Source organism: Oryctolagus cuniculus, chromosome 6, assembly GCF_964237555.1.
Source record: "Oryctolagus cuniculus chromosome 6, mOryCun1.1, whole genome shotgun sequence".
Taxonomy (NCBI): domain Eukaryota; kingdom Metazoa; phylum Chordata; class Mammalia; order Lagomorpha; family Leporidae; genus Oryctolagus; species Oryctolagus cuniculus.
In genome coordinates, this window is record NC_091437.1 from 128,585,139 (window position 1) to 128,728,982 (window position 143,844).

General features: G+C 42.1%; 3 protein-coding genes, 1 long non-coding RNA gene, 1 other non-coding gene and 1 pseudogene across 7 annotated transcripts; 5 read left to right on the forward strand and 1 right to left on the reverse strand.

Moving 5' to 3' along the window:
- The first annotated feature begins 12,669 nt into the window (after window positions 1–12,669).
- Window positions 12,670–29,266, forward strand: CTHRC1 (collagen triple helix repeat containing 1). Its single transcript, XM_002710591.5, has 4 exons — window positions 12,670–13,063; window positions 20,279–20,500; window positions 24,046–24,262; window positions 28,747–29,266. The coding sequence occupies exons 1-4, from the start codon at window positions 12,929–12,931 to the stop codon at window positions 28,887–28,889; spliced, it is 717 nt and encodes a 238-aa protein (XP_002710637.1). The 5' UTR covers window positions 12,670–12,928; the 3' UTR covers window positions 28,890–29,266.
- A 10,963-nt stretch (window positions 29,267–40,229) lies between these two features.
- Window positions 40,230–53,219, reverse strand: SLC25A32 (solute carrier family 25 member 32). Of its 2 annotated transcripts, none has more exons than XM_002710726.5 (7): window positions 52,650–53,219; window positions 46,418–46,568; window positions 45,423–45,508; window positions 43,940–44,100; window positions 42,971–43,084; window positions 42,516–42,661; window positions 40,230–41,665 (listed from the first exon to the last, which is right to left on the reverse strand). In XM_002710726.5, the coding sequence occupies exons 1-7, from the start codon at window positions 52,801–52,803 to the stop codon at window positions 41,530–41,532; spliced, it is 948 nt and encodes a 315-aa protein (XP_002710772.1). In that variant the 5' UTR covers window positions 52,804–53,219; the 3' UTR covers window positions 40,230–41,529. The 2 variants fall into 2 exon arrangements, with proteins under 2 accessions (XP_002710772.1, XP_051699930.1); XM_051843970.2 differs by lacking the exon at window positions 52,650–53,219 and adding an exon at window positions 50,872–51,028.
- LOC138849962 (uncharacterized) lies at window positions 46,563–49,121 on the forward strand. Its single transcript, XR_011389291.1, has 2 exons — window positions 46,563–48,458; window positions 48,816–49,121. It is a non-coding gene; the product is annotated as an uncharacterized lncRNA (long non-coding RNA).
- LOC127490875 (small nucleolar RNA SNORA26) lies at window positions 49,719–49,827 on the forward strand (annotated as a pseudogene).
- DCAF13 (DDB1 and CUL4 associated factor 13) lies at window positions 53,220–98,677 on the forward strand. 2 transcript variants are annotated; one of them, XM_070075381.1, is made up of 11 exons: window positions 53,220–53,408; window positions 60,477–60,680; window positions 61,522–61,624; window positions 69,514–69,603; window positions 73,171–73,326; window positions 77,332–77,409; window positions 80,020–80,102; window positions 87,592–87,756; window positions 95,275–95,410; window positions 97,216–97,379; window positions 98,494–98,677. In XM_070075381.1, the coding sequence occupies exons 3-11, from the start codon at window positions 61,589–61,591 to the stop codon at window positions 98,579–98,581; spliced, it is 996 nt and encodes a 331-aa protein (XP_069931482.1). In that variant the 5' UTR covers window positions 53,220–53,408; window positions 60,477–60,680; window positions 61,522–61,588; the 3' UTR covers window positions 98,582–98,677. The 2 variants fall into 2 exon arrangements, with proteins under 2 accessions (XP_069931482.1, XP_008254030.2); XM_008255808.4 differs by having other exon boundaries at window positions 53,225–53,408; window positions 60,477–60,676; window positions 61,517–61,624.
- A 12,500-nt stretch (window positions 98,678–111,177) lies between these two features.
- Window positions 111,178–111,282, forward strand: LOC127490840 (U6 spliceosomal RNA). The gene has a single exon (XR_007919234.1). It is a non-coding gene; the product is annotated as a U6 spliceosomal RNA (small nuclear RNA).
- Window positions 111,283–143,844: the final 32,562 nt, after the last annotated feature.

A 143,844-nucleotide genomic window follows, 5' to 3' on the forward strand; every position in this document is an offset into this window, starting at 1 on the left:
CTCTCAATATTCCTGGGCCATTACATGAGCAAACTCATTCATTAGACTGTCCTTATGCCAGAAGCACACCATGATTTTTATGATTTGTATCCATTCCAAAACGGCACATCTCCATGCTTGGGCATCCATGCCATTGCAGGAGGCATCTAATAAGGCTCAGTCACCTGAGCTTGATGCATCACCTCTATGAGATGAGTCCTCCACCAAGCTTCAGAATTGTCATTCTGTCCTGTCTATAGGACAGTTATTTGTGGATGTCGCTCAGGTACCTTAAACTCAATGGGTCAAAAATTGTCTTTATTTATGCCCTAAAAGCTGTCCCTTGACTGTACTTCATATCCCAGTTCATGGCGTTACAATACATGGAATATATCCGAGGCTAGAAATCCAGAGAGGGGAGATCTTTTCACTCTCTCATCCCACTCTCTATATCCAATCAGTCATGAAGATCTATGCTTGCATTTCCTAGATTTCTCATTGTCACCTCCTGACCAACCCAGATATTGCTGTGGCAGTTCCAATCCTCATCGTCTCTCGTCTCTCTCTACCAATGAGACCCAATATTTCTTCTTCTGAGAAACAAATATGTATGCACCATCACAGCAGGTTTGTGTCCCATGGCCCTGGTCATGCAGGTCAGAGAGAATAGACTTCAGATCCCGGGCACTCTCTAACCCCCACCCACCTCGATCAAGATCGTTCCCTTCATTACACTTCATGCCAGTTCCCCAAATCCCAGTCAACTTTTTGCTTGCCTACCTCTAACCTGCTCTTTATTATGAAGTATCACTTCCTCCAGGAAGGCTTCCTCTTCTTCCTCTCACCATCTCAAGCAACCTGCTCTCACCTCTACCAAGGCATTTACCAGTCTATTCTGCACTCAACTCTATAAATCTGTCTTTCTTGTTAGCTCAGAGATCTTTGAGGATAAAGACCATGTCTTTTTTCTCTTTATATTTCCAGTGTCTAGCACAGGATCCTAATTTACAGAAGGTGTTCCAAAAATATTGGTTGATTGAATTAATGAATGGCTTCGAGGAGTAATGGAGAGGACTCAAGTGCAGAGGCAAAAAGAGCATCATGCATCAAGGAGAACCCAAATTGTGGGAGGTGGTTAACACAGTTGCTAGGTAGGTGGGACATCTTCACAATGAACAGCTGGGAGGAAATGCTATGTCTACACCTTGCTTTCTTTTTCTTTTTCTTTTTTTTTTAAAGACAGGCAGAGTTAGACAGTGAGAGAGAGAGAGAGAGAAAGGTCTTCCTTTTCCGTTGGTTCACCCCCGAAATGGCCACTATGGCCGGCGCTGTGCCAATCCGAAGCCAGGAGCCAGGTGCTTCCTCCTGGTCTCCCATGCAGGTGCAGGGCCCAAGCACTTGGGCCATCCTCCACTGCCTTCCTGGGCCACAGCAGAGAGCTAGACTGGAAGAGGAGCAAACGGGACAGAATCTGGCGCCCCAACCAGGACTAGAACCCGGTGTGTGGGCGCCACAGGCAGAGGATTAGCCTAGTGAGCCGTGGCACCAGCTGCCTTGCTCTCTTAAGCCTGGGATCTGCCCTCCACAGCTGTGTCACTCTTAAACTGGCCATGCCTCATGATGTTTTTAGAGTAGACATCCAATTTCATACACGTGTCACTTACTACACTCATTTTCAGGTATTCTAGATATTGTCAATCTATATCCTGTTGTTAGAACATAATCTTTGTCTTCTGTGATCAACTGCAATTATGCTATGCAAACCACCCCCAAGCAGGAGGCCAAACAGTGACATCGTTGCCCATCCAGGTAGCACCTAGGCTCCTGCCTGCTGGTCAGAACAGCTGGACTTTTCCTCAGTGAAAGCATCAGCCCCAAAGGATCGCCTCCCTTCTTGGCAGCTCCAGGAATGCAGCAGATAAGCGCAGTGCATACCGATCTCTTGAGTACTGCAGACCAAGTCTCCTCTGGAGCAGCCCTGCAGATAGCTCTGTGTCTTGCCTCCCCGTAGCCACTATTCTCCAATTTTGCAACCGTTTCTTTTGAGATGGTTTCTATTCTTCACAATTATTTCACTCCACCATGAAACACTCCTGTGCTATATTTGCCAATTTGGTCTTAAACCACAGGACTCAAGCAATATTCTCAAACGTGCAAAACCGTTTAAATCTAAGAATGTATTTGTTTCTTATAGCGTTTACAATGCCACTAATATTACTCTTGTTTTTTGGTTTTTGTTCTATCATCCCAGCCCTGATGATTGTGAAATACAGGACGATATAATCACAGTGAGAGTAGACATGCAGAATGTGTGCATGGATAAGTGCTTGAGGGACAGCATGACAAGGAGCTAGCCCAGGAGTGTAATAATCCAACCACCACCCTGAAACATGGTCAAATGGTTCCTAAAAGGATTGCCAAGAAGCAGAGCTTCCTGTAGACGTGTTGCACAGATGCTGAGGCTGTAGCCTGCATCTTAAAAGAATTCTACCTAAAAGAAAGGTGCCACCCATTGAATCGTGACTTCCTTTCATTTTATGGACTCCTCTGCTTATCTAGTAAAAATAAAAAATAGCATTCTGTAAAACCAGGGTAGGTAGGAATAGGACAGATATGCAGATTTCCTGCTGGGAGCAAGGGAGCAATCACCTCAAAAATTAAGGCCTATTCCAGGGACTCCATTCCCTGTTGAAGAGATTTCATAATGAAGCCACGTAAGGGTCAAGCCCCATGTCATCCCTTATCAATCCTAGCAGGACAGTCACTTACAACTACCAGCAGCATCTGATCCAGTGCATCGAAAATCCAAAAGAAAATCTGTATATGGTTATGATCAGTAGAAGCTTATGTCTGTTTAATGGATAAGCAAGAAATTTTATCTCTCCTTATTCATTTTCAGTTTTGTTTTTTTTTTTTTTTTTTTTTTACAGCAAGGCATTAGTTAACAAGTCACTAATTCAGTATGCAACCTGTCCTTCCCCCTACTCACCACTCCCTCCCCCACCCTGCCACACACATGTAGTTTTTTCTGTCTTTAGTGCCAGCAGCTTGAGTATTGTATTAGCTGTCTCTTCCAGGGGCACTTATAAATTTTGAAGCATGCTTTTTATAAAATCCACAAATAAAGCAGGGAGTCAAGAGTGACCTCAATAATAGGAAACATTGGTTTAGCTGCTGGGAGGAAAAGGTGGTAACAGGGTGTTTCTGATAGTTATGACAATCCTGTTACAGTATCTGGTGATACGGTAAAGGGATTGTTTTCAAACCACGGGAAGGGAGTTTGCCTAAATCTAATTTTAATTTTATACAGAGTGAGTGGCAAGTATTATCAACGGTAACTTCTGTGCCATAATTGACAATTAATTATTCCATTAACACTTGTTTTTTTTCCTATGAACAGTTACCCATTTCTTATTTTATATCCAAACCTCTTGATCTTTCTCCTGTCACCAGTCAATTCCATTTTGTCACTTCTTAGCATTCTTTATTTAGAGAGAGGAAACTGTTTGCTTGCTTGTCATTTCCCAAAAAACCCTGAGACATGATGGAGGAGTTTAATACTATAAGCTTGTTTCAATCCATTTACAACAAAACAATCACAACTGTACCAGTGAAGGGAAGAACAAGCGACTATAATTTAGCTGGTGGGGTTGGAGGTTTGTGGAGGGAAATCGGAGAACTGGATGTATTTTATGAACCTAAACGTTTTTGAGACGCAATTCCAAAAATCTTGCTTACTTTGGCTTCCTTTTATCACAAAACAGGCAGTTCTTTGTACCTTGATAGAGACACACAGGCAGCAAAGAGTCATCTGAACTGCCCAGAAATGTCTTTAATCTTGGCCATTTTCAAACACAGATCTCCACGGTGAGCAATTTTCTGAGCAAACCTTACAATGCAGAGTCTGTTCTGAGGATGCTGATTTTAAAAACCTCTGTACACAGGGCACAATGAAAAGGGGGAGAGAGTGCACAGCTTCGGGTAACTTAATAAAAAGGAAGAAATTTGACAGGAAATGAAAGACTACCCAAGTTGAAAGGGTGTAGCATGCTGTGATTCCAGAGAAATGAAATGTCCTCCTTCCAGGTCTAACAGACCAACACTTGCCCTCAGGCCTGCAAAGGATATCAGCTTCCAGTTGTAGAAATATGCAAAAATAAGAGGATGCGTGTAGAATGTCCTTACCATAATCACAGGTCAGGGACTTTGGGGCATCTTTCATCACTGATTTGGGTTCTATAATTTTCTATCTAGTTGTATTCTCTTAAAACCATAAAAATTCCAACCATTCATGAGCTCATAGGGTTCTCTGTATTTAACATCTATCTGTACAGGGTGTGGTAGACTATTTAATACTGACCTGAATAGCCTCGTAGCCTAGGTATTTAGAAATAAACGAATGTGGATGTTAATAGAGGAAGTTAGCCCGCGGTTGGATTTTAGGTTTAGGGCTGACTGTGCACATGAGCCCAAGCCAGCAGAGCGGGGAATCCAGAGCCCCCTTCAGGACTGATCAGTGCTGTTGGTCCTCAAGCCCTTTCTTCCTGCTTCCCCTGCTGTGCTCTGACTTCAGCAGGCTCTTCCCCAGGCCACCATTTTGGGCTCTCCAGCTGGGTGCAGCCATCAGAGACCGGAGGGTGAGATTGGGAGGAAAGCCAGGCCATGACTCATCTGCTGCAGGTGGTTCTTCTGGCAACGGCTTCCTCTCTTTCCTGGTTCGCTTCCGGTGGATGAGTCCAACATGGGTCCAGCTTTGGCTGGATACCTTGAGTCTCCAGCTCAGGGACGGTAGCTGTTTACTCTATTGTCAACTTCAGGGTTGCCTATCTGTATTATATTCACCTTGTATCCTGTGTGTGTGGCCGGTTTCTTACATTAAATTACCTCTGCTGCTCAGAGCAGTTGCTATTCCCCCATTGGACCCTGAATGATACAAATGATGTATAAATTGGGTGCCATCCAATGAATCATGACTTCCTTTCATTTTATATGGAATCCTCCATTTATCTAGTAAAAATAATACTAGCATTCTCTAAAACCAGGAACTGTGATAAGCCCACATTCTTTCAATTGATCTTCAATGCTGTGAAAGGGTATTATTGCTATCTCCACTTGAAGAACTGGGGTTCAAATATATTTTAAGTAACTTGTCCAAAGTCATGCTCACTGAGTGGATGAATCAGAATTCAGCCAAGAACTCTAAACAGAATTCTGGTGTTGGGAGTGGCACTGTGGGCACAATAGGCCAGTTCGAGTCCTGATCAAGCTCTCTGCTATTGCCTGGGAAAGCAGTAAAAGACGGCCCAGGCACTTGAGACCCTGCACCCATGTGGGAGACACAGAAGAAGCTCCTGGCTCCTGGCTTCAGATCAGTTAAGCCCCGGCCATTGCAGCCATTTTGGGAATAAACCAGCAGACAGAAGACCTTTCTCTGTTACTCTCTCTGTCTGTAACTCTACCTTTCAAATAAATAAATAAAATCTTTTTTTTTAAATTCCAGTGTCACCACTCTTAAGTATCCTATTTCCTTTGAAGATATTGTACTTATGAAAAATGTAGATAAAAGTCTAATATCTTAAAAGTAAAACCAACTCATTTGCTATAAGAAAAAAATAATTTATTGAATCATATAACTGAAAAAGTACAAGCTGTATCCAGGAGAAGGTTCAAATTATTTTTAGGTGCTTTTTGTCTTCCTTCTTTCCATATCTCTTCAGAGGCAGACAGAATAGTAACCGGCAGTCTCCAACTCATGTTCTGTCAGCTTAGCAAGGCCAGCAGAAAGAGACAGTATTTGCCGAGAATAGTTTTTTTTTTTTTTTAAAGGAGGGTGGGGTTACAGGGAGAATTCTGATTGGCCTGGGTTAGCCATCTGCTCATCTCTGACCCAACTACTATAGCCAAGCGAGTGGGGTCTTAGCAGCCAATGCTGGGCCTGGATAATATTCCCCACCACCACGGGGGTGGGTCAAACCCAACTTGACTCTCACAGAATAAGTTCCTTACTCTAAAAGTGGATTCTGTCACCAAAAGAAATTAATGTGGTTCTGAAAGAACAGAGGCCAGCAATGTTCAACAGAAGAGAATTCCTTTCTTGACCTCAGAAAAATAAAGCATTCCCTAGTTACTTTCCACCTTTCCCAAACACTATTGGAAATGTTTTCTTCATTTTTCACGTGTTCTTTCATTTTTATGATGTCATCCCACAGTGATTTTCTATTGTTTTCATCTCTAAGCCTTGGATGTGCTCTCACATCTGGACTTGGAGGCTAAAAACTACATTTCCCAGAAGTCTTTGCCAGCCAAGTTCCTGTTATGGTCTGAGGATTGGACAACTGAAGGCTAGAAAGAGGCAGGAAGGCACAAGTAAGGGAAAGAAACTCAGTTCTCATCACCGATTCCTCCCATCTTCAGCCAGAGGCAGAGGGCTGCAAGGCTGTGGCCTCAAGCTTCTCTTGGCACGTCCAGCACTAGCTGTGCCACACCTTCTCAGAGGCACCAGTGCCAGAAGGCTGGTGTCACCTCCGCTGCTGGTGACTCAACCCCTGTGTTGCTCTGATGTGAAGTCGAAAGACCAATATCCATGAATCCTGATGGGGCAGACCTTCCTCCAAGTTCAAGTTTCTAGGACCTCCCACAGAGAGATCCTCCCTTTTGTTCTTCAGCTCTAGGGTGGTAACTCCTTCTTGCAACATCTATTTAGTTGGCCTCAGCACCCTAATATCTGGAAAAGCAATTTTCTGCATGAAATTATCTTCATTAAATCCAGCATGGATTACGTTGCTCCAACTACACAGGTTCTTCTGTCTTAATTCCAGGGATAGTTGCATGGATCTGAAACAACTGGCACTTCCAGTCAATTAATTTGTATCTCAGTTTCAGCTATACTAAGTTTATTTATAAGCCCTTATCATTAGTAACATCATTTTTTTTCTTTTTTTGCCCTTCAATGAAACAATAAGAGAAAATATATCAAATTGTCAAATAAGTAGACTAATAGTGCTATACAAAGGTAGTTGACTGGCAGGCACTAAGTATATGATATTCTGAAATAGTCATCATCATTCCTTAATACTTGAAAGATACACTTGGTATGAGAATGATTGAGAAATATAGTGAATTCTTGGCACTTTAAAAGTTGAGAACTGCTTGTATTTGCTTTCCTGAAAAGAAAATGTAAAACTTTGGTGGCTGACTCCTGACACTATTATAATTGGAATATTTTATTGACCATCTTAATTTGATCTTTTGGACTAAGCCTGGTGATGTATTTTGTTACAATGAGGCAAGTGATAAAAATCAAAACTTGTAGCCATAGTTAATCAATACAGAGTAGACAGAACTCCAAGATGGCCCCCAAGGTCCCTACCCCCTTATGCAGAAGCCCTGTATGAGCGTGGACGAACCTGGAAACATGATCTATGTCACTCTCCTAATTATTTTACATTTCATGGCAGAAGGGATTTTACAGATGTTGTTCAGCTCCCTAATCAGTTGACTTGGAATTAATCAAAAGGAGGTTATCCTGGGTGGGCCTGACTTAATTATGTGATCCCTTAAAAGGAATGTCACCTTTCCAAAAGTCAGAGATTTGAAATGCCAGATAAACCTAAGACCAACATCTAGTATCTGAGCATGATGACTAACCCACAGACAGCAAGCAAATGGGGACATCAGTCATGACCCGTAGGAAATGAATCCTTCCGCCAACCTAAGGGAGCTTGGAAGGGGATTTTTTCCCCTAGTCAAGCTTGCAGGTAAGGATGCCCTACTGGACACCATATCCTTGTGTGAGCAGAGGACTTAGCTAGCTGTGTTGGACACAGTTTTGATCCATAAAAGCTGTGAGATAGCAAATTTGTATTATGCTAAGCCACCAAGTTTGTGGTAATTTGTCACAAAGTAAATAAAAGTGTAATTGAGTAATATTTGGGAGGCAGAGTTCCATTCCCAGTTGCAGCAAAATGTGTCATAGCCACAATAAGAAATATATAAGAAAATTATGAAAAGTAAAGAAAATTTTAAAACTTAGTGGTACATAAAAGAGGATTTGCAGAAATGAGGATTTGGAAAAATTATGTCCCTAGGAGGAAATATTAACTTTTAAAAAGTCAATCTTGGCTTGCGCCGTCGCTCACTAGGCTAATCCTCCACCTAGTGGCGCCGGCATACCAGGTTCTAGTCCCAGTCGGGATGCTGGATTCTGTCCCTGTTGCCCCTCTTCCAGGCCAGCTCTCTGCTGTGGCCAGGGAGTGCAGTGGAGGATGGCCCAAGTGCTTGGGCCCTGCACCCCATGGGAGACCAGGAGAAGCACCTGGCTCCTGCCATCGGATCAGCGCGGTGCGCCGGCCGCAGCACGCCGTCCGCGGCGGCCATTGGAGGGTGAACCAACGGCAAAGGAAGACCTTTCTCTCTGTCTCCCACTGTCCACTCTGCCTGTCAAAAAAAAAAAAAAAAAAGTCAATCTTTAAAGGGTTTTTTATGACAAATAAGAAATTCATTAATAAACCAATATGAAATACAAAGTATAAAGACCTAGAACAGAAATGCTGGAAGACTTGGAAATAGTCAATAAACTTGGGAATGGCAAATAAACATAGTTTTAAAAATAGCTGAATGAGGTCAACGTTGTGGTATAGCAAATAAAGCCACCGCCTGCAGTGCTGGCATCCCATATGGGTGCTGGTTTGAGTCCTGGCTGCTCCACTTCCAATCCAGCCCCCTGCCAATAGCCTAGGAAAGCAGCTAAATATGGCCCAAGTCCTTGGGCCCTTGCACCCATATGGGAGACCCAGGAGAAGCTCCTGGCTCCTGGCTTCAATTGGCCCAGCTCCAGCCATTGTGGTCATTTGGGGAGTGAACCAGTGGGTGGAAGATTTCTCTCTCTATGTCTGCCTTTTTCTCTCTGTTTGTAACTCTGTTTTCAAAAAAATAGATAAATCTTTTAAAAATGTAGCAGAACTTCTTTATACATAAAGATTCAAGGTTGATGAGGATATAATGATGTCAGCCCTCATATACAATGGTGGTTATATAAAGTGGTATGATTTTTATAAAATGTACTAGATATTATGTACTAATAACTGTTTTCAAAGATTTATTTTACTTTATTTGAAAGAAGAGTTACAGAGAGATAGAATGGGAGAGAGATTTTCCATCCACTGATTCACTCTCTAGATGGCTGCAATTTCTAGGGCTGGGCCAGGTCTCCAACATGGGTGCAGGGGCCAAGCACTTGGCCATCCTTTACTGCTTTCCCCAGGCACATTACACGGGACCTGGATCAGAAGTGGAGCAGCCAGGACTCAAACTGGCATCCGTGTGGAATGCCAGCATTGCAGACGGAGGCTTAACAAGCAACACCACAACACTGGCCTCACCAAGAACCTTAAAAAGAGTTCACCCTAAGGGGCCAGCACTGCAGTGTAGTGAGTGAGACTGCCTGCAATGCCAGCATCCTATATGGACGTCGGTTCAAGTCCCGGCTGCTCCACTTCCAGTCCAGCTCTATGCTATGGCCTGGGAAAGCAGTAGAAGATGGCCCAAAGCTCCTGGCTCCTGGCTCCTGGCTCCTGGCTTCAGATTAGCACAGCTCCGGCCATTGCGGCCAGTCGGGGAGTGAACCAGCAGATGGAAGACCTATCTCTCTCTCTCTCTCTCTCTCTCTGGCTCTACCTCTCTTTGTAACTCTTTCAAATGAATAAAATAAATCTTTTTTTAAAGATTTATTTATTTATTTATCTGAAAGTCAGAGTTACACAGGAGAGGAGAGGCAGAGAGAGAGATGTCTTCCATCCAATGGTCCAGTCCCCAATTGGCCGCAATAGCCGGAGCTGTGCCGATCCGAAGTAGGAGCCAGGAGCTTCTTCCAGGTCTCCCACATGGGTGGGCCATCCTCCACTGCTCTCCCAGGCCATAGCAGAGAGCTGGATCGGAAGAGGAGCAGCCGGGACTAGCACCAGTGCCCACATGGGATGCCGGCGCTTCAGGCCAGGGCCTTAGCCCACTGCGCCACAGTGTCGGCCCCAATAAAATAAATCTTAAAAAACAAAAAAATCCTGTAGTCTTGAACAAAGCTGAGCACATAGCAGAATCTCAATAAATGTTTTAAATGAATGAATGGACAGTAGTAGAATGAGTAGTGGTAATAACATTCAGTCTCCTGATTCTAAATTTCACGACTGTCCCACTTGGTTGTGTGCTGCTTTCAAACAGAAAAAAAAAAAAAAAAGATTGCCAAGGTAAGACGTGAGTGCACCTGCTATATGAGGTTCTAAAGAGTAAAACCAGGGTATATGGATCAAAATTACATGGAGTCACTTAAGGGCACAGCTTCCTTGGTTAAACCCAGCCATCATCCTCCAACGGGAAGCTTGCTGGCCAGTCTTTCTGACTCTGATTTAACTTTCCGTTGGGATCTTTTCATTTTCATCTCTTTCTGCCCTTATGACACCTGACACCAAAGCCTCTTGCTTGCCTTTCAACCCCTGTCTCAGGCATAAACAATTCTTCCCTCAGTTTCCACTAGCAAGGCTGTGGAAGGCTAGAATATGCAAAGAGGGTATTACTAAAAATTTTCCAACCTCACTTCAACCCTGCTTTGACACTTGCTACGTGACTTTTGGGAAGTTTCTGAGTTGCCTTAGCTACATGCTTCAATCATAAAACATGTGCATTGAATTAGCCTATTTCTAAAATGATTGCCAACTCTGGGCTAACTTTAGGGCTGGGAAACAGGGTATGTTCAAGTCCTGTGTGTGCTGTAAAGCACTTATCCCTTATTCTATGTTATCTTTAAATATAGATCATGGGGCCGGCGCTGTGGTGCAGTGGGCTAAAGCCCTGGCCTGAAGCACCGGCATCCCATATGGGTGCCGGTTCTAGTCCCACCTGCTCCTCTTCCGATCCAGCTCTCTGCTATGGCCTGCGAAAGCAGTAGAGGATGGCCCAAGTCCTTGGGCCCCTGCACCTGCGTGGGAGACCCGGAAGAAGCTCCTGGCTCCTGGCTTCGGATCGGTGCAGCTCTGGCCGTTGCAGCTATCTGGGGAGCGAACCAGCAGATGGAAGACCTCTCTCTCTGTCTCTACCTCTCTCTCTAACTCTGTCTTTCAAATAAATAAAATAAATCTTATAAAATATATAGCTCATGATATCTGGCCTGCTCATCTTACCTTGTAATTTGATTACATCCGTGGAGGTGTAGCTTGGAAGTGCCTGGATGTTAATGCCGCATTAGGTCTTTGCTGAAACCCCAGTGTGGACCCCTGATATACAGACAGGGACCATCTGAAGTCACTGTGTGATGGCGGCTCTGGGAACTGCAGCTGGGGAGATTGCAACTCTGGTGGGTTCCTGCTCTCCATTCCAGCCTCCAGACTGCCGTGACATGGAGGGGTGGCTGCATCCACTCCATACAGGGCTGGTTTCACGGACCTGTGACCTGTGCAGTCACCCGGGCCAGGCGCTTAGAAGGGTCCCACTCTTGGCTGATGGCTCTGTCGACACCGGTTTGCAATTCTTTTTATATGCGAAGTCCTTTCATGTTCTTTTGGCATGTGGCAGGGCAAATCATAGAGCCAGTCCTGCCTTTGGAACTCGTTTGGGTTTTTGCTTTCTCTGACAATCAGGAATGAATTTTTTTTTTTTTTTTGACAGGAAGAGTGGAGAGAGAGAGAGAGAGAGAGAGAGAGAGAGAGAGAGAGAGAGAGAGAGAGAGAGAAAGGTCTTCCTTTTGCCGTTGGTTCACCCTCCAATGGCCGCCGCGGCCAGCACGCTGCGGCCGGCGCACCGCGCTGACCTGATGGCAGGTAGTTAGGCACTTGCCGAGGAGTGAGCACTCCTATAACTGCCTGAGACTGGTCAGACTGCTTCTCTCTACTACCCACCAGCTGTGGTCACTATACCTCTGGGACAGCTCCTTGCCTCTCTGATGAGCCCCTGCTGAGCTGAGTCAGACTTCAGCAGCGACCGACCTCCGTGTTACTACATCTACGGCAAGATTTCTGTTCGCCTGACTCCAGCCTGCGATGCCAGGGACGCCTGCGCCCACCTGACCCAGCCGGTGGGTCGCCTGCTGTCCGAGGACGCTCTCTTCCAGAGCAGACAAAAGACAAATGCAGGAGGATAGAGGCGGTTAGAATATCAATCCGGTTAGAATATCAAGACCGAACACCCAAGTGGGAACTTCTACCACTGAGTGTGGATTAACTTCCCTCAGCCTCAGTTTCCTCAGCTGTGAATGGGGCGAGCGGAGGAGGTCTCCACCCCCACAGGGATGCCCAGAAGACAAAGAATACGCATGCGCGCAAGGCCTTGCGCGGTCCCTGAGCTAAGAAAGCATTAGTGCTTGGGATGTGGGCAGAGGGGGAATTCAAAAAGTTGGTGAAAAAATGGAATTAGAAGATGATGCAGATTTTCCACGAACCTTTCGAAGTCCACTTTTTTAAACAAAAAGTTTATTGGTCATTTGGGTAAGGGGACTCTGGGAGAATCTGATGATCTGAGAATCTTCACCACCCCCCCCCCCCGCCCCGTTCCCCAAAATGTCATCTACTCCCCAGGCCAGGGATCAACCGCCCTTGGGGCTGTCTCTGGGAACAGTTTAAGAGGTGTGTCTCTAGCGCGTGCATGGAGGCGGCGACACCTCCAGCCAGTCCCAGGCCTCCCGCGCGGCTCCTGCCCTCGGCCCCCGCCGCAGTCCCACAGGGACTTGTCCACGGCGAGGGTCCCGGCGGGAGGAGCGGCGGCAGCGGCAGGGGCGGGCCCGGCTCTCGGCCCGCCCCGGGGTCGGGCTCGGGGTAGGGGCTCCAGCCTATTACGGGATGGAAACTCCGGGAGTGCAGGGGGCGGGCGGGTGAAAGGCGCATTGATGCAGCCCGCGGCGGTCTCGCAGCGCGGCGGGGCCAGAAGCTGACTGGGACCGTTCGAGCGTCCCCGCTGCCGCCGCGCCATGCGCCCCCAGCCCCGCCTGCGGCTGCGCCTGCTACCGCTCCTGCTGCTACAGCTGCTGGCTCAGGGCAGCGCCTCCGAGACCCCCAAGGGGAAGCAGAAGGCGCTGCTCCGGCAGAGAGAGGTGGTGGACGTGGTGAGTCCCGGCAGCAGGGCGGGAAGACCCCTACGCCGGTGGAGGGCGCCCGCCCGCCCGCTGTGAGGGGTGCGCGTCGGCGCAGCTGTGGGTGGGGCCGGGGAGCCCCGCTTTGTCTGCGCCCCGAGACCAGAACTCCCAGGGAGACCTATAGAAAGGGGCCCTCGCGTAGTGGCGACGCGACGTGGGTCGGTGGGACGCCCCGAAGTTCAGGGAGACGTCCAAGAATGGCTGGCTTTAGGTGTCCCCTTGGGAAAGATGGAGAGGATTGGGTAGTGATGGGGGTAGACTGAGGGGCTTGGGTTGGGGCCTGGGTTGGCTGATCCCCTGGGCCTGGGTCCGGGCCGTGCAACGTGTCCTTTGTCAGGGCCGGTGGCCACGTCTGCCCGCAGGAGAGCAATGGCCCCACAAAGCATCTGTCCAACCCTCCGAAACTTGAGGACTGAGTCACGCTGGGTCATCTTCCCAGGGAGTATGAGCTGCAATTTACTTTGTTGGACGACCACACTGGAGCCGGGGATGGTTCAGAGAGGGTTCAAGGCTGGAAGGGGAACTGACACCCCCCCAACCCCCAGGCACCGACCCTCCAAGGTCTGCCAGGCCTTACAACCACCTGGGGCTTGGCTTTGTGGCCACCAGGTGTGAACAGCACAGACAAAAGGAGCTGAGTTTCCAGGAGAGCAAGCAAACAGCTTTCTGAGGGTCTTATCTGTGGAAGCAACCGCAGGATAGTCCTTGGTATACCATAAACTCAAAACTTAAGCCAGTCTCTGCGCATAAATGGCGTTCACAGATGTTGCAAGACTTAAGACGGGAGGAGGGTATAGCTTGTGATTTTAAAGAGCTTTCCGTGTTGTTAAGCTGCGGACCTAACCTAAACTAATAAGCCAAGCTCTCTTGCAGCTCCTCCTATGCTGGATTCAAAAGCACTGGGCGGAAAAAAAGAAATCACAGAGCATTTTTTGGTGATATGCTATATAATTTTGCCCCACAAAAGCAGACTGTGTGTTCAGGGTTACACTTCTATTTTAAGTGTCTAAATTGTTAAAACTGTACCAAATGAATGTGGTTCTTGTGCAGTTAGCATTTTATGACTGTGTGGTTATGATACACAAAATACCCCCTTTCCCCATAAAGCCAGCAATTTTTTTCCCGTGCAGGGATTTACAGGACCTGCGGTTGCCCACAGCCCTACCCGACGTGGTGAAGCTTTTGTGCAGTCAGGCTCAGGTGCATCCCGGAGATTGGGTTTGGTTTTGCTGACAGAAAAGGCCCCAGAGTCATTTAGAAGGTTTCAACAGATCCTATGAAGCAACTTCTTTGTATAGGATCTTTCAAAGCCTTTCTTTCAATCATCCACCAAGTTCTGCCCCCTGGTGGCCAATGAAAAAACAGAGGTGTAGAAAAATTGGCGCTTCCTTTCGCATGGAATTAATCCACTCCACAGACATTTGTTGAGGGTACTGAACATGTGTTGGATTAGTGTTTTTTAAAACATTATTTTATTTCTTTGAAAGGCAGTGACTCCGAGAGGGAAGTCTTCCATCCTCTGGTTCACCCCCCAGATGGTCTCAATGGTTCACACTGGGCCAGGAAGGAGCCAGGAGCCAGGAGCTTCCTCTAGGTGCTCCTCCCCACCCCAAGCAGGGGCCCAAGCACTTGGGCCATCCCTCCATGACCTACCAGTCACATTAGCAGAGAGCTGGATTGGAAGTAGAGCAGCCAGGACTCTAATTGGTACCCACATGGGGTGCCAGTGTCAAAGGCGGTGGCTTGACCTGTTATGCCACAGCACCAGCCCCTGGGTTAGCATTTTAAAGTGGAAAAAGACAGAGTGGGGCTGGCACTGTGGTGTAGTGGGTAAAGCTGCTGCCTCCAGTGCTGTCATCCCATATGGATGCCAGTTCAAGACCCAGCTGCTCCACTTCAATCCAGCTCTCTGTTATGGCCTGGGAAAGCATAGAAGATGTCCCACATCCTTGGGCCCCTGTACCTGCATGGGAGACCCAGAAGAAGCTCCTAATTTCAGATCAGCACAGCTCTGGCCTTTGTAGTTAATTGGGGAGTGAACCAGAAGATGGAACCCCCCCCCCCCACTTCTCTCTGCCTCTCCTTCTCTCTGTGTGTAACTCTGACTTTCAAATGAATGAATCGATCTATTAAAAAAAAAAGAAGAAGAAAGAAATAATACCTGGGGAACCTAATCCCCTAAAAGTTATGTCATCTTAAATACGGTTTTTTAGATGAAAAGGTGAATAAAAATCCTCAACCATGACACTTACTGGACACTTTAGGCCACATAATTATTTTTTAAAACAAAACCATTTATTTATTTATGTATTTATTTGAAAGGCAGAGTTACAGAGAGAAAAGGAGAGACAGACCTTGTATTCACTGGTTCACTCCTCAGATTGCAGCAAACCAGGAGCCTGGAATTCCATCCAGGTCTCCCACATGGGTGCAGGGGCCCAAGCACTTGGCCATCTTCCACTGCCTTTCCCAGGCCATTAGCAGGGAGCTGGATCACAAGTAGAGCAGCTGGGACTCGAACTGGTGCCCTTATGCGATGCCAGTGCTGAGGTGTCAGTGGCTTTACCCGCTGTACCACCATACCAACCCCTTTTCAAATACTTTTTTTTTTTTTTTTTTTTTTGACAGGCAGAGTGCACAGTGAGAGAGAGAGACAAAGAGAAAGGTCTTCCTTTGCCGTTGGTTCACCCTCCAATGGCCACTGCGGCCGCAGCCGGCCGGCGCACCGCACCTATCCAAAGGCAGGAGCCAGGTGCTTCTCCTGGTCCCCCATGGGGTGCAGGGCCCAAGCACTTGGGCCATCCTCCACTGCACTCCCTGGCCACAGCAGAGAGCTGGCCTGGAAGAGGGGGCAACCAGGACAGAATCCAGTGCCCCGAACGGGACTAGAACCCGGTGTGCCGGTGCCGCAAGGCGGAGGATTAGCCTACTGAGCCGCGGCACCGGCCTCAAATACTTTTAAAGTTAGATACTTTCCTCACTGTTTCTCTGACAGTAAATAGTTTCTTTTCTTATAGCCAGTAAATGGCAATATCAAAGTTATGAAAAGGTCATTTATCAGAACAAAGACTAGGGGCAGACACTGAGGCACAGGTAGCTGGTTAAACAGCTACTTAGGTTGTTCACATCCCATACTGAGTGCCTAGGATTGACTCCTGACTCCACTTCCGATCCAGCTTCTTACTTACATGCTTGGGAGGCAGGAGGTGATGGCCCAAGTGCTTGAGTTCCAGCCACCCACATGGAACAACAGGATGGCGTTCCTGCCTCCTGCCTTTGGCCTGGCCCAACCCTAGTTGCTGTGGGCATTAGAGAGTGAACCAGATGATGGAAGAGCAATCTCTCTCAGTTCTCCCCTCCTCTCTCTCTCTCTTTCCCTCTCTCTCTCTCTCTGCCTTTAAAATAAATGAATAAATAAATGTTTAAAAAGATCAAATAGGTAATATGAGAGGCAAATTGATTAGCAAATATTTACATAGGACCCGCCCCAGTGTGCTTTTTGGATTTTGTAAAGTGATCATGTCTAATTCCAGAAAGTAAAGTTAAAAGATAAGCCTTTGGTGCTGGCGCTGTGGTGCAGCAGGTAAAGCTGCTGCCTGCCGTGCCTGCATCCCATATGGGCACAGGTTCAAGTTCTGGCTGTTCCACTCTCTGCTATGTCCTGGGAAAGCAGTAGAAGATGGCCCAAATGCTTGGGCCCCTGCACCCACGTGGGAGACCTGGAAGAATCTCCTGGCTCCTGGCTTTAGATCTGCTCAGCTCCAGCTGTTGCAACCATTTGGGGAGTGAACCAGCCTATGGAAGACTCTTTCTCTCTCTGCTTCTGCCTCTGTATAACTCTGCCTTTCAAATAAATAAAGTAATTTTAAAAAAAGATAAGCTTTTGGGGCAAGCATTTGAAATAGTATTTTTTTTTTTTTTGACAGGCAGAGTGGACAGTGAGAGAGAGAGACAGAGAGAAAGGTCTTCCTTTGCCATTGGTTCACCCTCCAATGGCCGCCGCGGCCGGTGCGCTGCGGCCGGCGCACCGCGCTGATCCAATGGCAGGAGCCAGGAGCCAGGTGCTTTTCCTGGTCTCCCATGGGGTGCAGGGCCCAAGCACCTGGGCCATCCTCCACTGCACTCCCTGGCCACAGCAGAGAGCTGGCCTGGAAGAGGGGCAACCGGGACAGAATCCGGCGCCCCGATTGGGACTAGAACCCGGTGTGCCGGCGCCACAAGGTGGAGGATTAGCCTAGTGAGCCGCGGCGCCGGCCCTGAAATAGTATTTAAGATACTCTTTGGGAAGTCTGCACCCCTTATCTGAGAGCCTGGGTTCAAGCCCTGTCTCTAGTCTCAAGTCCAGATTCCTGCTAATGCAGACCCAGGGAGGCAGTGGTGATACATGAAGTAACAAGGTTCCTGGCATCCACATTAGAGACCTGGATGAGTACCTGGTTCCTGGCTTTGGCCTGGCCCAGGCCCAGCTGTTGCCAGCATTTGGGAAGTGAATCAATGAATGACAAATCAACCTCTCTCTCTCACCCTCACTGCCTTTTAAGTCAAAATAAATAAATAAATATTTAACTCTGAAATTATTTTAATATATAAGGAAATTGGTTTTCACTTGGACATTATATTTGTACAGAATGATAGCACTGATCAATTTAGACAAAGAGGAAATATTAGAGTAAAAATATAAGTAGATGGTGTTGGAGTTTGGAGGATCTAATTAATGGCACCCTCGTTCCCACATGAACTTTCTAGGGTAGACGCAGGAATTGGATAGATGAAGCTCAAAATACTACCTTTACCACTGAGCAAACAACATTGGCTTATGTGCATGCTTTATGGATGCCAGCTGATGGGATTGCCAATGCTTTCTTCCCCAGATCTGGAAGCTATTCTGTCCTCTCATGGGAGTGGACACACTCGTCCAGGCAATGCCTCGAGGACATTGGTCTTGGGGTGATTACAAGAGTAATAGTGGCCAGCTTATGCAATGTGTACTGTGTTCCAGGCCTTATTCTAAGCGTGTGTTGTATAATATTCACTTAAATCTCATACAGACCCTACAAGGTAAGAAACATTATTATTCCCACTTTACAGCTAAGGAAAGAGGCACTGGGCTGCATAGCTGAAAAGTGGTAGAACCAGGATTCAAATCCTAAGAAACTAGTGCTAGAATCCATGCATTTGAACTTTATAATATACCCCTTCATATGGACACACACACATATAAAAAAAAAACGGAATCTCAGCACATACAGATTGTCTGATAGAATATTGCCCCCCTGTTGAAGACTGATGGTCACCTAGAACTGGGTCACTGGTTCTTGAGGAGCTAGGCTGGAACTGGAGACCAGAAATACTATCCTAAGACAACTTCTACATAAAAACAGGGAGAAGAAGCAGGGGGTATATATATATCCAATGTAGAGATATTACCGGTATGAGATGATTACTGACTATTATGATTTTATTTTATGGAGCAGACATTTAACCTAGCAGTTAGCAGTGTGTGGGTTCAATGTCCAGCTCTAGCTCTTTGTTCGGGCTGCCTACTAATGTAAACCCCAAGACACAGCAGATGATGGCACTCAGTAATTGGATTCCTGCCACCCATGTGGGAGACCTGGATTTCCTGTGCCTGGTTTCACCACAGCCCAGCCCCAGCAGCTGCAGCCATTTGAGGAATGAACCAGCTGATGGGAGCTTTATCTATCTCTCTCTGCCTCACAAATAAGTATAGAAAATAATTTTAAGATATTATTTTATAGTTATGGCCCTAGGAATTTATCTTAGGGAGAGAAGTCAAAAGAAGAAAAAAAGCTACGTGGATAAAAATTTTCATCACAATAATATTAATGGTAAAAAAATTAGAAATAAGGTAAGCATCCAAAATGGTGCAAGGTTTTCATAAAACTGTAAAAGTATAATGGTAGGCTGGCACCGCGGGTCAATAGGCTAATCTTCCGTCTGCAGCGCTGGCACACCCGGTTCTAGTCCCGGTCAGGGCACCGGATTCTGTCCCGGTTGCCCCTCTTCCAGGCCAGCTCTCTGCTGTGGCCCGGGAGTGCAGTGGAGGATGGCCCAAGTGCTTGAGCCCTGCACCCGCATGGGAGACCAGGAGAAGCCCCTGGCTCCTGGCTTTGGAGCACTGGCCGCAGCGCGCCAGCCGCAGTGGCCATTGGAGGGTGAACCAACGGTAAAGGAAGACCTTTCTTTTTTCTTTTCTTTTTTTTTTTTTTTTTTTTTTTTGACAGGCAGAGTGGACAGTGAACCGTTGGTTCACCCTCCAATGGCCGCTGCAGCCGACGCGCTGCGGCCGGCGCACCGCGCCTATCCGATGGCAGGAGCCAGGTACTTCTCCTGGTCTCCCATGGGGTGCAGGGCCCAAGCACTTGGGCCATCCTCCACTGCACTCCCTGGCCACAGCAGAGAGCTGGCCTGGAAGAAGGGCAACTGGGACAGAATCCGGCGCCCCGACCGGGACTAGAACCCAGTGTGCCGGCGCCACAAGGCGGAGGATTAGCCTACTGAGCCGTTCTGTCTCTCTCTTTCTCACTGTCCACTCTGCCTGTATAAAAAACAAAACAAAAAGTATAATGGTGAAATCCAACTCCTTTTACAAGATGCAAGATCAGGAAAAAAAAAGTGGAAAATCAAATCATATCCATCATGGGTCTGGCTTTGTGACTCTGCAGGTTAGGCATCCCCTATGGTTGCCGGTTTGGGTCCTAGCTGCTCTACTTCTGATCTAGCACTCTGCTAATGTGCCTGAGAAAACAGCCATTGAGGCCATTTGGGGAGTGAACCAGTAGATGGAAGATCTCTCTGTCTCTCCCTCTCTAACTCTGCCTTTCAAATAAAGAAATAAATCTTTTTAAAAAGCTTTCTGATTAAAAAAATTAGGCTTATAATGAGCAGTGGAAAGAAGCAAGCAAATAAAAACATTTTGTCCTCTTGGATTTGTGTGTGCGTGTGTGTGTATTTGTGTAAACTTTGAGCAATTAAAAAGTATGAAAGAAATTATAGTATTTCTGAAATAATTGTGAAATTCTCTACAAAAACTCATCTAGAATATGGGTAATTGGTATGAAGGGATTCTTGACTCCAAGGGCTCAAAATAAATGCAATTATAATGTACTGCATCTTTGAATCTAAGTGGTAAGAGTTCTTTCCCCTTTTCCTGTCTCTCTTTAGTATAATGGAATGTGTCTGCAAGGGCCAGCAGGGGTGCCTGGTCGGGATGGGAGCCCTGGAGCCAATGGCATTCCTGGTACTCCTGGGATCCCAGGTCGGGATGGATTCAAAGGAGAAAAGGGGGAATGCTTGAGGGAAAGCTTTGAAGAGTCTTGGACACCCAACTACAAGCAGTGCTCATGGAATTCACTGAACTATGGAATAGATCTTGGAAAAATTGCGGTAAGTAAACTTTGATTTATTTTCAAGTTGCATCAGATTTATTTTAAAGGTTTTCATATTTGAGTGTTAATTTTTGGGTGAGGTCTTCTTTTTTTCTTTAAACCAAAAGACTTTTTAAAAACAATAAGGAGTACAAGATAATGTAGTGTGTGACTTTTAACTTTAAATTAATGAAAAAGTTGATAACGTTTCAGAATCAATTTCATAAAAATATTTCTAACACAAACAAATTACCTTATCATTTCAACCATACTATCTAAAATAACTTACCCTCATTTTTAAAATCCAAACAAAAAAGGAGAGCAGAGGTGTTCATGTTGAACAGTATGCTTTTTTCTAGACTTACCCTTTAGTTAATTAAGATTCATATTAGGCCAGGAAATTCTGCCCTTGCTCCAGACATAAGTAAAAATGAGGAGAACTTCCCAAGAAATCACTTCATATAGGAATTATCCAGAAATGGGAAGTCTGTTGGTTTCTGTCCTTGTTCCATGTAGCATTCTCAGCTTAAAATTGCTGAATTTAAAAGACATGGACCAGATGGAATGTACTGCAGGGGCCATTTAAATTATTCTGCAACATTAAGGGGAAGAGGAAAGATTGTTCAAAATACTGTATCTGCCAATGCATTTTGAATAGTGACTCAGTCACTTTGATGAGTGTTTGCTCGAAAAGTAATTGGTGAGACCAATGGCTGGGTTCAAGAAGTCAGTGCTGTTTATAAAAATCCTTTCTCTTGTTGATCAGCTCTATACATGGTCCATATCTACAACATATGCCTTCATGATTTTAACTACTACCACCACCTTTTATTTTCCTAAAACTGAGGTTTTTAGGTAAAAACCTGTATATTATCCCTGCTCCTATCTCAGCTTTTTCTGCTCTATACTACACTATAAAAGGGTTTGAGACTATGTTGGTTTGATGTATGCATGGCTTTCATAGTTTTGGTAACTACGACCTCTTCTTTGTCTGGACATGATTTCTTAGAAAGCATTTTGTTGAACTGTTGCCTCGTTATTTAAATGTCTGGCATTGTGGGACCCTATTTATAGTTGTTCCTCAAAGGTTACTGAGTTCTTTCTAAAAACTATCCTTACGGGTTCTGAATTATTAATATGTTTTCAAGTTCCTTTTAGTAGCAGTCAGAACGGGTACAGGAATTTTGTGCAAGTGAAAAATAGTGGGACCAAAGGTGCTAAGAACATGATTCGGAAGAAAGGCAGTCTTCAACAGCAATGCTGGGAAAGATGGATTTCTGCATGCAGAAGAATGAAACTAGAGCCCATCTCTGCCCACGTTAAAAACAAAACCAATTCAAAGTGGATCCAGTGGGAAATGCTGCAGGACACTGGAATGGGCAAAGATGTTTTGAATCAGAACCCAAAAACACAGGAAACGAGCAAAAATAGACAAATGGGATTTCATTAAATTAAAGAGCTTCTGCACAGCAAAGGAAACCATCAACAGAGTGAAGGGGCATCCTACAGAATGGGAGAAAAATATTTGTAAGCTATATATCTGACAGGGAGTTAATAACCAGAATATGTAAGGAACTCAAACAACTCAATAACAATAAAACAAAATAAGAACAACAAAACAAGTAAAAGTCAATTGAAAAATGGGTGGTAGATATAAAGACTTCTCAAACAAAGACATAAAAATTGCCAGCAGGGGCCGGCGCCGCGGCTCAATAGGCTAATCCTCCGCCTAGCGGCGCCGGCACACTGGGTTCTAGTCCCGGTCGGGGCGCTGGATTCTGTCCCGGTTGCCCCTCTTCCAGGCTAGCCCTCTGCTGTGGCCAGGGAGTGCAGTGGAGGATGGCCCAGGTGCTTGGGCCCTGCACCCCATGGGAGACCAGGAAAAGCACCTGGCTCCTGGCTCCTGCCATTGGATCAGCGCGGTGCGCCGGCCGCAGCGCGCCGGCCGCGGCGGCCATTGGAGGGTGAACCAACGGCAAAGGAAGACCTTTCTCTCTGTCTCTCTCTCTCACTGTCCACTCTGCCTGTCAAAAAAAAAAATAAATAAATAAATAAATAAATAAAAATTGCCAGCAGACACATGAAAAAATGCTCAATTTACTAATCATCAGGAAAATGCAACACAAAACCACTGTGACTTATCACCTCATGTCACCTATATTGCCTGTCATCCAAAAAAAAAAAACAACAACAACAACAACAAAAAACCCAAAAGGTAACAGATCCTGGCAAAGACAGGGAGAAGAGGGAACCCTTGCACAGGGTTGATCGGGATGTAAATTAGTACAGCCATTATAAAAAACAGTATGGAGCCTCCTTTAAAACTAAAAATAGAACTGCTCAATGATCCAGCAATTCCATCACTGGGGAATGAAATCAGTCTTTCAAAGAGACATGTGCAGTGCCATGTTTATTGCAGCACTATTTGCAATAGCCAATAAATGGAAATAGCCTAAGTATCCATCAACTGACAAATGGATAAATAAGATGTGATGTTTTATATACACACAGTAGAATACAATCCAGCCATTAAAAAGGGTGACATCTTGTCATTTGCAATAACATGGATTGAACTGGAGGTTAAAGTGAAATAAGCCAAGCACAGAAAGACAAATACTACACAATCTCACTCATTTGTAGAATCTAAGAGTTGATCTCAGAGCATGGGGAAAGTAGGGGAGTCAAGGTGTAGGGATAGCTTGGTTAATGGACACTGAGTTAGAATGAAGAAATTCTGATATGCTACTGTACAATAGGGTGACTACTGAAAATGTACTGTGTATTTTTCTTAAAAAGTTAAAGAAATGATTTTGAATGTTTTCTTAATAAAGAAATTATACATGTGTGAGGAGATAGATAGAATTACCCTGATTGGACATTGTGAAATGTGTTCATGCATTGAAACATCACATGACACTCCATAAATATACACAATTTTTATGTACCAGGTAAAACTTTCAAAATCATTGTTTAAAAATTGAGGGTCATGAGACCACAGACAAATTTTGTGAAGACCAGGTTGTTGCAGGGAAAAAAGCAAAAAATATGGGCCTTATCTTTGTGTCATAGAGGTAGACTAGAAACCCTGCTTGTTCCTTACCCCATTATACTGTTTGTTGTTGCTCCAAAAGAGAAAGTTCAAGGGTAAATATGTGTGGACAGCACTCATGTAGACTGTCCATGAGGGCAAGGTTTCAGTTTTGTTAACTACAGTATCTATGCCATTTAGCACATAACTGGAGCTCGAAAATTATGTTTAAAGGAGAAAAAATGAATTATAGATTAGTTTGGCCAAAAGTATTGAATTCTAGCTATTCTTTGTCAAGCTGAAAGACACTTTCAATGGAATGAATAATTCTAAGCCATAATTTGATTTTCTACAATTTTCTTACATCAACGTTTCTTACCTACCTTGCAGGGAATCTTTTTCCCTCTTGAAAAGTTAAGCGTTTAAAAAAGAGTTTGGGGAAAGAATGGTTCTGTAGGATTCACATGCAATTTCAAAGCCTCTTTTTAATTAAAATGGAAATTGCTAATTAAATGCTATTTCTACGTTTGTGACAGGAGTGTACATTTACAAAGATGCGTTCAAACAGTGCTCTAAGAGTCTTGTTTAGTGGCTCACTTCGGCTAAAGTGCAGAAATGCATGCTGTCAGCGCTGGTATTTCACATTCAATGGAGCTGAATGTTCAGGACCTCTTCCCATTGAAGCCATCATTTATTTGGACCAAGGAAGCCCTGAACTGAATTCAACAATTAATATTCATCGTACTTCTTCTGGTATGTAAGATAATAATTTTGTAGAATGTGCTTCAGATCTAGCAAAGATTCGTTTGGGTCCTGCTGCTATAAAGCAAGTTTTCAGTGTGTGACTCTCCACCCTGGATTGCACTTCAGAATTACTCATGGATCTTTAAAAATATATGGGAATGCACATTTGGCATACCAGTTAAGATGCCAGTGGGGATGCCTGCATCCCATATCAGGGTGCCTGGAGTCAAGTCCCGGATGCTCTCCAAAACTAGTTTCTTACTAATGCACCCTGGGAGGCAGCAGGTGATGGCTTACATGGTTGGGTCCCCACTACCCATGCAGGAGACTTGAATCCAGTTCTGGCGTCCAGCGTTGTCCTGGCCCAGCCTCGGCCATTGCAGATGATTCGGAAGTGAACTAACAAATAGGAAATTTATCTTGCTCTCACTGTCTCTGTTTCTCAAATAAAATTAATACATAAATATGTTTATACAAATATATAAGTATATACACATATATTTTGTAATATGAATGCCTGAGTGCCTTCTCTAACCAACTGACTCAGAATCTCTATGGTTTAGACCCCAGTATTTATATTTTTCAAAAGATCTCCTAGTGATTCTCATGTGTTTCAGGATTGAAAATGAATGAGTTAGATTAAGTGGCAAAAGATCCAGTATTGCCATAAAGAAGTGGTTCTCAACCCTAGCCACACATTGGGCTTACCTGGGGATCTTCCAAGGATCTTTCAAGGATCCTCCCTCCCTCCTTCCCTCCTTCCCTCCCTTCCTTCCGATTTATCAATTTATTTGAAACTCAGAATTACACAGAGAGAGAAGGATAAAGACATGGAGAGAGATCTTTATCCACTGGTTCACTTCCCAAATGGCTGCAGCAGCTGGGGCTGGGCCAGGCCAAAACCAGGCGTCAAGGAGCTTCTTCCTGGTCTCCCATGTGGGTGCAAGGGCTCAAGCACTTGGACCATGTTCCACTGCTTTCCCAGGCACATTAGCAGAGAGTTGGATAAGAAGTGGAGGAGCTGGGATTTGAACTGATGCCCATATGGCATGTAGACACTGCAGGCCATGGCTTTAACCTGCTGCACCACAGCACCCCACCCCATGGAACTTTCAACATAGCTCCCATTATTCTAATATGCAGCCAAGGTTGCGAACCACTGGCTTCCACTGATAAGAGGACTGGCTAATTTCTTTGCCTTGTTTTTTGAAAGAGTGGCTACTGTCTGCTAAATTTGTAAAAGAGAATTTCCCTATTGTTCTTGCAGTCTCTGCCTCTGCCTGCCTAGTAAGAAAGAAAAGACATTCAATTAAACTACTGGTCCCTTAAAATGTCTGGGAAAAAAATTGGTTTGTTTTGTTCTGTTCTGTGCTTCATTAAAGTTTAGAGAATGACAAAAAGTATTAGAGTTAAAAAAACAAAGCAGATGTTAATCTCATCATGCAGGGATAGCACTATCAATCTTTGGCTGCCAGCCATTTTTCCAGAGTTGCTGTGGGGGTGGGACACCATGCCTGGGAGAATCAGAAAGTATGCATATTGCTAGTTTCACTGCCCTCATTTCTTGCAGGGACTTCTTTTCTAATCTTGTACCTAAGAATGACTGAGGAAAGCAAAGAGAGACTCTTTAACTAGAAGAAATGACAATTCAGCTTTCTTTGGGGATCTACTTCAGATAATGAACTCTAAACATTTATTGTTTCTTTAAGATATTTATTTCGATTTATTTGAAAGGCAGAGTGACAGAGAGAGGAGGGGGAGACAGATACAGAGAGAGGTCTTCCATCCCCTGGTTCACTTCCCAGATGGCTACAATGGTCAGGGCCAAAGCCAGGAGCCAAGAACTCCAACCAGGTCTCCCACATGGGTGGCAGGGATCCAAGCACTTGGGCCATCTTCTTCTGCTTGCCTAGGCACATTAGTTGGAAGCTGGACCAGAATATGCTCATATGATCAGATATGGGATGCCAGCATTGCAAGCAAGGATTTAACCCATTGCACCATGACTCTGGCCCTAGCAAATTTACTCTGCAAAAATCAGGGGCCAGCACTTGGGGCAGTGGCTTTAGTCACTGCTTGGGACATCCAAATCCCATATCAGTGTGCCTCATTTGAGTCCTAGCTATTCCCCAGCATTCCTGCTAATATGCATCCTGGGAGGCAGAGGTGCTAGGTCCCTGCCACTCATGTGAAAGACCTGGAATGGAATTCCAGGCTCTTGGCTTTGGTCTGGCCCAGCCTCAGTTATCAGCATTTAGGCAGTGACCCAGTGCATGGAAGAGCTCTGTCTCAGTTGCTTTGCTTTTCAAATACAATGAAAATAAATAAGTTGAAAAGAAACCAAGGGCTTCTCTTTCATGTTTTCCCTTAAATCCACACAATACTCCTGAGATATAATGAAGCTCTTTTCACTTCCTCTCTTTAAACATCATGAAGGCCCAGGGAAATACTGCATCTTACCCATGACCGTGGAATCACTCTCATCTCCCCAGCCCACTTTTTGATCAGATTAAGTCTTTAGGCCTGGGTGCTAGAGAGGATGAAATACTTCAACAAACATGATTTCACCTGTTAAATACCATGAAGTGACCATCTGACTCTCCTGTGTGAGGGTGACACAGCTCACCTGCCCCCCCCCCCCCCCCCAGTCTGTAGGGCGAAGTGAACAAGATTCTAGGCCATGGGTGTCACTTGGGGTCGCACTGAGAGTATCGGATTAATTAGGATTGTGAGCCTACGGCTTAGTTCTCCCAATTTTGGAAGAGACCTGAACCAGAGCGAGGTCCCTAGATTCTGAGGGGCTTGCCCTAGATTTGTTGATTAGTGAGAGCTGATGAAATAGACTGTTTCAGACCTGCATCCCTGGGGTTCTGCTGGATACACTAACCAGAAAGCAAACCTCGCCAGCCGCATGTGGTCATCCACTCTACTACCTAAGTGTCAGGATTAATGTCCTTAAAGGACCTACCAGCCCTACCAGCCTATGGTTCTTTTTCCCCTTTACACAGTCATCCAAAGTACCATGGGTTTTTTGTTTGTTTTATTTTTGCTTGCTAAAATGAGCACTGGGGGAATGACGTACTTATTTAGTAGTGTGGGAGAAGAGCCTTGGTAACATAGAACGCAGGTTGTTAGTCCTGTATGTAAAAGTTCAGAGAACATGTGCAAAAGCACATTACTATTTAAGAAAAACAACTTTTTTTTTTTTTTTTGGAGTTTTACAACGAGGAAATTCTGAGTAAAATGAGATTCCTAGGCTAAAGGGCTGGGATACTGATTTTGCTAGATTATTTTTTAGTGTTATGAAAGTCTAGTTCAGTAGCACCAAGTGTACATACATGTGTTGGACAGCACTTTCCTAAAAATGGATTTGTATATTAAATCAAAGTTTTGGCTTAGGGGCTGGTGCCATGACATAGTAGTTTAATCCTCTGCCTGTGGCGCCGGCATCCCATTTGGGCGCTGATTCTAGTTGGCTGCTCCTCTTCCAATCCAGCTCTCTGCTGTGGCCTGGGAAAGCAGTGGAAGATGGCCCAAGTCCTTGGGCCCCTGCACCCACATGGGAGACCTGGAAGAAGCTCCTGGCTCCTGGCTCCTGGTTTTAGATTGGCACAGCTCTGGCCATTGCGGCCATTTGGGGAGTGAACCAACAGATGGAGGACCTTTCTCTCTGTCTCTCTCACTGTCTAACTCTATCTGTCAAATAAATTTAAAAAAAATTTATAAATTAAAAATAAAAATATTTTTAAAAAAGGTTTTGGCTTTTAAAATAGTACAGGTTTCCTCTGTTTAGTCAAATACATTGTGGTTTTTGTTTGTTTAGTTAGTTGATTGGATTACTTGGGCTATTTATTTAACAAAACAAATTCTGGTGTCATAGTTGACACATGTAAGAAATCTGCCTATTCAGCATATATAGCAGAATGTCTATGTGCACATCTGTTTTTTTTTTTTTAAGATTTATTTATTTATTTGAAAAAGCTACAGAGTTAATTCATTTGAAAGGTAGAGTTAAAGAGAAGCAAAGGAAAAGAGAGAGAGAGAGATGTCTTCCATCCGCTGGCTCTCTCTCTAAGTGGCCACCACAGCTGGAGCCGAGCTGATCTGAAGCCAGGAGCCAGGAGGTTCTTCTGGGTATCCCACAGAGGTGCAGGGACCCAAGCACTTGGGCTGCCTTCTACTGCTCTCCCAGGCCATAGCAGAGAGCTGGATCAGAAGTGGAGCAGCTGGGACTCCAGCCGGCACCTATATGGAATGCCGGCACTGCAGGCGGTAGCTTTACCTACTATGCCACAGTGCTGTTCCAATGTACACAGCTTTTAAAAACATTTGTATACCAATTAAAAGAGAACTTTATTATGAACTTTTATCAAGTATTGTATATTTAAAATTAGCTTTAAACAATTATACTCTATCTTTCTATAATAAGATTTAGTTAAATCTTATTAAAAGATTAGCTAAAGAAAATCTTAACTTTCACCTTTGTTTTGCAGTGGAAGGACTTTGTGAAGGAATTGGTGCTGGATTGGTGGATGTTGCTATCTGGGTTGGTACTTGTTCAGATTATCCAAAAGGAGATGCTTCCACCGGATGGAACTCTGTGTCTCGCATCATTATTGAAGAACTACCAAAATAAAGCCTTTGAAGTTTCATCCCCTACCTCTTTCTTATTATATCTTTAAGTGGTTCATCTAAATGACATTTTAAAATGTTTTATACATATACATCTGAAGGAAAAAAACTACAGACCTAAGTGTGATTTCACACTGTTTTGAACATAACAGTACTCATTTTACTTCAATCAAAAATGGTTTGGGATTATTTTAGTTGATTAGAATATTTTCCTCTTATTTCCATTCCTTGAACCTATGATTTAGAATGTCATCATGGTGTCTAGTTTTTCTATTCTCTTAGTACAGCATTTTTTAAAATATAAAAGCTTCCAATCTTTGTACAAGTTGTAAATGTTCAGAACTATTTTATATCTGTTAAATAAAACTTATTTCAAACAAATTTAATATCTTTAAGCTAATTTCCACTAATGTTGGAGTTCTGGTACTTTATATCTGAAAGGTTGAATATAAATCTAATTGTGTATTCATTTAATAATCATATATTATTTCTCATACATGTATAATATGGTTCATTTTAAGGGATACAACGACAAAAAGGTGTTTATGTGTCAGGAAATTCATCAGCACTTTAAGAATTTTATTTCTTTTAATGATTTATTTTATTTATTTGAAAGACAAGAGAGGTAGAGCCAGAGAGAGAAAGAGAGAGGTCTTCCATCTGCTGGTTCACTCCCCAAATGGCCGCAACGGCCAGAGCTGTGCCTACCCGAAACCAGGAGCCAGGAGCTTCTTTCAGGTCTCCCATGTGGGTGCAGGGACCCAAGGAGTTGGGCCATCTTCCGCTGCTTTCCCAGGCCACAGCAGCGAGCTGGATCGGAAGTGGAGCGGCCAGGACTCGAACTGGTGCCCACATGGGATACTAGTGCTGTAGGCCGCAGCTTTAACCTGCTGTGCCACAGTGCTGGCCCCAAGAATTTTACCTATATATAACAAAAGGTAAAAAGATGCAGAGCCTGGACTCAAATTGCTTATTTTTTAAACGATTTATTTATTTATTTGAAAGGCAGAGCTACAGAGAGAGAAGGAGGGAGAGAGGAAGACAGAGAGAGAGAGAGAATCTTCCATCCGCTGGTTCACTCCCCAGATGGCTGCCACTGCCGGAGCTGTGCCTACCCGAAACCAGGAGCCAGGAGCTTTTTCCAGGTCTCCCATGTGGGTGCAGGGGCCCAAGGACTTGGGCCATCTTCTACTGTTTCCCTGGCCATATAGCAGAGAGCTAGATCAGAAGAGGAGCGGCCAGGACTAGAACCGGAGTCCATATGGCACTGCAGGTGGTGTCTTTACCCACTATACCACAGCGTCAGCCCCGTCAACCCCGTTGCTTGTTATTTGGTTAAGATCAGACATAAAAGTAACAATAAATCCAAGATGAACCTGTCAGTTAACATAAAAGTGTCTCAAGGATGGTGGTGTTCGAAGGAGGAGGGATCACTTCAGGCTGAGTGATCAGAAGAGTCCATGAAGACAGTATAGATGTAAGACTGATGAAGGTAAGTAAATTCTAATAGTGTTGACTCTCCCTTCCTTGAAGATATTCTACATGGATTTCAGTGATACTTTATTCTGTTTGGATTCCTTTATTTCTACCGACTAAACTTCCTTAATCTGTAATTTTCTTTCTTCTCTCTCCTGCGATTGACTCTGACTTCACTTTCTTTGTAATTGGGTCTCTTCTCATGGCTTTAACTATCACTTCTGTGCAAAGAAATCCCCCAGATTTCCTCGACTTCCACCTCCAACTGCCTATTGGGCAGTTCTGCTAGGATGTCCCATCGATAATGCAACCTCAGCATGTGCGAAGCCACCATCTTACCCTCAGATCTTCTCCTGACTGCCCCATTTCTTTTCTCCCAGTATCCCAGAATTAAAACTTTCAAGTGAATTCTGATTCTCCTCCAGATCCACTCAGAAGTCCTTTTGCTTCTCCTCTGACATTTCTCAAATCAGTACTTCCATTCCTGTGGTCACCAGTTTACTACTTGAATGGCATAGGCATATGATGTTTGTTAAGTATGAGAAAAAACAAAACATACTTTCAGTGATAGTTCAATGGATGTGTAAACAAAGTGGCAGTGGGAGGGAAGGAGGCCTTGTATAGACTTAACACATTGGAATGTCCCTTACCAAGGTTTGCCTCAGCCCTGCTAGTGTGTGCCGAATCTGCCAGCAGTGGAGACTGACACTGAGTCCCTAAAAGGGCATCTTCCCTAGTGGCAGGCTGGTGACATTGGGCCTTTTCCACCTGGAGGGCAGAGATCTGTCCTCATTGAAATTGCCCCTTATGGATACAGATTTGCCCTCTCTGCTGCTATCACTTCTGTTGGCACTATCATTTGAGGGCTCACCAAATGCCTTATCCATTTGCATGGCATTCTGCACAGCATTGCTTCTGATCAAGAAACTGCACGGTACAGCAAAGGAACTCCAACAATGGGGCCCTCTCCATGGAATTAACTGATACTAACTGATCTCCCCCAAAACTCCATCAATGACTGTTGAAACTATGTTCTCATCTTGGGGAAAGACAAGGATTTTATTTATCAGGACAACTAAATCTTGTTAGGCTGAAATAGCCGCTTTGTTGTTCAGGAGGCCCAATGTGTGCAGACTTGGTGCATCTGGAAGCAGAGTCATCAGAGGCTTACTGAGCCCCCTTATCAATTATTCATTTCTCAGCTCCAAATCCACCCGTCAGTACCTACTCTGCAATAGCTTGGACTGTAAGCATTTCTTCTTTGAATGAGCAAACTGGGTAGAGAATGCTGGAGGGATACTGCAGTAGGAAAGGAGTTGCTCCTGGTTTATGTGCTGAAGTTTGCTTTTTCTTCCTCCTGCTGTGTGTCTATCTGTGGTGAGCATTTGTGGTAGTGCTTTGCTTCATCCAGCTGCACACACAGAAAGCATGGCCCAGCTACCTACCTTGGAGGCCTGGACCACCTTGCTACAGTCCTCTTGAGATGGTACCACACGCTCCTGGCTTCATGCCTATAGCAGTTCTGACTCCCTCCGCATGTGTACACACTAATCTTGGCTTTGCTTTCCCCTCAGGCTTGTTTCTAAAGCTCTTCCAACCTGGATAGATCTGCCCCTGGACCTGGCTTTGCGTCTACAGAAGCATCCTAGCTCCCTTGCAATCCGCTCACTGGCCTTGGCTTGCCTGTGTCTGGGGGTCATTTCTTGTTGACGATTCTAAACCAGATCTGGCCCAGGCAAGCCAGCAAACCCCACCATCCAGTGGTCTGCAACCACACCGAAGTGAACCCTCTTCCAAGTTTGTCTTTCTTTGGATACCCTCTCTCAGCCATAGAGTACTACTTGAGAGTCCTTTTTTTAAATTTTTTAATTTACTTATTTTTATTTGACAGAAAAAAGTTAGGCAGTGAGCGAGAGAGACAAAGGTCTTCCTTCCGTTGGTTCACCCCCAAAATGGCCACCATGGCCGGCACTGCGCTGATCCGAAGCCAGGAGCCAGGTGCTTCTTCTGGTCTCCCACGCAGGTGCAGGAGCCCAAGGACTTGGGTCATCCTCCACTGCCCTCCCAGGCCACAGCAGAGAGCTGGACTGGAAGAGGCGCAACTGGGACTAGAACCCGGGGCCCATATGGGATGCCGGCGCTGCAGGCGGAGGATTAACCTAGTGATTTTAACACATTTAACTACTATACATAGTGTAAAAATTCTTTAAATTTCACCCATCTAAATCACTGTTCTGCCTCCTGGTTGGACCTAGATTAACAGAGGGGTAATCACTTGATTGGTTAAGTGCCTTTGGTACATTTTCTGTTGCTATAGCTAAATATCACAGACTGGGAAATTTATAAGGAAAACAGGTTTATTTGGCTTATGATGCTGAAGGCTGTGAAGTTCAAGATTATGGCCGGCGCCGCGGCTCACTAGGCTAATCCTCCGCCTAGCGGCGCCGGCACACCAGGTTCTAGTCCCGGTTGGGGCGCCGGATTCTGTCCCGGTTGCCCCTCTTCCAGGCCAGCTCTCTGCTGTGGCCAGGGAGTGCAGTGGAGGATGGCCCAGGTGCTTGGGCCCTGCACCCCATGGGAGACCAGGAAAAGCACCTGGCTCCTGCCATCGGATCAGCGCGGTGTGCCGGCCGCGGCGGCCATTGGAGGGTGAACCAACAGCAAAGCAAGACCTTTCTCTCTGTCTCTCTCTCTCACTGTCCACTCTGCCTGTAAAAAAAAAAAAAAAAAAAAAAAAAAAAAAAAAAAAAAGATTAGATGGCTGCATCTGGTGAGATCCTTCTTGTGGGAACTGTACAGTCCAGAGAGTACAGGGCATCCTACAGGGGCTCAGGATCTAAGCTCAGGTCTCATGAAGCCACAGTCTCATTGGATTAGCACCCAACCTTGTGACTTTTATAAAAAAAAAAAAATTTATTTGAAAGAGTTACATAGAGAAGAGGCAGAGAGAGAGGTCTTCCATCTGCTAGTTCCATCCCCAACTGGCCACAATGGCTGGGGCTGTGCCTATCTGAAGCCAGGAGCCAGGGGCTTTCTCTGGGTCTCCCACAGGGTATAAAGGGGCCCAAGGACTTAAGCCATCTTCTACTGCTTTCCCAGACCATAGCAGAGAGCTGGATCTGAAGTGGAAGAGCTGGAACTCAAACCATCACCCTATGGGATGTCAGCACTGCAGGTGGTGGCTTTACCTGCTACGCCACAGTGCCAGCCCCTGTGATCTTATTTCACTTGACCTACCCAAACTTTCACATCCAAATACCAGTCAGACTAGTTTCCGCCCTCTTACCACCTCACAATGGGACTACATTGCAACATGAGTTTGATGGAGATATTTAAACCATAGCAGTAGGTTTGGGATAAGGAAGTGAGCATGAACAGCACTCTCTTTGGGCATTAAGCTGTTTACAGAGAACTTGCATACAGCCTAATTCCTCCCTGCATTAAACTTTTTACAAGGGCAGGCTGTAGTGTTGTCCATAGCTGGACAGATATGGCTGCATGCCTCTGGGCTTAATCTAAAGGTCATTTTTGCACAGATGTACATCTCATTCTCTGTATTCTCTAATATTCCTCACCACTATTAAAGTAATATTCCACACTCTCTACTGCTGGTCTTAGTTTGGAAATTGGACAGGAAACAGATTAATGTGACCACTTAACAAAAGCAGCTTGTTGCTTTTCCTTTTGACATGTTGAGTGTGAACTGGTTTTTTAACTTCCTAGCTTTGAGTAGAACAAGGTCACAATTAACACACAAACCTGTCGTATTTGATCTCAGAAAACATGAGAATTTCCAAATCATCCACCTTTTCTGTTTGAACCTTCCACTGGAAGATTCTTAGTTATTTTTCTGTCTTCCAGTCAATCTTTTTCCTTTATGCTTTTTATGAGTGGTTGATTAATTTTTTTTGAAGGGGCCGGTGCTGTGGCATAGCGGGTAAAGCCGTCTGCCTGCAGTGCCGGCATCCCATATGGGCACCGGTTTAAGACCCGGCTGATCCACTTCCTATCCAGCTAGGGCCTGGGAAAGCAACAGAAAATGGCCCAAGTCCTTGGGCCCCTGCACCCACTTGGGAGACCAGGAAGAAGCTCCTGGCTCCTGGCTTCAGATTAGCACAGCTCCGGCTGTTGAGGCCATCTGGGGAGAGAACCAGCGGATAGAAGACCTCTCTCTCTGCCTCTCTTCTCTGTGTAATTCTTTCAAATAAAAAAATAAATCTTTAAAAAATATTTTATGTAAATAATAGAATAGCAATGTTTTTCCTTTTAAATGTTTCTTATTTATTCGAAAGGAAGAAGGGAGAGAAACAGAGCTCATATCTAGGAGTTTACTACCCAGAGGCCCACAACAGGTGGTGATAGGCCATGCCAAAGCTGGGAGCTATTCAGTCAAGGTCTCCCATGTGGGTGGCAGAGACCCAAGTACCTAGGCTGTCATCGACTGCCTTCCAGGGTACACCTTAGCAGGAGCTGGACCACAAGCAGAACCAGAACTCATACACAGGCACTCTGATATGGGATGCAGGCATCCTGAGTAGCATCTTAACCACTGTGCCAAAGTCCACACCAGCAATGTTTTCCTGTAAGAAACTATGTGACTACAAGAGTCCCCAAATGTTCACTTTTCATAAAGGTGACATCAATTTCCATAGCAACAAGAGTCCACCAATATTATGACAGATGATGCAAAAGTGTCAGATGAATCAAATCGTGTCATCTGGGAAGTTTTCAGTTGCAATAGAAAACCCCAACTGAGACTGGCTTAAATAACACAGGAAATGTACTGGGTCACCCAAGTGAAAACTCCAGAAGTACAGGGTGCTAGGAGTGAGAGGTGCTCAATAACCCCATATAACGGGACTCAGAACCTATTTTTCTTCCAATTTCTTGTTACTTCCTTGGTGTTGACTTCATTTTTACAAACTCTGCTCGATTCAAGACCCTAAACTGGCTCTGAGGAATCCTCACTCATTCATGAAACAGCAAAGAATCTATGTCAGGATATTTAGAAGAGAAAAAAATGTCTTTACAAGTCACTCTGACTGCATTAGTTTAAGTGTGCCAATTCCCAGTCACTCATCACCAATATAGATGTTGCACAGAAAATGGCCCTGCTAATGGTGCCCCCACACGAAGAGGTGCTGCCTCTCACAAAGCTGAGAAGGGAGGAAGGGGCTAAAACTACTCCAGCAAGAAAGAGAAGCAGATCCCAGGCTGTCAAAAACAGGCATTCACTACAGGCACTTCAGAGCCTACTTCCTATTTACTCCTTTAGAAAGCAACTCAAAACTTCGCAAATTTTCTGCATGTTACCTAACATACTTTTAGAAAACAAGCATAAAAGTGTACTAGGTCATTTCACAGTATTTTATAATTGCTAAAGAGCCTTTATTGTGAAAGTGATAATAATACATACTTTATTTGGAGGATTTTTATATTGCATAGTGTTCACATCCAAAAGAAAATCCTAACTCTGATGACTCATGAATTCAAACATACCTTATTTGCTATCCCTTTTAGTGTGGTGTTTAAAAAACATGACTTTTTAAATGCCGTTGGGCTATAAAAGCACACACTGAAATGTAATACAGCCTTCTTTTCAAAGCATCACACCCATCATTGTCTGATCACATCACTGTCTGAACTATGCTCAGGTGCATAGTTCCAAGCAAGTTTAATTTTGCTCTGTACAAGTATTTAACTTGTTTCCTCCTGTTCTCCCTTTAGTAATCTGGTTTTCTCTTAGCCAATTTCCTCTACCTCTGTTCTTTTCTAGACTCACAGAGCTTTTTCAAGCTAAAGTTCGTCACCATTTTTACTGTCTGCCAAGACACGAAAGATATTCATAGTGAAATGAATATCGCAGTTTGCCCCACCTACTAAGCTGCCTGCAATCTGTCTTCAGCCTCTATAATTTGAATCTGCTCAAAGTTATCAGTGGCATCAATCTTCACCCTACTGAATTATTGACACAATTGATAACATCCTTTCTTGACTTTGCTTTTCTTATCTGATTGGTCTTCCTCTGTTACCCTTAAGATGTAACCATGTCTCTTTGTTTTAATTACTCTCACTTCTTGGGGCCAGGGCTGTGGCTTAGCGGCTTAACGCCCTGGCCTGAAGTGTCAGCATTCCATATGGGTGCCTGTTCTAGTCCCGGCTGCTCCTCTTCCAATCCAGCTCTCTGCTATGGCCTGGGAAAGCAGTAGAAGATGGCCCAAGTGCTTGGGCCCTTGCACCCGCGTGGGAGACCCAGAGGAAGCTCCTGGCTCCTGGCTTCAGAAAGGTGCAGTTCTGGCCATTGCAGCCAATTAGGGGGTGAACCATCAGATGGAAGACCTCTCTCTCTCACTGTCTGTAACTCTGTCAAATAAATAAAAATCTTTATAAAAAGAGTTGCCAACTTCTGCCCTGTCTTTGAGTTTTCTCCTTCATTTCATTACCACCCTGACTGACAAGTCACTGCTTCAGAAGGCCCACATGTGTCTTCTTTTTCCCATGAGCCTATCAAGGTTCCCTTTGGAATCCTTCCTTGAAGGTCCAACTTAAATATTTCCCCTCTAGAATCCTGCTGCAATTTCCCCAGCTATAAATTACCTATGATCCCATCATCTGTGTACAAGCTACCATCAGCTCTTGATTTAGACATTTGAAAACCTTCCTAACTTGTATTCCTGCTTTTCTTGCTGTCTCCTAATTATTTCTCCATATAATCATCAGACTGATTTTTTTTTCATGAAATCTAAACTTTGTCCCTCGGTTTACAAGGCCTGAAAAGATCTGGCTTCTGTTACTGTTTACTAGCCCAGGCACTATGGTAAATTCTTTATTTGGATTAATTCACTTAATAATGTCAGCATCCTACAGCTATGTACTTTTAATATCCTCATTTGTAGCAGATGTTTTTGGTGACTCACTCAGATGTTTTACTGGGCTGGTATACATATTCCAGTTGCTACAGGTGTTGGCTGCTAAGAGCTCACAATTCCACCCTTATTTGGAAGATAATTCTTGGCCAAGGACAGGCACCTTGGCATCCCTAGTCTAGACTGCCTGATGTAGGAACCTACGGCTCATATTCCTCATCTCTGGGCAGGACCTCTGTGACCCAATTCATTCTACACGGTGCCTGTAGGGTCAGGCTGAGGCTTTACAAATTCTGTCCTTGTGTAAATCCCATTTTCTTTACTCCATTACAGGTTTCTCCTAAAAGCAATCTCTCAATCACTTGTGCAAAGATCCCAATCTGAGGCATTGCTACAGAGGAACTGACCTAAGACACTATTTTTACAGATAAGGAAACCTCAGACAGAGGTGAAATGATTTGCCTAAGGTCAAAAACAAAGTGGAAAAGCTGAGATTTGAAACCAGACAGTCAGGCTCTCCAACCTCTTCTCTCTCCTCAGCACATCCTGTCTCCCAGTTAATTCCTGCCTTAAGGCCTTTGTACTTCCTATTCTGTCTGCCTAGAATGTCTCCTGTGTCACTGTGGCTTGCTTCTTCACTTCTTTTAAAACATTTCCTCTCTTCTCTTCTCTCTCCTCTCCTCTCTCTTACTCTCTCTTTCTCCTGCTTCGCCCCTTCCCTTCAGTCTGTCAGGTTTCCCCCAATAAATTCTTTCCCTTAAAAAACAAAATTTCGGGCTGGCGCCATGGCTCACTAGGCTAATCCTCCGCCTTGGGGCGCCACCACACCGGGTTTTGGTCCCGGTCAGGGCACCGGATTCTGTCCTGGTTGCCCCTCTTCCAGGCCAGCTCTCTGCTGTGGCCAGGGAGTGCAGTGGAGGATGGCCCAGGTGCTTGGGCCCTGCACCCCATGGGAGACCAGGAGAAGTACCTGGCTCCTGGCTTTGGATCAGCGCGGTGCGCCAGCCGCGGCGGCCATTGGAGGGTGAACCAACGGCAAAAGGAGGACCTTTCTCTCTTTCTCTCTCACTGTCCATTCTGCCTGTCCAAAAAAAAAAAAAATTTTTCAAAAAAAAAATTATAAAAAAAAAATTTCGAATATTATCTCCAAAAGAGACATTTCCTGACTTCAACCATCATATCCAAGATGGCAACACTATAACCAAATCTGCTTTAGTTTTCTTCATGGCATTTAATACTTGAAAGTATATTGGGGCGGCCGGCACCGCGGCTCAATAGGCTAATACTCTGCCTGCGGCGCCAGCACACCGGGTTCTAGTCCCGGTCGGGGCACCGGTTCTGCCCCAGTTGCTCCTCTTCCAGTCCAGCTCTCTGCTGTGGCCCGGGAGTGCAGTGGAGGATGGCCCAAGTGCTTGGGCCCTGCACCCCATGGGAGACCAGGAGAGGCACCTGGCTCCTGCCTTCGGATCAGCGCGGTGCGCCGGCTGCAGCAGCCATTGGAGGGTGAACCAACGGCAAAGGAAGACCTTTCTCTCTCTCTCTCTCTCTCTCACTGTCCACTCTGCCTGTCAAAAAAAAAAAAAAAAAGTATATTGGGGCAAGTGTTGTGGTGCAGGAGGTTAAGTTGCTGCTTGGGATGCCTGCATCCCCTATTAGATTGCCGGAATCAAGCCCTACCTATACTCTCCATCCAGCTTCTGGCTAACCCAACTGGGAGAAAGCAGATGATGACCCAAGCACTTGGGATCTTGCCACTCATCTGAGAGACCTAGATGGAATTCCTGAGTCCTGGCTTCGGCCAGGCCCAGCCCCAGCTGTTGCAGGTACTTGGGGAGTGAAGCAGCAGATAAAAGACCTCTAGGGGCCAGCGCTGTGGCATAGTGGGTAAAGCTGTCGCCTGCAGTGCTGGCATCCCATATAGGTGCGCGTTCGGAGTCCTGGATGCTCTACTTCTGATCCAACTCTCTGCTATGGCCTGGGGAAGCAGTAGAATATGGCCCATGTCCTTGGGCCCCTGCACCCACGTGGGAGAGTGGAAGGCTTCTGGTTCCTGGCTTCAGATCAGCGCAGCTTTGGCAGTGGGAGTGAACCATTGGATGGAAGACCTCTCTCTATGCCTCTCTGTAACTTTGTCTTTCAAATGAATAAATAAATCTTTAAAAAGAAAATCTTTATCTTCCTCTCTGTCACTATGCCTTTCATATAAATAAATAAGTTAAATTTTTTTTTTTTTTTTTTAAATTTTTGACAGGCAGAGTGGACAGTGAGAGAGAGAGACAGAGAGAGAAAGGTCTTCCTTTTGCCGTTGGTTCACCCTCCAATGGCCGCCGCTGCAGCCGGCGCACCGCGCTGATCCGATGGCAGGAGCCAGGATCCAGGTGCTTTTTCCTGGTCTCCCACGGGGTGCAGGGCCCAAGCACCTGGGCCATCCTCCACTGCACTCCCTGGCCATAGCAGAGAGCTGGCCTGGAAGAGGGGCAACCGGGACAGAATCCGGCACCCCAACCGGGACTAGAACCCGGTGTGCCGGCGCCGCAAGGTGGAGGATTAGCCTAGTGAGCCACGGCGCCGGCAAATAAGTTAAATTTTAAAAAGGTGCAAACTATATTGTGCATATATTTGTTTTCTGTCATTCACACTAAAACCAAAGTCCCTTGAGGGCAAGAATGCTATTGTTCATTGCTATACTCTCAATGCTTGGTGATACACCTGGCACAGAGCAGGAGCTCAGCAACTATTGCTGAATGAATGAATGACTTCTCTGTTCTCAAAACTTTTACAGGATTTGTAGAAATTTCCTAACTGTAGTTCCCTAATGCATATTTACTTACTACACAAACTCTTATGCTCTCAGAGGGCAAGAACGGTTTTATTAATTTGTGGGTAATAGGAGGTATTCAAATAACGGCACTGCCTCTAAAACTTCAAATGTCAATTGCAGCTCCTCTCTGCATGTGCGAACAAACATCAAGATGGCATATGAATTATAGCATAACCCAAGAGCATGAAAAAGCATATCACATTTAATTTATAAAACATCCTTATTAATTGGATAAGATATAGCAAATACAAATAGGTACTTATTATTTTACTTTTATTTTAAAAACAATGTCATTTCCAAAATATAAAAAATAAACCTATTTTCAAAGAACCATTTAAATATGGCTTTGAAAACCAAAATATTTTATTTACAACAAGTAGATGGTAGTGCAACAGCACTCATAGATGTTTATGATAAATAAAATTAGCATTATACTGGCATTCTTTGGGGTCAGGTCTTTATATTTATAGGTATCTATAATGACTTATCAAATAAAATCAATAATGGTCATTAATATAATGTGGAATTCAACCTGACTTTAAACAACTAATGTAGATTAATCATTTATTTGGGATCCTGGATCTGTGTATCCAAAAATGAAAGTGGAAAGTTAGTTTCTGATTTCCATTCAGCTTGTCAATAAACAGATCTCAAGCATTGTAGCATCTGTAAAAGGTGATCTGTTTAGCATCAGCAGTAAGTTATTTAGTCACATATGTTAATAAAGGCTGATGCAACTGGATAGTGAAAGTACAAATTTCATAAGTTTAAAAATACTAAACACCTATGCAGGAAGATAACTGGATCCAGGATTATATTTTAAATTATAGAATATGAGTCTCTGGGGGAAAAAATGGCTATGGAATGACAGCAGATGTCAGATATTTCACAGAGAAGTACATAACTTCTCAAATGTCTCTAGTTAGCACGTTCCGATTGAATTAAAATGGAAGCACAGTTGCGAAGAATTTTGTTCACACTACCATTTCCCAGTTCTCAAAGGTCTAGATTTGGACAACAACTTATCCAGTAAATCCTTAAATTTATCCTTGAAACATATAATGACATTCTTTTAAGATGTCATTTTCTTGCTATTGCACAGAGGTCAATTTTAAAGCCAACCTAGGCAAATAAATTCAGAAAAGGCAGCACATTTTTCTAGTCCATTTGTCAAATGTTCAAATCGGCTTCTATCTGAACAATGAAATGAAGAAATTTGTGAAATTCTACACTTGGTGTCAGTTTTAACTTTGTGTTGATGGCAGCCATTTCAGGCAGAGGTAGCCAAGTCCCATACATATGGGGAATGCAAAAAAGCAGAAAAACACTATGACGACTTAGTTCTTCAACTTCTAATGGTTATAGACCGATTTTGATTACGAGCCATGTTGCTATGCAACATTCTTTTGAATTTTACATTTAAAACACAAAATAGCTTGTTGCTGTCTTGAGCAGATAAATTGGAATTATCTTCTTTCAGCTTACTTTCTCTTTTCTCTAAGGTCAAGTAAAAAATGTGAGACATTTTCATATACTACAAAGGTAATACAGCAGGCTGGTGTCACTCTAATCAAATTGGGAGCAATTCCTTTGTAAAATCCACCGATGCCTTCTTTCCTTTAGAGGGAAAAAGAGAGAGAGATGCTTAATCTCCTAAATTGCTAGCTTGAAAATACAAAAGTTTAACTGACACAGGCATGGAGCAAGCAATCAAACCTCACTGTGATTTAAGTCTGTATCTTTAGTGTTCTGAAGTAATACAGTTTGTGAGCCATTTGTAGGGGCCTACCTTCTTTTCATGGACTAAGGAAGAAGGTAGGCCCACCTTGAGATTCAAGTGAAAAGTTCTTTAAATTAGCCATCTTTCGAATGCTTTTAAGGGTATGAACATGCAGGAATTTTCACTGACCTAATGCAGGCATTAAAAGTTTTATAGCTTATATAAATGCCATACAATACTAAATACAGCATAAATAAACCTACAAAATACAAAATTATTTTCTTACTGCCTAGAATAGAGGAAATGGTAGGAGCTTGCCACTTAAGTTCTTGTTAAAAATATTTCCTGAATTGAACTCAATACTCTAAAAATTCTGCTCTGGCCTTTTAGAATTAAAGGGAAACATGGGGAGGTTTACCTAGTCTACCTATAATAACCGAACTATTTTCATGCCGAAGAACAAGCATGTTCTTCATGTATTTGTAGTATTTTCAAAATTTATGGTACTAGTAGCAAGGTGCTAGTGCCTTCTCAAATGTACTAAATTAGATTTATAACTTCTCGTATTCAATGCCATTCATATTATATACCTAAATTTTGACTTATGATTTTTCAAAGTACTTTTATATACCTCAATTTGATTTTTATAATAACCTTGTCAGTCTAGATAGTTTAATTTTACAAATGAAGAAATCAAACCTCAGAGAAATTAAGTCCAATTAATTTTCATATCCCATGTGTTCTCACCTCCACGTCCTTGCAATCACATCAATTACACCACTGTAAAACATGTGCTGATCCTGAAGACGAGCTCTCACAACTTGATATGGGTACGTGGCTGCTACAGCAAATATTTTAGATAGTGCTGCAACAGATATGTATTCTACTGTGCTCTAAAACAATAACAAAACATTTATGTTTTTCTTGAGACAGGATTAGAAAATATACATTTGTAACAATTATAAAAACATATAAATAGATTTTAAGTGAAAAATAGTTTCCCTCCTTTAATATAAACTCCATATAAAATGGGTTCTATTTTTAATACCTGTGTATCATTAGCCTATAAAATATTTAAGTATATAGTTACAGTGGCAAAGTTAATACTCATCTTCATTGCAATACCACCAGAATATCACAAGTTTTCACTCATTAAATGCCAAAAAAGTAAATAATATCTTTTTTTATAAGAATTATCTTACCAGTTGGGCTTCTGGTAATCTGTTGATGTGTTGATTGTATTTCAGCTTCAGTAGTTCATATGCCATAAACTGAAGTGCTCCATGCGATGTTCCAAACAGCCCAGGAACAAAGCCCTAAATGGGAATGAATTACAAAAACAAAAACAAAAAACCAACTTTCAAATAAATACTACATGTATATTTAAATATTTCTTCTCCCCTCATACTACAGTATTTTAAGCAAATTCATTTAGGTTTTACACAAATTCCACGTTTTTATAGAGGGTTAAATCTGTATTTCTTCTACTTTATAAGTTAAGATCTGGATTTTTCATGTTAGTTTTTCTTTAAACAGTATACATATAAACATAAAGACCCACACTGTCAAGAAATGGGATATGAGTGGGAGAATAAATTTTTGAAAAATCAAGAAATTAAGGTAATAATAATTCAATGGGCTGAGCATTAGTATTCTAAAAGAATAAGGCAATAAGTGATGGGAAAAAAAACTCAGAATTGAGTGGATAAAGTTTTAACATTTTTGCCTATTATGTCAGTAATACAACAAGGATCTGGGGTATTTTTTAATTCATAAAAGGTTTGAGGTCAATAAAAATCCTACCAAAATAAGACTATAATAGACCCACAGACCTCTTCTCCATACTACATTGCCTAAGTTCCCAAGAGACAACAGCTTCTAGGGAGTGAAGTAAAGAATGGGTGACCTGGTTGCATTGAAGAAATACTTGACAGTTTTAGACAGTTCTTATACCTGACAGTGTCATGAAAATACAGCTCATGGTAATGAAGATACACAGCTTATCACACAATTTCAACATTTATAAGTTAGATTTCAGTTTTCATGAAATTGCTTCTTGTCAAAATTTGGCTTCTTTTTAGGACTGATTTTAGGTAATTCAGAACTGAGACCACAGAGCCAATGGAAATTATAATTTTCAGTATTCAAAATATATTGATAATAATTCATACCTTATACAATCCACGAACACCTTCATACTTATATATTTTCACAAGTGCATCAAACATTCCTTTATATTGTCGCTGTGAGGAATTCACAACACTATCATACTGTAACATGAGGCGAGTTTTTGTTACCCATAATGGATTTGTAATGCAAAGTGTCATGGCTCCTAAAATCAGATTTAAACAACATTACTCAGCACATAGTACTTTCTCACTTTAACAGTTCAATTAAGAATGGTGTATTTACACATGGAATGAAGTTGCACAGGGGCTGTACCCGGAACAGTGAGATGTGGTCTCCGAGGCACAACACTAAGGATAGAAATTTTTGGTGGCCATAAAAAATTCGTTATGTAGTTAGTGAGAGGTAAATTCAAAGGGAGTTTCTAGCCTCACACCCTTTGAAGTATGAGGATAGAAGAGATGTCCTGACCCCTAAACAATGTGGTCTGGCACACAGAACAGATGCTAAGGAGATACAGATCTTCAGAGAAGGAGACTGCATAACCCAGAGAGGCAGGTTAGGGGAAAGGACCGAGACCCCAACACCTCAGTAATCTCTGATTGTGCACACACATATCCACCCCAACTTTATCACAAGCTTCCTTAAATCCACTCAAAGCTCGAACCCCTCAAAAACAAAATAACTATGTAATATACATTACATTTTACATTTCATACAAAATGACATTGCTAAGTCTCCTAAGTTTCTTTTATTCAACAAGTACTTATTCAGTCTTGTTATTGAGTCGGGTCCCTGCTAGTGACTAGTATTTAAAAATGAGTAAGTTAGTTCTTGCCTTAAACAAGTAGCAAATATTAAGAAACCAAGCTGTACAAAGTACCAACGCAGAATTTATAAAGACTTATGGGTAGGGGAGGGCACTGTGGCACAGCAGTTAAAGCCACCACCTGCAGCACCAGTTTGAATCCCAGGTGCTCCACTTCCGATCCAGCTCCCTGTTGGTGCACTTGGGAAGGCATTAACAGATGGCCCAAGTCCTTGGGCTCCTGTACCCATATGGGAGACACGGAAGAAGTTCCTGGCTCCTGGCTTCTGACTGGCTCAGCCCCAGCCATTGTGGCCGTTTGGGGGAGTGAACCAGTGGATGGAAGACCTCTGTCTCTCCCTCTCTTTAAGTCTGCCTTTCAAATAAAAAATTAAATCTTAAAGACGTATAGGTCTCACTTTATTTTTCCTTCTGGATAAGATACATACATGAGGCAATTAAAGTTACTAAACTGTAATTTGAAATCTGAAATTATACTTTAACAAAATAAATGCTATACCAAATCATCTTAAACTACTAGAGTTTCATAACTTTTCTAAATAAGAATTCCTGCTTTCTAAGCAATCTCGTTAGATAATTGATGAACATAATTATATGAGCATATCTAAACTTTGATGTTCAAAGAAAAGACAAATAAAATAAAAAGCAAAAGTGGAAATCAAGTTTGGAAGGTGACATCTTATATCTTAGGGCCTTACCGGCTTCAGCAGCTGAGATGAGGTATTCTGTCGCCTCTAACTGTTCAGCTCTTCCTTCTGTCTTATATGATTTGATGGCATTGTAACTAAAAGAATTACATTTGAGTAGTTTGAGAGGTCTCATAAGGCAGTAATACGTGTTAAAGTGCATGTAACTTAACAAAAGTACCCCAAAAGTAAAATTCAATGTGTAATGCAACCACAAAATGAGAACTTTTTAAGGAACGGACATGCTAGAAATTGTTAACTGTAAGATCATACCACGTCTCCCCACAAATGTATACAGTTATCAAAGCACATGTAAACAATATTATTCACACACTCAGCAATTAACTAGGAAAGACAGGAAAACTGGTAGGAAGGAGAGTTGTGGTAGTGCAGAAATTGGACACAAAAGGCAAGAGACCAAAAAAGGAGCACCTAATATGTGCTGAGCACCTGTGCTCAGGTGCTGCAGTTGGCTTTCTGACAAAAAGATAAACACAGAAGGGAGCTTTCTTAACAGGCTCTAAAGGACTATTAGTGAAGCACGAGTAATCACAATAAAAGAAAACAAAGACAGTATTATAAGGGATTCACAACTAAGACTGATCAGGGAAGGCTTTGTGCAGGAGGTAGCAGTTGAGTTTGGTATTGAGAGACAGAGACAGAGATGAGCAATGCAAACAAGAAGGGTGGGTGGGAAGAAAGGGAAAACTGGCACACTTGAGAGTCGGGCTTTGTTTGGCAGAAAATAGTCAGTGAACGTTTCTCAGCAGGGGAGTCAGATCATCTTATTTTGTCTAACTTTGATGTCCACTTTCCTCTTGGAAGAAGACTTCAGTTGAAAAGTATGCCTTTGATGAGAACTGACAGAGCATAAATTAATAAGCCATTTTGTTCTGACTCTGGAAAATTCAGATTAAATGACTCATCTTGCTTTATCAACTGACGTGTAACAATCGCTAAAGGCAAAAACTATTTTTAATACTGTAAAATATTCCAGGTCTACTCACAAGAAAAAGTAGAGTCCCCAGGATAAACCTGCACCCCACACATTGGGGGTTACTCCTTGATAAAGTCCCCGTAGTCCATCAAGCTTCCAGATGGTAGTCAAGCAATGTAAGATTCCTTTATATTTTGGTCTCAGTTCCAATCCATCACTCACTGCATTGAAGGACACACAAAAGGAGGTAAGAGCAAAGTTCTAGCTCTGAGCTACACATAAATGGATACCATGCAATCAATTAAATAAGGGAAAGAATCCAAAAGAAATTTTATTTCCCAAGATTTAACACTTCAAAATTAGTAGCCCTAAGTTTATCCAAGTATGTATTAAGGGCATATTACACACTCAAATAATGGTTTCAAACGTATTACAGTAACTTTTTATTTTTTTAATTTTAATTTTTTTATTTTTATTTTTTGACAGGCAGAGTGGACAGAGAGAGAGAGAGACAGAGAGAAAGGTCTTCCTTTGCCGTTGGTTCACCCTCCAATGGCCGCCGCACCACGCTGATCCGATGGCAGGAGCCAGGTACTTCTCCTGGTCTCCCATGCGGGTGCAGGGCCCAAGCACTTGGGCCATCCTCCACTGCACTCCCGGGCCACAGCAGAGAGCTGGCCTCGAAGAAGGGCAACTGGGACAGAATCTGGCGCCCCAACCGGGACTAGAACCTGGTGTGCCGGCGCCGCAAGGCGGAGGATTAGCCTAGTGAGCCACAGCGTCGGCCACAGTAACTCTTAAATAATCCAAAAGTCTCAGTAAACAGTCTGATGTTTCAATTTTGTTTTTGTTATCAACATCGAAGATTAAGCATTCATATGTTCAAAAACATTTCTCAAAAAATAAACTGGCCAGGAGTTTCAATTACATCAAGAGTGCTGGCAAGACCCAAAGAGCAGAAGATAAGAAAATGTAGAGGCTATGGTAAAACACTTCCCTGGAAATTCTTTCTACTCTCCCACAAATGCAAACAGAACAAAAACCAAAATAGGAAGTAGGAAACTATTCTGCTTGAATGTATCCAGAATTGAGCTGGTTTTCTCCATCTTTTGGAAGCTGCTCTTATTCTAGTGTTCAGTATAGCCAAACACCTCTACCATCTAGGCTAGTGCCAGATACCTAGGGAGAACCCATGAATCCTCCTCCCTTTCATCCTCTTTTATCACTTAACACGAAAGCTTTCTGAAACCTGTGCACATCTCACAGTTCACATTGCCATCATTCTACTTTCAGACACCATCAGTTTCAATCAGCAATGACATGTAATCTTCTTGGCAGTTCTGTAAAGAAATATGACACAAGGGCCAGTGTTGTGGCCCAGCAGATTAAGCTGCTGCTTTGCAATGCTGGCATCCCATATAAGCACCGGTTTCAGTCCTAGCTGCTCTACTTCCCATCCAGCTCCCTACTAATGTGCCTAGGGAAGCAGCAGAAGATGGCCCAAATACTTGGGCCCCTGTCACCCATGTGGGAGACCCAGATGGAGTTCTAGGCTCCTGGCTTTGGCCTGGCCCAGTCCCATTGTGGCCATTTAGGGACTGAACTAGTGGATGGAAGATCTCTCTCTGTCTCTGCCTCTCTCTCTTTGTAACTCAGCCTTTCAAATACATAAATCTTAGGGGGGAAAAAATCATGTACATTACAAATTTGGCATCTTCATTCCGTGTCTCTGTAGGAAACATTCAAAATAGGAAATTATGGAATATGAGGGGTCACTTATAAAGACTGTTTACTAAAGTGTGAGCAGGTTATAGGAAGCCACAAGGACTAACACAGTACTAATGATTTATTTTACTAAATGTCTCAATAATAGGCAAGAATTAGGAGGTTGTCTTTGGAAGGTGATAAAGTGAAACAGCTTTTGTGTAACAGCAGCCCTATGGCACCTGGCACTGTCTTGGAGAACACTGGGGACCTGGTTTAGCTAAAGTGCTGGGAATTAGGTTGGAAAGAAGGGCAAGGGCCTGTTATGAATGTACCATATCTCCCCAATATTCATTTGTTAAAGACTTAGTTCCCAATGTGACTGCACCTTTAACAAGATAATTAAGGTTAAAGAGAGCCGGCGCCGTGGCTCAATAGGCTAATCCTCCACCTTGCGGCGCCGGCACACCAGGTTCTAGTCCCGGTTGGGGCGCCAGATTCTGTCCCGGTTGCCCCTCTTCCAGGCCAGCTCTCTGCTATGGCCAGGGAGTGCAGTGGAGGATGGCCCAGGTGCTTGGGCCCTGCACCCCATGGGAGACCAGGAAAAGCACCTGGATCCTGGCTCCTGCCAGGATCAGCGCGGTGCGCCGGCTGCAGCGGCGGCCATTGGAGGGTGAACCAGCGGCAAAAGGAAGACCTTTCTCTCTCTGTCTCTCTCTCTCACTGTCCACTCTGCCTGTCAAAAAAAAAAAAAAAAAAAAAAGGTTAAAGGAGGATATAAGAGCAGAGCCACAGCATAGAGGGTAAAGCCGCAGCCTGCAGCGCTGCTCCACTTCTGATCCAGCTCTCTGCTATGGCCTGGGAAAGCAGTAGAAGATGGCCAAGTCTTTGGGCCACTGCACCTATGTGTCAGATCCGGAAGAAATCTTCTGGCTCCTGGCTTTGGATAGGCCCAGCTCTGGCTGTGTGGCCATTTGGGGAGTAGACCAGCAGATGGAAGATCCCTCTTTCTCTTTCTCTCTGCCTTTCAAATAAGTAAATAAATCTAAAAAAAAAAAAAAAAAAAAAAAGGCAGAGCCCTGGGTCTGAAAGAATTTATGTCCTTGTAAGAGGAAAAAATACCAGGAGTGCACAAGCAGAGAGAAGAGAAAAGGCCATCTCCCGGATAACAAGAAAGGCCTCCCTGGAAGCCAATTCTGCTAGAACCTCGCTCTTGGACTTCAATCCTCAGAACTGAAAGAAAATAAATTTCTGCTGTGAAGCCACACTGTGGTATTTTGTATGGTAAGCCTTAACTGCAAAGTAGTCTTGAAAATCACACAAAAAAATTTGGCTATAATCTCAAACCTTGAATTTCTGAAAAGTAGGTCCAAATGCGCTTAAGATAATCAAGTGTATGTTTTAGAAAGGCAATTCTAGTGGTCTCTAGGAAAACCTAGAAGAAAACAAGACTATGCCACATACATAAAATACTAAGAATTTTTGGGGGGGCCTAAACAACTTAAAAATTGTCTTTAAAAGATACACAACTAAAGAATTAATATGTACACTTAAGTGCCTCTCATAAAAATGTGATACTGGCCTGTAATTGCATTAAAAGATGCCCACAGACACAAGCAAAAGATAAAAATGGGAAGGAGTAAACACAGGGAACACTACTCTTTCCTGTGCCCTTTTGTTAGAGCTGACAGAGTGCTTTAAGAGGCTAACACAGAAGGGAAAATAAGTCTCCATAAAACCCAGGGAAGATATTGGACCCCGTCTGCAGTCACAGCTGAGGGGGAAAAAAAGAGACAAGTGTACACTCATCTTAAATTTATTTTAGAAGAAAGACAACAACGACTTTTTAAAAAAACTGAGCACCTAGCACTACATTCCGAACACAACTTTGTTTTATTTGTTTGATATTACTTTTACTCCTCCTTTTCTGTCACAGATAAACTGAAGTTTGTGTCTCAATAAAACTAATCTCCTCTGCTTCCACTCTTTACCAGCATTTTAAAAACTTCAAAAAGGTTAAGAAATCAATTGAGGGGCTGGCATTGTGACATAGCAGTACAGCAGGTAACTGCCACCACCTGCAATGCCGGCATGCCACATGGACGCTGGTCAGTGTCCCCACTGCTCCACTTCCGATCTAAATCCCTGCTAATGGCCTGGGAAAAGCAGTGGAAGATGGGCCATGTGCTTGGGTCCCTGCCACCCACGTGGGAGACCTGGATGAAGCTCCTGGCTTCGGCCTGCCCTAGCACTGGCAGTTCCTAGGAGTGAACTAGCAGATGAAATATCTCTCTCTCTTTACCTCTCCCTCTCTAATTCTGACTTTCAAAATAAATAAATAAATAAAATAAAATAAATAAATAAATATTTTTTTTAAAAAGTCAATTATGCAGATTGCTAGTATTTCTTTAAAAAAAAAAACAGACTGGAATAGAAAACAAATACAAATGACATCGTAAGTGGTAAGGGTAAGTACTGTTTCATTAAAAGGGTTTCAGTAGCAGGGGTGTGTGTGTACATGTGTATATACATACATACATACATAACACATATTGGATAGCAAAAGAAAAATTTATTTCCTATTAGGGGTTCTGGTCCAAAAAATTTGAAACATCGCTCTAGACGCTGTTTCCTTAGGTCCTCCTCCCCCTTAGAAACCTCACTATCTTCCTTTAATTTCTTCCTTATTTTCCTTCCCATCAGAATTTAAACAGGCTTAAGACTCTCCAGAGTTAAGTATCCCCTCTTGGGTCCCAGCAGCCCCCTTTCAGTTAAGCTTCTGCAGAGAGAAAACAACTATCTTAGCAGGGACTTTCTCACCTCCATTGCAGTCTTGCTTGGGCCTCATCCATTACTTCAAGGGCTCTACTTGAGGGCCTCCAAGTGCACTTTGGGAGTCCTCTCTTCTTCACAAACCCTTAGTGGTACCTGACTTGTTTTAATAAAACACCCTCTTCTTTTGGCTTATCCCACACCATACCTTCCTGAATTTCCTCTTTCCTATTTTTTGCCATTAAATTTCTTGTCCTTCTTTTGCCCTGCCCACTCTTAAATGCTGACTTTTTTTATCGGCATTCTTTCCAATCAACAGGAGTGGTTGTCTAATACTAAGTAGATTCTATGGCCATCCCTGTGTGGTAATTTCTCTATTCCTAATATTGGTCTCATTCCCAACATCCAGACCTGGCTTCTGTTTTCACATGGCATAAAAGATAAGTTAATCCGATGGTGCTTAACTTTGTGGAGTCATTCTTTATTTCCATTTCAGGCATTTTAATTAATTTACCCTTTAGCTATACTAGAATAGTATTGAGAAAAATGCTTCCAAAGCTCTTTGTTCATTGCCTTGTTCCTAGTAAACGTTCAGTGGCGATTATCTTTCAATAATGATCATTATCTGTGCATGCATCATAAACTCCCTGAAATTATATGCTTTTCTCGTGTCCCCCCCCCCCCCCCCCCCAGGGATAACCCTCCATAATTCTTGCTGATTTTCTTCCATTGAGTGGCTTCTGGCCTCCTCTCCAAACTGTCAAAATATTAGTCCTTCTATGGGAAAGTCTCAAGAACTAATCTTGCATGGAATACTTTGAGACAGACCCATGCATCAGCAATCTTCATGGTATATCTGTATGCCTATTTTTCATTTAGGTTTATTCCACTTTGCCCCATATTTTATGTTGTCTAGAATTATCTTTTAGGGGACTAAGACTCAAGCTCAAGACTTTGTATTCCCTCAGGCCAAGAATTCTATCAGGTACATCTGAAGGTACATTCTTCAGGTACATCTTAAGCCCATACAACAATCTATAAAAGTCAAGAGAAATCTCTACCAAGTGAACTGAATAGAGTTCTCTACTTCTGCAGATGTAATTCTACTTAACTTGTAGTGATAACTCAAAATGCCAGAAAAGCTTCCAAATAAAAGGCATCAAAGATTATCTTTGAGACTATCTTTTCCAGAATTTACTATCGAGTTTAACTTCTAAAATGCTTTATCAATTTCAAAATACTTAAGATGCTTTAAAAAAAAATCGGTAGCACGTAGACTAGCTACCGATTCGTCACTAGACCTGTATACACACCAAAACAAAACAAAATGAAACAAAAGAAATCTCAATAGAATTGTATTCCAAACCTATTCCCAACCACCCGCTGAGAACTGTGCCCGACCCCAAGCGCTAGCATTTTCCTTTCCGTAGCTCTGCCAAACACGTGGCTACACTACGGTTTCAAAGTACCTCCAGGGTGAACGATTTGTTCCTCTAGGGCTAAGTCCTAAAATGCCACAATCCCTTCTTTCATTTACAAATCAGGACTTGACTCCCAACTTCCACAACAGACTTTCTCAGACTCTTCTACCCACACGCCCCATCCCCTGGTCTTCCTGGGCGAGGGGGACGGAGGCCGGATTTCCTCACCGGACCCCCTCCTCAATCTAGCTCCAGGTGAGCCCGACAGTCGGGCATCTTCAACGACCCCCTGCTCGTAGTTCGGTTAGAGGCAGGGGAACCCAAAGCCTCCTTCTGAGCCTTCCCCCGCCCCCAGTTCGGGCTGACTGGGAGAAGGAGCGGTCCTGAGTCTGGGCCGGCTCTTACCGGCGAAGCGGATCTTCACGAGGTCGAGCGGGTGTAGCGCGAGGTTAGACAAGACCCCGCCGCTCACGCCCGCTACCAGGTTCTCGTACCGGACGTGGTGGAACACCGTGCTCCACGCCGACGACTGGGACGCCGACTGGCCCTGGCCCGTCATAGGCTCGGGGCCCGCCGACACCACGGCGCCCAGGGCCGCGGAGGTGGGACGAGATGCAGTGGCCGCCACCGTGGCGACAGTGGCCGCGCGGGGGTAGGAACCGCGGGCGCGAGCCCACTTCCGGGACCGGCGAGATAATTCTGACACCCCGATCGCGGGAGCGAAGCCGGGAGACCGTAGCGCAGAGGGGGCGGTGCAGGGGCGCAGCCGCGCTCACGCCGCGGAGAACCCGAGGGAGGCGGGCTGCCAGCCTCCTCCGCCTCCCCGGCCAGCCTCGCCCACTGCTGCCGCGGGCTTCGGCAGAAGGGCAAGGGCAGGAGCGCCCGGCTGTGGAAACGCCCCCTGCCAGCCTTTGCCGGCAAAACTACGGAGTGCCGCAGGATCCAGCCGAGCCGGCCGGCCGGCTTCCGCTCCCCGGAGGTACGTAACAGGAAGTAGTATCAGGAAGGCGGAAGTCGCATGTGCAGGAGGAGGCGGCGGTGGTACGCGCCGCGGCTCGCAAACTCGTGTGGGTCGCTGAGGAAGAGCCGCCGAGATGAAGGTGAAGATGCTGAGCCGGAACCCGGACAACTATGTCCGTGAAACCAAGTTGGACTTACAGAGAGGTGGGACGCCCTTCGCGAATCCTGGGGTCTGGCCTCGGTGTCCACAGAGTGGAAGTCAGGGGGAACCCAGCGTCCCAGTCTTGTTCTTTCCCAGTTTCCTTTGCCAAGGCAAGCTTTGGCAGCTAGGGCCATTACGGAACCGAGTAGCGGGTACTGTCGTTTCAAATTCTTTCCCAAGAATTTCTTCGGCTTTGGAGTGGGAAATACTGGTCATTTTCTGTATGGGGAATACTTCCGTCTCCCCCATGTCCTGCTGTTGCATTCTGTCCTCAGGTTCCTGTATTCGAAGTGGAATTTGGGCCAAACTCGTGGGTTAAAGGATTTAAGAATTAAACGGGCTTCTTTAAATCTTCCTGTTGCTCTCACTCCTGGCCACTTTACCACTTCACTTTACATCCTTATGGATGTGGAAGAGGGAACGACGAGATTCAAAGCTGTCAGTTTTCTCTTATCAACAGTTCTTACCGAAAGTTTGAGGGGAAGATGAATGAGATATATTAATGAGATATATTTATCCTTACTGCTCTGCTCTTCCAAAATCAATCTGACCACTTAGGAATGGTAGCTTATGATGCCTAAATGGCTAGGAGCTAAGCTTGTGTGAGCAGACCATTCCCAGTGAAGAGACTAGCAGGTGCAAAGGTCTTTAAGTCAAGAATGAACTCAATGCATAGCAAGAAGGGCCATGTCATTGGCGTGTAAATGAGGGGTTGGTGGTAGATGAAGCTGGAATGGCATTTCTTTTTATTTTTTTTAATAGGTTTATTTAGTTATTCGAAAGGCAGAGTTACAGAGAGGCAGAGAGAGAGGTCTTCCATCCGCTGGTTCACTCCCCAATTGGCTGCAATGGCCAGAGTTGTGCTGATCCGAAGCCAGGAGCCAGGAGCTTCTTCCAGGTCTCCCACACAGGTGCAAGGGCCCAAGCACTTGGGCCATCTTCTACTGCTTTTCCAAGCCATAGCAGAGAGCTGGATGGGAAGTGGAGCAGCCAGGACTCGAACTGGCGCCCAAAAGGGATACCGGCACTGCAGGTGGTGGCCTTACCTGTTGTGCCGCAGCACCGGCCCTTGGAATTAGCATTTCACTATTTTAATTGAGTAATAGAGATTATCAGTGTGTATGTGAGGATTGTAAGGGGTAAATATGATTTCTGCTCACAAGATGTTTACAGGGTAGGTTTACGTAATAGGAATGTTTCTCAAATGCAAATTTGTCACTTAAACTTGACATCATCCCTCCTCCTGGCACCTCTCTGGTCCCTTCTTCATGTCTACTTTCACCAGCCACTACTTTCTCCACAGGTAACTTAGATTCACTCTGGCCAGAGAGAGTGCATTTAGGCATTCTCTTTTACACTTCCTGTGGCATGTACCCTTACCCAACTTGTCTACTTCCTCAGGAAAACGCCTCTGAACGGCCCTCTTTTACCTCTATGCATATTCCCTCCGCCACTTAACAGCCCCTTCTTTGCTTCCATCATTTTTTTTTTTTTTTTTTTTTTTTACAGGCAGAGTGGACAGTGCAGTGAGAGAGAGAGACAGAGAGAAAGGTCTTCCTTTGCCGTTGGTTCACCCTCTAATGGCCACCGTGCTGCGGCTGGCGCACCGCGCTGATCCGATGGCAGGAGCCAGGTACTTATCCTGGTCTCCCATGGGGTGCAGGGCCCAAGCACTTGGGCCATCCTCCACTGCACTCCCTGGCCACAGCAGAGAGCTGGCCTGGAAGAAGGGCAACTGGGACAGAATCTGGCGCCCTGACCGGGAATAGAACCCCATGTGCCGGCGCCGCAAGGCGGAGGATTAGCCTAGTGAGCAGCGGCGCCGGCCCCCATCATATGTTTTTAACGCTTCTGTCAGAGTGTTTACCACGTTGTCTTATGATCTTTATTTTGATTAACACAGGCTTTCCCATCAGAATAAGCTTACAAGTGGGGAAGAATCCTTTTCATGTATGCACTATGTTTATTTAGTCAGCAGCTGGCACATATGGTTGCTTTATAAGTGTTTGAATGAATGGGTGACTGCTTATCATGAAATTTCAGTGTTTGGAAGTTGTTAGACTTCTAGTCTTTTTTTTTTTTTGACAGGCAGAGTTAGACAGTGAGAGAGAGAGACAGAGAGAAAGGTCTTCCTTCCATTGGTTCATCCCCCAAATGGTCGCTATGGCTGGCACGCTGCCTGGATTGAAAGCCAGGAGCCAGGTGCTTATCCTGATCTCCCATGCGGGTGCAGGGCCCAAGCACTTGGGCCATCCTCCACTGTACTCCTGGGCCATAGCAGAGAGCTGGCCTGGAAGGGGGGCAACTGGGACAGAATCCAGCGCCCCAACCAGGACTAGAACCCGGTGTGCCGGCGCCGCAGGCGGAGGATTAGCCTAGTGAGCCGCCATGCCAGCCAGGCTTCTAGTCTTGATTTCTGTAACATATCCCTGTTTTACTTTCTGGTGGAAATGTTGATAGCAAAATGGAAGAATAAAGTTTTGGGGTTCTGTAAAAGGAGACATTTTATTATCTATTCATTTGTTTTTGTTTTGTTTAAGTGTTATTTCCTTGTAGATGTTGTGTGATACCAGATACTGGAATAGAGACCAAGGAATCTATATTTTTAAAACTGCCTTGGTAATCCTGAGGTGGCTGGTTAACTGTTGTTGACACCTGACATAAATGTTGGGTTTACATAGGTTTGGATGAGAGTTAGAACATGTCCTTGGTGGAAGAAATGGCATGTACAGGGACTTTAAAGTGATAAAACTATAAGGCAGTTTTAGGTTACAGGCAATAAACCAGTTTGGCTGAACCTGGGCCTTAGAAAGGACTTGAAATTGGAGAGATGAATTGGAACCAGATTCTAGAAGACCAGAGAAGAGCTTGGGGGTGGGCATTTGTTGCAGGCAGGGGTGAAGACACTGCCTGAGACACCCACATTCCATCAGAGTGCCCAGGTTCGAGTCCTAGCTTGGCTTCTAATTCCAGCTCCCTGCTGCTGTACACCCTCTGAAGCAGCAGGTAATGGCTCAAGTACCTGGGGTCCTGACATCCTTGTGGGAGACCCAGAATGAATTCTGGGCTCCTGGCTTTGACCTGGCCCAGCGCTGGCTCTTGCAGCATCTGGGGAGGGAACTAGCAAATGGAAGATCTCTCTCTTTGTCTTTCTGCTTTTCAAAGAAATCAAAATAAAGGAGTTTGAACTTTATTCTGTAGGTCAGAAGTGTATAAATTGGTTATCTTGGGTGTGTTGCAAAAACAGTAAGAATTTCAGGGCTTTTTTTCTTTCTTAAGAAAGCAAATTAATCCTTATATAATACTTGGATTAACACCGACATCCTCATCTCTGGGTTATGTTATATACATGTGCTCCATATAATAATTCATGCATCCTGGGAAAAGAATATTGAGTTGACAAAGGTGTGCTTGCTTCCACCATTAGGTTATTGTAGCATTTTACAGTTTAGTTTATTAGAGGATAATAGTATTTTTTTGTTTGTTTGAAAGGAAGAGTTACTGAAAGGCAGAGCCAGAGAGAGAAGAGAGATCCTCCATCTGTTGGTTCACTCCCCAAATGGCTGCAACAGCCAAAGCTGGGCCGATCCAAAGCCAGGAACCAGGAGCTTCTTCCAGGTCTCCCACTTGGGTGCAGGGGCCCAAGGACTTAGGCCATCTTCCGCTGCTTTCCCGTGCACATTACCAGGGAGTTGAAATGGAAATGGAGCAGCGGGGACTCAAACTGCTGCCCTTTTGAAATGCTGGCACTGCAGGCAGCAGCTTTATCTGCTAAGCCATAGTGCTGGCCCTGATAATATCTTTTTTTTTGAAGATTTATTTGTTTATTAGAAAGAGTTGTAGAAAGGCAGAAGCAGAGAGAAAGATAGCTCTTCCATCTGTTGGTTCACTCCCCAGATGGTCGCAATGGCTGGAGCTAGGCTGATCCAAAGCCAGGAGTCAGGAGCTTCTTCTGGGTCTCCCACGCAGGTACAGGGGTCCAAGGACTTGGGCCATCCTCTACTGCTTTCCCAGGTCATAGCAGAGAGCTGGATTGGAAGTAGAGCTTCCAGCATTCAATTCAGCACCCTTATGGCATGCCAGCACTGCAGGTGGCAGCTTTACCTGCTATGCCACAGCACCAGGCCCGATAATATTATCTTAAATACAATAGTCTTTGTGATAATGTGTAAAGTGATAAGGGGGACCATAAAATTTTTCTTCGTGTAGAAGTTCCTTGGTTATGTCATGCCAAAGTTCTTAACAAGAGTTATAGAACATAATGATGTAGAAAGCATTTCTTAATTTGCCAAACTCTTCTGTGGCTTAAAAATGATAAGATTTTTGACTTTTGCTTTTTGTTACTTTTTAGAAAAAAGTAAAACTTTTTCCTTCAGAGTTTATTTTAATGTTGAATGAGTAAGTGATTACTTTTAAAAAAATCTTGTGCTATGAAGAAACTTTTGAAAATATATGCTTGGAAATATTTACATCACTTAAAATACTTTGTATTGACAATGATGAAGGTTTGTAAAAATATAAAGATTCATTTTTGTCTCCATAAAAATGGGAACACAATAGGCTGCCTTATTGGCTTTTTGAAAATTAAAAACTGTTTATTAAAATTATGACAATACCAGATTGTTGCAGGAACAGCTGTTGACATCAGAGAGATGGCTATTTTCCAGACACACCTCAGAATAAGTTTTGTGGGGCCAGTGTTGTGACGGAGCAGACAAAGCTGCCACTTGGGACACCAGCATCCCATATGGGCACTGTTTTGTGTCCCAGATGCTCCACTTCTGATCAGGCTCCCTGCTGATGGCCTGGGAGCAGCAGTGGAAGATGGCCCAAGTTCTTGGTTCCCTGCCACCCAGGTAGGAGAACCAGTGAGGCTTCTGGCTCCTGGCTTTGGCCTGGCTCAGCCCCAACCATTGTGGCTACTTGGGGAGTAAAACAGCAGATGGAAGATCTCTGGCTATCCCTCTCTTTCTGTAACTCTGCCTTTCAAACAAATAAATCTTTTTTTTAAATTTTTTTCTTTTTTTAAAAAAAGATTTATTTACTTATTTGAAAGGCAGAGTTACAGAGAGAAAGGAGAGTGATGGAATAAGATATTCCATTCGCTGGTTCACTCCCCAGTTGGCCTGGGCCAGGTTGAAGCCAGGAGCTTAGAGATTATTCTGGGTCTCCCTTGTGGGTGAAGGGACCCAAGCACTTGGGCCATCTTCCAATGCTTTCCCAAGAGCATTAACAGGGAGCTGGATTGGAAGTGGAGCAGCCACTTCTCAAACTGGTACCCATATGGGATGTCCCAGGTAGTGGCTTTACCTCCTGTGGATAATGCTGGCCTCGTAAATCTTAAAAAAAAAAGAAAGAAAGAAAAAGAACTTTTGCAAAACTAGTGGATTGGACTGAAAATTAAATATACTCAAATAAAGGTGGCTAACCATGGACATTATCTCTTCGATCTGCTCGTCTTTGTGAAGTCAGTCCATCCTTGCTTTGCACAGAACCACGTCAACTGAACCAGTTCTCATCTGTGAGAGACTCACAGTAACTGAGTCAGATCTATTACCACAGAACTATGCAAAGCAAGGAATTGGTCCCAATTAGCTTGTGCTCCTATTAACAAAGCAGTGTGCAAAAGCTAGTCCTGCCTGAATCTCTTTCAACTATGGCAGCCATTAAAAACAAAGGTTGAAATAAACTGAAATAATCTATCACAGTGTTAAATTGCGATTATTAAAAAGAAATCAAACTCTCAGTAAATATCCATATGTTGAGAGGAGGGACTTAAAAACTCTATTACTAATGGGCCACATAATCAAAAAAAAATTTGGAAACTACTACTGTGGGGACCTTCGAAAGTTGTTGAGCCTGGGACTGACATGTTAAAAGCCATGTGTTAAGGTGATTAATCTGATAATATAAGCTGCCACCAAGTTGAATAGGGATGATATTACAGTAGTCCACATATAAGGTAAGGGCCAAAACTAGGTGGCTAAGGAAAAATGAATTAGTATTTCAAAAAAACATGAGTATAACTTTGATTTTGGTATTGGGAAGTATTGAAGATAGAATATGTAACAGTGAACAAAGTCTCAGCGTTTCTGTACGTTGACTACAATGTGCCATTAACAGAGTCAGAAGAAACAACAGGGAGACATGCTGGGGAAAGAAGATGCATTTACTTTTACACATTGAGTTCGGTTTTTTTTTTTTTTTTTTTTTTTTTTTTTAAGATATGTGGACTTAGAATTATTTCCTAAGTAAATATTAGCTGAGACAGCATGTTTGGCAGCATACCAGAATAGTTTAAAAACATGGTTTCTGGAGCCAAACTGCCTTGATTAGCATCCTGGCTCTATCGCATGGGCAAGTTACTTCACTTGTATATGCCTCAGTTTTCCTGCCTATTAGGTAAGAGAAAAATAGAACTTAACACATAGAGTGCTGTGGGGATTAAATACCAATAAGGTATTTGGAACAGTACTGACGCCTGCTGAACTGTGTGTTTGTATTTTAAGTAAACGTTCATGGAAAGTGCTTAATAAAGAGCAATTATATAATATAATTATAACCACAACATTATATCAGTAGTGCTCAGCACCAGGGATTAATAGTGTTCTAGGCCCCACAAGGAGCTTAAAGTTCAAATGAGTGAACACTTAGCTTGCACTTGCCTTGTGCCACACACTGTACTAGGTTTAAGGACAATAAATGAAGATTATTGGAAACCCTGACCATGAGAATGTAAAACTTAGTTAAAGAGTATAATAGGTCATATGAAAAAAAATCTGTGTGTGTATATTTTCTAAGAAGTGTATAATAGAACATAAAAAAGGAAAAGCTGTGTGTATGTGTGTGTAGTCTAATTATTTTATAAGATGTATACATTCCATTTTATGGTGATTTTGAAAGTTTTCTGGGGATAGATGTTATACTTTTGTATTCTTCATGTTAATTAGCATTGAACAGAGTCCCTAATTAAAGGCTTATTGATTAATAAATTGAATGTTTAGCTGCAAAACACCATGAGAAATATAAAATGTGAATTATTTCATTTAGAGGAATCATTCTTATTTCAGTTCCAAGAAACTATGATCCTACCTTACACCCTTTCGAAGTACCACGAGAATACATAAGAGCTTTAAATGCTACCAAACTGGAACGGGTATTTGCAAAACCATTCCTTGCTTCCCTGGATGGTCACCGTGATGGAGTCAATTGCTTGGCAAAACATCCGAAGAGCCTGACTACTGTCCTTTCTGGGGCATGTGATGGAGAGGCAAGTGTCATTCTAAATACTGATACTTAAAACTCAAAGTAGTTAGATTTCAAGTGTTTTATGTTTTAGTTACTGTGATTTTTACTTTGACTTCAGGTTAGTTCTCAAGACTAAATTCTGTTTGAAATAGTTTAGTAGTTTCTTATCTAACCTAAGAAATTATAAATGGAGTACTTTAAGGCTTAGTTTGACAGTAAGTAAAATAATTTTTTATTTTAAGATTTACTTATTTATTTGAAAGACAGACAGAGAGAGAGGGGAGAGGCAGAAAGAGGGGTCTCCTATCTGCTAGTTCACTCCCCAAATGGCTGCAACAGCTGGAGCTGGGCTGATCTGGAGCCAGAAGCTTCTTCCAAGTCTCCCACATGGGTGCAGAAGCACAAGCACTTGAGCCATCTTCTGCTTTCCTAGGCCATTAGCAGGGAGCTGGATCAGAAGAGGAGTAGCCAGGACACAAACAGGTGCCTATATGGGATGCTGTCCCCACAGGTGAAGGCTTAACCTACTACACCATAGCGTTGGCCCCGGTTTGTTTATAATAAAGATATTTATGTGAGTTTTTCCCACAAAGGTTGTTATTAGTGATTCAACACTCATTTTTCTACTCTGGCTGGGAAAAAAGTTGTCAAACATTTTAAAGGAGAATCAACAGAGATTTGACAGATTGAGTTTTCCGTGTGTGGATATATTTATCCATCTGTATTGTATTATTTTAATCCAAAGGATTTTGCTTTTAGCTGTCTGGTAGAGTGATTCATAGCCTTTCTAGTGTTTGTTTTTCTTTAAATGTAATATTCCTGTGCCTGAACATTTTACATTTCCTGATATACTTTATTATAGGTTAGAATTTGGAACCTGACTGAACGAAAATGTTCTCGTGCAATACAAGCGCATGAAGGTTTTGTGCGAGGAATGTGTACACGCTTTTGTGGAACTTCCTTTTTTACTGTAAGTAATTCCATCAAGTCATCAAATCTTTCCAACATATGTAAGATTGAACAATTTATTTTTCAGTTCATTTTTTTGTTCCAATGCCCTTTTGCAGATTTGTGATATCAAATAGGTTCATAAACCTTGAAAAAGCCTAGCTTTCTAAGTGTACTGTTCAGTGACAGTAAGTTCATTTGTTGTTGTAGTCATTACTGCAATCCATCCTCAGTACTTTTTCATCTTTCCAAACTGAAACTCTGTCCATTAAACAATTACCTCCCCATTTCCCTGTGCCCTCTGCCATTGATAACTTCTATTCTACTTTCAGCTATGAATTTGACTATTCTGTGTACCACATAGATGTAGAATCATACAATTCTTTAGTGTGTATGAATAAGTCTCTAATTTTTTTTTAAATAAACCTTTTGTGTCTGTTTTATTTCACTTAGCATATTGTCTTCAACTTTCATCCATGTTGTGGCACATGTCAGAACATCCTTTCTTTTTAAAGCTGAACCATAATTTCATTCTATGAATAAAGTATGTTTTATTCATTTGTTCATTTATCAATTTACATTTGGTTTGTTTTGGTTATTATGAATAGTGCTGCTATGAACATGAGTGTACAAATACCAGTTCTGTTTCATTGAGTATTTTAACAGGGAAACAGCAGAATCAGCACTGTGCTTTGAGATGATTAATTTGACAACTGTGAATGATCAGTTTGAAGGCTGTTTCAGTAGTCTCTGCAGGCAATAATAGGCTACATAGGTATGAAAACAGTTGAAAGTAAGGTTGGATTTGGAAATTTCTAGAGGCTTGTGATCTGAGAGGTGCCTAGGAAAGTGATGATTCCTTTTTCAGAAAAAGGGAAAGCAAGGGTAAGAGCAAGTTTGCCAAAGAATGGATGGGGGCTGGCTCTGTGGCATGGTAGGTAAAGCCGCTACCTGCAGTGCCAACATCCCATATGGGCACTGGTTCGAGTCTCAGCTGCTCTACTTCCGAACTAGCTCTCTGCTATGGCCAGAGAAAGCAGTAGAAGATGGCCCAAGTCCTTGGGCCCCTGCACCCATGTGGGAGACCCCAAGGAAGCTTCTGGCTCCTGGCTTCCGATCGGTGCAGCTCTGGCCATTGCAGCCAATTGGGGCTCTCCTTCTCTCTCTGTGTAACTCTGACATTCAAATAAATAAATAAATTAAAAAAAAAAAAAAAAAGAATGGGAGTGAGAAGGGTAGAATGTGGTGAGCTGGACTGACAGTAGGCTGTATGATCGAAAATGTCTATCAGACCTTTACAGATGCAGGTCTGGAGCTCAGGAGGGAAATCACAACTGAATTGGCACCATCAGTATAGAATCTTTGAGAGGAAGAGAAGGGCAAAAATATAGAAAAACAAAGGTGTCAGGGAAGTAGTCTTGGGAATGCTCTCCCTAGGAAGTGGGAAAACTGGAGGAGTAACCAGAGAGCTTGAACAGCCTATGCATGAGCATAATGTCCCAAGAGAAAGTATGAGTTTTGTGAACGGCTACAAGGATGATAAAGATGAAGACAAGAAAACATTTTAGGGATATGGGCAATGTGGACATGTAGAAAATAGTTAAAGATCCTGTAATTCCGTTCTTTCAAATCTAATACCATCAGTTTGGTGTATATCTTTTCAAATGTTTTACCCCATATATGTAACAGTTTGTGTATACATATACATCAACCAAGGAGTTTTTCCTTTATTCACTGATCATTTTTTTTTTTTTTTAATGTATTGCTTGTTTATTTGAAAGGCAGAGTTACAGAGAGCGAGGGAGAGGCAGAGAAATTTTCCATCATTGATTCACTCCCCAAATGGCTGCAATGGCCAGGACTGTGCCAGGCTGAAGCCAGGAGCCTGGAGCTTCTTCTAGGTCTCCCATGTGGATGCAAAGGCCCAAGCATTTGAGCCATTGTCCACTGCTTTCTCAGATTATTAGTAGAGAGCTGGATTAGAAGAGGAGCAGCCAGGTCTCAAGCTTGGTGCCCATATGGGATACCAGCATTGCAGGAGGCAGCTTCATTGGCTGTGCCACTATGCTGGCCCCTCACTGGTGATATTTTTTTTTCTTTTTAAGATTTATTTATTTAGTTGAGAGGCAGAGTTACATACAGACAGAGGGAGAGACCGAGAGGTCTTCCATCTGCCATCTGCTAGTTCACTCCTCAGATGGCCATAACAGCCTGGAGCTGGGCTGATCCAAAGCCAGGAACCAGGATCTTCTTGTGGGTCTCCCATATGGGTGCATCCTCTCCTGCTTTCCCAGGCACATTAGCAGGGAGCTGGATCAGAAGTGGAGCAGCCAGGACTCGAATTGGCACCCATGTGGGATGCTGGCAACACAAGTGGAGGCTTAATCTACTATGCCATAACACTGACCCCACTGGTGACTTTTTGTTTTTTTAAAGATTTTATTTGTTTATTTGAGAGGTAGAGTTATAGATAGTGAGAGGGAGAGACAGAGAGAAAGGTCTTCCTTCCGTTGGTTCACTCCCCAGATGGCCGCAATGGCCGGAGCTGCACCGATCCAAAGCCAGGAGCCAGGTGCTTCTTCCCGGTCTCCCATGTGGGTGCAGGGGCCCATGCAGTTGGGAAAACTGGATTTCCACATGCAGAAGCATGAGGCAACACCCCTACCTTACACCTTACACAAAAATCCACTCAACATGGATTAAAGATCTAAATCTATGACCCGACACCATCAAATTATTAGAGAACATTGGAGAAACCCTGCAAGATATAGGCACAGGCAAAGACCTCTTGGAAAAGACCCTGGGGGCATAAGCAGTGAAAGCCAAAATTAACAATTGGGATTGCCCAGGTCCTTTGGCCCCTGTTCCCATGTGGGAGACCTGTAGGAAACTCCTGGCTCGTGGCTTCGGATTGGCCCAGTTCCAGCCATTGCTGCCAACTGGGGAGTGAACCAGCAGATGGAAGACTCACTCTCTCTCCCTCTCCCTCTCTCTCTCTCTCTGCCTCTCCTTCTCTCTCTGTGTAACTCTGATATTCAAATAAATAAATAATTTTTAAAAAAAATACAAACTTAATACTTTTCATAAATACAACTTTAGTAATATAATGATTCTTCCCACCATACCTACACTCCCAACCCTCTTCCTCTTTCCTCTGCTACTCCCATTCTTATTTTTTACTAAGATCTGTTTTCAGTTAACTTTATAAACATATGATTAATTCTACATTAAATAAAGAGTTCAACAAATTATATGACAAAAGAAACTGTTTCTCAACAGTTGAGATAAAGACTGTTCAAAGTGATTGCATCTTGAAGTGTTAATTTCACTTCTGTAGATTACCTTTTAGGTACTCTATTAGTTATAACATATCAGGGAGAACATATGGTATTTGTCCTTTTGGGACTGGCTTATTTCACTAAGTATGATGATTTCCAGTTTTATCCATTTTGTTGCTAATAACAGTATTTCCATTTTTTTTAACCACTGTGTAGTATTCCATGGTGTATATATCCCATTTCTTTATCCAGTCTTCAGTTAATGGACATTTGAGTTGATTCCAAATCTTAGCTATTGTGAATTGAGCTGCGATAAATATGGGGGTACAGTTAACTCTTTCATATGCTGATTTCTTTTCCCTTGGTTAAATTCCCAGGAGTGAAATGGCTGGGTCATATGGTAGGTCTATATTCAGATTTCTGAGGTACCTCCATACTGTAATCCACAGTGGCTGTTATCAGTTTACATTCTCACTAACATTGGATTAGGGTACCTTTTTCCCCACATCTTGCCAGCATTTGTTGATTTCTGTATGAGAGCCATTCTAACAGGGGTAAGGTGAAACCTCATTGTGGTTTCGATTTGCATTTCCCTGATGGCTAGTAATCCTGAGCATATTTTCATATGTCTGTTGGCCATTTGGATTTCTTTTAAAAAATGCCTGTTGAAGTCCTTTACCGATTTCTTAACTGAGTTGTTTTGTTGTTGAGTTTCTTGATCCCTTTATAAATTCTGATTATTAATCCTTTATCAGTTGTATAGTTTGTAAATAATTTTTCCTATTCTGTCAGTTGCCTCTTCACTGAGTGTTACTTTTGCTGTGCAGAGGCATATCAATTTGATGTTATCCTCTTTGTCAGTTTTGGCTTTGATTACATCTGCCTCTGGGGTCTTTTCCAAGAACTCTTTGCCTATGCAAATGTCTCGAAAGGTTTCCCGAATGTTCTCTAGTATTTTGACGGTATCAAGTCACAGATTTAGATCTTTAATCCATTGTGAGTTGATTTTTGTGTAAGGTATAAGGTAGGGGTCTTGCTTCATACTTCTGCATGTGGACATCCAGTTTTCCCAGCACCATTTGTTTAAGAGACTGTCCTTGCTCCTGGGGTTGATTTTACCTCCTTTGTCAAAAATAAGTTGGTTGTAGATACATGGGTTAATTTCTGGCGTTTCTGTTCTGTTTCATTGGTCTATCCTTCTGTTTTTGTACCAGTACCAGTCTGTTTTGATTATAACTGCCACGTAGTATGTCTTAAAATCTGGTATCATGATGACTACGGCTTTGTTTTGTTGTATAAAATTACTTCAGCTATTAGGGGTCTCCTGTGTTTACATATAAATTTCAGCATTTTTTACTGTATCTGACAAAAAAGTCCTTGGTATTTTGGTTGGTATTGCTTTGAATCTGTTGATTGCTTCACTCATGTACAGATTTCTTTAGTTCATGAATTTGCTTCTGATTGCTTCTAAGTAATCCTATGATCAATTTTTTAATTTCTGTTTCTGGCATTTTGTCAGTCTCTTCATCTTCACATTCCAGTACTGAAGTGTTGTGTTCTTTGGGGGATGTTATGTTGTCTTATTCTTGTTTCTTGATTGCTGCGTTTGTTATTAGGCTTTTGTAGTGATAATCTTTTTTCCCTCTCTTTGATGTCTTTTATCTTTGAACTATGCCTCTGTGGCTTAGTGGAGTGTCTACTCTTTCAGTCAATACCCAGAGGCCTGTTCTGGGTGTTGTCAGGGAGGTCTGCTTAGTGCTTCAGGGTGAGGAGAGTATCCAAGGTGACACCAAGTTGGCTGTGGTAAATCTAATTTTTTTTTTTTTTTTATCAGAGTGGAGGTTTGTTCAGCTCTGTTGTAGTCTCATGCTTAGCTCCTCTCCTCAAAGGTGACCAATGCCTGGATGCTAGCTGCATTGGGTACAGTTTCATCCTTGCTGCAAAAAGAACAATGCAAAGGATCCGTGCAGTCCTTGGTGTGGAAACAGATCCTGAAGCAATGACCCTCTCCAGGGAATCAGGGAGCCCCAAGCATGAGGAGCCGCCCAGAGTGACTGCCCAAAGTTCCAGCCACACTCTGCGCCCTCCCTCAGAGCCACTGTGTTTTCACAGCCCCCTGTCAGTTCTCCCAGCCAGACTTAGGTGTATCTCCTCTTGGGTGGTTACTGGGCACAGCTGTTATGTATGTCTAAAATGGGAGATAGAAATGTGCCTCCCTTTATTTCCCTCTTGGTTGGGAGGTACACTGTCCCCCACAAGACCCAAGCCAGACTTGCGCCAGGCTCTTCCTACAGCTATATTGTCAGTGGCTTGGACTGCTGCAGTCTGGTCTCGCTTCATTTCAAAGCTGGTGCTGAGGCTCTTGACTGTGGGGTCCTGAGTTGTGCACGTCCACATGCTCCACATAGGTCCACAGTGTCCCTCTAATTTGCATGGAATTTTCTCTGCTGTTTCTCCCTAACTCTTCCCTGAGACTACATTCTATTTTGCCAACTTGACTGTCTTTCTTGCCCTAGTATTTTTTTAAATAATGGTTATTATATAATCTCATGAATGATAATCCTTTATTGCCTAAATTTCTAAGCTGTACCAATCTGTAATATTAATAATATGGACAGGTCCTTCTGCACCTCACCCAGCCTGGAAATGAGGAATTGTTCTAAACAGGCATGTACTCTTGTTTGGCTACTTGTTTCTACAAAACGTTAAAAATTTTGTCAGAATCCATGATCTGCTGAAGCTAATACTCAATAGACTGTGTCGAGCATCTTATTTACAAAGAAGTCTTCAGCTTGTAGACAGTATTTATCAAACGTTGTCTCAGAGAAACCATGTTGCCAGGATAGTGTGCCTAAGGACACAGCTTACCTTGTTTTCTTTACTGAAAAGACCATTGGGTCAAGCTGCATTGCCAGAGACCTGGGTACTTAGATTGCATCCTTTGACTCCCTGAAGAATGAGGTTTCTAGAATTGAGTTTTGGTATGATGCCACTGGCTTAGATTCTGAGTTGTTAATAAGATGTAGTCCTGCCGGCGCCATGGCTCACTAGGCTAATCCACCTAGCGGCGCCGGCACACCGGGTTCTAGTCCCGGTCGGGGCGCCGGATTCTCTCCCGGTTGCCCCTCTTCCAGGCCAGCTCTCTGCTGTGGCCAGGGAGTGCAGTGGAGGATGGCCCAAGTGCTTGGGCCCTGCACCCCATGGGAGACCAGGAGAAGCACTGGCTCCTGCCTTCGGATCAGCGCGGTGCGCCAGCCGCAGCGCACCGGCCATAGCGGCCATTGGAGGGTGAACCAATGGCAAAGGAAGACCTTTCTCTCTGTCTCTCTCTCTCACTGTCCACTCTGCCTGTCAAAAAAAAAAAAAAGATGTAGTCCTGTTAAATACTTTTTGACTATTATAAAGATGTTAAGGATTTTATTCATTTGCATCCTCCACAAAGAATTACTGTTTCGTCTTAGTGTCAAAACCTCCTTTTTAATCACGTACTCTAATCGCATGGACACTGTGAAGTGTTTTGCAGGAAATACTTTTTGAATTTACTGTTTAGGAGCTAAATTTATACTCCTCCCATAGATAAACATGTATTTTTGTTAATACTTTCATGAAAAAATAGATGTAAATTGTAGGTAATATAAACTTTTAAGTGAAAACTAGCAGTATGTATGTATATGGGAGTACTTCAAAAAGTTTATGGAAAAACTGAATTAAAAATATATATTTATTTTGGTGCAAAAACATTTTGAAATCCTTACATAGATTTTTTATTATGTATTTTCCATAAATTTCTAAAGACCCCCTCATACACTTTGTACAGTACCACATTCATGATTATTTTATATTCTTAAGCCCAGATGATGTAATATTATCCATTTGGTATTGCAGCTTATTTCATGTAATATCTTGAATGTATTTGCCAGTTACCTGAGTCTAAATGACCAAACCTGAGTCTAGATGTTGCTTGGGCTTGCTTTGGGCTAAGGTGCCAACAATTCTTCCCAACATCTCTTTTTTCCTATCAATGCAGCTGTCAGCACAGTAAAAAGAAAAGTGATTGCTTTTTTAATATAGTGAAAATGGTTTTCACCCATGGGCCCCTGGAAAGTTCTCAGGTGGTACTCTTTCCAGAAGACTTAACAGTGTGTGGCATTCTGTCTCATGCAGAGAAGGGCTTTGTCTACTCCAGAATTATAAAATTGCTTTCTCTATAGTATTTCTGTGTTTTTTATTTATTTTTTTTACTTTAAAACTATCTGGAATCTTACTTTCATGGAAGGCATCAGATTCATTCAAACTTTTAAAATGACTAACCTGATATTGTAATACCATTTTACTATAATCCAATTTTCTCCTTAATTCAAAATGCCATCTTTATCAGAATATGCATTTTTGCCATATTTATAACCTAACTTTGCTATTTTTTCTTCTTTTGTGCCACTCTTTATCTTATTTTTAATTTTATATTCTTTAGATATTTGTCACAGATTTTTGCTATGACAAGGTGGGCTATATATCAATAAATATATTGGATGAATATAGTTTGTTTTAAGTAAGATGCTTATAATTTGATATATGTGTTGGTGAGTTTTGATTTATAACTGTTGTTCATTAACATCATAATAAATATTTCTAGGTTGGTGATGACAAAACTGTGAAGCAATGGAAAATGGATGGGCCAAGTTATGGAGAAGAAGAAGAGCCATTGCATACAATATTAGGAAAGGTACAAAAATAAATTCACCCATACTTTGCATGTTAAAATTTTCTCTATAATATTTTATAATTTTAGTTTCCAAAAAGGAAAGTAAAATGACATAAATAAGAATTGAGGCCAATGCCGCGGCTCACTAGGCTAAACCTCCGCCTTGCGGCGCTGGCACACTGGGTTCTAGTCCCGGTCAGGGCGCCGGATTCTGTCCCGGTTGCCCCTCTTCCAGGCCAGCTCTCTGCTGTGGCCAGGGAAGTGCAGTGGAGGATGGCCCAAGTCCTTGGGCCCTGCACCCCATGGGAGACCAGGATAAGTAGCTGGCTCCTGCCATGGGATCAGCGCGGTGCGCCGGCCGCAGCGCGCCAGCCGCGGCGGCCATTGGAGGGTGAACCAACAGCAAAGGAAGACCTTTCTCTCTGTTTCTCTCTCTCACTGTCCACTCTGCCTGTCAAAAAAAAAAAAAAAAAAAAAGAATTGAGAGAGGGGCTGATGTTGTGATGTAGCAGCTTAAGCTGCTGCCTCTAGTGCCGGCATTCCATATGGGCATCAGTTTGAGTCCTGGCTGCTCCACTTGTGATACAACTCCCTGCTGATGTGCCTGGGAACAGTAGAAGATGGCCCAAGTGCTTGGGCCCCTGAAACAATGTGGAAGACCCAGAAGAAGCTTGACTTTGGACTGGCCCAGCTCTAGCTGTCACGGACATTTGGGGAGTGAACCAACAGATGGAAGATTTCTCTCTCTCTCTCTCTCTCTGCCTCTGCTACTCCTTATCTATAACTTCGCCTTTCAAGTAAAATAAATAAATCTTAAATAAAAGAAATGAGAGGCTTTAGGTTACAACAGTTGACCTATTTTACGTAATATTTAATGTAATTTGGGCGTTTTGCAAGTAAAGAATTTGAACAGTTCTTTGGTATTCATTGTAGTAGAGTTTGAGCTCTGTTTTGAGCTTGAAGATTCAGTGGTATTTTTTTATAGCAGGGCCACAGAAGAATATTTATGAAGTGAAGTTTGAGATAAATAATGCTTCAGCTTTTGTCATAAATATTAACACAAATATTATAATTTCTTACTTGAAGTAATCTTTTAGGAAATTAAAATATGTGGTAATTTGGTGCTTCTTATATAAATCTTATTTATTTTTTTTGAAGATTTATTTATTTATTTGACAGGCAGAGTTACAGAGAGCCACAGAGAGAGAGAGAGAGAGAGAGAGAGAGGTCTGATTCACTCCCCAGATGGCCGCAACAGCCAGAGCTGCGCCGATCAGGAGCCAGGAGCTTCCTCCAGGTCTCCCATGCGGGTGCAGGGGCCCAAGGACTTGGGCCATCTCCCACTGCTTTCCCAGGCCATAGCAGAGAGCTGGATCGGAAGTGGAGCAGCTGAACAGGAACTGGTGCCCATATGGGATAGCAGCACTGCAGGTGGTGGCTTTTCCCTCTACGTCACAGTGCTGGCCCTGTTTATGTTTCTTATAAATTTTTCTGCAAATCAGATAGCATGGTGATTTAGTCATAGCTTAAGTACAGTTAGAACATTTGATCTAATTGTGTTTTATAATGCTTACTTTTTTTAGTTTTTTATTTTTTAAAGATTCAAGAGGCAGAATTACAGAGAGAGGGAGAGACAGAGAAGTCTTCCATCTGCTGGTTCACTCCCCAAATGACTACAATGGCCGGGGCTGGGCTGATCAGAAGTCAGGACGCAGGAGCTTCTTTCAGGTCTCCTAGTGAGTACAAGGGGCCCAAGCACGTGGGCCATCTTCTGCTGCTTTCCCAGGCCATTAGCAGAGAGCTGGATCAGAAGAGGAGCAGCCTGGAAATGAACTGGTGACCATATGTGATGCTGGTGCTGCAGATGGAGGCTTACTATGCCACAGCACTGACCCCTACATTTTTTATTAAGCAGACAAAATTCTTACATGAGATTTAACTCAGGGTGGTATTCAGTATAGCAGTTAAGATGACACTTGGGATACCTTGCATCCCTTATTTGCAGTGCCTGGATTCCAGTCCTGGCTCCACTCCCAGTTCTACCATGCTGCTAATGTGCATCCTGGGAGGCAGCAAATGATGACTTTAGTTTTTATGTGAGAGTCTTGGATTGAATTCTGGACTCCTGGCATTGGCCTGGTCAAGCCCTAGCTGTTTCAGGCATTTGGGGCGTGAACCAGTGGATAGAAGATTTTCTATGTCTTTGTCTCTTTACTTTTCAAATAAATAAAAATGAAATAAAATAAAAATTTAAGTGAGAATGGTAAAATTTATACAATAAAATTAGATTTAATATTTAATCATATCCATTTCAAAAACACCACTTTGTCATTTCAGTAGCATGGGTAATATATATTTAGATTCAGCTTCTGATTTCAAGAATATCTAGGGGCCAGCACTGTGGCACAGTGAGTTAAGCCACTGCCTACAGTGCCAGCATACCATGTGGGCGCTGGTTCAAGTCCCAGGTGCTCCACTTACAATCCAGCTCCCTGCTAATGCACCTGGGAAAACAATGGAGGATGGCCTAAGTCCTTGGACCCCTGTACCTGTGGGAGACCCAGAAGATCTTCCTGACTCCTGGCTTCAGCCTGGCCCAGGCTTGGTTGTTGTGGCCCTTTGGGGAGTGAACCAGCAGATGGATGATCTGTCTTTCTATGTTTCTCCTTCTCTCACTCTGTAACTCTGCTCTCAAATAAATACATCCTTTTTAAAAAAAATTCTAAATTTATTTTTTAAACAATTACTTTATTTGGAAGGCAGAATTAGAGAGAAAGAAATCTTTTATCTTCTGGTTCATTCTCTAAATGGCTGCAGTAGCCAGGACTGGGCCAGGCCAAAGCCAGGAGTCTGGAATTCTATCCATATCTCCCACATGGGTGCAGGGGCCCAAGTACTTGGGCTATCTTCTGCTGCTTTCTCAGGTGCATTAGCAGGGAGCTGGATCAGAAGTGGAGCAGTTGAGGCTGGCGCAGTGGTGTAGCAGGTAAAGCCGCTGCCTGCAGGGCCAGCATCCCATATGGGCACTGGTTCGTGTCCCAGCTGCTCCTCTTCCAATCCAGCTCTGCTATGGCCTAGGAAAGCAGTGGGCCCCTGCACCCACGTGGGAGACCTGGAAGAAGCTCCTGGCTCCTGGCTTCAGATCAGCCCAGCTCAGGCCATTGCAGCTGACTGGGGAGTAAACAAGCAGATGGAAGACCTCTCTCTCTCTGCCTCTCCTTCTCTCTCTGTGTAACTCTGACTTTCAAATAAATAAATAAATCTTTAAAAAAAATAAAGAAATGGAGCATCCAGGACTCAAAGTGGTGCTCTCATATGGGATGTCAACATCACACTTGGCAGCTTAATCGACTATGCCACAATGCCCTCCTTTAAATGTGCTGAAAGGGACATGAGGGTGGGGTATGAGTATGAGGTGGAAATAACTCTCATGTGGTAAAAAATTAGTGATAATGAACACAAAATTGGTTTCAAAGAAGTTGTGAACAGGAATTTCTTAAAAAATGAGTGCAGATAAATGTATTTATAGTATCCTACAGATTTGAACTAATAAAAAACCCATCTATAACAAACTCTTTGCTTTTAAAGACAGTATATACCGGCATTGATCATCACTGGAAAGATCCTGTTTTTGCCACATGTGGACAGCAAGTAGACATTTGGGATGAACAAAGAACCAATCCTATATGTTCAATGACCTGGGGATTTGACAGTATAAGTAGTGTTAAATTTAACCCAATTGAGGTAATGTGCTTATTGTTTCCTTGTTATTCTTTATTAATTTTAGCTCCATTTAGGAAGTATATCCTGCCTATTGTTTTTCTCTTATAATTTCAGCTCTGTAAATTTGTGATTAAGAGTTTTCCAAATTTCAATGGTGTCGGCATTTGGTCAGTTTTCCAGATCGTATCTGAGTTTTGATACCTTTAGTCAAATCTGAGCACGTTTGCTTGTAGTTGAGTCTCAGGTACCCATGTTAAGTATCATTAAGGAAAAGTGTATGCATGTGCTTGCTCCTGGGGCTAGAATCCAAGCAAATACTGTGCCATTGTTTTTTTCATATAGGAAGGTTTATTTTGGTTTGATGGTTCTGAAGGTTCAAAGTCCCAGAATTGAGTGGGCCTCATTGGTTCAGCCTCTGGTGATGGTGTTCTTGCTGGCAGATTCTTGCTGGCAGAGTTCTGGGGTGTCACAAAACGTCACATGGCAAGTAAGAGGGAGCACATGTGTCTGTAGTATTAGATTTTAGTTTTGCTCATGTCTTCAACGCTTGTGTTCCAGATTACATCATTGTACTTTTGGGAAAATATTTTTTTGTTATCTCTTGTGGAAGATTGAACATTGTTTCCTTTAGTTAGAAGGGTACCAATGCTTCATGATAATATGCATGGTCATTATTGTACTGCATGATAACTAGTTACAGTCACATTTTTCTTTGCTTGGAAGTCTGAATTATTCCTAGTGCCCTCCAGGTCTAGAGGAGAGTTGGAGGTCAGCCACTAAATATTGTCCATGCAGATCTGAACTTAAGAAAGGAGGCTGCCTTTAAGGCCAGGTTACCCTGAGACTCCAGACTTGCCCCTGAGCTTCTTCTGAATATGGAACAATAGATGAATTTTATTAACCAGAAGACTCAATAGGGATGTCTTTTTCCTGCAGAAAGAAAAGGAAATAGCTACATGTGTAAGCTGATTCTTAAAATTACCAGCAGGTAGGGGTCCACATTGAAGTATACCGGGTAAGGCTGCCACCTGCAGTGCCAGCATCCCAAATGGGCACCAGTTCATGTGCTGGCTGCTCCACTTGTGATCCAGCTCCCTGTTAATGGCCTGCAAAAAGCAGCAGAAAATGATCCAAATGTTTGGGCCCCTGTTGCCCATGTAGGAGACTTGGAGGGAATGTCTTGGCTCCTTGCCCAGACTGACCCAGCCCTCGCCATTGGGGCCACTTGAAGTGAACCAGCAGATGGAAAATCTCTTGTCTCTCTCTCTCTCTGTCTCTCCTTCTCCTTCTGTAACTATTTCAAAGTAAGTCTTCAAAAAAATAAAATTATCAGCAGACTACAGTGTTAAGTGGTATAAGAGAAAATCCTGATATGCAGGCTTTCTACTCTCAGAGACCCAAGCTTATAAAAGGAGAGAAGAAAGGTTAAGCCAAGTGACAGGATATAAAAATTGTTCATGTACTGCATTGATAAATGAAGTGCTGCAGGCAACATGAATGGGGTCTTGAGTATTGCTGAGTAGGCAATCGGGGGGACACTCTGCTGCCAGCACATTCCGACATAAACAGTTATTTGTGAAGCTATAGGACTAGAGCAGGGGTTGGCAGACTCTAATGGCTGTGAGCCAAATGTGGCCTACTGCCTATTTCTATGAGCAAACTTTTACTAGAACACAGCTGTGCGCTCTTATGTGTTGTCTGTCATTGTTTTTTGTGCCATAATGGCTAAGTTGAGTAATTGCTGTAAAGACCACATGACCCACAAATCTGGAAATACTTACTTTGTGGCCTTATGCAGAAAAAGTTTGCTGATCACTAGACTAGCTTATCTGTCTTTACTGTATCTTTTTCACTGCATCCTCTATCTCCTTTTCCTGTGATCCCTTTGACTGGAGAGGTAAGTAAAGTTCGGCATGGAGGGGCAGGCCAGCTTTGCAGAGCAGGTCCAAGGTGACACTGAGCGGAAGCAGGCTACAGGCATAGGCAATTTATGGGAACATTTTATGTCCTACTTGGAGTGGAGCTAAGCCAGAACTGTGTTTCCTGCAAGCGCGCTTTTGCATTAAATCACAAATCTCTATATTTGTTTCTTTATTTTTAAGATGAGATTAATTATATCTCACACAGTGTACTTCACAGGTTCATTGTGAATATAAAATGTGGTAATATATGTGAACTTCTTTTTTATATGCTAAAATTCAAGATGGTGATGTTAGTACTATATGAAAAACAAACCTAGAAAGATATTAATTCCTACTTTAAGAGAAATCTTTTGTTTCTCTATTTTGGTTAACACCTGTGTCAGAAGAATTGATGGCCAATTCTAAAATCATGATTAATTATTACTGATGACCCAGCAACCTTGTTTTCGAAGTTGGCTGTACAATAGCTCTATTTGTACAGCTGTGTTTTTTATTAACCTTATGAACTGACTTAGTGGTAAAAGCAAATGGTGTGCAAGTCTCTTATCCTATATTAATCTTAATAGAAAGGGCACGTTGCTGTGAACAAATGGAGTGTATTTGTCTCCTCTAATCATTAATTATTAATTTTCTGTTAAAATATTGAAGCCTAGAATTCTGGTAAAGGTAAAAGTTCATGCTCCGAATTGCCACATTTTACAAAGTGAAAGTCAGCGCCCAGTGTAGGTAGAATTTTTTGTATTGCTTGAATCAAAATAGAATTTGGTCAGAAATGAGAAGCCAAAAAATGTTGAAAGGCATCACTAGGAGAAGTGTCAGAGATACAATAAAAGAAGTGGCTTTTGGGAAAGACTAAGGAAAGATTGTGATTGTAATATTAGCTTTATGATATTTTATTTGAACTATGTACACAGTAGTGGGAGTTGGCTGGCCATACTGCTCTTTACTAAATAACTTGTTCTGTTCCTCCTATGCTTGGAGTAGATAGTGGTAAAGAGCAGAAGCAGAGTTGTGTCAGCAGCCATGAATGAAGACAAATGGTACAGTTGTGGGCTGTTTTTTCTTAAAGTCAAGGGTTACATAGTTATTGACTTTCCAAATAAATATTTTACACATCTTAAAACAATTGAGCAGGAGCTGGTGCAGTCACGTAGTGGGTAAAGCCGCTGCCTGCAGTGCCGGCATCCTATATGAGCGCCGGTTCAAGTCCTGGCAGCTCTCTGCTATGGCCTGGGAAAGCAGTAGAAGATGGCTCAAGTCCTTGGACCCCTGCACCCGCATGGGAGACCTGGAGGAAGCTCCTGGCTCCTGGATTTGGATTGGTGCAGCTCCGGCCATTGCGGCCAATTGGGGAATGAACCAGCAATGGAAGACCTCTCTCTCTCTTTCTGCTTCTTCTCTCTCTGTGTACCTCTTTAACTCTTTCAAATAAATAAAATAAAAATCTTTCCAAAAAACATTGGCAAAGCATTGGCCTATTTTATATAGAGACAGCATAAGGAAATGTTTACTGGTAAAGCAATACCTTTATGTAATTAATTAGGAAAGTTTCAGACCAATACTAACTTTTAAATGATACAACCTGAGGCTACCCAGTTGCAATAAAGTTGACGTGTTCCTAATTGTGTATATTGGCACAAGTTCTTTGGAAAATAATTAGCCCTAAATGTCGAAAACCATGATGGCTTTTGATTTAGTAATGTCACTCTTAAAATTTTAAAATAAGGAAATAATTCAAAAGAAGAAGAAGTAAATGTATGAAAGAAATGTTTATTGAAGTGTTAATTTGTAATAGCAAAAAGTAAGAAACAAGTCTAAGAGTCTAAGTTGAATATGGGTAAATAAAGTATGTTCTATTACAAATTAGAATGCACTGTATCCATGCACTATCATTACCTGCATCTGAAGTACATACACAGAGATTTGATTATGAAATTACTTGGCTTATTTGCTGAGATTATGGATTTATCATGTCCTCTTAAAATGGGCTTTGATGTTAGAATTTGGTACCTTAGCCTGGCGTTAATGATGATTAAATCATCTCCCCACCCCCGTTTCTTGCCCTTCCTGACCTGTAACTGGTGATTGTTATACTTATTTGCAGACATTTCTTTTGGGAAGTTGTGCTTCTGACCGGAATATAGTGCTATATGATATGAGGCAGGCTACTCCTCTGAAAAAGGTGAGCTTCTGTTTTGTCTTTTGCTTTTCACGCTTAATGCATTCCTTTACTAACCAAGTGACTGATTCCTCTATAAGCTGAGTGACTGAAGACACGGAGCAAATGTTTTTTCATAATTAAATTTTTTATTCACCCAGATGTTCTTAGAACCCAAAATGATAATGGCATTCTCTCACTTTCCGTTGCTTTTTGGAGACCCTTGCATTTCCAGCAATTCTTATATCTTAATATTTGTGTCTTCTATGATGCCAATAAAATTTAGGTACGTAATTAGTACTTACTGAATTGAAAGTCCTTAGATTAAAGGTATTGCATTCCAGTTCTTAACAGTTCTTCAGGCCCTATGATCATCCTATAATATGTACAGTATTTTATTCCAGAAAGTTTTAGAACTCATTCACAAAACCAGCTTTATTTGTTTAATTTCATGCTGATGGGTACTAGCTTGACATTTGGTTTGACAAACACTATCCTGTTCAAGGTGACAGATTTCCCAACAGTTCTAAGGTGGTCATTCTAGGACTTAGGGATCAGAGCAAATATAAGCTCAAACCAGCTCTCCTGAGGGAGAGACTTAACCATCTAAAGTTACAAGGGGTGCTGTTTTAAGTAAAAGGGTGTAAGTTTGATTTCGGGGCCGGCGCTGTGAGGTAGCAGATAAGACCGCCGCCTGCAGTGCCAGCATCCCATATGGACGCCGGTTCGAGTCCCAACTGCTCCACTTCTGATCCAGCTCTCTGCTATGGCCTGGGAAAGCAGTGGGAGATAGCCCAAGTCCTTGGGCCCCTGCACCCGCGTGGGAAGACCCAGAGGAGGCTCCTGGCTCCTGGCTTTGGATTGGTGCAGCTCCAGCTGTTGCGGCTAATTGGGGAGTGAACCAGCAGATGGAAGACATCTCTCTCTCTTTGCCTCTCCTTCTCTCTCTGTGTAACTCTGACTTTCAAATAAATAAAAGCAAATCTTTTATAATTAAAAGAAGATTCATCTTTTTAAAAAAAAAGTCTGATTTTTTTTTTTTTTTTTGGACAGGCAGAGTTAGAGAGAGAGAAAGGTCTTCTTTCCATTGGTTCATCCCCCAAATGGCCACCACCACCGGCACGCTGTGCCAGTCCGAAGCCAGGAGCCAGGTGCTTCCTCCTGGTCTCCCATGTGGGTGCAGGGCCCAAGCACTTGGGCCATCCTCCACTGCCTTCCCGGGCCACAGCAGAGAGCTGGACTGGAAGAGGAGCAACTGGGACAGAACCTAGCACCCCAGCCAGGACTCGAACCCTGGGTACCGGCACCGCAGGCGGAAGATTAGCCAAGTGAGCCGTGGCACTGGCCTAAAAAGTCTGATTTTAAGTACTAGAATTGTGTGGTCACAGGAAGGGCTAGATAACATTTGTGTGCCATGAGTCCATTGTTATAGTCCACATAAAAAGGAGATACTTTTAATACTTTGTTTTATTTTTCTAAATAATTTTCATAGCATGTAGTAAACAGAAATGTTAGGAGTATATTCATTGAAGTCTAATGGATAAATAAGATAATCTTTCCAAAATATCGCTTTAATTATTTCACGTATTCATGTGATTCTGTGAGGAGATCCTGCGTGAACTTAGTAAGCAGGTAAACTTAACCCATTTTTCTCCTAAAAAACGACAGTATTAGTAAGCACCTTGCAGCCAGTGGCGAGAACAAAACATGATACCTTTGACCATGTCACAGAGTGCTGACACCAAGTTCTAGTTTAATTAATGGACATTTCTGCCCCTCCTCATTCCCCTTTCTCAGTTTTTAATGATACTCTATTATTTTGAAGTTGAAGAAAAGAACTGTAGCCTGGCTTTCAAAGCTTTCCAAAATCTGGTCTCACTTGACAATCCATTTTATTTCATTCAGTAAGGCAACATTTCATTGAGATTTGTCAAATTCAATTCAGATCACTATGGTTTTTTTTTTTTTTAATGTCATATTCTTAGACACTGCTACTTTCTATTTGTTGTTGTTGTACTATCTAGTAGGCTATTAGTGTTCTATCTTTTCTAAATGTAGAAGTTCTCTATCAGGGATTGTATTTCCCCACAAGGTGTAGTTCTGGAAGTGTTTGAGGGACATTTAGTGAATAAGATGTCCGAGAAGCTAAGCATCTTACAGTAGACAGTTACACATACAGAATATCCTACCCCAAAATGCCAATCGTGTTCCAATGAGAAGCACTATGAATTACTCATCCTCCACAGGTCATTTCAAATCATGCTTGTTTTTTGAAACATTTCTCTGCTTTAAACATAAGCTCACCATTAATTTTGCTTCTAATTTGATAGTCGTTTGTGATTTGTTTTTTCTTAATGTGTGTCTCATCTTCCTTACTAAACGATAAGTTATTTTAGGTTAAGGGTCTAAACATGAAGCATTTTTCCATTTTTCACATTTACCACTTTGTGTTATATTCAGGAAAAGTTATTGATTTCCTATTACATCAAACTGAGTGCTTTGCACACAATAGGTGTTTGCTAAATATTTGCTTAAATCAATGAGGAAAAAAAAAAGAAATGAAGTAGGAAATAACATCCATTCTGAAGGTAATTAATATCATGATAATGGAATAGTATATTCTTCCTTTCCCAGGTTATCTTGGATATGAGGACAAATACAATTTGTTGGAACCCTATGGAAGCTTTTATTTTTACTGCAGCAAATGAAGATTACAAGTAAGTTTCTCCATTTCTATCAGTAATGCCTCAATTGTATAAGTCTTATTAAATAAATATATTTCTGTTTTTGTTTTGTTTTGTTTTTTGTTTTGTTTGTTTTGACAGGCAGAGTGGACAGTGAGAGAGAGAGAGACAGAGAGAAAGGTCTTCCTTTTGCCATTGGTTCACCCTCCAATGGCCGCCGCGGCAGGCACACCGCGCTGATCCGATGGCAGGAGCCAGGTACTTCTCCTGGTCTCCCATGGGGTGCAGGGCCCAAGCACTTGGGCCATCCTCCACTGCACTCCCTGGCCACAGCAGAGAGCTGGGCTGGAAGAGGGGCAACTGGGACAGAATCGGGCGCCCCAACCGGGACTAGAACCCGGGGTGCCGGCACCGCAAGGCGGAGGATTAGCCTATAAATAAATATATTTCACTAGGTAAGGATACCTTCACAAATCAATTTTTTTAATTTTTGCTAAAAATAAGTTTTCAAGTTGGAAAAGAGCTTCTTAGAAAGCTGTTGTCTTGGGGCTAGAGATGTGGGATAGTAGGTTAAGCACCTCCTGTGGCACCAGCGTTCCATATGTGCACCAGTTTGAGTCCCAGCTGCTCTACTTCCAATTCAGCTCCCTGCTAATGGCCTGGGAATACAGGGGAAGATGACCCAAGTGCTTGGGCCCCTGCACCCATATCAGAGACCCAGAAAAAGCTCCTGGCACCTGGCTGCTGGCTGCTGGCTCCTGGCTTCAGATCAGCCCAGCTCTGGCCATTGGTGCCATTTGGGAAGTGAACTAGCAGATGGAAGACCTCTGTCTCTGTAACTCTGCCTCTCAAATAAATAAATAAATCTTTAAAAATAAAAAAGAAAACTGTTTTCTTAGTTTTCAGAATGATATTGTCTAGGGACAATAACCAAATCTTACCTGTTGCTGTTTTTATAAACCTTTATTGTACTATGGCCACACCCATTCAGTTTTGTTTTAGATAAGCTGCTTTTCTGGTTCACCATCTGGATTGAATGATTGCAGCAGAGACTGAGGCTCACTTGGCTAAAAATGTTTATAATCTGGCCATTTGCAGAAGTTGTCTGATCTCTGATGTTGTAGTGGAAATGAAAATAGCTGTCTACAGTATTTGTAGCTGATACATAAGTACTCATGTTATTAGCTCTCACTGTTACTTCTTTAAGGTGAAAGGAAAATTATAGTTTAAATTTTTATTATTTATTTTAAGATTTTATTTATTTATTTGAAAGGGAGAGTTACAGAGAAACAGAGTCATAGAGAGAGAGAGAGAGAGAGAGAGAGAGAGAGAGAGAAAGGTCTTCCATCTGCTGGTTCACTCCCCAGATGGCCACAATGGCCAGAGCTGAGCCAATCTGAAGCCAGGAGCTTCTTCTGGATCTCCCACACAGATGCAGGGGTCCTTACTTGGGCCATCTTCCACTGCTTTCCCAGGCCATAATAGAGAGCTAGATCAGAAGTAGAGCAACCGGGACTTGAACCAGCTCCCATACGGGATGCTGGCACTGCAGGCGGCGCCCTTACCTGCCACACCACAGTGCCGGCCTCTGTTTCTGTATTTATTTATTAATTTTTTTAAAGACTTATTTATTTATTTATTTGAAAGTCAGAGTTACACACAGAGAGGAGAGGCAAAGAGAGAGAGGTCGTCCATCCGATGGTTCACTCCCCAGTTGGCCAATCTGAAGCAGGAGCCAGGTGCTTCTTCCAGGTTTCCCATGCGGTGCAGGGGCCCAAGGATTCAGGCCATCTTCTGCTGCTTTCCTAGGCCATAGCAGAGAGCGGGATTGGAAATGGGGCACCCAGGTCTCAAACCAGCACCCTTATGGTATGCTGCTGCTTCAGGCCAGGGCGTTAACCTGCTGCGCCACAGCACTGGCCCCTGTTTGTTTGTTTGTTTGTTTGTTTATTTATTTATTTATTTACAGGCAGAGTGGACAGAGAGACGGAGAGAAAGGTCTTCCTTTGCCATTGGTTCACCCTCCAGTGGCACCGCGCTGATCCGAAGGCAGGAGCCAGGTGCTTCTCCTGGTCTCCCATGGGGTGCAGGGCCCAAGCGCTTGGGCCATCCTCTACTGCACTCCCGGGCCATAGCAGAGAGCTGGCCTGGAAGGAGGGGCGACTGGGACTAGAACCCGGTGTGCCGGTGCCGCTGGGTGGAGGATTAGCCTATTGAGCCGTGGCGCTGGCCCTGTTTGTTTATTTTTAAAGATTTATTTGTTAGGCAGAGTGAGAGAGAAAGAGATAGACACACACGCGCTCATGCGCGTACACACACACACACACACACACACATCTTCCATCTGCTGGTTCATTACCCAGCACACACAACATCTTCCATCTGCTGATTCATTACCCAAATGGTTGTAAGGGCCGGGTCTGGGACATGCCGAACCCAGGAGCCTGGAACTTCATCCAGATCTCCCGTGTGTGTGGCAGAGGCCCAAACTGGCTATCTTCTGCTGCTTTCTCAGGCACATTAGTGGGGAACTGGATCAGAAATGGAGCGGCTGGGACTCAAACCAGCTCTCATATAATATGCTGGCGTCACACATGGTGGCTTAACCTGCTGTACTACGATGCTGTTCCCTATAGTATAAATTTTTTATCCTAATGTTTGCATTTATGTTATTATTTGACTCCATATAAATTTGACTTGGCAGCTTTGTTTCTTGACTTAGATGGAAGTTTATGATTCTTTATACAAGATCATTTCAATAAGTTCGTAGAAAAATTAGATTAAAAGAAAAATTTATTGGGCTAGTGTTGTGGCAGAGTAGCTTAAGCCTCCTCTGCAATGCTGGTACTGCGTACAAACAATGTTCCAAACCCTGGCTGCTCCACTTCCAATCTAGCTTCATGCTGATACACAGGGTAAGGCAGCAAATAGTCCAAGTACTTGGGCCTGCCACCCACAAAGGAAAACCTGATGAAGCTCCTGGCTCCTGGCTTTGACCTGGCCCAGCCCCAGCCATTGTGGTCATTTGGAGAGTGAACCAACAAATGAAAGATATGTCTTCCCCCATCCCCCCATCTCTGTGTAACTCTGCCCTTCAAATAAATAATCCTTTTTTTTTTTTTTTAATAAGTGTATTGGATGCACCCTGTGTGGCACAGCAGTTAAGTTACCAGTTGGGATGTTCACATCCCAAGTTGGAATGCCTGGTTGAAGTCCTGGCTACTCTGCTTCTGATCCAGCTTTCTGCTAATGCACACCCTGGGAGTCATCAGGTGATGGCTTGAATGCTTTGGTCCCTGCCACCCATGTGGGAGACCCAGATGAAGCTCCTGGCTCCTGGCTTAGGCTTGACCTATCCCTGGCCATTATGGCCATCTGGGAAATTAACCAGCAGATGGAAGGGCTCTCTTTTCTGTTTCTCTCTCCCTCCCCTTTTCTGTAACTCTTTTGAATTAATAAATAAATCTTCTTAAAAAATGGCATAAAGGCAATAAAAGGCAAGAGTGAAACAGCATTATTGTGACCAACTTTATTAAGGTATCTATAGTGCATTCCAGTCAGCTGTTTGGGCAGGTTGTCTTTTTTTTTTTTTTTTTTTTTGACAGGCAGAGTGGACAGTGAGAGAAACAGAGAAAGGTCTTCCTTTGCCGTTGGTTCACCCTCCAATGGCCGCCGCACTGCAGCCGGCGCATCGTGCTAATCAAAGCCAGGAGCCAGGTGCTTCCTCCTGGTCTCCCATGGGGTACAGGGCCCAAGCACTTGGACCATCTTCCACTGCACTCCCTGGCCACCGCAGAGAGCTGGCCTGGAAGAGGGGCAACCGGGACAGAATCCGGCGCCCCGACCAGGACTAGAACCCGGTGTGCCGGCACCACAAGGCGGAGGATTAGCCTAGTGAGCTGCGGCGCCAGCTTTTTTTTTTTTTTTTTTTTTTTTTTTGAAGTTTCCCTAGAATTTCTCATATGTAATTTGGAATAATTACATATGATGCATGCACAAAAGGAACATGTTTCTTATAAGGGATGATGGTTAAAATACCATCATTACTCTTACTTGAAAATAATCTTACTTTGATATCTTTTTTTTTAACAGATGTAAATATTTTGTTTTATTGCCCTTTAATTAATCTAGTAATCCTGAATTGGAAACCCAAGTTTAAGTCTAGACCAACCACTAATTAAAGAAGGCTGGGCTAGATGATCTCTAAAGAATTCTATAAGTTGGAATTCTGTTTATTTAAACATATTCTATCCAAGTGGATTGATTTGCTTGGAATTTGGATAAATTCTTAGCTTTTTTCCCATGTAGAAATAAAACAGTTTGCTAAAATAAAACTTGTTTGAGAACCTCTACCTTCAGACTGTAAAGCAGTTTTCAACTCAGATATTAACCTCAAAAAGCAGTTTGATCATGGCTAATGATCTTGTAGTATTTTGGAAAACTTTTTTAAAAAGAATAGTAATTGGGTTTTTGATGGCATCTATGGCATTTGGGATATTTTATTTTTGGCATCAAATACTTTTCCTGGTAATGGTATTTTTAAAATATTCTTTTAAAATGTTAAGTGTATTAAACATTTAATTTTTTTAAAGTTTATTTATTTGAGAGAGAGAGCAACAGAGTGAGAGAAAAAGACATATATATAAAGAGATCTTCCATTTACTGGTTCGCTCTCTAGATGCAATAGCAAGGGATGGGCCAGGCTGAAGCCAGGAGCCAGGAACTCTATCTGGATCTACCGTGTTTGTGGCAGGGACTCATGTACTTGAACTGTCATCTGCTCTCACGATGTACATTAATAGAAAGCTGGATTGCAAAGTAGGGCAAGACTCGAACCTGGGCACTATGATTTAAGCTGTAGATGTCCCAAACTGTAGCTTAATTTGCTGAACACCTGCTCTGCACATCTCATTTTGAAATAATTTTAGGCTTATGGAAAAGTTGTAATAGAATTATCAGTCACTGTTGCCAGTTGTCCCTAATGTTAATTAATGTCATATAACTATAGTTCAATCACCAAAATCAAGAAATTAACATCAGTTCAATACTGTTAACCAAATACAGACTTTATTTCATCATCAGATTTTCCACCAATGTTCTTTTCTCTTCTAGGGTCCAATATAGGATCTCCTGTTGCATTTGTCATCTGTCCCTACTCAGTCTGTGACTGCTCTTTCTCATTTCTTGTTTGTCACCTTAGGTCTTAGTTCAGGCTGCTATAACAAGCTGCCATAGATTGGGTGTCTTCAGCAGCAGGCATTTATTTCTCACAGTTGTGGCGGCTGGAAGTTGGAGATAAGGGTGCTACCATGGTAGGTTCTGGTGAGGGGTGCGGATAGCCAACTTCTTAAATCCCTGGAGACAGTTCTTTGGCCTCTTCTTAGAAGGGTGCTGATCTCATCTGGGATGACTTTGCCTTTATGACGTAATTACTTCCCCAAGACTATTCGCACATGCCATCACATTGTGGATTAGATTTCAACAGACATATTTGTTGAGAGGGAACAGACATTCAGCTCATACCACAGTGCTCCTTTTGAAGAAAACTTAGTTGTTAGTTATTTCATGGATTGCCCTTAATTTGGACTTTACTGATATTTTCTCGTTAGATTGATGTTTTGCATCTTTAGGCAAAATACCACAAAACTAATGTGCCCTTTGTAGTATATCATATAAGGGGAGGGCACACAATGTCAGTGTCTTACTATGGGTAACATTAAACTTAATTGCTTGGTTAAGGTGGCGTCTGCCAGGTTTCTCCACAGTAGAGTTGCTGGCTTTTTTTTCTATTGTAATTATTCCAAATCTTAGGGAGATACTTTAAGATTATGTAGATGCTTTTTTCTTCTCAGACTTTCACTTACAAACCTTAGCATCTTAAAGTATTTTGATATTAGAAATTTGGTCACAGTAATGCTATATATTACTCTTATCTATGTTGGCTCATTTGAAGCAGTATTTTTTGTAACAGGAATTTTTATATCTTGAAACTCATTGAGTTATTTTCCCTAATTGTGCATAAAGTATAATTTTCTAAATTTAGAAAAATTGTGCATAAAGTATAATTTTCTAATTTTAGTACATCCTTTAAGAGCTGTGCTCACTCTTACATTGCACTGTAAGGAGTATGAACTCATACAACTTTATTGAAAGTAATTTGTAACTCAAATCAAGGATTAAAAATGCTTATGTCATTGGACCTCACATTCCTCCTTGTAAGATTCTGTCCAGATTTAATTGAGTCTGTTCATTGAGTTTGAATGTCAACAATTTACATATTGGAATTTCACTTAAACATTATTTGTAAGAAAAACTTGGGAGCTGTGTATTAAAAATAAGGAAATAGAGCCGGCGCCGTGGCTCAATAGGCTAATCCTCCACCTTGCGGCGCCGGCACACCGGGTTCTAGTCCCGGTTGGGGCGCCGGATTCTGTCCCGGTTGCCCCTCTTCCAGGCCAGCTCTCTGCTATGGCCAGGGAGTGCAGTGGAGGATGGCCCAGGTGCTTGGGCCCTGCACCCCATGGGAGACCAGGAAAAGCACCTGGCTCCTGGCTCCTGCCAGGATCAGCGCGGTGCGCCGGCTGCAGCGGCGGCCATTGGAGGGTGAACCAGCGGCAAAGGAAGACCTTTCTCTCTCTGTCTCTCTCTCTCACTGTCCACTCTGCCTGTCAAAAAAAAAAAAAAAAAAAAAAAAAAAAAAGGAAATAAATTATTGAACTCATTTAAAGTTGCAACCACTAAAGTCTTCAAAGATTAATTAATGATATGGGTAAATGCTTATAATATGCTAAATAAAATACCAGAATACAAAGTTTTATGCAGCACTGTCTCAGTTTTCTTTAAAGTGTGAACTTAAATAGGATGTTGAAAAGATTTTTAAAAATTATTCTACACTGGGTTCAGTGTTGTGGCGTAGCAGGTTAAGCAACTGCCTACAAAGCTTGCATCCCATAACAGTAGCAATTCGAATCCCAGTAGCCCCACTTCTGTTCCAGCTCCCTGTAAAGTTGCAGAAGATGGCCCAAGATGAGAGACCCAGATGCAGCTCCTGGTTCCTGGCTTCAGCCTGTCCTAGCCCCAGCCATTGCATCCGTTTGGGGAATGAATCAGCAGATAGAAGTTATCTATCTGTCTGTCTGTCTCTCTCTCCTCTCTCTCTGTCTCATCCTTTCCCACTGTAACTCTGCCTTTCAAATAAATGAAATAAATCTTTAGAAAAAATTACACTATACTAACTTTTTCTAGATATTGAAACTAAAAGTAATTTTTGTACTTTCTTCAAATATCCACGTTTTCTAAAATGAGATTTAGATTTGTAAGGTGGAAAGTGTATATAATCTAAAAGAATAATAATAATAATTGATATTTCTCCATTTCTCTCATTTGCCTGTGTACAAAATTGAGCTATATATTTAGATATGCATTGTTTAGCTATTGGGTCTTCTTTCATTACATTCTTTCTAGAAATTTATGTCAAATGTTTACATATTAAATATTTAAATATTTAAAAATTATTTTACAGCTTGTATACTTTTGATATGCGTGTACTGGACACCCCTGTGATGGTCCATATGGACCATGTCTCTGCAGTGCTTGATGTGGATTACTCCCCCACTGGGAAAGAGTTTGTGTCTGCTAGTTTTGATAAATCTATTAGAATCTTTCCTGTGGACAAAAGTCGGAGCAGGTATGTGACTACCAAAAAGCCATTTAGTTTTGTTCAGTTCTTCTTTCTCCTGATCATCCTTTATCCTTCCTGGGAGGGTGACTGGCTATGTGTATGTAATGGGGCACACACCCAAGTATCATGACTTGGAGTATCAACTTCTCCTTTCTCATCAGTGAGCAAAGCATGAGTCTACCAAGAGATTTCTTTGCACAAGGTATTATCTTATTTGTTGGTGCTAAATCTGTCTACCTCACAGCAAGTCATTTTTAATTTAGAATTATTTTTTAATGCTTTTTAGTAAAGTTTCTAAAAACTTTAGTTTGATGATGGATAGGTTTCATCCTAAACAATTCAAGAGCAATTAATAAAAATAATACTTTACATTTACTTGTAACTTATGCACCAATACAAAAAGAAAAAAGTTTAAGTTGTCAGGACATTATTGCCTTATTCTACCTTCATGTAGGTACTTGGATTGTGCCTAGACTGAGTAATAGTGAAAGATTAAATATGCAACTGTCCCATAATTCATTTGTATATCTCATTCTATGAGCACATAGCCTCTACACATATTATGGATTAGTAAATATGTATTTATACATTTGTATTATACTTTTGTTTTAAAGTAGTTTATATAGAATACCATAACATTTTTCAAAAAAAAAAAAAAAAAAGAATACCATAACATTTTAAGGCATTTTCAAGGGTAATTTTTTTTTAAAAGATTTATTTATTTATTTGAAAGTCAGAGTTACACAGAGACAGGAGAGGCAGAGACAGAGAGGTTTTCTTTTTTTTTTTTTTTTTTACAGGCAGAGTGGACAGTGCAGTGAGAGAGAGAGACAGAGAGAAAGGTCTTCCTTTGCCGTTGGTTCACCCTCCAATGGCCACCGCGGCTGGCACACCGCGCTGTTCGAAGCCAGGAGCCAGGTGCTTCTCCTGGTCTCCCATGGGGTGCAGGGCCCAAGCACTTGGGCCATCCTCCACTGCACTCCCAGGCCACAGCAGAGAGCTGGCCTGAAAGGGGGGCAACCGGGACAGAATCCGGTGCCCCGACCGGGACTAGAACCCGGTGTGCCGGCGCCGCTAGGTGGAGGATTAGCCTAGTGAGCCGTGGTGCCGGCTGAGAGGTTTTCCATCCTCTGGTTCACTCCCAATTGGCTTCAATGGCCAGAGCTATGGCTATCAAAAGGCAGAAGCCAGGAGCTTCTTCCCAGTCTTCCATACAGGCAGGGGCCCAAAGACTTGGGCCATCTTCTAGTGCCTCCCAGGCCACAGCAGAGAGCTGGATTGGAAGTGGAGCAGCTGAGACTGGAACTGGCGCCCATATAGGATGCCAGCACTGCAGCAGGCGGCTTAACCTGCTACGCCACAACGCTGGCCCCTCAAGGGTAATTTTGAACTTAATTTTTTTGCCTTAGACTGATGTAAAACTTCTATGTAACATATGACCCCCTGTGTAGTTTGCTATGGTTTGCAGAGTACTTTTGTACACATTCAACATTTGTTTCTTCAAAATGTCTTGGATGTTGTCTTGAAAGCATGTATAAAGCAAATCCAAATAAATTGAAAGAAATTTTCCCATAAAAATTATATAATTAAGGAATTATAGTGGTATTATACTTGAAGAAATGATGACTTCCATTTTAATGTAATAACTATTAGAATAAAAATAAAGTGATCCAAGTACATACATATGCATGCATACATATATATGCATTTGTGTGTATTTGTTTACACTCATACTTGGTTGGGTGGCCCGGTCTTGCTTAATGGAATTATAGGAAAGTAAAGGAAAGATGCCCTTGGTGAAAGCTAACAAGAAATGATTGGAGATAGTCAAAAAGGAAAAGAGGGAAAAAACGAATCAGATGAGGGAAAGAGAAGGAGAGAGAACCTGTGTAATGAAAGTGGGAGGTGTTCATCTGTGTTAGAAACAACAGTGTGGAGAAGGGAAAGCAGTTTAGCAGCTACTAAAGATTAATGGTAGCTGAGCATCTTTCTGAGACCTATTATTCATTTAAAAAAATCCAGGGAACATTCCATTTGATGTTACATCTGCAGCAAGATGAAGAAATCTTACCATTTTAGTGCAATGAAGAAAATTTTTATCATTACTCATAATGATAAGCCAGGCTGGCTTCCTTCTGTAGTTCCGAAGATTCTGAACCTTCTGAAGAAAGATGTTTGTTTTCAGAGGCACATCCTGTCCTTTTTCTGACTCACCTTCATTCTCTTCTGGAAGAGTCAGGACTGGGAAGAGATAAGTGAAGTACATAGCATCTAGAATGTAAGGAGTTACTCATTCTCAGGATCCTTCAGTGCTGATGCAGCTGACCTTGAGAATGAGTGCCTCCTTGAAGTTCACATGGCCTCAGACAGTGCCCCTCTCCTGAGAGCCAAACAGCTCATTTGTAATTTTTTTGGTCATAGCAAATCAGTTGTCTAATGGTATCTTCACTGGTCATAGTTGCATTTTTCTCCAGTCTAATTTGAGGGAGCCATATTGAGTCCTAAACCTTGTATCGTCATTGGTTGCCAGCACATAATTGTCATCTTCACCGACTTTTTTTTTTTTTTTTAAGATTTTTTTTTAAATTTATTTGAAAGAGTTACAGAGAGAGGTAGAGACAGAGAGATGGCGAGATGGCCACAACAGCCACAGCTGTGCTGATCTGAAGCTAGGAGTCAGGAGTTTCTTCCGGGTTTCCCACGTGGGTTTGGGGGCCCAAGCACTTGGGCCACCTTCTACTGCTTTTCCAGGCCATAGTGGAGAACTGGATCAGAAGAGGAGTGGCTGGGATTAGAACCGGCGCCCATATGGGACACTGGCACTTCAGGCCAGGGCTTTAACCCACTGCGCCACAGCGCCGGCCCCTTCACTGCCTTTGTCATTACTGAGGTGTTTGAGTCTAAAGTGCACTGAAGGATTGATTTGATGACTTTGATCTTCATCCTTTCAACTTCATAGTAGAACTCCTGATGTTGGTTCTCTGTGGCTGTTGCTTCCTTTGCAGTTGCCTTGATACAAATCTCCAAATTGTCATGAAGGGATTTTGGAGTTGTTCAGTCAAAATTCTCACACATCTGGAAGATGTTAAAAATCAAAAGAATTTGCCCTCCATCTTTTCTTGTTACCAGAACTTCTAAAGGTAGTAAGAGATTGCTTTCCTAAAATGATATTTAAGCATAGAAGGAATGGAAAAGAGAATTAAAAAACAGAAAGAGAAATAGGAATGTATAGAAGAAGTACCTGTGATTCTGAGAGCCAACAATGGAGTTCAGGCTGATTATTCCAAAGCCAATGGGGGCAAGTAATAGAGTTCTTACATTTCATTTCCAGGGGATTATCTCCCAATGTGATTTTTTTTTTTTTTTTTGGTTGTGTGTTTTGAAGATTGACTTATTTATTTGAAAGAGTTAGAGAGACAGAAACCTTCCATTGGCTGATTTATTCCCCAGATGGCAGCAGTGGCCTGGCTGAAGTCAGGAGCTAGGAGCTTTTTCCAGGTCTCCCATGTGGTTAGCAGGGGGCAAGCATTTTGGCCATCTTCTGCTGCTTTTCCTAGGCCATTAGCTGGGAGCTGGATGGGAAGAGGAGCAGCTGGGACTTGAACCAGTTCTCATATGGGATGCCAGTGTTGGAGATAGCAGCTTTACCCACAGTGCCAGAGCACTGTCCCCGGGTTTGAAGGTTTTGTAATCACAATAGTCTTTTTTTTTTTTTTTAATTTATTTGACAGGTGGAGTTACAGACAGTGAGAGAGACAGAGAGAAAGGTCTTCCTTCCGTTGGTGCACTCTCCAAATGGCTGCAACAGCGGGAGCTACGCCAATCCAAAGCCAGGAGGCAGGAGTCTCCTCCTGGTCTCCCATGTGGGTGCAGGGGCCCAAGAACTTGGGCCATCCTCTACTGCTATCCCAGGCCACAGCAGAGAGCTGGACTGGAAGAGGAGCAACCGGGACAGATTCTGGCGCCCACAATAGTCATACTGTATGTTACTCATGGGTCCGGCACTGTGGCATAGCTAGCAATAAAGCTGCCACCTGCAGTGCCAGCATCATCCATTTGGGCACCAGTTTGAGCCTCAGCTCCTCCACTTCCAATCCAGCTCCCTGCTAATGTGCCTGGAAAAGCAATGGAAGATGACCCAAGTCCTTGGGCGTCTGCATCCACAAGGGAGACCCAGAGGAAGCTCCTGGCTTTGGATCAGCTCAGTTCTGAGCATTGTGGCCATTTGGGGAGTGAACCAGTAGATAGAAGATCTCTCTCTGCCTCTGCCTCTCTGTAACTGTACCTTTCAAATAAATAAATAAATCTTAAAAATGTATGTTACTCATGGGGTGATTAGATGTAAATGGGATTCCCTCTTTCTTTTGCCATAATCTACTTGAAAGCTAGTTTTAGTTCATCTCTGGTCTGCTTGGTTTCCTATCATTGCAGACATAAAGTAGCTGATGCATAAGCCATGCTTTGAATAGTCTGTTTTTAAAATATTTTCCTCGGGCCAGCGCTGTGGCGTAGTGGGTGAAGCCGCCACCTGCAGTGCCGGCATCCCATATGGGTGCCAGTTCTAGTCCCAGATGCTCCACTTCCAGTCCAGCTTTCTGCTATGGCCTGGGAAGGCACTAGAAGATGGCCCAAGTCCTTGGGCCCCTGCACCTGCATGGGAGATGAGGAAGAAACTCCTGGCTCCTGGCTTTGGATCAACATAGCTCTGGCTGTTGTGGCCAATTGAGAGTGAACCAGCAGATGGAAGACCTCTCTCTCTCTCTGCCTCTCCTTCTAACTGTGTGTAACTCTGACTTTCAAATAATTAAATAAATCTTTTTAAAAAATTTTCCGGCCAGCGCCACGGCTTAATAGGCTAATTGCGGCGCCAGCACACCGGGTTCTAGTCCCGGTCTGGGTACCGGATTCTGTCCCGGTTGCCCCCCTTCCAGTCCAGTCTGTCAAAAAATAAAAAAAAAAAAAAAAGAAAGAAAGAAAGAAAGAAAAAAATTTTCCAATGAAAGACCTTAAAATTAGTGTGAATTTTTATAGTAAACTTAGCAAATATTTAAAAACAATAGAATCAGTGTTTGGAAGTTGGCATTTATTGAGCTTTGATTCAATATTTGCTAAGCAAATAGGTAAATTGCTAACATTCACAGAGAAAAATTAGTTTATTTTGAATATGTATATAAAGAACTTAAGTTTTAAAATGTATTTATCAAGGCCAGTGTTGTGGCACAGCAGGTTAAGCATGCAATGCTGACATCCCATATGGGCATGTGTTTGTGTCCTGGCTGCTCCATTTCCTCCAGCTCCCTGCTAATGCACCTGGGAAAGCAGCAGAAGATGGCCCAAGTGTTTGGGCTCCTGCCATTCATGTGGGAGACCTGGAAGGAGTTCAAGGCTCCTAGCTTCAGCCTGGCCCAATCTCTGTCTTTGCAGCTATTTAGGGAGTGAACCAGCGGGTGGAATATCTTTCTCCGTCTCTCCCTTTCTCTCTATAAATAAATAAATCTTTAAATAGAAATGTATTTATCTCCTGATAGTATAATTTTTAGTGAGCTTTATAAAGTAAGCATATGTGCAAACATAACCGTATCTAGAAGCTAAGAACTCTCTTTACCATTAATTAATAGTTCACAATTAAGGAGAATCCAAAATTGGTTGTGACCAATCATTGGATTTTATTGGTCTGTTATTTGAACAGGTTACTTAAAAAAAAAAAAAAAAAGATTTATTTATTTTATTTGAAAGTCAGTGTTAGAGAGAGGAGAGAGAGAGGTCTTCCATCCATTGATTCAATTTCCAATTGGCCACAACAGCCAAGGTGTGCCTATCCGAAGCCAGGAGCCAGGCGCTTCTTCCGGGTCTCCTATGCGGGTGCAGGGGCCCAAGGACTTGGGCCATCTTCTACTGCTTTCCCAGGCCATAGCAGAGAGCTGGATTGAAAGTGGGACAGCCGGGTCTCGAACCAGTGCCCATATGGGCCAGGGAGTCAACCCGCACCACAGTGCCACCCCCTGAACAGGTTTTTTTTAATGGTTGCTGAAGCCTGATTGAATTTCCTTACATTTAAACTCATTGTTTTGGAAAGAGGGACCTATTCAGTTGGTAGAGATGATAAGAAATGAGTCTTAGAAAAGCAGAGCCTTGACAGGGAGAAGAAAACAGTCTGTCTCATCTAGTTTTCCCTTTCATAGATTCGTCTTTCTAACCCTTTTAAAAATAAATTTCTTAAGGTTTAAGTGCCAACAAAATATCCATCAGAACTGGTGTAAAAGACTAGTTTTGTGAATGTACTTTAGAGTTTTTTTTAATAGTTGTGAATTACATTTGTTTTGATCATCCCATATGGGTTTTCTTTTACTATGTATAATTTGTTAAGCCTGTTGCTTTTCTGTCATGTAGTCTGATATGGATAATTTGCTTCTCCAGAAATCTCATCGCATTTTTTCTGACCTTGTCTCTTACTTTTTAATGATCTTCTTAACACTTCTGAATATAGTATCTGCTGTGACTTCACTTAGCATGGTTCACAGCCTTTCTAAATAGGTATAATATTTGACATCTCCATTTATTAAATGACTCTTACCTCAACGTACCAGACACTTTGTAACCCTCTCTTTCTTTTCACACATGTAAATCATCAATTCTCACTTCAATTAATTAAACTTTTTAAATAATATGAGCAAAGCAAAAGCCAGGCATTAGGTTCAATATATAAAAATGTGCTCTTTGAATGCCATTGTATCCAGTTTAATTTATTTTCCAATCAAATGAAAAAAATACAAAAAATAAAGTGATTCGAAGACTTTTTTAAGAGTAAGCTGTTTCTTACTGTACAGTTACTCCAGCTTTAGCATTTTTACTTAGAGTTTATACTCAGTGATTTGTGAACTTTTCTGTACATCTGGTTTTGCTTAGTGTATCTGTATTCTTTTATTGAATTACAAATTCTCTGAGAGCAGATTTTTTTATTTTGCTTTTTTGTGTTTTTGGTTACCCAAAACTTGGTATAGAACCCAGTTCGTTGGGGTCAATGGAAATACATTGGAATGAATTTGTATTTCCCTTTTTTTTTTTTTTTTTTTTTGACAGGCAGAGTGGACAGTGAGAGAGAGAGACAGAGAGAAAGGTCTTCCTTTGCTGTTGGTTCACCCTCCAATGGCCGCCGCGGCTGGCGCGCTGCGGCCGGCGCACCGCGCTGATCCGATGGCAGGAGCCAGGTACTTCTCCTGGTCTCCCATGGGGTGCAGGGCCCAAGCACTTGGGCCATCCTCCACTGCACTCCCTGGCCACAGCAGAGAGCTGGCCTGGAAGAGGGGCAACCGGGACAGAATCCGGCACCCCGACCGGGACTAGAACCCGGTATGCCGGCGCCGCTAGGCGGAGGATTAGCCTAGTGAGCCGCGGCGCCGGCCTGTATTTCCCTTTTATATTGCCTTCAGACCTGAAAATGATATCCTGGTACTTGATAAGCAACTGTTCAAGAAAGGCTATAACAAAATCCTAAGTTTTTTTAACTTAATTCTTTTTCTATAGAGAAGTCTATCACACAAAGAGAATGCAGCATGTTATCTGTGTAAAATGGACTTCTGACAGCAAGTATATCATGTGTGGATCTGATGAAATGAACATTCGTCTGTGGAAAGCTAATGCTTCTGAAAAGTTGGGTGTGGTAAGAGACTCATTTCATTTTATTTATTTAAAAATTTATTTTATTTATTTGAAAGAGTTACAGAGAGAAATAGAGACAGAGAGAGAAGTCCTCTATCTGCTGGTTCACTCCCCAGATGGCTGCAATGGCCGGAGCTGCACCGATCTAAAACCAGGAGCCAGGAGCCTCTTCTGGGCCTCCCACATGGGTGCAGGGGCCCAAGGAGTTGGGCCATCTTCTACTGCTTTCCCAGGCCATAGCAGAGAGCTGGATCAGAAGAGGAGCAGCCAGGAGTAGAACCAGCACCCATATGGGATGCCAGCACTTCAGGCCAGGGCTTTAACTCACTGTGCTACAGCACTGGCCCCAAGAGACTCATTTCATTTCATTGTCATGAGGCTACCTTCTGATTTTATTGGCTATTATTGTATTGTAAAGATAATTTATTAGAAGTACTTTAGTTATTTTGGTCAAATTGGCATAACTGATAAAAAAAAACAAGGAGGTAAGTTACCAACACAACAAGATTATACTGATTTTTTTAAAGTTAAGGGCTCCTTCAGAATGCCTTTGTTAGTTCAGCTGTTTGAAATTTGAGCTTCTTGATTCTTCGTGTTTTCCTTGAGGAGTAGGGACTTGCAACATAGAATTTAGGGGCACACCTCTCTCTTCTGTAGGAGGAATAGTAATTGATCAGATCAAAAGCTGCAAATCCCTGTGAGGTCTTTATTATCCAAGACATGGTGATACACTTAAATAAAAAGGAAATACAAAACGTTTTTAAGACACTTAATGAAAATATAACAGATATTGTTGACTAGTAAGGGGTTTTATTTATTTGAGAGGCAGGGTTACAGAGAGAGAGACAGAGACAGAGAGGTCTTGCATCCACTGTTTCACTCCCCAAATGGCCACAATAGCCGAAGCTGTGCCAATCTGAATCCAGGAGCCAGGAGCTTCTTCTAGGTCTCCCATGTGGGTGCAGGGGCCCACGTACTTGGCCCTTCTTCAACTGCTTTCCCAAGCCATAAGCAGAGAGCTGGCTCAGAAGAGGAACAGTTAGGACATGAACTGGTGCCCAAATGGGATGAAGCTGAGCTTACTGTTCCATAGTACCAGCCGCCCTGATAGTTTTCTAAATGTGCTATCTTCAAAAAGAAATATGCAAGGTATTTATACCAGAAGCAGATATTAAGTTAAAGAAGGAAAGGTTAAATAGTTATTTTTTACTTAGCCCTGATAGAAAAATCAAGAGATAGGCAGTAAGGTTCATTCTAATTTGAATATAATGACTGGTCAGTAATTCTGTTTTGGATCTAATGATTGGTAAGTTAAATCTACATCTAGGTTTTCATTTATTCTAGATGCAGTGAGTCACAGATGGACAGAGAACTTCTGTCCATTTTATTTTACTTATTTTATTTATGCCTAGGTTTTAGTTCGTCATAAAATGTTCCTCTAAATTGTATCAAAGGTTAGTTATGGAATTGAATACCCTTTTTCCTCATTTTTGTTTCAGTAGTTTTCACCCCCAAGCCACACCCCAAAATTGGAGGGACTGCGTGCTTTTCCTTTATTGTTCATGCCTAGGAAGCTCCACCTCTGTGGTCCACTCTTTCAGCAGCTCTGTTTTTCATCTGGTGATGACTCTTCACCGCAGGCTTGTTGCCTACAGGGAAATTTGGTGCTTACAGAGTTGGTATTAATAACATAACCTTGTAAAGGACAGAATTACATTGGCAGTTTTAGTTGCAATTCCAACAACTGAGTTTTTTGGAGGGGAAAGCTGCTTCCTATTCACTGAACTATCAAAATGAATTTTTCAGCTTACATCACGAGAAAAAGCAGCCAATAATTATAACCAGAAGTTAAAGGAGAAATTTCAACATCATCCTAGTATAAAACGTATAGCTCGTCATCGACATCTACCAAAATCTATCTACAGCCAGATTCAGGAGCAACGCATCATGAAAGAAGCTCGTCGACGAAAGTATGTTATCACAGTACCCTTTTCTCACATCCTCTCATCTCATGAAAACAAAACACTACCTTTCAGATGAGTAGTTTATGTACTATTATACATTGGATTTTTTTTTAAGATGTATTTATTTATTTATTTGAAAGGCAGAGTGATAGAGACAGAGATCTTCTGTCCTTTGATTGGCTCCCCAACTGCCAGTAGTGAGGAACTTGATCCGGTCTCCCACATGGATGCAGGGGCCCAAGGTTTCTGTTGCTTTATATAAAGCAACAGAAATAAGGTGAATTAGCAGAAAGTTGGGTTGGGAGCAGAGGAGCCAGGACTGGAACCAGCACTCCAATATAAGATGCTAGTATAACCTACTGCACTGCAGTGTTTGCCCTAGATACATTTTTGAAGACGTTTCTGGGCTTTCTTTCTTTTCTTTTCTCAGTAAAGGGAGAACTGATCATCTGAATATGAGAATTTCTATTACCTATTTTTGAGAGTATGTTTAAAGGGCAAATAATGAAAATGAATTATCAAAATAAGAAAACTATCCCATATTTTAAAAATATCATTAATAGGTAATGTTTTCAGAATGATTTGTAATGTAGCTGGAATTAAAAACTACTGTGTATTTTCCCAGTTAAGGAATACAGAGAGTTATATACAGTGCATATTTCTTAAGTAAAAAATATTCTAATGTTCTTTGTCCTGATATTTGAGATCTAATGACAAATTCCTACCACCTCCACAGTTTCCCTTGTGGAGTTTGGGATCTCTTTAAACACACACTTCATGCAAAATACTATGGAAATTCTGAGAGCTTTCTTTTTTTAATTTATATAACTTATTTTGCTGTCTGGGTAGGTAAATGTTGGACTTGAATCACTTTAAATATTTCATTACTGCGGCATGTTTTTAAACTTAATAAAGGACACTGACAGATAATAGGGTAAGAAGCAAATAAATGATGAAAGTTGATTTTTAGTTACTAGTTACTTTGTACGTGTTCTCACTGTAAAAATATTTTTTTCTCAGTAGATGTTTTTCCAATGAAAGAAAACAGGTTTTGATTTTTTTTTTGAAAAAATCTTTACATGATGTCATTTACATAAACTTATATTTTGTTTATTTCTAGGGAAGTGAATCGCCGTAAGCATAGCAAGCCTGGATCAGTGCCAATTGTGTCAGAGAGGAAGAAGCACGTAGTAGCAGTTGTGAAATAATATTTGGTATTCCTGCTAATCCTGACATGAAACTTTTTGTTACTTTTGACTTGAGAACTCTACAAATAAAAGTACTGGTTCTGGTTTAACAGTAAACGTTTCAGGTATATGTGTAGACTCTTAACTGTTGCTCAGTTACCCTGCATAATTACCGTCAAGGTAACCTGATTATGTGTAATATTTCATCCTTAATCTGCTTTAATCTGTCATTGAAGAATTTGCAACATTTGCAACTAACTGATTTTTGCCATTAGAAATTGCAGATGCACTTTTTCTCTAATAGATTATAGACATTATACATTTGAATTTACATTTAAGACTGCACATTTCTTGTGTCATCTCTAATCTTACTTTGGGTAATGATTACATTGATTTTTTTATGATTCCTCATACACATAGAAGAATTATGTTAGAACTTTTTTCAGCTGAATTTCTTTCCTGTGTTTTATTCATATTTGGCCTTTTTAAATTTTAAACACGGGCAGCTTTCATTTATAGAACTTTTATAAGTAATACTAATTATAATTTGTAGTCAAGATAATAAAACATTCTTTTTCTCAGCATTGAAACTTTGATGATCTATTTCTGGTAAATAATTTCAGTCTCACTAAATCATAAGTATTTCTGTGTGACAAAGGTCATCTTGGCTTTTTAAATTATCTGCTTAAACTTTATTATAAATATTCATATAAAAACCTAGATTTTTAGAAAGAAGAAACTTACAAAAAACAAGTGAAAGACTTTTTTAGGAACATGTATATTTGTAGTGAAAAGTATAAATGTACAGGAATGGTAAAGATAAGTATCTGGAGAGTGGGAACTGCCCAGTTGAGATAGGCTACCTTGGACATTGCAACTCTCTCTGTAAAGTTTTATTTCTGAGGCTGTGTATAAATTCTGTTATTTTTAAAACGTTCTTGAAAAGCATTTCATCTTATTTTTCTTAAGTCTGGTGAGAGATCAGCCGACTACGTTTTGATTCTAATGTTCTATTGTAGGCTTCAAATTACTTGATTTTTAAGGTGAACGTACTTCTCTTATGCACCATATTGCTGTTAGTATGAAGTATGCGAATACTAGCCCATAAACATGAGCGTCTCAGTTGGAGTTTAAGAAGCAGATGCCTAGATGGGATTAGCTGTGCGGGAGATTTACTGGAGGGAATCTCGTGAAGGATACAAGAGGGAGTAGGAGATGGCGGGGAGAGCTTTCAGAGTGTGTCGCAGGGACTGACACCTGTGGTGGAAAAGAATCTCAATGCAGTTCTACAAAAGGTGGGGCCAGGCTAAGGGGAGTCCCGTGGCACGTAAGAATGTGCCAGCACTGATGCCCTCCCAGTGCTGGCAGTGGCAGGGAGGGGCCCTGAGGCCCTGCCTGGTGCAGTGGTGAAGAGGGGTGGCAGCACAGGTAGCTGTGCTCTTTGCAGCCAGTTTTCTTTCAGAAATGCTAAGCACCGCGTTTCTGTGGCTGCCAAGGTTCACCTCTCGCGCTGCACAGATCCACCTCTCCTTGTAGGTTTGTGTGGGGAGCAACCCGGACTAGACTGTTACTGGAATTAGGACTTATTGTATGCATCTGCTCTCCCACAATATGGCTCTGAGAAGGGAGTAAGAACTATACAGCTGCCTCCAGTTCAACCAATAAACAGCAGGACCTGCTCCTGATTGGAGGAGAGCAGCGTGCTCGGCGTGTGGGTAGCAGAGTTGGGATTGGCGGAAGAGGACTATAAAGGAGGAGAGAGACAGCATGCACCAGGAACATCTAGGGGGAACACCTGAGGAACACCTGTGCAGCCCCCGAGAGAGCCGGCCGGCGGTGTGCCGCTCCCCCGCGGAAGTGGGGAATGTGGCAGGGGGAACCACCCTTCCACGGAGGTGGAAGGGACGGTAGCCAACCCGGGAAGAACCAGCAGCAAACCCGGGGAGGGCCGAGCAGACAAAAGAACAACGCAGGGTCCTGTGTCGTTCCTCCATGAAGAGGGGGAGCAACAGGTTTGGGTGGCAACTCCTCCATGATTCCCATACACCTCTTAGAAGACAGCATGGTCTTGTCTGCAGGGCCACAGCGAGGCTCATCTTGTCTCCTCCTCTGCAGGTTCAGAGCAGTTTATCATTAAGTACGGGAGGGGAGGAGGGGGAGAATTCCAGGAAGGAAAACTGTTTCTGTGTCTAGCAGTGTCTTACCTTTCAGCACTGAGAGTGAGCCTAACAGGAAAGAGCGTCCTTCCCTTAGCCTCCTCTCCTGCATAATCAGTTCTAGTCGGTAAGGCCAGCTTTTGGTTGATTTACAGTGTTCAGTAGAACAGGTGTTTATTTAATTTTTTTTTTTCCTTTTCGTTTCACCACTTTACTTTTGTCTTTTTCTGTATTTCCTCTCATGTTTTTAGCCCTTTAGCCCAGTGAACTGTAAATTCATGTACCACCTAAAAATTGAAGTAACCGTAGTACGATGTAGGCAGGCCATTTGATATTACTGCCTTGAAAAGAAGTGTCACCTGCTGAGTCACTGGCACCAGCTCCTGCTATAACCTGTGGTTTCCATAGTGATGTCTCAGGGACTTCGACACAGCTGAAGCTGACTCGCTGAAGACATGAGCAGTTTTTCCTGTGAATCAAGCCTTTTTCTAATCTAGATATGGGAGCATGATTTTGATATATTAAGATGTAACTTCACTGGTCCAAGATTTTTGGAACAAAATACACAGATTTTAAGAAGTGAGGTTATTAGGGTAGAACTCCAAGGGCAGAAACAAGAGATGGTGGCAACCTGAAAGGATTGCTTAAGGAAACTGAGAAATCTAATATAAATGATTTATAGTAGCTTCTCAGGGAAGACATTTGTATCAAACACCTTGTTATTAAATCCTGCCACTTGATTGTTACTATGATCCTTTAATAGAACCAGAGAAAACAAATTGCAAATTCAGAAAGGTAGAGTTATAGAGAAAGAGAGACCTAGTTGCCAGATCCTGGCCAGGTCAAAGCCAAGAGCCCGAGTCTCCATCCAGATTTCCCACATGGGTAACAGGGGCCCCAAATTCTTGGGCCATCTTCCACTGCTTTCCCAGGCACATTAGCAAGGAGCTGGATGGGAAGTGGAGCACTCAGAATTCAAACCAGCACTCTTAGAGGATACCAGCATTGCAGGCAGTACCAAGGCACCACAACCCCTGTCCTTCGAACTGTTCTTTTATAATCCCCACTCATCTTATTTTCAGAAAAAGGAAGGGAAAAGACTTGGGAATGACTATGACATGGGCAAGAAGGGATCATCAGAAATGAAATCTTATCTTCAGGGAACATTTATGGTCAGCTTGAATGTTAGAGCAATGAACACAAAACTGATTGCAACCCAGTAAACATCAGTGATTCATATAAGGCCTTCCAACCCGGTATTAGAAAATACGAAATAAGTATTTGATTATTTGATTACAGAGATTTTGGAGTCCCAGTGTTTTGATACAATGACAGTGACAATAGTGCTGATGGTGCATACATTTTAAAGTAAACAAGTTTGCTTTAATCCCTTTTTAAAGTTATTAAACAGTTACAGTTAAATCAGGACTAAGAACTCTTTCATTGAATGAGTAAATGATTTATTGAGTGAGTATTCTGAAATCTGCATATATTGAGTCCCAGCTATGTGCCTGCTTTTTTTTTTTTTTTTTTGAGTGAATGGCAATAGTCATTATTTTGTTGAGTCCCTAAACTCCCATTTCCTGCATTGCCTATTTGAATGGTACACCACCCACAGAGGTAACCAAGACAGAAACCTGGGTGTAAAGGTACAAATGCTATGAATAGTATTGGTAACAATAGCAGCTAATGTTTACTGAGCACTCACAGCACTGTAAATGATTTGCATACATTTAATTTAATTTGTTTTTAATTCCTGTAAGAACCCCAAAAGAAAGGTCTTCTTGTAACCCACATTTAGTCTATTCTACATTCAACCTATAAGAGATTCTGAAAGGAACTCAGTCTCAAAGGAGAGTAACATGAAAATGAGTATTTGCATACATTATTAAAATGTTTGAATATGATCCTACTATACCTAGAGTAGAAGCCTAACTTCCCGCTGGGGAAGGAAGAAACCCTCCAGAAGTGAAAATAATTATTATTAAATTACCAGCTGATTCTGGCCTGCTGCACGGATGAGTAGAAATGCAGTAGGTGTGGTTTCAACCCCATTCAGATATATCACTGTTAACCCTCCAGCAGGGCTACATTATCAGAAACTTACTGCCTGACATCTGATAACACATAAGTTTTGGGCTGAAATTCTCCAGGGAGATATGCAAGTTACAGAATAGAAATTTCATTGAAAACTACAGATTAAAGAATCAGAAAGCATAGAATATGTTCCTAAGTCATAGGGTAGAAAGAGTGAGTATACGGTGAAAATGAAGGTGGATGTGAGGAGTAGAAGCATCAAGCTGGAACAGAGTGTGCTGCAGGTTTGAGTGGGTGGGCCTGTGAGAAGGTCAGCCAGCAGCAACAGAGTATAGGGTTCTAGCTGGTGCAAATAACACATGCTATGGCATAGACAGAGAAGCAGGGCAGCAAAACAAGAGGAGACATATCTTCTGATCTTGATCCTTGTAATTTGCCCAAAGGAGAAAAGCAGTTTTAACTTTTAGGCCTCCCTCTAAAGATTGGCCTGATGTTTTTATGAGTCCCTCTCCCGTCCCCAGTAAGTGAAAATCTTTTTTGCAACAAAACACAAAGATTAAAAATACAAAAGTTCAGTTAATACTTTGATATAAGCATACAATAGTTTTTTTTTGTAGCTTGGAGATTATTTTATTATAAAGAACAATATTTTCCTCAAGAAAGGTCAAGACATTTCTGGGGAAAAGTCTCACAGAAACCCAAGAACCAAAACTCCAGTACAGCTGAGGCAGACATCTTGGTTCTGAAACGGCCGCAAACAGCCTCCAGGAAATGAGATTCCGGATGCATCTGCTCCATTGTTCTCTACCACTTGGTTTCTTACTCAGTTTCTACTCTTGTATAACTTCAGCTCCTTGAATCCAAAAACTGCCACCTTACCCTGATTGGACAAGACTGTACAGTTCCAGTGCCCCATCAACTGGCCATGTATCTCTCCATCTTTGTTTTTCAGTCTTGGAGAGAAGAAAACTCCTTGGCTGGGATCTTACATTCGGGGATAGCATCTTTTATGGCAGAGTCACTTCAGAGACCCCTAGCTGGTGGCTTTGACCTGTCTACCCTCGACCACTGGCTTAGCATAGCCTAGAGGTGGGGGAATCTTCAGAGTGAGCTATGGGTCAGCAAGCCCCTTTAGTGCTTAACATTTCAGTTAGTCATCAAAATAAGTAGCAATATTATATTCATTATTTTGATATGGGGAAGGAGGAAACCAGGAAGAAATGGGGACAGGTCACTTGAGTTGACAAAAGGCTGTGGCAAGAGGAGGCTAATGTCAACCCTAACTTATGACTTTTCTTGGCTGCATAATCCAGATCTCTTGATGCTCACCGCCAAATATGTTCCTAGGCTTAGTCTGACCTCTTGTTTCTGGCTGGTGTAAGAAGGAAAATGAGGCCTGGGTGTAGACCCCAATTGCCATCCTTTCTCCATCCATGTGGCTCCACCTGAGTCCCATAGTGGGCAGTTGAAACCCTGACTAAACACCTACCACATCTGTTTTCTTATAGCTTCTAGCTGTGTCCTACTTGCTGGCATAATGGACACTTTGGCATGTGCCTTGTTTGGCTTCTTAAATGAATCATGACACATAAACTCTCCCTTGTACTCTGCCCACCCAGTAATGAGCCCCTGAATTCTGGCCGAACTTGCTAAACTGCAGCACTACTGAAAGCCCTGCACCCATTCCCAGTCACTGCAGCTCCTGTCTTTTGAGGTCTCACCATGCTTTGCACCCACAAAGAATACACATTTTGAAGACTTCATAATTATCTCAAAGGGAATTTTATCTTCAGCTTGTCAGGGATAAAATAGAAGATCTGTATAGAGACCCCAGCTTACACACTCAGGAATCCTTGCTTTGCGTGATTGATGAAGTCTTCTGTTGGCTTTAGCGTCTTGAATTCTTCATGAAGAAACATAATTCCCCAAGGATTCCTTAATCAGAACATCACATTAGATATATGAAAAGTTTTCCTTAAGCGATTAGAATTAAGAGGGAATTAAAGCCTGAATATTGAGTTTTGAATGATGGTAATACGTGTTCCTCAAAGCTAATGTATTTAGTATCTATAATTTTCATTTAAAAAGTCATTTGCATTTACATGTGTTATTATAGAATCCTAAATAGAAGTTTCAAGCTCAAATGTAACAACCAAGTAACTAGAACAAATATACTTGAATCTAGTTGCAATTCTGCAAGGAAGTAGGTCAGGAAATTAGTTTGTAAAAAGCAATCTCGTTAATTAGATTTCTTTCCAGGTGAAATGTGAAGCTTGGAATAGCATTATCCAATCTGACTTTTAATAAATAGACCCAATTTCAATTAGAATAAAGAATTTCCTATTCATCCACCTGAAGCTTTCAAATCACTATCATTGGGTTTATGAGGAAAAAGATGAAATTTTCCTAGAAGAAATAATATATTTCAAGATAATTTTTCTGTCTTACCTAAATTAGAGTAAATAAGATCAAATAATTTGCTCCAAATCTGTTTGTACTCCATAATAACCAGTTAAGCCTAATATGTGACTATACAAAAACGCCCTTTCTGAAATGAAATCCTGTCATGTAAAATGGGTATATTAAGGTGAATATACCTACATCTTCAAAGAGCTGAGGGTTTCTTAGGAGACAATGCCAAGCCTTAAGCAAGTGGCAGTGTTGACAAAGATGTTTGCTTTAAGATCTAAGAATCAAAGTCAAGGATAGTCCTGGGTAGCATTTGTTATTCAGATTGGCCAGTGGAGATAACTGCTGGGCCAGGTTCTTTTGCTTCTCTTACAAACATTTCTGAAGTCCTTGGCTGAAATTCTACCCCTTCATTACAGCAGCACCTTAATAAATTATCTAAAGTAGCATGCAGTGCACATTGGTCCCATTCCTGGCTGCCCAGCATCTGTTCTGGTGGAATCCACACTATGTGATTCTTGAATAATGGAGCCAGACTCCTCTCTCCATCCCATTACAGGCCAAGATTCCTGCCCAGGACTTTGGATCAGGGGTTAGTGGAGCTAGTGGGTAGGGATGACTTTCAAATGGAACAGAAGCGTAGCCAGCATCAGCTGAGTACAGCAGTGACAATCATGTCTGTTGAAACATCCCAAACACCATTTCTGTAGCAGGGCTTTGACCTGATTCCTGCTCTCTGACCTTCCTGGCTCTGTCAAGTTTCCAGCCTTGGAGTCCAACCTTCCTATCCAATCTGAGCTGTTTTAAACATTTCCAACAAGTTCCTTTTCTATGGAAGTCACCAAACGTCTGTTTCTGTTGCTGTAACCAAGAACAAGCATATAGCTTTGCCAGTTCATTAATTAGGAAACAACCTTTTGTTTTTAGTTACATTAAGAAAGGATTCTAATTTGTTAGCTTTTCATAAGTAACTCTTAACTTTTCTGAGATTTATTTTTGTTTAAAAAGAATGATGGAAAAAGAATGGCAAACCTATCCAATCTGTTGAATTGGGTGTCTTGCATATGAACTGCCTCCTCTTCTGGTTTGGATGGGAAATTTTTCTCCTGTTGGGGCTGCTCATTTCCCTTTCTCTTTCCTTTTGTAATCTTGTGCTCTTTTCAAGACCAATTTTTTTCCTCACCTCCCAAACTGCATCACCCCATTACTGATGCCCTGGATAGTCCCACTTGATCAGGTAAAGGTGATTCCATAGAGATAAAGAGCATGAAAGGAGGGGAAACTTGAAACAGTATCTGAGAAGGGGAGAGGGGGCAGGCATTAAAGCCCATCACATTTCTATTTTAGTAAACTTACCTCTTCTACATTCCCTGCCCGGTTTCTGCCTTCTACTCTTGGAATAAAGAAATGAGTAAAGGAAGAAAAGTAAAAGAGGGAGGAGGGAAATATGGTTATCTTCTTAGAGTTGTACCTATGAAATACTTGAAATCTGTTCTCTTTATATTAATAGAATTTTTTAATAGGAAAGAAAACCTGCTGGTCACAATTTCCTACCCTTAGCCCCTTATTTCCATCTTGCCTGCAAGGGAGTTTGTGTTGCTTATTGTTAATTTCTCCAGATGTGAGCAGTAACTACATTATTTAGATGCTCCATGGAGTTTGTTGAGTAGTTGTGATGATTTATATAAATGTAAATAAATTCCTATCCAGTTACATCAAAGCCTAAATTCACTTCTTTTGAACTAGTTTGAGAATTTTTTCAGAATTTGTAACTTGCTTTATCAATTGAAAATATATCCAGGAGACCAAGCTATGGTCTTACAAATAAACTTGTAAAGCAATTTCAGGGAGCTTGGAGACTGCCCTTCCTAGGAAATGTTGGAAGAGTGCTAAATTTGGCTTAATAGGTAAAGGAGACTTCCGTTCAGAGTTGGTTTGAGCTGGTAAATGAAATATTAATATTGTCTTAATACATTAATTTACTAATAACTAATAATTCTCCATTTTGAAATATTTGCTCAGATTCTGTCTTAAGCAGTAAATCCACACCAGACAACTGATAGGAATTAGGAGCTTCAGGGGCCTCTCCAGCGTAGACTCTGTCCACAAGCACTGACACTCCTCCCCTCACTGTCATCCCAGACCATCCATCAATCCCTGCCTTTCCATGAGGGCACCAACTTCCTCTCTTCCTGCCCTGCAACGTAGCAACTTTGCTAATTACTCAGACACCAGACATCTACATCTAGATGTTCTTGGCCTTGTCCTTAGGTCAGTCATTAATTCCTAACTATCTCCTAATTATATCTTCATCACCATTGCCAATATCCCAATGTAGCTCACCATTATTCCTCACTCAAACTCCAGCAATCACCTCCTAGTAGGTCTTTTTATGAGTTTTGTGCCCTTTTTAATATGTCTTCTTCTCGTTAGCCAAAATTGTCTTTTTACAAAGGAAATTTCCTCACAACTCTCCCGTGCTTAAAAACCATCCAGTGACTTGCTGTTGGCATTAAGTCCAAAGTTCAGAATGTGGTTCAGAAGACTGTATGCTCTCCATCAGCATCATGCTCCGTGTCACACCACACTTCCCCATTTCTGTGTTCACCAGTGGTAAATTCCTCTCCAAGTTCTGTGATCACATTGTATTTTCCTCTGCTTTGAGATCTTCCACAAGGTGCTCTCATCTGCCCTCAGTGCTTGTGCCACATTCTTCAGATCTTTTTTTTTTAAAAAAAAAAAAAGATTTATTTTGTTTATTTGAGAGGCAGAGTTAGAGAGAGAGAGAGAGAGAGAGAGGTCTTCCATCCACTGGTTCACTCCCCAAATAGCCGCAATGGCCAGAGCTGCGCCCATCTGATTCTAAGGCAGGAGCCAGGAGCTTCTTCCAGGTGTCCCACATGGGTGCAGGGGCCCCATCACTTGGGCCATCTTCTAGTGCTTTCCCGGGCCATCAGCAGGGAGCTAGATCAGAAGTGAAGGAGCCAGGACTCAAACCATAGGGTATGCCAGCGCCACAGGTAGAGGCTTAACCTACTATGCCATAGCACTGTCCCCCATTCTTCTGATCTTAAGCATCATTTCTTCAGAGAAAACTCTCCTGACCCCACAAGGCAGGTAGGTCCCTTGTCATCATCCTGCAGCGCTTGTCTGCTAGCTGCAGGCTCTAAAAGTCACGTGCATGCCTGTTTTATCCTCATCTATATTCCTGCTTTCCTGACTCTTCTGTTTATCAGATCCACCAAAACTCCCCTCTCCCCTGTTCTCTGAGGAGTAGATGTGCTGCCATTCTCTTCCATTCCAAATTATGTTTTAGAGAAATGTATCCCATATTTAACCTCATACATACCTGGGACTCAGTGAGAGATGTTTCCAATCAACCTATCTCAACAAGCCATTTTATAGAAGCAGAACAGTATAGTAGTTAATATCATGGTCCCTCAATTTAAGCTGCTTGGGTACAAATCCTAGCTTTGTCAACCACAGAGTGAGTGACCTCAGGTAAATTGTTAAACCTCTAGCCTTAACTGCTTCCTCACTTGTCAAATAGTAATAATACTTAACTTAGTATTATTACTAAGTTAGGGGAATTAAATGAATTAATAAGTGTCAAAAAATTAGAATAGTGCCTATATACATGGGATGCAAATAATTGCTGTTGTTATTTCTTGAACTTGGCCTCTATATTAATCTGCTTCTCATTACTGTAACTGAATACCTTAAACGAGTTATTTGGGCACTTGGCTTTGGAGGTTTACAGTCTAAGATTGGGTGGGCTCCCTTTGGTTAGGCTGTCAGGGAAGGCCAGAGGATGGCAATGGTGGAGTGTGTGTGCAGGAATGATCACATAGCTTGGGCTTTTGCAGCCAACCCTCTCACAAGAACTACCTGCTGAGGAGTGCTCCCAGTGACCTAAGGATCTCCCTCTAGGCTCACCTCCTGGACACCATAATTAGATTGTTCCCACGCTCTTAACATCATTAACTTAGGACTTTGAGTAGTAAATAATTGTCCACATGAGTTCAAGAGGTTTATGCTACTCAAACCACACCGGGTCCTCTGTCACATAGATTAGCAAATTAATTCTTTGAGCGTAGGGCTTACATTGGTCTTGATTATTTTGATTTGTCTAGTGACCAGCAATTTATTGCTTAACAGTAAGTGGTTATGCTTTAAACATTTGTAGTACGAGTACAAGGATGACTGAGTGGATGTCATTCATCATAGTGAAGAATACAAGGGGTCTTCAAAAACTTCATGGAAATTGTGTATTATGAAAAACCTATGCATAGATTTCAGAATTTTTGTACCAAGTAAAGCTGCTTTTAATTCCATTTTCCATACACCTTCTCAAGTACCTTCATATCAGACAAGGAAACTAATCTTTATTAAGAAATTTCCATGAACTTCTTGTCTTTAACTGAAAATGGAGGCAGTAACACCCTTGTCAGAGAGTTGTTGTAAGATTTTAGTAAGAGTACAGCATGAAAAATACTCATCCCAGTGCCCAGCACACTATACTCACCAACTGCAGGCTGCTATTACTCTCCACACTTGTAAGCCAGTAGATCTAACTCCCTGGGTTTGTTCCAATATTAGGCTCTCATTTCTGCTTCTCTGTCCTCTTTATTACAACATTTGCAGATAATCTATCTTTCCAGCCTCCTATCATTGTTAGAAAATCTCTGTGAAAGACTAGCAAACTCCTCTGCCTTCCATATTAACCAACATATTTCCTGTTCGGAGGTTATTCCATCCTTACGGATATTGAGAAGATAAATGGAAGTGATTAAGGATGCAGTTTCCAAACATAAAACATTGTACTATAGGAGTTTGCCAACAATGATTAATATAAGCAGATGTCTGGAGAACTTTATGAAGACCCTGTGTATCTCTCAGCTCTAATGACTAAGATCATAGATATGATAGAAATCTGTAAATAGCAAGTAAAAGCAAATTTATTAAAGTCTAGGACAACTGCATTATCCAGCTGTACACAGTGTATTATTTCTTCAGATGCTGCAGTAAATGAAGAAGATGGTTGCCATAGAGACTGTTTAAACCATGCCCCTTGGCTAGCAGATTAGAAGTCCATTTCAGCACAGTAGAAGAAAATGTACTTTGTCTTTAACTGGTATATACAAACTATCAGTCAGCTGCAAGTCTAGTTATTAAAGTGCATATGTTATGCCCATAAGCATTGCACTTTATGAAGACTTTTGTTCCTTTGGTAAAACATTTTAATATTTATATGCAAACCTTAGAAGCTGCTATTTTTGCCTTGGAAAATGTATTTTTTCAAGTTCTTTCCCCTAAGATGTTTTAAAAATCTTCCTTGAAATCTTTTCAGCTACATAGTTGGCTTCATTTTCTTTGAAACTCATATTTTATTTTTTGAATCATTTGTGGGAGGCAATATGTGGCACCAGCACAGGAAATGCTTATGAAACATGGAAAACCCGTTTAATAATAACTCATAGTAATCAGTTAGCAGAAAGATTTGTGGATGGTAATATTCAGATCTTTATGTAGTCGTTTAATCTGTTCTTCAAAATTCAGAAAGTAATTACAAATCCACAGCCAGGAAAATCTGCCGGTTGATGCGAGCATTTGCTGCGGGGAGAAAATTTGTCAAGGTTAAGCTTATTTTGTCTGGTTGGGTAAGATGGGTTCTGTGGATAACAAAGTGGAAGCTAGATTTTTTTGTAAGTTGAATGAATTTTATGTCATCGTAAATCTGCCCACTGTTCCCTGAAATATTGCTGCATAAATCCGTTTTTCAGGTGTGATAACTTAAAAGCGATTTGCCTTCCCTGGGGAAGTAATAATTTTCCTCTTTTCCTGGCATCAGGGCCTCAGTCATGACCTTCCTTTGCCTAGGCCACGGTTCAGATAATTGCTTCCTTCTTGTGTACTAGTGACTTTTTATATTTATATCATTTTGCACGTGTGTGTGTGTATGTACATGTGTCTGTGTAAAGATATGTGTGTAGTTGAGCATTTAAAGAGAGGAAGGTGTTCACTTCAGCAGCGCATATAGTAAAATGGCAACTGATACAGAGATTGGCATGGCCCCTACACAAAGATGATATGCAAATTTGTGAAGTGGTACATATTTTTTTTGAAGTGCCCATGTCAAATGACCAAATAGCTCTGTATATTGATCTACTAAGATCAGGGTTTTTCTGGGGGAAAAAAGGTAAATAAAGGAAACGTAGTCGAGGGAAAGTACCTTACCAAGTATATGAGTTCCTAACCAGACCCTTCAAGTTCCAAATGCTCGTGAAGCTCACTTCCCATCTTCCCCGCATCCTCCTACCCCCGAAGTCTTTCTCTTAAATATAGCAAAACCAGGTGAGTTGACATGCAGCAAGGTCTGTCAAGAACTGAAAAGAAATCCAAATCATTGAGGGTAGAATATCAATTTTTTTTTTTTTTTTTTACTGTGATTAAGTGAAACTTAGTCACTTGGTTAATCCTCTGCCTGCGGCACCAGCATCCCATGTGGGCGCTGGGTTCTAGTCCCGGCTACTCCTCTTCCAGGCCAGCTCTCTGCTGTGGCCCGGGAATGCAGTGCAGGATGGGCCAAGTGCTTGGGCCCTGCACCCGCATGGAAGACCAGGAAGAAGCACCTGGCTCCTGGCTTCGCATCAGCATAGTTCCGGCTGTAGCGGCCATTTGGGGGGTGAACCAACGGAAGGAAGACCTTTCTCTCTGTCTTTCTCACCGTCTAACTCTATCTGTCAAATAAAAATACAAAAAAGTGAAACTTAAGCAAATGCCTCTTTCCTTGGGTAAGAGAGTTGCTATAGGAGTTACACATTGTTAATATTCTTGTTTATCAAACATAAAATTGATCACTTTTCTTCATTTAAGAATCTCTTTTAAGTTTTATACAAGTGGTAGCAAACAGTGAAAGTTTCTAACAGACACTATCCTCAATTCTGCACTAGAGAGGCAGGAAATCATAAATATTTTCTTTCTACCTCCACAGCAACTAGTGGTAGCTATGTGGTCTGTTGTGGTCGGTGCCACCTAAGCAGAAGTTTACTGTGATGTTCCTGAGAAGCTTTTCCTTCCTAATAAAGGGACAGACATGGTTGGTGTCTCCCCTACTCCCTGCCTGCTTCTCTTTTTACCTGCGATGTGAATGTAATGTCTGGTCCTGTGGTTGGCACGTTGTGACCATAAGACTAAGGCTAAAGATGGTGGAACGGAACGGTGGAAAAGAGTCTTTGATGGCATCCTTCAACAGGAGACTCAATCTCCTGTTCCTGTTTCACGTTATATGAGGCAAATTTAAGCCACTGTTTCTTTGATTTTCTGAACACTTAACAGCCAAGCAAACATCCTAACAGTTACAAGACGTGGTTTGAGATACAGCCTGAGAAGCCACCCCCAGATCCAAAAGATAAGTGAATACTTTCCATTTTATTTCTTATCAAGTTCAGATGATATTATTCCATTCATATTAATCATTAAAAGCTTTTTTTTCAGGCCAGCGCTATGACACAGTGGGTTAAAGCCACTACCTGCAGTGCTGGCAAACCATACAGGCACTACTTCAAGTCCTGGCTGCTCTACTTCTAATCCAGCTCCCTGCTAATACACCTGGGAAACAGTAAAGGATGACTCAAGTCCTTGGGCCCCTGCACCCTCGTGGGAATCCTGGAAGAAGCTCCTTGCTATTGGCTTCAGCCTGACTCAACCCTGGTCATTATGGCCATTTGGGGAGTGAACCAGCGGATGGAAGACCTCTCTCTCTCTCTCTCTCTCTCTCTCTGTCTCTACCCCTCTACCCCTCTCTCTGTATCTCTTTCTTTCAAATAAATAAAATAAATCTTTAAAAAACAAACAAACAAACAAAAAAAAACAAGCTTTTTTCAATCCAGCAAGTAAGTTGGACTTTTCCAAAGTGGGAAAGAGAAGTGATAGTTGGTGTTATGTAAGCAATGGCACTCTATTGTGGGGAGCAACTGGGAGCAACTCGGACTAGACTAAGTTACTGGAATTAACACTTATTCTATGCATCTGCTCTCCCACAATATGGCGCTGGGAGAGGAGGAAACAGCTTCTACACAGCTGCCTCCAGTTCAACCAATAAACAGCAGGACCTGCTCCTGATTGGAGGAGAGCAGCGTACTCGGCGTGTGGGTAGCAGAGTTGGGATTGGTGGAAGAGGACTATAAAGGAGGAGAGAGACAACATGCACCAGGAACACCTGGAGGAACATCTGAGCAGCCCCCGAGAGAGCCGGCCGGCGGTGTGCCGCTCCCCCACGGAAGTGGGGAAAGTGGCAGGGGGAGCCGCCCTTCCACAGAGGTGGAAGGGACGGTAGCCAACCCAGGAAGAACCAGCAGCAAACCCGGGGAGGGCCGAGCAGACAAAAGAACAGTGCAGGGTCCTGTGTCGTTCCTCCACGAAGAGGGGGAGCGACATAATGGTGCCGTGACTCGGATATGAAGCCTAGGCAGGGTTTAGTGTCGTTCCTCCATGAAGAGGGGGAGCGACATAATGGTGCCGTGACTCGGATATGAAGCCTAGGCAGGGTTTAGTGTCGTTCCTCCACGAAGAGGGGGAGCGACACTCTATCAAGATGTGCATTTAACACAGTTCAAGAATCCTCTTTAGGGTAATAATAACTTTTAACCTGTTTGGAAATATGGCCAATTACAACCACGAAGGAGCAAATCTAAGTTGAATCCCTTTTAATCAGGGGTCCAAAGGGCTTCTATCTCCTTAACATATTAAGGCATTTTCTGTGGAAGTTAATGAAACTGACTTCCATAAAATAGCACGTCCTTCCTGTAAGCATCCTGGTTCTTCACCCATTTCTGGATCTCTGGGAAGGGAAGTGGCTCTCTAGATGTTGTCTTCTATTGTTTCCAAGCAGTCAGCTGCAATGCCATGTGTCTATCTGCTTCATTATCTGACAGTGTCAAGTTCCCCTGATCTCACAGTCACTTCAGAAAGCTAGTCATGCTCAAGTTAATATCACCTGTTCTGAATCAGTTATTCACCAGATTCTCCATTGATTCTGGCTTCAAATTTGTATGTCAGATCATTCAGTAACAATTACCAACTGCTTTCTGTTTTAAATTGAGGTTAAATTTACACACTATAAAATTAACGAGTTTAAAATATACAATTTAGGGCCGGCGCCGCAGTTCACTAGGCTAATCCTCTGCCTGCACTGCTGGCACCCCAGGTTCTAGTCCCGATTGGGGCGCCGGATTCTGTCCCAGTTGCTCTTCTTCCAGTCCAGCTCTCTGCTGTGGCCCGGGAAGGCAGTGGAGGATGGCCCAGGTCCTTGGGCCCTGCACCTGCATGGGAGACCGGGAGGATGCACCTGGCTCCTGGCTTCGGATCGGCACAACATGCCGGCTGTAGCGGCCATCTGGGGGGTGAACCAAGGGAAGCAAGACCTTTCTCTCTGTGTCTCTCTCTCTCACTGTCTAACTCTGCCTGTCTCTCTCTCTCTCTATATATATATATAAAATTTAGTGGCATTTAGTATGTTCAGAATGTTTTACAACCACTACTTTACCAAGTTCCAAAACATCTTCATCACTTTATTTAGGGTTTTATTTGAAAGAGTTTAGTTATTTGAGACTATACTGTATTTAGTTTATGTTATTTGAAAGAGTTACAGAGAGAGAAGGTGAGAGACAGAGAGAGAGAGAGAGAGAGAGAGAGAGAGATCTTCCATCCATTGGTTCACTCACCAAATGGCCAGAATGGCCGGAGTTGGGCCTATCAGAAGTCAGGATCCAGGAGCTTCTTCCTGGTCTCCCACTTGGTACAGGGGGCCAAGTACTTGGACCATCTTCCACTGCTTTCCCAGGCGCATTATCAGGGGGCTGGATTGGAAGTGGAGCAGTCCGGATTTGAACCCGTGTCCATATGGAATGTTGGTGTCACAGGCGGCAGCCCCACCTGCTATGCCACAGTGCTGGCCCTGACTTTATTACTCCCAAAAGTAAACCCTGTACCCATTAAGCAACCGCTCACCATTCTCTTCTCCCTCCAACCTGGAGCAACCACTGTCTTTCTATCTATGGATTTGCCTATTTTGGATCTCATATAAATAGAATCATACAATATTTTCTGTGATCTTTGTGTCTGGCTTCCTTTAATATTGCATGTTTTTAAGGTTCCTCTATATTGTAACATGTATTAGTACTTCATTTCTTTTTACAGATGAGTAATAATTCTGTGTTTGTATATTAAATTTTTCTGTGCCATCGTGAATAGTGTTGCTTTGGTATTCATGTACACTGTTTATTTGAGTACCTAATTTAAATTCTTTGGCTTTATTACACAGGAAAGAACTTTCTGGGTTGGCAATTTTATGTTTAGCTTTTTGAGGAACCACCACACTGATTTCTACAGCACCTGCATTATTATACACCTGCCTCAGCAGTGTATAAGGTTCCTGTTTGTTCATAGCCTTACCAATATTTGTCTTTTTTTCTCATTTTTTATTATACCAATCACAATAGATATGAAGTGCCATCTCAAATTGTTTTTAACTTAATTTCCTGAATGCCTATCAATGATGAACATCAATTCATGTGCTTGTTGTCCATCTGCATATCTTCGTTTTGTTCTTACTTTTATTTTAATTGCTTGTGGACATTTCAACACACATAGTTTTGTGGTGCATATGATAAAATCAGGCTTATTAGTGTGTATATCACACCAAGGTTCTTCAAAAAACTAAAAGAATTACATATAATCCAGTAATCTCACTATGGAGTAGATATCCAAAGGAATTGTCATCAGTATGCCAAAGAAATGTGTGTATTCCCATGTTCATTGCAGAATTATTCACCATTGCCAAGATATGGAAGAAACCTAAGTGTTCATTGACAGATGAATAAATTTAAAGTGTTTATATACACAAATGAATGCTACTGAGCAAAAAAAAAAGAATCAAGAATTTGTCATGTGCCTCACATATGAATGTGGAGAAAATTGTATTAGTTGAAGTATGCCAGGCATGGAGATAAGAATACCATATGATCTCATTTGAATGTGGAATCTAGAAAGATTGAACTCAGAAGAGGAGAGTAGAATGGTAGTTACCAGAGGATAGAGGTGGGAGAATTGAGAAGGGGAGACATTCGTCAGTGGGTACCAAGTTGCAGTTAGATAAGAGGTATAAATTCTGGTGCTCTGTAGAACAGTGCAAGGACTTACTTAATAGTAAAGTATTATATATTTAAAAATAGCTTACCTTCTTTTAAAGAAAGTGCTACAAATTTTTTGCCTATTTTTAAACTGGGTTGCTATCTTTCTGTTTATACACACACACACACACACACACACACATATATTCTGGATCCAGTCCCTTTCTGGACATATGGTTTGCAAATGCTCTCATCTGATATGTGCACTGCCTTCTTGGTTTTGTGACAATGTCCTTTGATGATCAAAAAATTTTAATTACCATGTCCAGTGTACCCATTTTTTTCTTTTGCTAATACTTTTCGTGCCATATCTAAGAATCCACTGCAAAACTGAAGGTCATGAAGACTTGTTATTATATCTACTTCTAAGAGTTTTAAGACATCAAATACTTTTATGAAGTTAACATAACATGACTGACTAAAAGAAAAATAAAAAGGAATAAAGTCGATGTATTAACCTCCTCCAGAGAGAGCTCACCTAATGCTATAGACCTTTGGTTTCCGTCATGTATAATTAGAAGTTGTTGCTGAATTCTGCTGCTTAAACGTCACATCGTCCTCTTAGCATCTAATTAACAGAGATTGTTAACTGATGAGCTAAGTGAGGAAAAGACAATTTAACAAGAAGGTCAGCATGGCCCCTGGAAGACAGGCAGATGGCTCAGTGACAAGATGCCAAGCTTCTCACCCAGTGAAGGCTTACAGCACAAACCAACATTTGCCATGGTTGAAAATACTCTACCTACCTTGGAAACTCATTTAATTTCTTAAACAGCTCCATCAGTGAGTTTTTCATTAACTATCCAATAGACGTCCAACCCCTCAGAACACTGTTAGACACAGCTTTTCCAGAATGAATAATACTCCCACATAATTTTGCCCAACAAACAAGGCCCGCCTTTGGAAAACTGGACTGGAGAGTAAGTTTGTGTTTAGTACCTGTTGTACCTTCTAATGCTTGAAAGAAAGCAGAGCCCTCGAACTAAGCTGGACCTTGACTATGAGTAATTTTCTTGGTAAATTATCTATGTATTTTTAGCTTTGAAGTTGAAGAACTATTTTTAATTTCTTACAAAACTGTTAAAATTTAGGGGGGAGTGTATTCATTATAACCTAACTCACAAGAGGCAGTTTTATAAGTTAGGAAGCCAATTCCAAAATTTACAGTGGGCAGAATGTATGTCTGCCCTGATGCCAAGATTGGATATTTGCTTCAGCTTTTTTCTATTAGTGGTAAATCCATTTGGGAAAAGAAATTGTTGGTGCTGTGGTACAATAGAAACTTAAAGTGTGTGTGATGGGTCCAGGTCATAAGGACTTTCACCTGCCCTCCCTTCTCACAGGGCTTGCATAAACATTAGTTGATTTCCCACAAAGAGGATCTGTCTTCCAACGTGTCCACTGCTATTTTATCCATGCACAACTTTTCTCTTCTATGGCCTGGATAAAAGCATCTCTGGAGCCCCAGGCATCATCTATCAGGAGACCTACAACCCTATCCAGAGGTGATACTGGTCTTCAAGTCATTGAAAACCCTCTTACCAAATGGCTACCCTTCTGGTTTACATCTCCAGTAATCCAGTAGCTTCAGTGACTTACAGTATGCTCCTGAGCCACCAAAGAGGAGGAAATTCATGGCACTTTCTTATCTCCTGCTTTATTCTCCAAAAAGGCAAGTAGGAGCCTAAAGAAAAAATGGGTCCCAAGTGCCCTTAGAACTTCCCCTCTCACACTCCAAACCACAACAGTACTGTGGACAAGCATCTGTTTCAGTGTCTGAGAATGAGATCTGTGCATCTTTGGTACTACACAGATTGATTTCAGCTGTTACACAGCTGAAGCATTTTATTTTTAAAGTGATGCATTTATGTTAATGTGTGTTAGAAAAAGATCTAACCAACGGCTTATCTAATTCATGGTGTCATGGATACCACTGTTCAGAAGGAAGCAAAAGTGTGAAGATTTTAAAAAGAAATCGTTTGGAAGAATTCTATTAAGCAGGCAAGGGAAGAGGGTTCTAAGATGGCGGAATAGGGAGAGAGCTCACTGATAGTCCAGGAAAAAATAGTTTAATAAAAGTGGAGATACTGTAGTCTCAGGGAAGAGTTAGGGAAAAAGCTGCAGAGGAAACTCTTCAGGAATTAGAGGGACATGGTGGACCTACATGGAGGGGACAGGCATCCACAGCTTGGGACCCCAGCTGCTGGGTCTACACACCAGCGCTAGAAAGGGAGGTGAGGCAAAACCACAGTAGCCTGAGACACTGGCGGAAAAGCAGCAGGAAGAGCCTAGAGGGAACGAGGCTTGAAGCCCCGTGGGGGAAAGTACACCAGCCTAACTAGAGGAGATTAAAAATAAATAAATAAATAAATAAATAAATAAATAAAAGGGACCGGTACAGACACAATTCTCTCTCTCCACTCACCTTACAAAGGCGAGCAAGAAAATAGATCAGGTGCCATTTTGGACATATGTAACAGCTGTGCCAACTCGGGGCTGTGCCAGCCCTCAGCCAAGCAGAAAAACCTGACTATGGTGGGGAGCAATAACAGGAGACTAAGACCTAGTGAATGTGTGGAGCTTATGAACTGAGACTGTGAAAAAACAAAAATAAAAACAGGGTGTGTGGGAGAACTCACGGTGTGACTGAGACGTGAGTAGTCTCAGTGGGAGATACCACAAATTCGGGCGGCTTTGGCTACCCAGTGAGAGACATTGCAGGGGAATCTGAGCTTACACTGAGGACTGCACAGATTCTTTGTGTGGTCCTTGGGACAGAGCAGACAAATATTATACCTACTGGGGCTAGCACTCAGGCACTGATTGTCATCAAGAAGAGCTCAGTTGAGCGGAATTATTTCCCTTCTGAATAAAAGAGAGAGAGAGGGAGAGAGAGAGAGATTTACCATGCCAAACCTGAGTGTGTCACCATTGGCACATCCTTAAACCTGAAGAACTGAACAGAGCTCTATGGCCACACCCACCACAAGCTTCTAGAGATTCACGAAAAGCAGACAGTCCACCTAATCTAGAGTCATAGTATAATGAGAAAAGCCACCACAGCGAGAAAAAAAAAAGAAGAAGAAACCAAAGAATATCTCCATAATGCCGAACAACAAATGCAACAACCAAGGAAACAAGAACAAGAAAGACATCATGATACTCCCAAATGAATGTGACACTCCAATACAAGATTAGGAAGATGGGCTGGCGCTACGGCTCAATAGGCTAATCCTCTGCCTGTGGCGCCAGCACCCTGGATTCTAGTCCCGGTTGGGGCGCCGGATTCTGTCCTGGTTCCTCCTCTTCCAGTCCAGCTCTCTGCTATGGCCTGGGAGTGCAGTGGAGGATGGCCCAAGTGCTTGGGCCCTGCACCCGCAAGGGAGACCAGGAGAAACACCTGACTCCTGGCTACAGATCAGTGCAGTGTGCCGGCCGAAGCGTGCTAGCCACAGCGGCCATTGGGGTGTGAACCAATGGAAAAAGGAAGACTTTTCTCTCTGTCTCTCTCCCTCACTGTCCACTCTGCCTGTCAAAAAAAAAAAAAAAAGATTGTGAAGATGATGAGATAGAAGAAATGCAAGATATGGATTTCAAAAAATTTATGATAACATTTAGAAGTTACCAAAAACAAATGCATGAACTACAGAAATCCATACAGGACAGGACAGAAAATCTCTCTTGTGAAAGTGAAATCTTAAGGAGGAATCAAAATGAAACGAGGAATTTAGTAGAACATGAAATTGAGATATTGAAGAGAAATCAAAATGAAATGAAGAATTCAATAGAACAAATGAAAAACACATTTCAGAGCCTTAAAAACAGAATCAGTGAGGTAGAAGAGAGAATTTTGGACTTGGAAGACAAAGCACAGGAAAGTATACAGTCAAACCAAAGAAAAGAAGAGGAAATTAGAAAACTAAAAATATTGTTGGGAATCTACAGGATACTATTAAAAAACCCAACATACATGTTCTAGGAGTTCCTGAAGGCATGGAGAGGGAGAAAGGATTAGAAGGCCTTTTTAGTGAAATACTAGCAGAAAACTTCCTGGGTTTGGAGAAGGAAAGAGACATCCAAGTACAGGAAACTCATAGAACCCCCAATAAACATGACCAAAAGAGATTCTCACCACAACACATTGTAATCAAACTCACCACAGTGAAACATAAAGAAAAGATTCTAAAATGTGCAAGAGAGAAACATCAAATTACTCTCAGAGGATCTCCAATTAGACTCACAGCATACTCATCAGATACCCTACAGGCTAGGAGGGAATGGTGAGATATAGTCCAAGTACTAAGAGAAAAAAAACTGCCATCTCAGAATATTATAGCCTGCAAAGCTCTCCTTTGTGAATCAAGGTGAAATAAAGACCTTTCATAACAAACAGAAATTGAAAGAATTTGTCAGCACTCATCCAGCCCTGCAAAAGATGCTTAAAGATGTGTTACACACAGAAACATGGCCATCAGTATGAAAGAAGGTAAAGGAAGAAAATCTCTCAGTAAAAGATCACAGGAAGTTCAAGGCATATATTAGAAATATCTTTGGAAAAATTGCAGGGCAAAGTTACTACTTATCAATAGTCACATTGAATGTAAATGGCCTCAGCTCTCCAGTTAAAAGACACAGACTGGCTGAATGGATTAAAAAACAAAACCCATCTATTTGCTGCTTACAAGAAACACATCTTACCAACAAAGATGGACTGAAAGTGAAAGGTTGGAAAAAGATATTCCACGCCAACAGAAACCAAAAAAGAGCTGGTGTAGCCACCTTAATATCAGACAAAATAAACTTTAACACAAAAACTGTTAAGAGAGACAAAGAGGGGCACTATATAATGATTAAGGGTTCAATTCAACAGGAAGATGTAACTATTATAAATGTATCCACCTAATTATAGGGCACCAGGTTATTTAAAAGATGTGTTAAGGAGCTTAAAGGGAGACTTAGACTCCAATACAATGGTATTGGGGGACTTCAGTACTCCACTTTCAGCAATAGACAGATCAATAAGACAGAAGATCAACAAGAAAACAGCAGATTTAATCAACACTATAGACCAAATGGATCTAACAGATATCTACAGAACTTTTTATCCCACACTTAAAGAATACACATTCTTCTCAGCAGTGCATGGAACCTACTCTAGGATTGACCACATACTAGGCCATAAAGCAAGTCTCAGCAAATTCAAAAGAATTGAAATCATACCATGCAGCTTCTCAGACCACAGTGGAATGAAGCTGGAAGTTAGCAACTCAGGAATCTCTAGAGCATATGCAAACACATGGAGGCTGAACAACAGGCTCCTGAATGAACACTGGGTCATAGAAGAAATCAAAAGAGAAATCAAAAACTTTCTGGAAGTAAATGGGGATAACAACACAATGCATCAAAACTTATGGGATACAGCCAAAGCAATGTTAAGAGGAAAGTTTATAGCAATAGGTGCCTACATCAATAAATTTAAAAGTCACCAAATGAATGAGCTTTCAATGCATCTCAAGGACCTAGAAATACTGCAGCAAACCAGACCCAACACTAGTAGGAGAAGAGAAATAATTAAAATCAGAGAAGAAATCAACAGGATTGAATCCAAAAAAAACATTACAAAAGATCAGCCAAACGAAGAGCTGGTTTGTGGGAAGCAGGACCCGGCTCCCACAACATGGCGCTGAGAGGGAGTAAAGAAGTTTTACACAGTGGCTTTGGCTGCTTCATCAGTTTGACTAACGAGCTGCAGGAGCTGACCCAACCTCTGATTGGAAGAAAGCGGCGTGCTCAGCACGCAGGCAGCAGAGCACGGATTGGTGGAAGAGGACTATAAAAAGGGACTCAACTGCACTTTCTGGGACAACTACTGTCTCCGGGCTGGTGTAGAATTTGGGGGGTGGTTGGTTGGAGAGTTGGTGGAGAGTTCGCTGGGGATATCGTTATTTTGCTCTTCTCTTTACCTGTTCTTGCATTGCTAGAGAAAAAACCTACAGCAAGGGAATAACAGCATCCGGCTGGTGCCGCTCCTCCGCGAGCGGAGGAGCGACACTGGTTTTTTTTGAAAAAATAAACAAAATTGACACACCATAGTCCTAACTAACTAAAAAAAGAGAAAAGACCCAAGTCAATAATATCAGAGATGAAAAAGGGAACGTAAAACAGACACCACAGAAATAAAAAGAGTCATCAGAAATTAGTACAAAGAGTTGTATGCCAGCAAACAAGGAAATTTGTCAGAGATGGATTGATTCCTGGACACATTAAACCTACCTAAATTGAACCATGACGATCTAGAAAACCTAAACAGACCCATAACTGAGACAGAAATTGAATCAATAATAAAGGCCCTCCTAACAAAGAAAAGCCCAGGACCAGATGGATTCACTGCTGAATTCCATCAGAAATTTAAAGAAGAACTAACACCAATTCTTCTCAAACTATTCAAAACAATTGAAAAAGAGGGAATCCTCCCAAATTCTATGAAGCCAGCATCACCTTAATTCCTAAACCTGAAAAAGATGCAGCATTGAAAGAGAATTACAGACCAATTTCCCTGATGAACATAGATGCAAAAATCCTCCTTAAAATTCTGGCCAGTAGAATGCAACAACATATCAGAAAGATCACCCACCCAGACCAAGTGGGATTTATCCCTGGTATGCAGGTATGGTTCAATGTTCGCAAATCAATCAATGTAATACACACATTAACAAACTGCAGAAGAAAAACCATATGATTATCTCAAGATGCATAGAAAGAATTTGATAAAATACAACATCCTTTCATGGTAAAAACTCTAAGCAAATTGGATATAGAAAGAACATTTCTCAATACAATCAAAGCAATTTATGAAAAACCCCATGGCCAGCATCCCATTGATGGGGAAAAGTTGGAAGCATTTCCACTGGGATATGGTACCAGACAGGGGTGCCCACTCTCACCACTGCTATTCAGTATAGTACTGGAAGTTTAGCCAGAGCCATTAGGCAAGAAAAAGAAATTAAAGGGATACTAATTTGGAAGGAGAGGTCAAACTATTCATCTTTGAAGATTATATGATTCTTTATTTAGGGGATCCAAAGAACTCTACTAAGAGACTATTGGAACTCATAGAAGAGTTTGTCAAAGTAGCAGGATATAAAATCAATGCACAAAAATCAACAGCCTTTGTGTACACAGGCAATGCCACAGCTGAGAAAGAACTGCTAAGATCAATCCCATTCACAATAGCTACAAAAACAATAAAATACCTTGGAATAAACTTAACCAAGGATGTCAAAGATCTCTATGATGAGAATGACAAAATCTTAAAAAAAAAATAGAAGAGGATACCAAAATGGAAAAATCTTCCATGTTCATGTTCATGTATTGGAAGAATCAACATCATCGAAATGTCCATTCTCCCAAAAGCAATTCATAGATTCAATGCGATAGCAATCAAAATACCAAAGACATTCTTCTCAGATCTGGAAAAAATGATGCTGAAATTCATATGGAGACACAGGAGACCTCGAATAGCTAAAGCAATCTCGTACAACAAAAACAAAGCCAGAGGCATCACAATACCAGACTTCAGGACATACTACAGGGCAGTTACAATCAAAACAGCATGGTACTAGTACAGAAACAGATGGATAGATCAATGGAACAGAATAGAAACACCAGAAATCAATCCAAACATCTACAGCCAACTTATATTTGATCAAGGATCTAAAACCAATTCCTGGAGCAAGGACAGTCTATTCAATAAATGGTGCTGGGAAAACTGGGTTTCCACGTGCAGAAGCATGAAGCAAGACCCCTACCTTACACCTTACACAAAAATCCACTCAACATGGATTAAAGACCTAAATCGACCTGACACCATCAAATTATTAGAGAACATCGCAGAAAACCTGCAAGATATAGGCTCAGGCAAAGACTTCTTGTAAAAGATCCCGGAGGCACAGGCAGTCAAAGCCAAAAGTAACAATTGGGATTACATCAAATTGAAAAGTTTCTGTACTGCAAAAGAAACAGTCAGGAAAGTGAAGAGGCAAAAAACAGAATGGGAATAAGTATTTGCAAACTATGTAACCGATATAGGATTAATAACCAGAATCTACAAACAGATCAAGAAATTCCACAGCAGCAAAACAAACAACCCATTTAACAGATGAGCCAAGGACCTTTATAGACATTTTTCAAAAGAGGAAATCCAAATGGCCAACAGGCATATGAAAAAATGTTCAGGATCACTAGCAATCAGGGAAATGCAAATCAAAACCACAATGAGGTTTCACCTCACCTTGGTTAGAATGGCTCGCATACAAATATCTACCAACAACAGATGCTGGTGAGGATGTGGGGAAAAAGGGACACTAGGCCGGCACCGCGGCTCACTAGGCTAATCCTCCACCTAGCGGCGCCGGCACACCGAGTTCTAGTCCCAGTCGGGGCTCCGGATTCTGTCCCGGTTGCCCCTCTTCCAGGCCAGCTCTCTGCTGTGGCCAGGGAGTGCAGTGGAGGGTGGCCCAAGTGCTTGGGCCCTGCACCCCATGGGAGACCAGGAAAAGCACCTGGCTCCTGGCTCCTGCCATCAGATCAGCGCGGTGCGCTGGCCGCAGCCCGCTGGCCGCGGCGGCCATTGGAGGGTGAACCAATGGCAAAGGAAGACCTTTCTCTCTGTCTCTCTCTCTCACTGTCCACTCTGCCTGTCAAAAAAAAAAGGGACACTAACCCACTGTTGGTGGGAATGCAAACTGTTAAAGCCACTACGGAAGTCAGTCTGGAGATTCCTCAGAAACCTGGATATAACCCTACCATACAACCCAGCTATCCCACTCCTTGGAATTTACCCAAAGGAAATTAAATTGGCAAATAAAAGAGTTGTCTGTACCTCAATGTCTATTGCAGCTCAATTCACAATAGCTACAACATGGAATCAACCTAAATGCCCATCAATAGTAGACTGTAAAAAGAAATTATGGTATTTGTACTCTATATAATACTATACAGCAGTAAAAAAAATGAAATCCGGTCATTTGCAACAAAATGGAGGAACCTAGAAAACATCATGCTGAGTGAAATAAGCCAGTCCCAAAGGGACAAATATCATATGTTCTCCCTGATTGGTGACAACTAACTTAGCACCTAAAAGGAAACCTGTTGAAGTGAAATGGATACTATGAGAAACAATGACTTGATCAGCCCTTGTCCTGACTGTCGAGGAACAACTTAATATCTTTTTCCTTTTAGTTATTTTTTTGTTGTTGTTCTACTTAATACCATTGGTTGAACTCTTTAAATAACACACAATTATTCTTAGGTGTTTAAATTTAACTGAAAAGTGATCCCTGTTAAATATAAGAGTAGGAATAAGAGAGAGAGGAGATGTACAGTTTGGCATATGCTCATTCAGACTTACCCTTAATGGTAGAGTTAGAAACATGCCAGGTGATTCCAATACAATCCCATCAAGGTGGCATGTACCAATGCCATCTCACTAGTCAAAGTGATCATTTTCAGTTCACAATTGATCATAATGATAGGATTAAGCATCAAAGGGATCACATAAACAAGACTAGTGTCTGCTAATACTAACTGATGGAATTAAAAAATGAGAGAGCAATCCAACATGGGAAGCGGAATACACAACAGACTCATAGAATGGCAGATATCCTAAATAGCACTCTGGCCTCAGAATCAGCGCTTAAGGCATGCGGATCTGGCTGAAAAGCCCATGAGAATATTCAGGCATGGAAAGCTAAGACACTTTGGAAAAAAAAAAAATCTAAATGAAAGATCTCTGCAAGTGAGATCCCAGAGGAAGGAACAGGCCATCAAAGAAGGAGGTACCTTTCTCTGAAGGGAGGAGAGAACTTCCATTTTGACTATGACCTTGTCTAAATAAGATCGGAGTTGGCGAACTCAACAGGCTTCCATAGCCTTGGCATCTCATGACAAGAGCCTTGGGTGATTACTGACGTCATATAAGAGTATCAGTTGTTAAATCAACAACAGGAGTCACTGTGCACTTACTCCCCATGTAGGATCTCTGTCCTTAATGTGTTGTACTATGTGAATTAATGGTATAGCTAGTATTCAAACATTACTTTATATCTTGTGTTTCTGTGTGGGTGCAAACTGTTGAAATCTTTACTTAGTATATACTAAATTGATCTTCTATATATAAAGATAATTGAAAATGAATCTTGATGTGAATGGGATGGGAGAGGGAGTGGGAGATGGGATGGTTGTAGGTGGGAGGGAGGTTATGGGAGGAAAAAGCCGTTAAAATCCGAAAGTTGTACTTTGGAAATTTATATTATTAAATAAAAGCTAATATATATATATAAAAATTCAGGGAAGAATGGAATTAAAGAAAAGGCAGGCAAGAGTGTAGGTGATATGATGAAAGTATTAACGAAAAAAATTACAACCTGGGAACTACTGAATTTATTAACGTAAGTAACAAAATTTTAGCAGCATCTATACATTAGGTCTTGAGAGCTGATATGATCCATCCAGTTAATCACATTTTATTCCATATCTTCTGCTATATTTGACTGGTTATAAATGATTACCCCCTCAGTCACTTGACATTACAAAGTATCAACTTTTTTTGGAAAAATGCTTACTATTGCAACCTCTACGTGGGGCATCTTCTCCCAATTTTCCTCTTCATTCAAGCATTCAGACTCAGCATTTATCTACAAATGCACTCGCTTGCTATTATGCCTCATCCTAGCTTTCTCTTATCAGTAGGTCAGCCTTGCCTTTCTGTTCACCCACTCTTGAGCTGCATCTCTCTTAAAACTTCCTTTTAGCCATGTATTTTCCTATCACTAGCAGGAAATGTACATTATTTTACTCATCCACAACATTCCTATCTACTCCTTTTCTTGATTCTTTCTGCTTGCTGTAACACTTGGTGAAAATAACTACAACAAAAATAGTTAGATGCAATTACTGGCTATTTTTATAAAATTAAGTATAGCTTGCCCCTGCTGAATTCTAGGTATCTCCTAAGCAATTGACATTGGTCTTCTCAGGTGAAAGTGTCCTTCCATCTGGAGAGGCTGGATGAAACTATCAGCTTGCTCTCTTGCTTTCTTCTGTGTGGCAGAAAACAATAATCCGAGGTATTTGCAAGACCACTGAGTAGGCTACAGTTTTTGAGAAACCCAGCTCTAAAAACTCTGTTAATTAGAACAGTAGACAATGGTTCATTTTGGACTTGTTTATAAACCACTTAATGTGAGTTACTTCTGCAGATGCAGTCCTATCCAATTTCTATTAGTTTTGCCTATAGAAGCTAACGTTTCCTAAACCTCATTCCTAGATCTTGAAGCTATATCTTATTTGGAGCCATAATGAATTGCTGCACACTTCCATGCAGCTCGTCAGCATCTCTACTTCTGGGCCCTACTAGATGTCCTGTAAGAGCTTCCTATCCTAATCAGATGTCCATTTGTAAAGCAATTGTAAATCAGATTTTGGTTGATTAAAACTTGTGGTTAAAAAATTCAACTCTTCCCAGTGAATGTGGGAGTAGTCAAGGTCATATTTAAGGATATTTTACTCCTGTTTATATGGGGGCAAGAATAATTGAAATATGAATGGGCTTTAAGTTGTTCCAGCTGGAATAGGATGAAGGTTCTGGAAGTGTTGGGAGAAGACCAGAGGTAAAACTGTAAGAGAAAAATATGGATAAAATGAAATGTAGAACTTAGCTATAGAAACACTTGGGGAACTTTCAGAAAGCACAGGAAAATAAACTCATGTTTATTTATTTGAAAGATAGAGAACAATCTTCCATCTACTAGTTTGTTCCTCCCAAAACCTACAAAAGCGGGGGATGGGCCAGGCTTAAGCCAGGAGGCTGGAATCCAGTCTGGGTCTTCCAGGTGAGTTGCAAGAACCCAAACACTTGAGCCATCACCTACTGCCTACCAGGAAGCACATTAGCAGGAAGGTGAAATCAGAAGCAGAGCTGGGTCTCAAACCCAGGCACTCCAGTATAAGATGTGGTGTCCCGAGAAGCGTCTCACTGCTGTACCAAATGTCAATCTCAAGCATAGGGAACTTGAGCAGGATAGGAAGTTGTAAGGATGCTGGAGGAAGCCAGTGAGAGAAGTGCATTAGTATTTTATAGGTAAATTATCTAGGAAACCTTTGGAGTGAGGAAGCAGCTGCTTAAATCACTTCATCCAAACAGACTGAGGGAACTTGAGATGAAAGTTTTCATAAAGTGATTTAGAATGGAATACAAACACAACTGCTCAAGCAGTATTTGGAAGTCACAGAAGAAAAATAAAAGCTGTCTTCAGTTGGGACCAACGATACAATCTTGTGGCCAGGACTGAACTGAACTACCAGATGACACAACAGTGAATTTGGAGTAAAAAATCTGTTAAAAATGGGTTTACTGCGTTAAGAAGTATCAAGCTGGTTTAGGTAGTCAGATTGTGTTCCTGTCACTCTGGATAATTTGTGTACTGAAATTTCCTCACTGCAGGAACAAAGTCATATTTGTAACCTACTTGACTGACTAAGTGAGCTGAGCTAACAAAACCCAGAAGGAAACTAGAGCAAAGGTAATCAAAGGAAAAGGCCTCAGTTCAAATGGTGAGTGATGGGGAAACTTACTTGTCATGGAATTCTAGGAAAATTCTGTGAATTCTCTAATAGGTCTTCATCCCAAGGTACAAAGAGAATTATTTAGGAATGTGTGGTATTTCTAGAACCTTGTTAGATCACATAGTCCTAAGAATTAAGTGAGGTAGGTCAAATTGCACTTTCTTTATAGTGTCATAGACTGAATATTTGTTAACAAAATTCCTATGTGAAAGCAGAGCTGATTTACTCTGTCCCACTCACAATAAGGAGTCTTTCTTTGAATTCCACTATGCTTTGTCACTCTGTGATAAACAGCTCATTTTGCGGCATAAGTTATGATTATGTCAACTATCCCATGGATAAGATGGAAGCAACATTCTTTCTAGCTCTCTATATCCTAGATGAAAGTAGAATTATGTTCACTTTTTAAAAAGATTTATTTATTATTTACTTGAAAGAGTTACACACAGAGAGAAGGAGAGGCAGAGAGGGAGAGACAGAGAGGTCTTCCATACACTGGTTCACTTCCCAGTTGGCCACAACAGTTGGAGCTGTGCCAATCCGAGCCAGGAGCCAGGAGCTTCTTTCTGGTCTGCCATGCGGATATAGGGTCCCAAGGACTTGGGCCATCCTCCACTGCTTTCTCTGGCCATAGCAGAGAGCTGGATCAGAAGAGGAGCAGCCAGGACTCGAACCAGCACCCATATGGGATGCCAGCACTGCAGGTGGTGGGTTTTACCCGCTAGGCCGCAGCGCCGGCCCCAGTGTTCACTTTTAAATGTAATTGATTTGGGTTGATGGCAGGATAAGCAAGCAGATATTCCTAAGAAGTAGTTGTAAATGTGTGACACAGATATGTAAGTTCGGTTGTCATCTGTAACTATAATCATCACATCTGATAAAATAGATAAATTAGGGAAAGAATAATAGAAAAAAAAAAAGGAGTGAGTGTTTGGTCTAGCAGTTAAGAAACCTGTATCTTGAATTGGAGTCCCTAGGTTCATTTTGTGACTCTGACTCCTGATTCCAGTTGCCTGCTAATGCAGAATCCGGGAGCCAGTGGTTGTGGCTCAAGTGACTGGTCCCCCACCACACGTGTGAGAAACCTGGATTGAGTTCCTGGCTCCAACTTGGGCCCTACCCTGGTACCAACCATTGCAACCATCTGGGGAGTGAGCCAGTTGTAAGTGTTCTCTCTGCCTCTCAAATAAACAAACAAGTAAACAATTTTTTAAATAAAATAAAAAAGAAGCTAATGGTTGGAAATTAAGAATTAAATCACTAAATTTATTGTAGAAGAATACCACGTATATGGTGTGTGTGTGATGGAAAGCAGATAGTTGGCAAAACAATTGGTTTGCTGTCATTCAAATTTGTATTATTTTTGAAAGGACCATGTATGCTTTTCTTTTCTTTGCTTTGCTTTATTTGCCTTTTTTTTTTTTTTTTTTTGACAGGCAGAGTGGACAGTGAGAGAGAGAGACAGAGAGAAAGATCTTCTTTTGCCGTTGGTTCACCCTCCAATGGCTGCCGCGGCCGGCACACCGCGGTGATCCGATGGCAGGAGCCAGCTACTTATCCTGGTCTCCCATGGGGTGCAGGGCCCAAGCACTTGGGCCATCCTCCACTGCACTCCCAGGCCACAGCAGAGAGCTGGCCTGGAAGAGGGGCAACCAGGACAGAATCCGGCGCCCCGACCGGGACTAGAACCCGGTGTGCCGGCGCCGCAAGGTGGAGGATTAGCCTAGTGAGACGCGGTGCCGGCCCACTTTTCTTTTCTTTTCTTGAGAGAGACAGAGACAGAGAGCTCCCATCCTCTGATTCACTCCCCAAACATCCCTAGCTGGGGCAGAGGCCAGGAGCTAGGAACTCAATTCAAGTCTCCCACATGGGTGACAAGAATCCAATTGCTTGAGCCATCACCACTGCCTCCCAGTGTTTGTATTAGCAGGAAGCTGGAGCCAGGAGTGGAGCAGAGTGTGGAACTCCGGTATTCTGGTGTGGGACACAGATGTCTTAACCACTAAGTCAAATCCAGTTGTATATCTGATTTCCTGCCATCTGTGCCTTAAGTAGAACTAAACTACAGCCCTTTCCTATAGAATCATCTGAAAATTTTTTCTCTCTTCCTCCTCAGCTAGTTAATGTTGATGCACTGTGGCTTTATCAGCAAAGAAAGAAATCACTGTTTCTTTATTTTTTTTTCCTTCGGATATCTTTAATTATTTAAAGTGGTGCTGCTCCAAATAGCTAAAGACTGATTTAAAAAGCCAAACGGTGATTCATTCTTTTCCTCCACCAAAGCCACATCTCAGCCTCAGGGCTCAGGATGGCAGCAGCATGAGGTTAATTCTGGAATCGCAGGCTGCTTGCTTGAGAACTGTTAGCTTCACTGCTCATCTCTTTTGAGTAGGGAGCTCCCACTGATTGCATATGGAGAACAACATTGTAATTAGGATTTCTATTTGGGAATTAGGATTTCTATTTGGGAATTAGGTACTTTGAGCAAAATTGAGGGTAGTGCGGGCAGGATAGATTAGTTTGAAATGATCCCCATTCTGATAAAACCCTTAAAACATATACTAATACAAAACTACTCCATAATGTAGCCAGTATCCGCCCTCAAGGACAAGGCCAGTCACCTCACATCTAAAGTATCTTACTAGTTGTCTGGCAATAGAAGCGGTGTAACGGTTAAGATACTTAAGGCTATAGATTCTGACTTTAAGTTCTGAGTGTACCACCCACTAGTTGTGCAACACTGAAAAATGATTTGATCTCCCCAAATTTTAGTTTCCTCTAATGTTATTTAAGGATTAATGATCATAGCTAACATTTGTTGAGTATATGCTGTGCACAGAGTGTTTATTCATTTATTTTTTACTTAACAAACTGTAAATGAGTCAGCAGAATATATTCAGATTTAAGCACAAAGGGATGGAAAACACAGAAAAGAGAGTAAAAATTAAACGTGACACAGTAAGTAGGCTTAACACATATGCAGTTAAAGTCACAGAAGGAGATGATAAAGGATGAGGTGAAGGTCTTTACATATATTACTCATTCAATCCTCATGCAAGCTCTTTGAGATAGGTATTATTTTTGCCATACCCATTTTAGGGAGCCAAGGCACTGATAAGTTGGGTAACTTGCTCAGGTAAGGTTATTTACCACACAGGTAGTAAGTGGTAGAGCTGGATATAAACCAAGCAGTCTGTTTTCAGTGTCCACTTTCAGGGGTGGTGAACAGCCAGTCCACCGGCCATCTAAGTCCTATGAAGTCATTTGGTCTGGCCCTGCCCAGGCAATCAGAGCAGGACTCGAAACTCAGTAAATCTATAGGAGGCTCATTTTTATATTGATAATTTTGTATGGCCCGCGAATGACATTATAAATATCCAAGTGGCCCTTGGAAGAAAATGTTCCCCACCTGTAATCAATCTCATTATGAGGACTTGACATGCATGAGTTCATTAGGTGCACATCAAAATGCTCTGTGAGATAAGTATGATTATTATCCCCATTGTGTAGGTAACTTACCCAAGATTACACAAGCAGTTAGCTAACGGTGAAGTCAGTATATGGTCTCAGGCAACTCTCACTCTAAAGCCCACACTTACAACCATAACCTGGCCGGCGTCACGGCTCACTAGGCTAATCCTCCGCCTAGCGGCGCCGGCACACCGGGTTCTAGTCCCGGTCGGGGCGCCAGATTCTCTCCCGGTTGCCCCTCTTCCAGGCCAGCTCTCTGCTGTGGCCAGGGAGTGCAGTGGAGGATGGCCCAAGTGCTTGGGCCCTGCACCCCATGGGAGACCAGGAGAAGCACCTGGCTCCTGCCATCAGATCAGCGCGATGCGCCGGCCGCAGTGCGCCAGCCTCGGCGGTCATTGGAGGGTGAACCAACGGCAAAGGAAGACCTTTCTCTCTGTCTCTCTCTCTCACTGTCCACTCTGCCTGTCAAAAAATAAAAAAAAAAAAAAAAGAAAGAAAGAAAGTTATTTCTTCATCACAAGGTTCTTATGAGAATTAAATGAGAAACTGTATCTAGAGCACTTAGCCTAGTGGGTCCCAGGGCTGGCATTGTGGAGCCCTGGGTTAAGCCACTGCCTGTGACGCTGGCATCCCACTTCAGAGTGCCGGTTTGGGTCCTGGCTGCTCTGCTTCTGATCCAGCTCCTTACTAATGCACATGGGAAAGCAGCAGATGATGATTCAAGTACTTGGGCCCCCGCCATCCATGTGAGAGACTTGAGGCTCCACGGTTAGTCTGAACCAGCCTGGCTGTTGTAACTCTGTCTTTCAAACAAATAGTTTTTTTTTTTTTAAAGAAAGAAGTGGGTGCTTTCTGGAGAATCCCCATATCTTTATTTATTGCTGTTGCTTAACTGCAATATTTCAGGGCACTGGATACCAGGCAAACTAATGGGGATGAGAAGGAACCATAAAGTTTTAACATTTGGTAGAATTTTTATCTAAACTGAAGGCAAGGGCCGGCACTGTGGCTCACTTGGTTAATCCTCCGCCTGCAGTGACAGCATCCCATATGGGCGCCGGGTTCTAGTCTCAGTTACTCCTCTTCCAGTCTAGCTCTCTGCTGTGGTCCGGGAAGGCAGTGGAGGATGGCCCAAGTGCTTGGGTCCCTGCACTCGCATGGGAGACCAGGAAGAAGCACCTGGCCCCTGGCTTCAGATCGGCACAGCACCGGCCATGGCGGCCATTTGGGGAGTGAACCAAAGGAAGGAAGACGTTTCTCTCTGTCTCTCTCTCTCACTGTCTATAACTCTACCTGTCAAATAAATTTAAAAAAAGTAAATAAACTGAAGGCAAGCTGCACAGAATATATCACAATCCTGAAACAATGCTAAGATTTATAATAAATAGTAAGAGATACTTTTATAAACTCTGTGCTGACTTGGTGCTATGTTTCCAAGTATAGATGCTAACCTAGGTTTTCCCTGGAAGAGTCCTCTGAGATAATACTGGTCCTCTGCCTGTATTATAAGTGATGAAACTAAGGCCTCAGTGCACAGGCCAATCGGTGAGTGTTCGAGCTGGGAGTGACCCTGATTTTCTTCTAGGACCCACAGTCTTATATTCCACTCACATGGGTACTAGTTTTAAGACTCCTCACATGACTGACTTTGTATATCTTATAAAGGAAATAAAAAATGAATATACCCGCCCCCCTTCAATTGAGTTGGTTTAGTTCCAGATGACACCATCCACTATATGAGTTTTGCTTGTTCATTCTTGTTTTTGTTTTACAAAGATTTATTTTTAAATGTATAACAGGCTCCAAGACAGCATTTAATTCCGTCTGTAGTTGGCAAAAGATATGATGGCAGGAAATTCAGGTGTTTAAAAATGAATGGAATATCCTCAGGCACAAAGAACTGCTTACTTTTTACCAGGTTTCTTAATTCCTTGTGTGGCCAGGGCATCATTCTTCATGGCCTTTGATTTTTAGCTCCTCAAGTTTCTCTTACTCCTCTTTTTATTTCTGCTTGAAAATCTTTTCTTCCCTGTTCATCTTCTTGACCTGCTTCTTGGGCTTTTTTGGCTTCTTGTAACCTTTGAGGCCAAACATGACACCCACTGCCCCTCGTCCAGACCTTGCAAAATGTACAATCTTAAAGCACAGGTGGGTATTTTTCATGAAAATATTTTTAAAAGTCTTTTTATTTTTTAAATATTGTATTTTATTTATTTATTTGAGGGGTAGAGTTACAGATAGAGAGAGGGAGAGACAGAGAGAGAGGCCTTCCATCTTCTGGTTCACTCTCCAAATGGCCGCAAAGGCCAAAACTGGACTGATCTGAAGCCATGAGCCAGGAGCCTCCTCTGGGTTTCCCGTGCAGGTGCAGGGGCCCAAGGACTTGGGCCATCTTCTACTGCTTTCCCAGGCCATAGCAGAGAGCTTGATTGGAACAGGAGCAGCAGGGACTAGAACCGGCGCCCATATGGATGCTGACACTGCCGAGGTGAAGGCCTAGCCTACTACGCTACAGCGCCAGCCCCTCTTGAAGATATTTTGAGGTCCTCTGAAATTAAGTTTGCTTCCCAGCTCTCTCTGTTAGATTGCACTGACTCAGTGCTTTCATCCCCTTGCCAAAGGTGAGATTCTTGATCATACAGAAGTTCTGGACCTGTTTAGTAGGATTTGCTTAGCAACAGGGTTGCGAGAAGTGTTGTCCCCCTCCATCTGTATGACCTTCCCCAGGGCAGAGATTGTTGGCATCTCTGGCAACCAATGAGAATTCTGTTTCTCCTTATGTGTGATCCCCAAGAGATGAATTCTTCCTCCCTTTATAAAGATTTATCTATATCTATCATCTATGTATGTATCTTAAACAACCAAGCAAGCAAAATCTGCAAAGATTCCAGGAATATGTGGGTCTTGCATGTTCTTCTACCTCAGTGCAGATCTATAGCTTGTTCTTTTTGTTGGAAGGGGCACCAAAAATTGAATGTACCTTGCTGAATTGCCGAAGAGAGTAGTCATGGGCTGCTAACCCCATCTGCTCTTCATGAGAAGGAAAAAGTCTGCAAGGCATTGTCAGGGAGCTCTCGGCTTCCTGAGGATTTTACATAACCAGGTATTTTGTTTGTTTACTACTTTCTGATATTGGATTGAAGAATCTGTTGCTATATAATACACTGATTAACCCATTTACTAAATTCAGGGTCAGTCTGAAATATTTTTATAGATCAAATCTCATAAAAATACATAAACATACAACCTTAATGTTTTATAATATTTTTGAGATACTAACGAAATATTTTTAAAAATAAGAGGAGAGGGTAATGTGGCAAATTTCTTTTTGGATAGTTGTTAACACTAATGTGAATTTATTGATGCTACCCTCATGCTAATAATGAACCTTTTTTAAAAATTTTTTATTTATTTATTTGAAAGTCAGAGTTACACAGAGAGGAAGAGAGAGAGAGAGAGAGAGAGAGAGAGAGAGAGAGAGGTCTTCCATCTGCTGGTTCACTCCCCAACTGGCTGCAGCTGCGGGGGCTGTGCTGATCCAAAGTCAGGAGCCAGGAGTTTCTTCCAGGTCTCCCGCCGGGGTGCAGGGGCCCAAGGATTTGAGCCATCTTCCACTGCTTTCCCAGGCCATACAGAGAGCTGGATTACAAGTGGAGCAGCCAGGACTCAAACTGGCGCCCATATGGGATGCCAGAACTGCAGGAAATGGCTTTACCCACTATGTCACAGCACCGGCCCCTAATGATGAATCCTTTGAAGGCAGGACTTTTCTATTTTAGTGCTTAGTGAGCCTGGCCTCATAATTCTGATGTAGTAGGTTCTTTGATATTTGTTGAATGTGTGAATGATTAAATAAATGAGTTTAGTGCTGTCAAACTGTAACTTACCAACACATTTGAAGGCGCAAATCCCTAAATAACGCCATTAAAATAGTTTAAGTATAAAATTAAAATATTTTGAGTTTGAGCTATGTGGTAACTAGAATTGTGAAGATACTGTGATAATGCTAAAAACAAGATTTGAGATGGTTGTATGGTGAATTTTCAGTGAAAGCAAATCATTTGCACGTTTGTTTTACATATATTAATAAAACACTAGCAAAACATAGAAGATAAAGCAGGAAGGAGAATGAAAGAATTTATGAACTGGAGATTCCATCCTCCATCTATCTGAATTTTGGGCTTCAGAATCTACATGAGATAGGAGACATGAATCCACTGTCTCTGTAATTTTCTTTCCTCAGGCCTCTTGTAGGGTATGCAGCTCTATTTGGTGTTTGAAGAGATTTTTTGTTACAACATGCTCCCTATCCAGAGAGAAACCCTGGAGAACAAAAACTGGCAATATTGTTCTTATTGAGAAAGGAACTGTCAATCTTTGCTTTAGATTTAGGGTTATGTTTAGCTGCAATGGAGCGTCCCTAAATAACTGTGGCTTACACAAGAGAGTTTATTCTTCTCTCATGGAAAAGCCCAGGATCTGAGGTCTAGGACTGGTAGCCTAGCTTTTTCTGTAAACATTTCACAGACCCAGACTCCATAGTACACACAGCTTGACCAACCTTAGGACATAGCCCTCATTCTTAGAGTCCACAGGGCATTCATACCTTTTAGGCGAAGGAACCAAGGACAAGCTGCAGCATTCTCTCAGAAACTTCGATGGAACATTTCCACTTATATTCTGTAGGCGAGAACTGGCCTCATCAGCTACAGGAGCTGCAAAAAAGGTTGGAAAACGCTAACTTTTTTCTGGGTGGTTATGTACTTAGCTGAAAATTCTAATACCATTCAAACAAAGCAAATGGATATTAGGATTGGGGACAACCAGCAACTTCTTCCACAGTCTTCAAGTCAGCATTCCCAAAGTCATTTCAATTAAAATTTTAGTTAATTAAAATTTGTGCTTCCATTATCACTTTAGAGTTTATCTCTTGTGTATATGACATATAACTCAGATAAATAAAATAAGTTGCTAATGTGAAAAACTACTTGGTAAACACATTTCTTCTACAATAATTTTCTTTTAATATACAATGAGAATCCCAGTTATTTTGTTTATAACATACTTATCTTTCTATCAAGTCATATTTAAATGAATATACAAAATATCTAATTTATTGTTTAAAATACAGTAAAATGCCTTTTTTTCATTCTCAGAATACAATCCAAAGTCACCAAAGTTTAACTTAAAATTTCAGTTGCTTAATACTGAAATTATTGGCGAAAGAATATGTTGGAAATAGAACAGAAAAAAAATCAGGTGAGTTTCATTTTCCCAAAATGCACAATACTAAAAACTTGTGCTCAGGAGTTGTGGGATTGAAGGAACAGGTATGAAAAGGTGTATATGGAAGATTTTTAGGACAGTGAAACTACTGTGTATTTTGCTATAATGCTGGATACACGTTCTTATACATTTATCCAAAGAATGTGCAACTCCAAGAGTTAGTCCTAATGTAAAACTTGGGCTTGGGGTGATATTGATGTGTCAATGTGGGTCCATCAATTATAATGAATGTACCTCCCTAGTTGAGATGTAGGTGCTGTAGAAATAGCTGGCATATAGGAACTTTCTGTATTTTCTGCTCAATATTACCTTGAACCTAAAGCACTTCTTAAAAAAATGCCTATATTTTAAAAAGCTGTGTTATGCCCAGTCAGAACTTTTGCCTAACAAATAGTGTTTTTCACTCATTTAACAAACATTTATTGATCTCCTTAGAAATGCCTGGGGATGAAATCTGTTGAAAGAGAAAATTTCTCATGGACAAGCAGTTCAAAGACCCAGGTACTATTAACTGGAGGTTAAAACAACACACTACTCCTTTATTTAGTTTATTTGAAAGATAGATAGATAGATAGATAGATAGAAAGAAAATCTTCCACATTCAGTGTTGGTTTACTCCCACAAATGCCCACAGCAGCTGGGGCTGTGCCAGGCTGAAGTCAGGAGCCCAAAACTTAATTCATGGCTCCCACATGGGTGGCAGTGACCTCCTGCTTGAGCCTTGCTGCATCCCATGGTGTGCATTAGCAGAAATCAGGAGCAGAAATGGGATTTGAACCTAGACACTCCAGTATGGTATGGGTGTCCCAAGTGGGGTTTTAACTGCTGCACCAAATACCTGCACATATCAAAGTAATTTCTAGAAGTCAAATAGTACTGTATTAATAGGAAAGAAACCAACTTATTTTAACAAAGATATCCTAGAGCTGGCACCATGGCGTAGTGGGCTAAGCTTCCACCTGCAGTGCCAGCATCCCATATGGGCTCCGGTTCAAGTCCCAGCTACTCCACTTCCGATCCAGCTCTGTGCTATGGCCTGGGAAAGCAGTGGAAGATGGCCCAAGTCTTTGGGTCCCTGCACCCACATGGGAGACCCAGAAGAAGCTCCTTGCTCCTGGCTTCAGCTCCAGCCATTGTGGCCATCTGGGGAGTGAACCAGTGGATGGAAGACTTCTCTGTCTCTGTCTCTCTCTCTCTGTGTAACTCTGCCTCTCAAATAAATAAATGTTTTTTTAAAAAAAAAAAACATAAGAAATTACAATGACTTAGAAAATTCTGTAATTTTTGCAGTGAACCAAAATGGAAAATAAAACTAACCCTAATAACACAAACAGTGGGTGTGGAAGTCACTTTTCTGTGGATGTTGATAGCTAATTTCACTCATACTGCAAGTCTACAAGACCCATGTCTGGGACACCTGGCAGAAATTATCAGCACAACTGAAAAAAGTAAATAAGATAACTGATCCACTGGTGTTAATCAAATTCAACTGTCTTCTTATATTAACTGGACTCTTTAGGGAGAATGTCCAGAGGCATGATTTGCTGATAATTGTGTCTATAAAAATATACACATCTTTACATAATAATTTTAAAAACCCAAGAAATATGATCGAATAATACAAATCCAGAGGACCAAAGTTCTGTATTAGTTAATTCTGAATCTTTTTTTAATCATAAGTTATTTGTTGAGCACATATTATGTGTTAGACCAATTTAAGTACTAGGGATACATCAATGTATAAGACACAATTCTTTCTCTTATAAAGATTACATACTGGAAACAGAGAAATAGCAGTCTCACAAGCAGTGTATGTAATATAAATTCAAGTAGTGAAAAGTACAATGAAGGGGAAACAATCAAGGGTATTGAAAATGACAAGAAACAGGTGACCTAATTAGAAAACACAGTATTATCTCTCTGAAGAGGTGACAATGAACAGAGACCTGAGACACATGGCTTGGCTCTATAAGGCAGGATGTTTCCTGGTTGAGGTTGGGGTACATCAAATAGTGCTGAGACCTATGCTGGCTTCATACATGTTAAACTGTGAGAAGGCCAGTGTGGCTAGAGTAGGGCAACAGAGAGACTGAGAGTCAGGACCCAAATCCAGCAGGATATTATCGTTCAGATTGTAGTCTGAGTATTTTGGAAACGTTTGGGAGGCTTTGGAGCAAAAAAGTAATATGATTCAGGCTACATTTTTTACAAGATCACCCTAATGCCATGTGGAGAAAAAGTGTTGTGGAAGACAGGACTGGGAGTAGGGAGACTTCATGTGATCTAGGCAAATGATGATAGTAGCCTGGGCCCAAGTCAGAGAAATGGTGAAAACTGATTGGATTCAGAATCTATTTTGAAGATAGTGTTGACAGATCTTGCTGATGGATTGGATGTGGAATGTAAGTGTAGGAGAGGAATTTCACCTTCCTCATCAAAAACAATCAGAAAACAGTTACTAAAATTTAACTGTATAAGAATAGATACAACCAAGCTACACCTACTGCAGCACAAAGGTAGATGATAGAATTGAAGTTTGTCAAACAACTACTTAATCTTAAAAAATAAATTATTGACTGAGTTTAGTCATCAGTTGACAAAAATGTTTTAATTATTTCTAAAAATTAATTCATTGTAGCATTGTTTAAAATATCAACAAAACTGGTATTGGTTAAAGAAACTCTGGTATAGTGTTATAAACAGCAAGGTATACAGAACATTAAAAATGATATAATTTGGGGCAGGCATTTGGCCATCCAGATCCCATATCATAGTGCTTGGGCTTAATACCTGACTCCAGCTCTTGATTCTAGCTTCCTGCCACTGTAGACCCTGGGAGGCAACAGGCGCTAACTTGAGTAGTTGGGTCTCTGACATTTACATGAGAAATCTGAACTGAGTTGCTGGTTCTTGTTTTCAGCCCCACTCATTGTGGGCTTTTGTGGTGTTGGTCAGCAGATTAGAATCTTTCTCTCTCTGCCTCTAGAACAAAAAAAAGTAAACAGCATGATGTAATTCTACAGTACTAATACTGAAAGTGTTCCAAGATATAGTTTAAAGTGAAAATGTGAAGCCTGCTCTGTGGTGTAGCCAGTAAAGATCCCCCCTGTGGTGCCGGCATCCTATATGGGCACCGGTTCGAGTCCTGGGTGCTCCACTTCTGATCCAGCTTACTGCTCACGTGCCTGGGAAAGCAGCAGAAGATGGCTCAAGTGCTTGGGCCCCTGTACCCATGTGGGAGACCCAGAAGAAGCTCCTGGCTCCTGACTTCGGACTGGCCCAGCTCCGGCTGTCGTGACTGTTATTGGGCAGGGGCAACCAGCAGATGTAAGATCTCTTTCTCTGTGTCTCTCTCTCTCTCTGTAATTCTGCATTTCAAATAAATAAATAAATCTTAAAAATAAAAATGCAAAGTTGTAGAACAGAATCTATATATAAAGATCTCTTCTGCCTTAAAAATTATATGCTGTGTGTGCATAGCCAAGTTTTGAATGATTTTGGAAGCAACTATTAACGATGATTATCAGTGGAGGGTAGTATTAGGAATAGAGGGACTGGGGATAAAGATTGAAACTTTTGAAATTTTTTCCATGATTATACTTTTAAAAATCCACTTAATGTAAATTATAAAACTTCATCACATAAACTTTGTATAGATTTCTAAATTTGTACAAATCTCTAAAGATTTTTCCTAGAAAAGATTACAAAGTCTTCAAATTTCAGTTTTTCTGTGAGTCACTTACTATGAAAAAACAAAAGTCCAGCTTGTTTTATAAACCGTTGGAGAAAAAAACTGTTAAAAACATGGCCCACGTCATCAAGTAGTTTACAATATTCCTAGCAAGGCATTAAAAAAAGTGGTTATTATTTGCACTAATTTTTTTTTTTTTTTTGACAGGCAGAGTGGACAGTGAGAGAGAGAGACAGAGAGAAAGGTCTTCCTTTGCCGTTGGTTCACCCTCCAATGGCCGCCGCGGCCGGCGCGCTGCGGCTAGCGCACTGCGCTGATCCGATGGCAGGAGCCAGGATCCAGGTGCTTTTCCTGGTCTCCCATGGGGTGCAGGGCTCAAGCACCTGAGCCATCCTCCACTGCACTCCCTGGCCACAGCAGAGAGCTGGCCTGGAAGAGGGGCAACCGGGACAGAATCCGGCGCCCCGACCGGGACTAGAACCCGGTGTGCCGGCGCCGCTAGGCGGAGGATTAGCCTAGTGAGCCGCGGCGCCGGCCTTATTTGCACTAATTTTAAGGCCAGAATAATTTCAGAAATAGCAGGCATCTGTATTATTTTAAGAATTGGAATACCTGGAAAGGCCACATTGTTGCAGTGGGACTTGAACAAGATTTTGAAGGTGAGAGAATTTCTCAGGAATAGAACAGCTAGGTCATTTCAGCCATATGTGGGCACTTGCATAGCCATTAAAGGGAGAATGTGCTTGCTATTGAAGGAAAAGTGGCTAGATAGATGTCTCTGACTGAGGAAAGTGTGTTTTAGGCAGTATTGGGAGCTAAAACTCAGACAAATTTGGTGGTTGTTGCTCTGGATTCATTCTGAGACAAGAAGCGTGGTGGAGGCAAGAGGCATGGAGTCTTGACACAGACAATGGGAGATGGGTGAAAGCAGGCTAGAGGCGAACAGCTCGCAGACTCGTTTATTTCAATTGGTGCAGCAGCTTATATAGCCGAGGCAGCCAATCTGGTCAAGGGGTGGTTTATGCCATAACCAATCACTGCCTATTGCCAGGCAGGCTCCTTTGCCAGGTGAGTTTTGAAGCCATTTCCATGGTAACTGACACTCACTTGCCAGCACTATCTTAGCATGGCCTTCTCATTCCACCACAGGTGGTGTTGATCGTGGAGAGCTCTAGTTTCTCAAAGAAGCCTAGCCTTGATATTCTAGGCAATGAATTTTCTGTAGCAGGATAAGTAGTGATCTGATGAAAATAATTATAAGAAAGATTAATCTGGTAGGCATAGACAAAATAGATTGGATTAGAGTGACCTATACAATGGTAATGACAGTGGGGAAGGAAAGGGAAAAGGTGAAACTAGAGCAAATGATTAAATGGGAGGGCTTAGGGAGCATAGGAACTGAGGGAATGAAGTGGAGGGCAGTCAAATGTGTTTCTCAGTTTTTCTAGTTTACAATCCCTAGAAGAATTAATGAAATGAATAAGACTCTATTAGACTCTGCTAACTGGTTGATTTAAGCTAATAATAACCATATTTTTTCACCCTTTATGTTCTTCCAGAGTATCCTTTCTCTCTCTCTCTCTATCTCTTTCTCTCTCAAAGATTTGTTTTGTTTATTCCAAAGGCAAATTTACAAGGAAAGAGAGAGAGAGACCTTCCATCCACAGGTTCATTCCCCATATGGCCACAATGGTCAGGGCTGGGCCAGGTCAAAGCCAGAAGCTAGGAACTCCATCCAGGTCTCCTTCATGGATCACAGAGTCTAAGTACTTGGTCTGTGTTCTGCTGCTTTCCCAGGCACACTAGCAGGCAACTGGCCTGAAAGTGGAGTAGCAAGGACTTGAACCGGTGCTCTGATAAGGGATCCCGGTGTCATAGGTGGTTGCACCGCAATGCCAACCCCTCATCTTGTCTTTTCTTCTAATTCAGAAACATTTTATGTATATTAGGATCTTTTTTCCTAGCCATTTTGTCATTTTTCTCATATTCATAAAGAACCACCCCAAAATTCCCTCTGATCTCCATGTTATTTTTCTCTCACTTTTAACTTCTCTAAATTTTCCTTTAACTAAAATTTAATATTTTCTTTTTCTATCTCCCAATGTTATTTCAAGTCTGTTAAATCTTACTCTTTCAATTATTATTAAGTACTTGAAGCCATTAGAGAATTATCTTTGTAGCAACCAACACAGTACCATGCAGAGAAGAAGTTGATTATTGGGCACCATGGGGCTCTAATTAGTAGATGTTGGTAGTAGTCAAAAATGTCCCCACATCTTTAATCTTGTTTTTCTGAGATTTTCCTCACTATTTGTGTTACCTCTTTCACTTAGGGACATGACTTAATATGCTTAAGAATGAGCTTATAAAATTTGTAAAATTATTGAGCTACAATGCAATCTCTCTCTCTCTCTCTCT

What these genes read in the sequence shown, in the direction of transcription:
- CTHRC1 (XM_002710591.5), top strand. Translation starts at nt 12,929, where the DNA reads ATGCGCCCCCAGCCCCGCCTGCGGCTGCGCCTGCTACCGCTCCTGCTG. An exon ending in AGAGAGAGGTGGTGGACGTG is followed by an intron (nt 13,064 to 20,278) that starts GTGAGTCCCGGC and finishes GTCTCTCTTTAG; the next exon opens with TATAATGGAATGTGTCTGCA. An exon ending in TATTCATCGTACTTCTTCTG is followed by an intron (nt 24,263 to 28,746) that starts GTATGTAAGATA and finishes TTTGTTTTGCAG; the next exon opens with TGGAAGGACTTTGTGAAGGA.
- DCAF13 (XM_008255808.4), top strand. Translation starts at nt 53,339, where the DNA reads ATGAAGGTGAAGATGCTGAGCCGGAACCCGGACAACTATGTCCGTGAA. An exon ending in TTAAATTTAACCCAATTGAG is followed by an intron (nt 73,327 to 77,331) that starts GTAATGTGCTTA and finishes ACTTATTTGCAG; the next exon opens with ACATTTCTTTTGGGAAGTTG. An exon ending in GTGGACAAAAGTCGGAGCAG is followed by an intron (nt 87,757 to 95,274) that starts GTATGTGACTAC and finishes CTTTTTCTATAG; the next exon opens with AGAAGTCTATCACACAAAGA.
- SLC25A32 (XM_002710726.5), bottom strand. Translation starts at nt 52,803, where the DNA reads ATGACGGGCCAGGGCCAGTCGGCGTCCCAGTCGTCGGCGTGGAGCACG. An exon ending in CGTGAAGATCCGCTTCGCCG is followed by an intron (nt 46,569 to 52,649) that starts GTAAGAGCCGGC and finishes CCTTCAATGCAG; the next exon opens with TGAGTGATGGATTGGAACTG. An exon ending in GTGTTCGTGGATTGTATAAG is followed by an intron (nt 43,085 to 43,939) that starts GTATGAATTATT and finishes ATTCCCATTTAG; the next exon opens with GGCTTTGTTCCTGGGCTGTT.